We start from the raw sequence: 103,684 nt of genomic DNA, 5'->3' as shown, positions 1-103,684 counted from the left end.
AAATATTTATGATAAATTTTTATATGGTATAACATGTTGCAAGCATTTAATTTATGAATGCAAATTTATTGAAACAACATACATATAAAAAGTCTATATGCCAATTAATAACAAAAACATGTTTTTCTTATTAATTTCTCATTAATTATAAGCAAACATATATAAACATACATATTTATACGAGCTAGACATAAATTATTCCAATTTGTATTTTACATTTTACATATATATTTTATTTTATATGTACATATATTTCATATATAATTACATATTACATTTGCATATGGGTTGCCTATGAAATATGTTATTGTTATGTATAACAAATATGAGAACAAGTAGAGCAACTTCATTATAGGGAGCTGAAATCATGTGTGTTTGTTATTGAGCAGTAACAGGAAATAAAAACAATTGTGATATTCTAACACAATAAATCTTCACATTTAATTGAATTCATCATAATCATGTGGGCAGGGAAATTGGAGTAATATGACACAAGAACCTATATCACGGTTTTGAGGTGTATATCAGTATTAAGTAAGTTAATCTACCATATAATTAAAGCGGTAGCCAGTCATTTTCCACAATCAAAATGAAAAAGTTAATTAATATGATAGCAAACGTGCTGTCTGGCTGAGTTGAATTGACTTTAGTTTTCTTTGCCAGATAATCTGTGTTATCGTTGTGCCTGTTACGCGTCTGAAACACACTGCCAGCATGTCTATGACCTGCAGCTTGCCCGTTATTTCCTGCCTTCCTGATTCAGCCCTTCTGCTTTGACAGCCTGCCGACATTAAATACATTTTGATCATTGTTCTGAATAAACTGCCTGTTAAGCCCAACTGCCAAGTCCTTTGTAAGCATTTGAGTCCAGGGGATGTCCTGTTGTGAGATACTCTGGAACATAGATCCAAATGAAAAAGAGCAACAGGGGCATCGCACTGAAGTTCTCACTCTCACTGCATGCGAGGTATAACACGTAGGTATCAGCAGCACTAGCATCCCTTTCACATCATTAACTTTCACCTTACTTAAAGCAGATTTAAGGATGTTACTGCCATGTATAGGCAGGCTGTAATGTTGACTGTTTAACAAACTGTCAGTACTGTAGATGTGTATGTGGTGCACATTTGTGTAAAAAAAAAAAAAAAACCCAAACTGGCAGATTGACTGTAGCTGTGATGTGGAGATGCTCTCTCCACCTTGCCACTGAGACAGGTAGCCTTTCATGCTTTTCATGTTACAGCCGTCTTGGTTCAAAATGAAACCAGTGCGCTGAAATCAACACATTTCACACCATATTTGTATTTTCACGCATCAAGCCTCGGCTCAGTCGAGCTTCAAACATAACTATGTTACACAATGTTGTCTGTGAGTGAGTTAAGTAAACAACAGACTTCAGTACGACCAGAAAACTCAGTCATCTTCACTGCGGACCCCTCACAGCTGCAGGGGGTGATAATTAGAGAAAGCTACAGATTTACACTTTCATATGTTGACTGTGATAAATAACTTGTGTGTGTGAGGTCTCAGTGATGTTTCGCTATCGTTGACTGTAGACATTCATTCTTAGTATTTGAAATTATAAGATAACATTTAGTGTGTCGATGCTATTCTGCTATCTGCTATTTTGTCATTCAGCAGCCAAGGTCCTGTCAAATCCATTCAATTGATTGTAACTGAAATAGTAGTGGACACCATTCACATTCTGCTCCTGTGCAACTAACAGAGGCACAACAATGAACGCTGGGTTCTTCCTTTCTCCTTTTATATTTCTTACCACCAGCTGCGCTAACTTGAATGTGGTAGGAAAAAGAATGATGACATGTTCCACTGATAAAAAGAAAAAGGTGTTCAAATTTATTTTTCTTATAATGTGTTGACAGCTTTTGAAATAGAAATAGATGTTTTAAATCAACACAGCAAATACCGTCATTGTTATTCATATTTCAATTTGTCACATCAGACGTACATTGTTCTCTTAGATAAGCTTCCAGCTCTGTCCACAATGTGGCCCAAACCAAACGTGTTCCCAGCCTGATTTCAAGGAATACCATTCACAGTGTGATGTTCTTGTAAAACTATGCAATCACCACTGGATTGCTGAATTATTCTGTATGCAATTTATTTTGAAGAGCAACGTGACACAATTATAAAACTAATGAAACACACATGTGTACGTACAGCTTCTAGGTCACCTTGTGGTAGGGTTTTAACTTTCTTGCCAGGTTGTCAGAGGCAGACAATAAAGGTGGCAGGAATTTCTTTAACACAATAGTTTGACAGGACTTAGAAAAAAGTGAATATCGCTTCTTTCTGTAGCCTTAATCTTTTTGTACCTTTTTGCACTCTGAGGCCTCATTCAGAATTTACATCTGGCAGGTGTTTCCATATTCACTAAGGGTCTTGCCCCAGTGGGAGCAGTCTGAGCACACAGGTAATAGGCACACTGCACTCATGCTGTCAGGGGAAAGGCAGGATTGGCCTCCACTCCGTAGCAGGCACAGAGGACCAGATGAAGGGGTGATGATCTCTGTGTGTGTGTGTGTGTGTGTGTGTGTGCGTGCGTGCGTGTGTGTATGCGTATGCGTATGCGTGTGTGTGTGTATGCATGTGGTCGTGGGCACATCTGCATGGGCTTGTGCATACATTTATGTGTTTTCGTGCTTGTGCGTGTTTATGTGCGAGTGTGTGTACACATAGGGGAAGGGCTGTCGTTCCAGTCTGCTGGCTGACAGACAGTCTCTTGGTTAATGAGCAGCTGTCGGCCATCACTATTCATGAGCCCTGTCACTCACCTTCTCTCTCAAAGCACCAGCACCTGAAACCCTGAAACCCAGAGTCTCTCATTAGCTTGGCAGCAGCGTAGGCATCACACATCAACACACAGTCTCTGGAACGCAAGCATACATTCATTCTACAACATAACCGTAATACTTGTACACGTGTAAAGATGTAAAAGAAAAAAACAAAAAACATACAGCACAAAGAGAGCGTCGGTGGAGCCTGCATATTCAACAGAATTCAAATTGAAGCGCTGTGGTTTAAACAGAGAAGCTCTGGTTTATTCGGGCAGCAAAGGAGTCAGTCAGTACATCACTGCACTTTCATCTGATGCTGAAACAGGCATGCACATGAGACTTGACTAGAAATGGCTGTTTGATGTATCCTAGAGGAAATGCAGGGGGGAGTAGGGGTTTAACTAAAGACCTCTGTTTGTGCTGCACAGTATGTGGGACAGTCAAAGAAAATGAAACAGCCGCACGAAGACTTTTCTTAATGATAGCGGATTTATGTTAACGTCGGCTTGCTTTTTCTTGCCTTTATACTTGTCTACTATAACCCAGAAAAAACGGGTCAGGGTTTATGAGTTATAAAGACAGGCACTTCTATCTTTACAATATTCAACAACCTGCTGTATTTAGTTGAGATGCTGAATTTTAGAGAAGGCCTTGGCACATAGTTGCCATCCTTTTTGAACTCAAGGTGCTCTGTTGATTGAGAAGTGATCATCCTAACAGGTACTGCTTCCATCAAAAAAAGATTCATATAATTCATTATACAATGATTATTATTAGTAATTCAGCATTCCCAACTCCTTCTGATTACTAAACCCTCCAACAGCACTTTTGTGTGACCAAACTGTGGGTATGCGCTGCATGTGTGCACGTGTGCATGTGTGCATGTGTGAGTGAGTTAAAGCGAAGGCATGGGTCTCTTGAGCTGCAATGTGTGATCGTATATATACAGTACGTAACAAAGAGAAAAACTAGGTTGAAAGAGCAAATCAGAGTTAGTGAGAAAGACAGACGTAGAAAAACAAGTGACTGCGAGAATAATTCCCAATTGCAGATTCAGAATATTGCTTCCTGTCTCAGGTTGGTTCTGAATTATTGAAGAGCAGCAGAGTCAGACCCAATTGTACTCATTACTGTGAAACATATGAAAGCATAATTCAAACGTTCCCAGCTGCACCGACGAGTGGATAGAAAGAGATGCACTTTACCCCCTCAGCAAGTTTATTGATTACTCGGCCTTATCTATTTTGCCCGTATAACTACAGAGAGATTTCGCGGCATTTGCAATTATGTGCAAGTGACAGAAAACACATTGCTGCCTCCAACCACTATATGACTTTCAGCACCTTCATACCTCAAACAAGGTATTTTGTCTATATCTCCCTTTAGACTAAATGAGGCCTTTGAATACCAATTCTTTCCTGTTCTGTCACGCAACAAGCTCTGCTTCCCCTGCAACTCACCTCTGCCTTGCAAGATTTATGAAAAGTGTCCAGGTGCCCATGAAATGCTGCCACGTCTGATTCTCCATGACAGAATAACAACCGTGTCAGTGCCGCTACAGGAACTGATACAGGACAGGGTGCATTGATCATTCTGAGAGGGAGAAAGAAGGACAGGGAGAAGAAAGGGGCGGGAGAGTGAAGGGAAACGGGGCGGAGGGGTGACAGAGTGAGAGGTGGAGAGGATGTCTTTGCATGCAGGACACAGACACAGAGCAGCCAGACTCATCGAGGTGAATGGAAACGATTAGTTTCCCTTGCTTTTCAGTTGAGGTCTGGGCCAGTGTACTCCCACAGCTGAATCACTCCGTCTCTGTCTCTCGAGCGCTCGTTCCCTCGCTGCCTCCGCTGATTTATGGGAGAAAATCATCTCTATTGAGCGATGGGGTCATGCAGTTACCACTCTCTCTCTCTCACTCACTCACTCACTTACTCTCACTCGCTAACAAATCAGAAGCACACACACACACACACAAATACACAAAGCCGAATACAGGTCTCCTGTGACTATTCCTCCTGTTTTCCTGATCAGGGCTAAGTTTGTTCATTAACACTGTCTGCCTTGGATTTATGAACAGCTGTGCCTGCTTAAATTGGCCTGAGTGATTCATACAATACAGGCGTGTCTAGTGATTGACTGTCACTCTCTTTCTCTCGCTTCCTGCCCTCTCATTCCCCTCATCCTCCTTTTTCTCACCATGTCCCTCCCCCTACTCTGGTAAATAAGACACCACTGATTACTTTGGGTGTCTGGGGGAAGCTTGCAGACAACTCAGTCCTCCTTTAACTGAGGACTAAGTTAAGTGAGGATGGCATGCCTGTAGTAGTGGTTGTGGTTGTGGCTGTGGATGCTGAGAGCTGCAGCAGACGGCAAATTAGGAGTAGGGCGTCTGTGTGTCTGTGTGTGTGCGTAGGAGGCGGCGGGGGTGTTCTCAAGCTGTGTGTTTGAATCTGGGCTCTCTGTCTGCTAGATAATCATCTGACACTCTCTCAGACGCACAGGGCCTTGGGCTTCCAAACCATCACCAAGCTCTTTGTCCACTCGCCCAGGGATTTCTATTGCCCTCCCTTGTCTTGAAGTAATTTTTTTCAAACTGCTTTACTAATGTTAGTTTTGTCGATAAGCTTTTTTGATAGAAAAGGCATCTGCGGAAATGATTCCCTCCACCCTTCGTGAGATAAAGGAGCTGAAGATGGGACCTGGCAGGAGAGGTGCTTGCATGCACACTAATAAGAGCCCCCACCCACCCACACCGCCGCTCAGCCGCAAACGCTCCTTGATGCAAATGCCTGTGCACGTGTTTGTGTGGCTATGTGAAAGTCATGAGCATGTTCGTCACCCATTCCACCACCGTACAGTACAAGATGCTAAACTGAGAGCAGCGTTCACGCGCACATCAGCGGCGTGGAAAATAATTTCTGCTGTTATCTACTGTGACACGACATCCGGATTCGGGTGGATGTGTGTTGAGACCAAGGGAACGTCCCTGCTCACCCGGAAATATGGATATTCATATTCCACTGACTCGCTGTCATTAATCTGAATGTCTGTTTAAGTTGTTCATTTCTCACTGTGACTTTTGTGACACGTTCAGCTTAGTTAGAATCAGCGTCACAGGAGAGGAGCTGAGGGCAGGGGAAAAGAGAGAGAGAGAGAGAGAATACAGGAGGGAGACTAGACAGTCCAACAACCAACAAAGAAAAATCTCTAACATTTTCAACTTGAGAATAATGAGGCAGAGATGTGAGAGGAGCATGAGGGAGACGGAGCCACGGAGAGGGAGAGATGAGAGACGGAAAGAGAGAGGCAGTCTTGTTTCCAACATGCAGCAACTAAGGATCTCACAGCCTGTTGGTTATGTACTTCTACTCATCAGCACTTTACTACAGACCCACAACTCCGAGCTCAAAAACTTGATGGAAGAGCTGGGAACAGCAGTGTAGGGTTGACCAAGAGCTTAGCTCAAGAGTACACCTTAACATTTTCAGATCTGCACGGTGAAGCTTACAAGGCGACAGCAGATATCCTGTATCTAACGCAGATAATGTTGGAACATCAGCGTGCGTCAGATTCAGCCTCTAGATACGGCAGGAGAGATACCACAAAGATATTACAACAATCCTGTTCAGAGTGTATTAAAAGACTGAGCGCTACCTGGGGAGTTGTCTCCCAGAGATCGTGCTCCCAATCATTATGCCTTCTTTGCCTTTTGATAGAAAATTCAACTTATTTATGTTTCACCGGCATGAAATTCAAAAGTCACAACCACTTGTTCAGACGTTTTTTCACTTTACAAATGTTAATGTTAAGCAATCCTTATCTGTCCTCTTCATTTTAAGGCTTTACAGGAGCTTTTCGTAAGTTTTGCTTTTGCTGCATAGCTAACGTTACGCATTAACAGCCAGTCTGGAGGAAATGTTGCGAGTTCAGCACTGAACTTCACTCCAGCGGTGGAGAGCAACATCAATTTTAACTCTTGTCTCTATCACATCTTTTCTCTGACTGAAGTTAGCATGCTAACCAGCTAGCCCTGGGCCGTCTTGTCATTTCCTGAAAGTGACTCGCTCTAGCCTCAGATCTGCCCTGAAGGTGTAGCGCTGCTCAGAGGGCGTATTTTAACCTTTGTTATGTAAATGCAACAATGGCCAAAGCTTTTATCAAGCGACAATCACCACCCCCATCTCCTGGCAAGAAACCACGTTTGGCAGCAGAGAAAACTTACAAAGAGCCCCTTTAATCTCAACCTGTTCTTTATCAATTTGTAGGTTTTAGAACATGTAAAGGAATCATAAAATAATAAATTCATCTTGTACTCTTATCTAATTTTATAAAAGTTTACGAGAGAACAGAGGGATAGTATTTATGTTTTTATGACAACAAAAACAAAAGCAAACTACAGATCATATCATTTCTAGAATTGAGATTGTTTTCTCGATCCTACAAGCTTTTTCACTCATCTACATTTTTCAGCATTGTTGTATGGATGTTGTATGTTTGTATTTGTAGCGTATATGAAAAATTTCCTCTCGTGGGACTGCAATTCCATGGGATTCAGCCAGACTTCACAGAGCTGAGCTCCAGGATCAGCTGGATGAAGAGCTCTTGTTATTGCTTTGCTCAAGCTGGTTTATCTCGGCACAGTGGAGAGACTGTGTACCAATGCTTTCCAAATGATTGTCATGTTTGACAACTCAATTCTGAGGGTAGAGTGCTGCGAAAGTGGAGCGTGTTGTCGCTTTATGACGTGTGAGACATTTACTCTCTTTGCATTGCATTTGTTCCAGGGGAAGAGTGTCTGTGTGCCGCACTGCCTTGACAGACTATTCCCTCTCACTCAAAATGAGATATTATTTGTTGGCCACTGCAGTGGTCCCACACCGTGCCTCCACCAGTCATGGTGTATATTACTCTAGAATAAAGATTTTCAGCTCTCAACCGAGATAATAATTGCACATAGCAGTACAGCGATGCTATGTAACAAAGGCTCAGTTCTCAGCAGAAGAGAAACAAGACTTTAGAGACGCAATGTCACAGGAACAGTGGGCACTAGAGGATGGAATGCGAGCGAGGAGAAAGGGCATAGTGCTGTGAAATACCATATTGACAGTCACACTGCTCTTCTGCTTGATCATTATTCTGAGGTAGTGGCAACAGATGACCTTTCCTGGTCAAGAGCTTAGTGTGGTTAAAATTCAATTGAGTGGAAGAGAGCAGAAAGGAGGGAAAAAAAAAAAATAACATGGTAACCTTTATTCTGCCATTGATGCTAACCTTGAACAATGGGCCCCAAAGGGGATAAGTGTCTTGTACTTTAATGTGTGCAAGAGAACAGGCTTTAGAGTGTGTGTGTGTGCGTGTGTGTGTGTGTGTGCGTGTGTGTGTGTGTGTGCGTGTGTGTGTGTGTGTGCGTGTGTGTGTGTGTGTGTGTGCGCGTGTGTGTGTGCACACCTTTGTATACAGTTTGTGTGTGATGTGCATGGCTGTGAGCGAATGCAGCAAAAAGCAATGATTGTGTGTTTGTGGTAGCAACAGAAATAAGAAGGCAGACGGGATAACAAAGAGAAAGACTTATATATGGGGGTACGATGAAATTGTTAGAAACACAAAGTCACTGGGACATTTACCATATCTTTTTGTCTGTCTCACATAGATATAAATCAGCCCAGCCCGTGCTACCGCCACCAAAACACGACCAAATCTCCTACCCCTGCTTCTTATCCTCAGCCATTTTATTACTGACCTCTTCTGTTGTTTTCACTATCCATCCATCCTTCCATCCTTCCCTTTCCTCGGTCTCCTCCCTACCTCCCCTCTTGAGGACTGAAACAGGCCTAATTGAAATAAATGAACTGGGGAGCAAATCACAGTTGATAACATCAGCTGTGTGGGGATGCTGATTGCGAGCTTGTTGAGTGAATGTCGCAGACTGGTTGGTAATGAAGAGCCTTGTTTGCCTATTAAACGTTCACTGGACATCGCAGACAGCCACGTGCCCTCATGGATGTTGTCCTGACCCACCCGTGGGGGGTCCGGGGAGGAAAAAGAAAACCGAATGATTTCTTGTTTGTTTTTATTCGCACATCAATTTTTGAACAAGTACATTTTGTTTTTCATTCAGGCAACAGGTTATTGCTCATAAAGTCCTCAGAATAACTGTACAGTATATAAAATTAGTACAACAAACACTATACACAGGAGGGGCAGCGCAGGATGGGGACCGGAGGAGAGGAGTTAATCACTGGAATGTTAAAACGCTATGAAACAAATACAGCAGTGGGAGTGAATTGCAAAATTGCACTTGCTGGGTACACAGTCTACTGTTTGAGTCGGAGGAGGTGAGCAGAGCATTAAGAAATTTCATTTGCTGGAGGGAAAATGAACCGTAAAAATAGAATTCACATACATATGTCATTTCTGTAATATTTCACAGCTCTATTTGCTAATTTGAAGAAGAGAAGACAATTCAAGCCAGAATGCAGAGACAGACTGTGGGAACAAAGTCATCTAAAGACAAATCCTGTAGCTGCTCCACCGATACAGAACACTGGTTATGACACTATAATAGCAATCGTAGTAGTTGTACTGGGATGCGAGGACAATTTCTGATTCAAAGCTCTACAATTAAAAAAAGTTATTTGAAAACAATATCTGAGAAAAAACATCTGCAGTGGATCAACTTCTTAAAATGTTACAGCATTACTGCAATTCCAGTCTTCTTCTTGTAATTTCTATTTTTGGGAAAACAGATGTCTGTGTATGTAGATACTGGATTTACCATCCAAAATTGCTGGAGCAGCACAGTCTCAATTCTGATCTAAGAGTGGATTTTCCCTTTCAAGCGATCAACCACATTGCTCTGAACTGTCCCTAACCTCCTTTCACCGGCCCTGTGAAATTGGCACAATCAGCCAGAAGACGTGTGAAAAAAAGAAAAAAGAAAAAAAAAACACAGCAGACTATGTCTCCAGCTTCTGAGGATGTTTGGTGCTGCTGAAAGAGCAATAACCCCTTTCCTCTCCAGTCCTATAATCCTGCCCACAGAGACACACAAACACAGTGACACAAAAATCACAGAATCATCTTTTAGCACCACTGAAAGAGCAAATCGTGTCAAATGAACAACGAGCAGCATATGCTGTTCCAAATTTCAACATATGAACAAAACAGAGAAGCAAAAACCTCTCGAGTGGGGCAGAAAAGTGAAAACAGGATATGTCAGCAATTCTAAAATGTTTTCAAGAGATAGAGCATAAAATGTCTCTCGGTATAAAGGACTGCAGTTAAGACTAGAGAACAGAGAACATTTTAATCTCTCTTAATTCTTGCCCTGAAACATCCCCATCCTAGTTTCTGAAGTATTTCCAAGCAAGTACATACCACAGTAGAAAGGATGTAAGTCTGACATGTACAGTACTATAATCAGTTGAAACATGGGGGGCTCAAATAGCTTCTTATCAAGCCCATAGAGGGAAGCAGTCCAATGCAGGAAACAACCTTATCCATTCAAGTAAGTGTCGGGTTCAGTAACTAGCTACACCTATTGAATACTAATCAAGGTAATTCACTGCGAAAAACTGCAGTTGAAGGGTAAAAAGGACAATTTATCATTCCTGCACACAGGAAATTAATTATGGCGCTTGTGTGGAATTAATATGCTAGGCTAGTTCACAGCTGCTATGCAATTGTCATTATAGTGAAATCCGAGCATGCAAATGAGTATGACGACTTCTCTGATTTATTCAGTCTCAGTCTTTTGTAAAACGTTAGGTAGCAACTACCTCATCTGTGATCTGAGAAGTCCCACTTAACCGACCCATACCACAGAATGACAGAGATCGGACAGATCCGTCTCATTTACAAGTGGTCATTGTCAAGTGGTGCGGTCCTCATAATTCTTGAGGATCAATTAGAGCACACTCAGTGAAAAAAAAAAAAAAAAACAAACAAACAAAAACACTTAAAATTAAATATATCTAACTGGAATATTTCCCTTTGGTAAATGTGCTTTGTGCCCACTGTTGCATGTCCTCTTTCTTGCCATTCTTCTTATTGCTGTTGTAAAGCCATAGAACCTATTTCATTGGCTGTTGAAGAATCTTAAATAATATACCACAAACCCACCACATACAGGAACATAATGTAATAAATATTGATTGGGCCAGCGGTAAAAGTCCAGTTTCTTTCACTGAAAACTTGCTGTGCAGGTCTTTTTTTGTTTGTTTGTTTGTTTGTTTGTTTGTTCGTTTGTTGCTGGCAAGATGTTAACCGCTGAAGCATACTCGTCCAACTTGGAATCCAAACTTCTGGTTGCTGCTGCCAAAGTCGGCTGCAGCCACATCTATAATAGGGAGCAGCTCTGCAGAGGGGGAGTCAATCTCTAGAACAGTCCTGTCCTGACCTTTGCGGAACTGAAAGAGAAAAATTAAAGCCAGCTATTAGAATTTGCTCGGCTTAATTCAACTAACTAGCTCTCTCCACTCAGTCCCAAACCCCTATTCAAGTCAGTGATTTGATGAATCATGTACCAGTTGACAGGAGCAACACAACTGATAAACACATCAGTTTCATAAAGGCTAATTCCTGTTTGTCTAGCTAGTCCCTGCCCCTGGCATGTCACAGCACTGACCTGGCATCCATCATGCACTGCGTTGATGAAGGGGCTTTTGGCTTGCGTCAGCTCCTCATCATTGCTGCCCCTGAAACGGAGGGCACGCTGGTAGGAGCGGGAGGCGTTGTCAAACCAGCCCGCCGAGTTCTGGCAGGTGTAGGTGAAGCTCTGCTTGGCTGTGGCGCTCAGTAGTTTCAGGAAGGTCAGCTGAACGACATGCACAGGGTTCCCATCCCTGTCATTGTAGGAGAACTGGATGACACAAACACACAGACATTAGAGTGCGACAGAGGCAGAGAGTATGTACCCATTACCCTGAAATGACACGAGATCTCACTGAATGAGAGACTATATCAGAAACGTTTGGGTTCCCATCGTATTTCCGTCACATCTCCCCGTGTTTATGAAGAGATTTTTGTAAGCAAGATTGAAAAAGTTACAGCAACTTTTCTCCAGAATCAGAGAAGCCAGGTAAAGTGAAGCAGAAAGGAAAAGCAAGAAAATTAAAGGAAAAAAAAAAAAACATCTAAGCAAATCCAGGCACTGTGTGTGAGAAAGAAATCCAATGAATTGCAATTGTACTGGCAGCTCTGTGATTATCTGAGAGGGTTATGAGACCTCTGATCAGGTGCGCATGAAAAGCCAGTGCTCTAAGCGAGCTGCCCTGAATACTAGTCAGTGAGACAGAGCTGCCAATGACTTTGTGTGCGTCACTCCTGAAAACAACCGCTGGCAACACCAAAATCTGCTCTCTCATTGCACATAGACTAATGAAGTGATACCTAATTGTACACTGAGCAAACACAAACACAAACATTCACATGTAGTCACGTGCTCATGGGTGGATACACACAGACACACACATGCCTGCCAACACATCAGTGTCAATCACATGCAAGAATATCACTCGAACACTCTCAATTAGCCAGCTGAAAAAGACCGCCTGGTATTCCGGAGCCAGCTGAAATTAATAGTAGGAGGTGAGGTTTGATGTTTTTTTTGTTTTTTTTGTTTTTTGTTTGTACCTGCTTTCCTTTCCTGTACTGGCTGTACCAGCTTCCTGGCTTCTCTTTGTTCCACGCTGCTAATTTCACCTAGACACACAGAGGGAGGGAGAGAGAGGGAGGATGTTGTGTAAAAATTTTAGGCTCAAGGGATGTAAGGAGTTATTTGTGCTCTGATGCAGTGTGATGAGGTCGGCTTTGTAAAGGCTGACAGCGTGACATTGGAGACTTACCATCTCAATCCTCTTGTCAGGGTAGAGACAGGTCTCTCCATCAGCTGTGAAGTTACAGTACACCTTAATGGAGTCTCGGTTACAGCCCTGGTTAGGATCTATCCAGTAGTCTCCTACAAAGTGCACAAAGCAGACATCAATCAATCAAGTGCCAGATGTTAATATAACAAATTGATAAAGTGCAGCTGGCAAAATGACAAACAGCATCTTAATTAAAAAAAAGAATGTATGTTAAAGAATATGTTCATTTCTGACATGTGTCCAGTCGATGGTGAAATAGGCATCATATTATATTTTTGCTAACCATCTTTGTAATCAGGATGAACCATCATGAGCTCTTTGCAGGTCCGGGCAGGGCTCTCGAAGGTTCCCAAGGGCCTCCTCATCAACTCCACTTCAGTTTTCATAGAAGAGAGGGTAGCAAAGACTTCTTCCATTCCCTCAGCGTCCTCCAGAGGCTGATCTCCCTGGAGGAACTCCTCCATGTCCAGATCCACATCCTCCTCCCTGGCCGCGGCTGCTCCTCCTGCACGATCAGAGTGCCTCCGTCTCTTCCGCCTGCCCTCCCTGATGGGAAGGGGCTCAACCATTGTAGCAGGGGGTCCCTGGAGGAAGCACAGAGAGGTGAGCAAGAGGTGAAAGGGAAAAGAAAGGGCATGAAGCTGGCACTGAGAAAGCCATGATGTGGATCATTGGATGTACTCACGGGGGGTCCTGGGGGGCCAGCAGGGCCTGGATCTCCTCTGGGACCAACAACACCCTGTAGAATGGAGGAGGACAAAAGTTTGTGTCAATCATGTCTCACCTGGAGCCTCTCTCACACCACTTGGCTAAACCCCGGCTTTATCCAGGCAGATATGGCTGCTGCTTTATAGGATTATCCAGCTTTGTGCATCAGCACTCTGCGGTCAAAGCCTTGGCTCTCAAGACACACTATAGTGGTTTTCATAACATCACACACACCAGAACCAAATCCTATTAAAAGGGACCCGATGGAAAAATCACACACAAGGCAAGAGTAGCTGTACAGCAGGCTTTTAGTTGCAAAGACATGCAGTAAACACAGTAGAGCATTATGGTTATGAAGCGTGGTACATTTTAGCCAACAAACACACTTTTGCTCTCTTCCCCAGCATATGCTCCCAGCAGCTGTGAACCAAGCTGAGGCCTGAGCACAGGAGTGGCTATGTATAAATAAGACAGACTACTGGACTCACCGAATCTCCCTTCGATCCTTTCTGACCAGCTGCACCCTAACAGTGGAGAGGAGACGTAAGTAAACAATAAAAAACATAAATAAAAGTGTAAAAGTTATTAAAAGTTGGAAAATTGTGTAATCGCTCAAGTAAAAATAGTAATCAGCTATTCACTGGAAAATGAAGCGCCTGCTTAGCGACAGGACAGGTTATGGTCAAAGTCTGAACTCTCACGACTGAGTCATCAAAAATCAATAACAGGACTGAGATCAAAATCTTTCTATGATTTTTTAAATCAGTGAGTGACAGTATCTAAAAGCTTCATTACCGCTCTTGTGTTCTTCCCTTAACATTTGTTTTGCATCTGTTTGTTGTATACCTGCACAATCTTTATAAAAGACTAAAAGGTTGATGCCTGAGACAAATTACATTTACATCTGCACTGCCGAGATGCAGCAGACGATGGGTATAAACTTCATGCGGGCAGTTCAACAATTACAATTTCAAACTACTCTCCGGTTATATTTTTTTGGACATGCAGCTTTGACACAAATATACACATAATATCAGCAAATAACAGGTTTCATCACTCCACTGTGTTGAGAAGACAGATTCATTTTTCTTTTTATCATCTAAGATAGCAATAATTTTCTTCCATCGCTTACTTACCACTTTTAAGTATTTACTAAAAAATTCCTATAAAGTATCTGTATATTGTCACATCTTTTGTGTTGAACACTCAGCAAAATCAAAGAACTTAACATGTGTGGTGGCTGGAAACATAATCTCATAGAGCTGGATCATAGAAAAGCATATTTTTGTAACAGCTATGTCACTTACTGACAGTCCTGGTGGTCCTGGTGGGCCAGTGGGACCAGATGAGCCGACACCACCCTAGAAATGAGAACAAACATATCTTGCTGGTAAATTGGTAAAGGAATATTACTTCTACATATGTATTGGACACATCATGTTGCAACTATATGTACCGAATCTCCTTTAGGCCCCGGTGTACCCTGGTTCCCTGGCAGGCCTCTGTCTCCCTTCTCACCAGATTCTCCTGGGGGGCCAATTAGACCGATCAACCCACCATGTCCCTGCAGACAGACGTATGGTTCATTAGCATTGTTTCCCATGGTTTACACTGGTACACAGTGTTCTCTATATTAAAGGCTAAACACTTACTTTATCTCCCTTATTTCCAGGGTCTCCTTTTAATCCCGGAAGTCCTGGAGGCCCCTGTTAACGATGCCAGATGCATTAGTTGGTCACATCAATGCTATAGAGTCGGTATATGAAATCTGGTTTGGTTGTGTTGGGTTTGAATCCAGATTTATCATTATTAATGTCCCAAACCCCCTCTCATTTGCTAGGCTCCATTATCAGGCAAATATAAAGATCTTACTATTGGTCCTGGAGGTCCAGTTTGTCCTGGTGGCCCATTTAAACCTTGTTCACCCTGTAAAATAAGCAGAGGAAATGGAGATTACACTATGCCAAAACATTAATTAAACATAAACACAGAAAGGACCTCATATTGTTAAAAATCGGATGGTTGTCGTGGTGTACTAACCGCAGGACCTGGGATGCCTCGAAACCCCTCAGGGCCAGACCTTCCTGGGTGTCCTTGGGGCCCCACCGGGCCTGTCTTACCCACTGGACCCTGGGTTCCTGTTGTCCCCTACAGAGAAAAGGAAGAGCGACAGACAGGACAGCATTAAGAGCAAAATAGATCATAAAGATTTTGTTGAAAGGCGACATATTCAACCACTGAGTGCCAGTCCTCATCCTTACCTTGGCTCCCTTCATGCCTTGCTTCCCTTCTTTTCCTGCAGCACCTACATGACCCTGAGGTAGAGAAAGGCAATCTTGCTAAGATAATGACAAGAGCTATTAACTAAAGCAAATACACAGAGTTACATACACATGCATACAAACTTAAGCAATACACTAAGCTCACCCTCCGTCCAGGAGGTCCTGAAGGACCTGGCTCTCCGGAGGCTCCCGGGGGTCCCTGCAGGAGAAAAATGACTTAAACTAAAACAGCGACACCTTTTCATCCAGTCATAAAAACACTGAAAGCCCAGCCACATAAATGAAGACTTTACATTTCACTGTGTCAGAGGATAAAGACTTTACCTAAGCATACAAAAGATAATAATATTGCTAGTAAATTAATTAATAAAAAAAAGACACTGCTTACTGATTTGCCAGGTTCTCCATTGTCTCCCTTAGGCCCTGGTGCACCATCTACTCCCTAAATGAAGAAATGACATACAGGAGAAGTTATCAAAAAAGAAGTGAATGACAATTTCTACTAAATTAACCATAACAATAATGCTCACATTGACACCAGCTTCTCCAGGGGGTCCTGAATCTCCGGGGAATCCAATAGGGCCCTAGGGGTAAAAACATTATATGCATGACATTAACAGACTAACCTGACAATCAGAGCAAGAAAAAGTCACTGAACCAGAGAGTAAGACTCACAAGGTTGCCTTTGGGTCCGTCCTCGCCTGGTGTTCCTCTGGGTCCTGGAGGCCCAGCTGCACCAGGAGGGCCAGAGTCACCCTTCTCCCCCACATCGCCTTTAGCACCCTGGGACACAAGCAAATGAGATGACGATCATTGAAAGGGCAAGGAGAGTAAAGCAAAGAAGGGATAACTTTGAGTAAGGAAACCAGGAGTGAGGAATGGAGGTGATGCGACTCACAGCAGTGCCAAGCTCTCCAACTGATCCAGGGTCTCCAGCCTCACCGTCCTCACCCTGGTAGAGAGGGGACATTCAGTAAAGCCAAAAAACACCCCACACACATACACACACATATTGGCAGACAAGCCCATATTCATAAAACGCCAGCATTCTACTGTATGTGCACAGTCACACGTGGCGTAGTTGCTGATGGGAAATGCTAACCTTTTCTCCAACAAGTCCAGGCTGACCGACTCCACCAGGCATTCCAGGTGCACCCTGTGGCAGGAGGAGAGAGAGAACAGCTTGAACCAGAATATTATAAAAATGAGGGCAAGTTTTAAATATTCATTTGATTTCTTGAAAATCAAGTTCTTGGTGCAGTACTTATTTATTTATTTATTTATTTATTTATTTATTTTTCTGGTTTGTCAGCAGTTTTGCTAACAGAACGCTGAAACTGGAACATATTTATCACAACACAAGGATAAATAGTGTGTCAAGTTTGCAATGTGGATAGTGTCTGATTGAGGGAGGGGAAAATGGCCCCCTACTGTGTGACTCAGTTAGTTTGTTTGTTTGTGAGTGTGTATGTGTTTGTGCGTGTTAGCGTGCTCGCATGTCATGTCAGTGTATTGTGCTTTGTGCCTTGAGACTAACCCAGTAAAAGCATGTCTTCGGTAGAGTGTACAAACATGAGAGCTGAGTACAGCCAAGCACTACTACCGAGCTCCTGCTGTCAGCTACTTTCCTCACATGCCATCACCGGCACCCCCCACCCCCACGTTACTTTTTTTTCCTACTCTTCTCCACTTTTCCTGTATCAGTCCATTTATGGATCCCACCATCTCTGCACCGCTGCATTTCCATGCTTCCTGTGATGAAGCACTACCGTGGCTCACACAGCTTTCTGCAACTCGCTGCTGAATAATTGACTGGTATGAGAGGCTGCAGAGAGACGGCCATTACTAGAGGTAAATATAACTGCCTCTCAGGGATGATAGTCTAATACATCTTAATGATTCATAGAGCAGTAAATATAACTCTCTCCTAGGGATTATATCCTAATACTGTTTAATAATTCAAGTTTCAAATGCAGCGGAGGGTCTGTGGTAGGCCGTATATGTAGAAATGAGGGGCTGGAAAATATAATCATCTGTGGTGTGTGAGGATCAGCTACTGTTCAGTTTGAACTTGAGATATGACTGTGTCTTGAATGGGAGTCTTCTAGACTCAAAAGATGATTCATCATGTTTTCTTTATGACTCTTCAAAACACTTCAAAATATCGCTCCAATATGTGCACGGTGTATGTGGAATAAAGTCAGGTTAATACAAACCTTTTAATATACAAAAATGAAATAAGCAAAAATAATGATTTAGCCTTGATGATACTTGTGAAAAAGAACTAGAATAAACAATAAGAATTTTCAGACCTCAGTGACTTAAAAATGCAAGGCTATGAGGCTAAAATCTGATAGAAGTTATGAAAATGTATGCACATTTATTCATTATGATACAATCAATTATAATATTTGGTAATGCTTCGGTTATGCTAATTAGACCAAATTACCAAATGAACTAAACCATGCTGGTGCATCTATTGTTTCAATTAATTTAACACTTGTTGTGCAGTCTGTGTATGTTTCATTGAAATGCTTTTGCTAGAATTATGGTTTAGAGCAAGACGGAAAGGGATATTTACAGTTGTGTTACGAAGATGCACATGAACAGCTTGTTGATATAATCCGCAATAAAGCCTGAATTGTGCCCCTCAGTGTATAGAGTATTCTCCTCCCTCGATGAAGCTGTCTCCATCATATATCATGATAGTTATGCCCACATCTAAACCCAAATATGTGATAAAAAACAATGACACATAAAAAGTCTACCTCTCCACCAATGGGCCCCTGAGGGCCTCGTGGGCCGTGCTGTCCTGGAGGACCCTGTGGAGAGAGAGAAATGAAATGTTTTTATTAGGATCTCAGTGCAGACAAGAAGGATATACTGTATTAATAAAATACACAAAGAGATACAAACTGAATGTGAGCTAAGGGTTGGCTGGTGCCTCCTAAATTTAATGCGAGTTAGAAGTCAGCCCATGGTGGATTGCTTATGTAATGGCCCCAGTATCTATGATCATTATCGTAGTGACATGATGAAGACGTCCAGACAGGTCATTACCCTCAATATGACACAGGCTCTGATTCTTTCTCATTTTCCCACCTTCCCCCTCTCTCTTATTAATAAGAAAACCTCTAGTCTGTGATGTGCAAGACCATATTCTCTCAACCACAGTGACGGCGTGTGATTTGAGTCTTCTGTGCAGCTCAAGAGAGCGCCAAGCAATTAATCCTAACTGTGCTCGGCTTCAGTTTCAGTTGAGTAGATGTGGAGCTGTGCTCTGAATCACTCTGAAGTCTTGGAGGGAGCATTGTGTTGTAAAGACACTGAGACAGAAAGACAGACAATCTGCCCAGAGAGAGACTGTGTGGGACTAGAGGAAACACATATCCTTCTGGCGGAGAGATACTTGAGCATTAGAGGGGAGAATTTTGTGATCCGCAACGCTCACACATGAATGAAACTTCCCCACTGAGTCCACAGCATCTTTCTCTCTCTCCCTCTCTCTCTCTCTCTCTTCCTCTCCCTCTCTCTTTCTCTTTTGTTTTGGTTCCATTTTGATGCATTCCCTCCCTAATCTGACTGTGGAGAAGAGAGGCTATAGAGAATCTTGTTGAGCGTGTGTTCATGGTTGACAGCGTTGTGAGATGACTGTCACAAAGGAGGATGCTCATTAGACAGCCAAGGCTGAGGCTAATCTGATTAGCAGCTGTCACACCGTCTTCCTGCTCACAATCAGTGCCCCCACCTCTTCCTTCCACTCCATTGCTCCACTGCCTCCTTTCTGTCACTCTCTCTCTCTTTCTCTTTTTTTTTTTTCCTTTTCTTCACTCTTACACACAGGGCCACCTCTTCATTCTCTGGCCTTGTCTTTCTCAACACATGAAGTCATGGTCTATTTTGTCATTCACTCTCAGCCTTGAACATCTATCACGCAGTGAAAAGATCATTTGAGATTGTTATAGGTTGAAAGGTTTAACAGGTTTGAAGGTTTTTATTTCTCTTCATCATTATTGTGGATCTAATTTTTTTTTTAGCTAACAGAAAGATATAACCAGTGCTAACAGACAGAGGAACAGTGTTTTTTTCACCTGAGGCAGTTTTTTTTTTTCATAGCCAGAATAATAACACAGTATTTGATATACTCCATAGTAATATGGTTGATGAGTTAGCATAAAGTTAACTGCAAGCTAGCAGAGTTAATGTGGGATGTCCACTGCTTGTCTCACACATCACAAAGTGCAAGCATTGTTCAGCTGTCATTATGTGACACTGTATGAATGTACTATATGAATGATAACTTTATAGTTAGCCATAGCTGCATTAGATTTAGGTTTGCGATTCCAGGGCTTTCATATTTGTGCATGCTATCTTACTGGCTTGGCATACAATGATAATTATCGATAGCAGAACCATAATTAATGTTATCTGTGAAACCTGAGCATTGTTTTCTGTTATGACAAGTGAAATTTTCTTTGCTTTTAAAAATAATGCCTATCCTTAGCAAACCACAAAAGCTTCTTCAGTTTCTCAACAGGTGAGACTGTCAGTGTTGTCAAGGCCATTACAGTGGAAAAACACAGCTCTTAGTTCATACAGTCTGTGAGGAGAACAGACAAATTTCTCCATCTAAATGAATCTGTCTTCATTTTTTAGAAGACAGAATTAGATTGAGCTCAGTGGAAAACCATGGCTAAACATTATTAAGACAAATCAAGGAGCAGAGCAAACTGAGCTCCACTCAAGACCGCTGCCTGGAGTTTGAGGGCGGTAAACACACCTTTTCCTCTGATTATCTGCAGAGGAAAAGGTTCTTTCATGACCATGACCAACAGCAGCAGGATCAGCACAGCTGGTGCTAACAAACTAAATAAGTGGCACTAATTAAAGTTTAATGAGCTGTGGTGGGTTGTCTGTGTACCAGCTATAGTTCATAGGCTGCTGATATCTTGAACCTACACAATACTCTAATTATACAAAAAAAAATTCCTATAATTTATAATTCAAATTTAATATTCAAATTCATTATTAATTAGAAAAAGATTCATTTCCTCATCTTAATTAACTATGTATGAGATGTATTCTATAATACAATGGCATTGCTTTACTGTTTGGGAGTATTTTGGGCTGCATTATCTACCCAGCATTGTAATTACATCTATAGTAACATACTTGCTAATTGTTTTTCTAACGGGGCATCAACACTGATGTTTGATTTTTACAGTGAGTTACTCTTTGACTTTTACTTCATTATTCTGTATCTTAGTCTGTGCATCATCTTGTCTTTTTCAATCACAGGGGGTGGTATATGTTTGGTAGTTGGATAGAGCTGTCACATGCAGTTATGCATGAATAAAACTTGCACCTTGTGGCAACAATCAAAACACAAACTGGAGGAGGGGCAGGTGCTGAGCCAAAATACAAACTAACAATAAAACAACAACCAAACGGATCACACGCCGCAGGGATCCTATTATTACTTATTTATCATTAAAAAAAGACATTTCAAGCACCCCTGCACTTCATCAGACCACAACCAAAACACCAACATCTGGAATGCCACACCCACAATGACTATATATATCATTTTAGTGATGTCATAATAGAAGCCTGTCACTTTACAAACATAAAATAATGCCTCAGGAGTTTCCTAACCATAAACATCAATGTAGATTGACAGTATTTGTATCATAGCCCAAACCTTTCTACAAATGAATTTATTGTTTGTCTATTAATGAATGCATAGACGCTTGATCTTCATCAAGATCTGTGAAACTGCTTTTGATACTGAGGGGGAATGCAGAAAAGTGGATGAACTGGAGAAACATTCAAAGGTTTTTGGAAATTGTGGAAAAGTCAAGTCGATATCCAATATCAGACAAGACCAAGACAAGTCAAAGTCATAATAATCATGAAGCAAAGTGCAAGATGTCAGAAAGGTGGTGTTGAGAACAGACTTCAGACTGACACTGGACCATAGCCGCAGATTTGTGATGAGTGTTGTATGTGCGGTGATTGCTGAGCAGGACTCACCATTGAGCCAACATGCCCGCTCTCTCCCTTCTCCCCTGGTGGTCCTGGCATTCCCTGTGAATGCAGATATGGTGAGTGAGCAGTCTCAGACATGGCATGGAAACGGGTACAAACTGAAGAATACATGTCAAATCAGAGATGACCCCAGGAGATACAGTTAGCCTTGGATTTGATAGTAATTTTTACCTGTAGTCCAGAGGGACCAGATGCCCCCTTAAAGCCTCGATGTCCTTCATCTCCTTTTGCACCGTTCATGCCCTGCTGCCCACGAGGACCTGGCTCACCATCGGCACCCTGAAACATACATGCTCAGGTCAGCACTGTAAATACCTGTACAAACCAGACCAAATTATCATATGATAATGTGCTTTCATATGATGCATACTGGCAGTCCTGGCTGGCCCACAGGTCCTTGACTTCCAACAGGTCCTGGGGGTCCCTAGAAAAGCAGAGGGACAGTTCACTACACATTCACTGTAGGAAAGACGTGATTAAAACCATCTGCTCGTTCCACCAGAGAATGCACTGTGCAGCCAAAATTATTAGAATGAGCTACTCCAAACCAATTATAAGCCAGTCTGCCCTCTACCTCCCGGTGATGCAAAGTAATGATGTGACGTTAGGACATAAAATTCAGACTCACAGCTTCTCCTTTGTCTCCTTTGCTGCCCTTCTGTCCAGGTCCTCCTGTCTCTCCCTATGGAAACAAATGCATACATACACACACACACAAAAAAAAATGAGTCCAAAATCAGCAAGCACTCTTCAGCAGTGCTGCAGTCCATTCTAGTTGTGAGTGTAACTACCTTGTCTCCGTCCTCTCCTGGAGGCCCAGGAGGTCCTGCAGCCCCTGGCAGCCCTACAGGTCCCAGTTCCCCATCATGCCCAGCCGGCCCCACAGGCCCCTTTTCTCCCTAGGGAACAGATGGGAAAACAGCACACATCCAGCAAATACTAAAATACTTATTATCCTCATACAGCAGTATGACACTTTGATTAATGTATCGTACCAGGAACGAAACTCACACCCAAGAAAGCAGGCTTGATCACATTCATATTTCTCCCTCTGTATTGCTCTCTCTGTCTCTTTTACCTCTCTACTGTTCTCTGTCTCATGATGACACATTCCGAAGCGAGAGCAAATGTTGTTTATTACCCATTGGTGGGAGGTGATGGTACACTATGTGCTAGTGGACGTTGTTGCCTAAGAAATAAAATTAGCAATGTTCCAAATCTTACTGGCTCGCCTTTCTCTCCCATCGGCCCAGCAGGACCCACACCACCGGGCCGTCCTGGCTGCCCAATAGCACCAGCCGGCCCAGCGGGGCCTCTCTCTCCAGTAGCACCCTGGAAATAAGAGGAGACAGAGAGGTTAGGTGAGTATGTCACATGATTCACTCTTTGATTTAATGTGGTGGTCACGATCACTGATCACCATGGAAACAGCCTCCTGCTTCTTATGCCCTCGCATCCTATATTACATAGCAGCTGAACAGAGACCAAGGGATGGGATGGGAAGCAATTTAATAAAAACAGACTTACAATGGCTCCTGCAATGCCAGGTAGACCCTCTCCTCCCTTCAGACCTGCAGGACCCTGGAGAGACACAGATATAAACAGCCTTCAAAATCAGGTGACAACCTCATTCATTACAAGATGTATGATCAGTGAATGACAGTAGTTTACGATTGCTTTGGTTGAATTTTTTACAACAGACTTTCAGTTTGTGTAACTCTTATGTAATTGGCATGTTTTTATGGTTTTAAATTTGATTTATGATCTAATTATCATCTGCACATTTCAGGAGAATCTGAAGCAGACAGTGAAAGAAGGTGAGGATTTGAGATCTGTGTAATCTTGTATCACCATTGCACCAGGGGTCCCTCTGCTCCCTCTGAAGCCTTGGAGCCCAGCAGGGCCACTTTTCCCAGAGGCTCCTGGTGGACCTGGGTCTCCCTGGTAACCACACATACACACACATGTGATTAGATATAAGGCAAGTAGCCAGCAGACAGCAGGCCCTTATGCGTTCATAAATCACAGCAACCAGCAAGTCACACCAAGAAGGAACATTTATCTTTTATGAGCTATAATACACTCAACGCAGCAAGGTTTCCTCTCTTATTTATTAGCAAATTAGAGGATAGGATGAGACCGACGAGATAAGATATTCAGGCAGTGCTGAGAGAGTCCTTGGGTTTTATCTAATATAACAATAATAAGGTGATGCTGGTAAGTGATTATGATCCTGACATTATGATGAAAACCACTCACCTTGGCGCCCTCCTTTCCGGCAGATCCCGGTAAACCATGCTCACCCGGTGGTCCTGGTGAACCTGGGTGGCCTCTGTCTCCAGTTGGCCCTGTCTCACCAGATTTGCCCTGGAGACAATCAAAGTAGACAACAAACATCACAATACAGTTATTTAAAAAAAAAATGCTATCTGAAATAAACAGCTGTTTGTTTTAGAATCAACCAATATACCATGGGCTGATCCTCTTACCTGTGGTCCAACGACACCTGGGGGGCCAGGGAGTCCGTTCTTGCCTTGGAAGCCCTGAAGAATAAGAACAAGTGAATCTGATGACTCACAGTCAAGAGATGAAACAGGGGAAGTAGAAAGAATCTGAGGACTGCGGGCAGGGCAGGACAGGGTGTTGTGCACTCTGAACTTCAATAATTCAATGCTGAAGTCATAAATTTTGACTTCTTTGCTGTGTTAACACATATAGTAGGTCATGCCGACTCTAAGTTAATGCTGGGGTGTGCACCTCATAGAGGAAGATGCTATATACTAAATATGTAGCTTTACTGAGAGTGAAGGCTACTCACTGGTTCCCCTCTCTGGCCTGGGTGACCTGGTAACCCATCTTTTCCAGGTGGTCCCTAAAAAAGGAGGCATTTTTTTTTTTACATCATTGTAATAAAGTGAACATGAACAAAAGTGAGCATAAATGTGGAATGAGGTAAAACATGAAATCACAGGGCAAACACTATTCAGTAGATGTTAGCCCACTCACATTAGGCCCTCTAGGTCCTGGTTCACCGTTCCTTCCCTGTGGTCCTTGAGGACCCTAGAAAATAATAACACAGATTATCAAAACTCTGACCCAAACCCCAGATCGTATTTTCTGATGCTTGTCCTACAATGATTTATGAGACTGTATCTGTGATACCAAGATTGTTTTTCAGACTGTCTATGGTCTTGTGTGTGCACTGTATATGCAGTATTATCTGAGAGTCAAAAGATTACCTGTTCTCCAGGGGATCCCTGAGGACCATCTTGTCCAGCCGAACCCTACCAGGTGGACAAGGCAGATGACAAATAAAAACAGTTTCACTATGAAAACATGAGCCATTCAACCATTTTTAGCTTTCTGCTCGACAACAAATCTTTAAGTTTTCCCAAGACAGTCTTCGAGGGTGAGAGTGTAAACTGAAGCCTCCCCTGCCAGACAGAGAATTCTCTCTGCACCAGATGGCCTGTCATCCAGAAGTGAAACAACCAGTTCCAACCTGGTCGGCGCATTTATTAATACTTAATGAGAAAGCCAGGTGTTTGTTTATGTATGTGTAACTGTATGTGCATGTGTGCTTGTTTATGTCGGAGCGTGTGTCTGTGTGTCAGTCTGACCTCACCTTTTCTCCAGGCTTTCCACTGGGCCCATTCGCTCCCCTTCCCCCCCGGGCTCCCTATTAGAAGACAAACAATCGTCTGATTAGCACACGTAGGTGGAAGATAGACGCCCGGTGATGTGGAAACACTGCAGTGATGTAACAGTGTGTCTCACTCCCACAAGTTGTGCTAAAGTGATGGTTTCTAATTAGAGAAAATGCAGCTTTAAACGGTGAGAAAAATATGGTGCATAGGCATAACACCTGTACTGCGGATGTACTCACATTAGGACCTCTTTGGCCCCCAGACCCTGGCTGACCAGCTGGACCCTGCATTGTAGAGGTTAACAGTTATTTATCACTCTTTTTTTTTTTTTTTTTTACAATAGAGAAAAGTTTACATATTAAGAAGTCAGCAAGTGTTGTGGATTAAAATGTCAGTACAGTCCTCACCCTTCGTCCTTTCTCTCCTGAGGCCCCCGCCATACCAGGGAAGCCAAGCGATCCCTGGAGACACACATAGAGGTTAATCAGCCTCAGCCTTCCATTCATCACACATCACCCCCAATGTCTCATTAACGTATAATTAACTACTGTATCAAATTAAAGCAAATCTAATCCATGAGCCCAACACAGCCTTAAATACACCATTCATCAACATGTAATGAATTGATGTCACTAATGAACTATTAATAAAATAGCCTTTTTTTAATAAGCCATTTGTCATCCTTTATTTTTAATCAGACAGGAAACAGTCCAGTCAAAGACACACATCTCGCTGGTTAAAGCTCTGATAAAGGAACCAGAGGACACATTCACTGATCATGAAAGCTCATCACTGCTAAATCACCTTAGAACCTTGTCTTCCTGGGTATCCTGGCAATCCAGGCACACCGAGTTTACCCTACAGAGAGAGCGGGAGAATGAGAGGGGAGGAAGAAATAAACCGGAGAAATGTCAAATAAAGATAAAAAAGTGCATGAAAACCATTTAATTAAGATTTTTATGACATACTGCTAACTATGCATGTACCAATTCAGCAGGATATCTCTACGTTAATGCATATAGTCATGACAGAAAGATTAAATGCTTAAACAGGCGCACTGGTTCAGTGGCAGTTTTGCTTTATGAAGATGTCATAAATGTGGTTGCATTAAAATCCATATGTTCAGTATTTCAGTGATTTTCAGACACTCGTTTTATAAGGTATTTTTGTCACGATTGAAAACTGAGCTAAGGAAATGTAACTGTACTACCTCACACTATAATGGATGAAGCAGGTTTAGATAAGATTTTTCTTAGAATTTGCAGCCTACTTAATCTCCCTATCCCCCTCTCTCGTGACCTTGTCTTGCAATGTAAATGTAATCTTTAAAAAATTTACCTTCTCGCCAGCGATCCCAGCAGTTCCAAGATCTCCCATGGGTCCTGATTGGCCCTTTGCCCCCTCCGGTCCATCCTCTCCACGAGCACCCGGAGCTCCATTATCACCCTGAAGTCAAGAATGAGAGCAGAAGGGAAGTGATGGTTTTACCTCCATTCTGATGGAGAATAACTGAGAGGAAATTATACTGAGGTGATTAGAGTCCGCTCTCACCCTGTCTCCCTTGATGCCCATGTCACCTTTGAACCCAGGGAAGCCATCTTCTCCCTGTGATGCATTGAGGAGAGGTGATGTCTAGTGAAATTCTCTATAATCATAAATGGCACCACTGTATTTCATCACGTGTCCTTCCTCTTAAGTCAGTTTGACAAACAGCAGAAGAAAGGCTCGCTAGCTTTTTTTTTCACTCACCTTCTCTCCTTTGCTCCCCTTTAGACCCCTAACTCCATCTGCCCCCTGTGAAAAAGTGGGAAAAATAACACTTCATTTAACAAGAATCCAACATCACTGACACTGACGAGCCCACGAACAAGAAAAGACGCTGGAAATCGAAGGTTCCCTGTATTTCAAGTAATACCTCATCTTAAAACACTGAAATGATTAATAGGTGTGTATTGATTTTCTCTTGACCTAAGTTATTGAGCAGTTTCTGACCTTACACATGATTGCCAACAAGGTCAGGCTTCAACTAAAACTATGTGACAAATGGAAACGCCAAACAGAAATGCCACATCACAACTTCACTTTTATTTCTCAATTTCAAAAGCACACTCAGTCAAAATGGACTGCACTCCGCTCCTAATGCACACAGCTCCACTCTATCTGACTCTGATGTTTCTCCTCCCCGTCAAATGTTCCTCGCTGTGTTGTTAGCAGTCCCCTTGAGAACCGTGGTGCTTTCCCTCCACCTGTCACCCATCAGTCATAGACTCAAACAAGCTTGTCCGTCACAGGCAGACACGTACACGCAGAGCGAATTGCGCGAGGGGAATATATATCTAAGTGGACATTACACCTGAGATCATGATGCATTTATGTCTCACCTTGACTCCGCGGGTCCCTGGGTACCCGACAGGCCCCTGAGCTCCTAGTAAACCCTGCATGAAAGCACAAACAACAGCATTCTTCACTTTTAGCAACCAACAGCCAGCAGCAATATATTTCTCTGTCCAGATATGACTGAGCGAGGCACTCAGTCACTGTGTCATATCCTTAATTGTCAAGAGAAGAAAAAAAAAGAAAGAAAGAAAGAAACAGAAAAGGCGGATGATACTGATGAGTTCATGCTGCTGACTTTAATGGGCCGCTGATCTTGTACAATAAAGATGATGACATCGTAGGAACACAGTGATTATAATGATGAGAGAGAGAGCCTTATTGTAACCCAACGTGAGTGAGTGCACAGTTACAACAGATTGCAAGAAAAAACATGAAACTGCATTTTAATATCTTGCTATGGCACTACAAAAGACGAGCCTCAGACATTCAGTTACCCACTTGAATTCCTTTCTCTCCCGGGGGGCCCTCTCTTCCTGGGTGACCCTGAAGCAAAAAAACATGAATCAAATTGACTTAGCTGCGCTGCAAATAAATCATTATTGTATCGCTCCTTGACTGAAATTCCTCAATGCGCCCGACCAATGACAAAGAGGAAACCCCCGGTGGCATTGAGAGCGAGGCACCATAAAAATATCATTGTGTGTCATAAAGCTTCGCAGAACAATACAAGAAGCATTAAGTGAAGCTCATTCAAATTTGTCTGACTGCAATCTGAAATTAATTATTGGAGATGAGAAAAGCTAGAAGAAGATTTTTCTTTTTTTTTTTTCTTTTTAACTGTCATTCTGCTTTGGATCACTTCCAGAAATGACTCCTGTGCTCCCCAAGTGGCAGACAACAGAAAATATAAGTTGGCAAATTTTATCCTCTTGGCTACTCTATATTAACCAGCTCCTGGGGTTGTATATGTGTTCATATAAACATGTGTTTACATACACAGTTTGTTTGGTTGTATTTCTTGTTTGTATAGAATCATGTGATGGGCTTTTATTGTGACATTTCTGTACTGGATGTACAGCTGCACACCCCGGTCGTCTGGGTCTTGTCCTCTTGTCGTCCTAATATGGTAGCCCTAAGCTTTTGCTTGTATATGGTGATGTATGTACGCATGTTTCACCTATTTTGTCAAAAAACATTTGAATGATGCAGCTGAGTTGTCATTTGCATTCAGTGGGACTCTCTATGTATAAATACGGTTGGGTCCAAAAGTTTTTAAATACTGGATGTGCAAAGGTACTGTTTGTATTGATGCATGAATGTGAATGTATTTTTGTGCTGATGTATGCATATATGTACTTGCGTGTCTGTGTCTGTGTGAACTTACAGGCGGGCCATCAATGCCTGGTAGTCCCTGCATGCCTTGTTTCCCCTGGGGACCCTGTATAGGACAGAGACAGGTATGAATACTGCAGCAGAGCTTCAGATATGACAGAACACCTCAACTCATCCCTAAGAGACCCCATTTGCCACGTTGCTGCTCCTCTACCAAACATATTGTATTTATGACTAAGTGCAGTTTTTTATTTTGCTCTCCAGTCTTGCCTCATGAAGTGCACCAGTCAAGGCCGGCTCTAGTGTCTGGTAAGCCTGTCTGTGTGTGTGTGTGTCTGTGTGTGTGTCTGTGTCTGTGTGTGCTTCTTGTGTATTGATTTGCTGTCTAGCCTTATCTTGTCTAAATGGGAGCCAGAAGTGGCTGGGTTGTACTGTCCTGCTCAGCCTGCATCCCTTGGGTATGTGATGACAGAGGTCACAAAGTCACAGCTTTAATTCTGAAATTAAGTGAGAGACATGTTACCTACCTTCTCCCCTGGCAGTCCAATGGGACCCTGAGGACCAAGCAAGCCCTGGACCAGAACAAAGCATCAATCAGGTTAAGTGTCACAAGACTAGGAGAAGGCTGGGCGTTGAGGTTTTGCTTGTGTGTGTGTACGTATGTGTGTGGATGTGGTGTATGTGTGTATGTAAGGGCAGTATGTGTGGATGTCCTTGTGTGAACTGGCAGTTTGGATTAGATTGCTGACATGCTGGAAAGCTGAAAATATGATTAACTCTCCTTTGCTTGACTGTACCTGTACTCCTGGATTTCCCTGTTGACCCGGCGGCCCTATCTCTCCAGCTGGACCCTGAGAACAAGAACAAGAAACACTGGTGGTCACACACTTCACATGACCTTTGTCGTAAGCTCTTCGTCACATGGCTGGTGAACAGGTTCATTAGTAGGCCAGACTAATCCACTCCAGCTGATGTGTCAGTGAGATCACTTTCAAAGAAAAGTTACACATACTCATTTTCACTGAAAACTATAACATACATATATTACAGTCATCAGTTGTAAATAATGGCATTTATGGGGATGAGATCATTTGATGATGAAGGTACCAGGACTAACCAGATTGCCCTTTGACCCCTGCACGCCATCAGTTCCACTAATACCCTGAAAAAAAGAAAACACACACAAACAAGATGTTAGAAAATCCTGGATGAAATGTCAGAGTTGGATCCAGACAGTTCAATAGCTTCCCGGTTTATCTTCAGTGGCATATTGATGATTCCATGCACTAGGGGGCCTTTTATAGAGTTGAAGAGACTGAATAGCTCTGATCTTGTAATCAAGGCGATGTTGACTTACCGGTTGGCCAGGTGGGCCAGGTGGCCCCCTTGGCCCAACAAGACCCCGAGAACCCTGGAGACAAAACACAGCAAATAGTCAGCAGCTAACCTGCATACATGATGAGCTGGAGTGAGTGTGGAATACTAAATCATACATCAGAAGTAAAGAGACAGAGAGAGAGTGAAACACAGAGAGGGACAGATAATATATTGTAGCGTGTGTGTGTGTGTGTGTGTGTGTGTGTGTGTGTGTGTGTGTGTGTGTGTGTGTGTGTGTGTGTGTGTGTATACGCATCTGGTTTTGTATGTGTTAGCCACAGAGACTGTGCTAGTCTGTGCTTGCGCGAATGTGTTTGTGTGCTCTGTTTTTGTCAGCCTCCCTCTTTGTAGGCTGGCCAAGCCACCTGTTCCAAAGCCACATCTGTGATCTCCTGGGAAGTGATTGATATGGAAATATAATCATTCAGGCCAGGATTTTATCTCTTCCCTCTCCGAATCTCCCTCTTTCCTCTTTCCTGTCTCCATCTCTCTTATCTCATCCACCACCAACCAAATTTCTGTCTTGAGTTTGTCTCTCGCTGTCTCACTTTTCCCATCGCTGCCTCTCTCTCATCAAAACAACCAACTCGCCTCCTTTCCTGTGTCTTTGTAGTTTAACACAGCTTCCCTAACATGTCTTATGGCGCTCTATTTCTTCCTGCACTGAGTGATCCATTTGGTGGGACAGAGCCCTGCTGAGCCCCAGCCTCACCGACTGGGAGAAAGATACAGTGTGAGTCATAACCAATCAACCGGTGTGCGCCGCAAAGATACACAGAAAGAAAATGACAGGTTCTTCAGCGGTGCTCTTAAAATCTTTGTGGTCTCTCAATGATCCAAAGTTACTGTGCAGGTAAAATCTCTGTGACAGAATGTGAATATACTAGCATGCTCTGCCAGTGTATATTTTTGTTTTCAAGCTGTATGCCTGTTTCCGGTGGCCTTTTCTCTCCTAATGCTTGGCTGAACACCCTGGCGGTATTGCATTAATAAGGTTTGACTGCCCAACTTTTTCATTGTTGTTCTATTGTACACAATTTCTATAAGTTCTTCTGTAAGATTTTGACTAAAAGTTCTGCTGAAGCTTAACCCTGCTTAATCTTTGCAGTGGAAATCACTTGTTCCTGTGATTCTGCACTACTGAAAATGTGTATTTCTGAGAACTCAATAGATGCATCTTCTCCTTTAAGTATTTTTAATGTAGAGAAACAATACCCATGACATATCTTAATGTAGAGGTGTGTTGTGAAGTTGGTATCTATGAGGGAACATTATATTCTCCCAGATGTGGTTACTTACAGGTTCACCTGGCTGCCCTCTTGGCCCCACAGGTCCATCAGATCCCTAGAGTAACAAAGAAGGAAACAAATTCAACACATAAATCTCATACACCTCTCTGAGTCAACCCCAGGCGTGGATAAATTTATATCCCACAGACATAATCTGTGAAAATAGCTCATTAAAGAAATTCACTGCCTGACAGATAAGGCTCAACTATCTTCCAGCAAAGACTAATAGATCGCTCACTCAAACTTCACCCGCCCTCCTGTGTGGCTAGATACCATCTTGACTGAGCTTCTATCTTTCATATTTTCAATTCAATGTCAGGGATGCACTGCCTAGCTTTCATTTCTTTTGCAAGCCCTGATACTGAATTAACTCAGGCCAGCATAGCCAAATTAAAAATTCAGAAGTTTATGACTTTATTTGAGCGAAGCCTGCTTTGATCTGTGGTGCTTTACCATCTAAATGGTTTGTAGAATTGATTCGTTCATCTGGAAAGGATTCCCCTTTTAACCTTGCGTGATGGAAAAATGAGGCAAAACAAAGCACTGCTGCAGGGTGTGTTTTCCAGGCTTTCTTTGTTACAAGTAAATTTTAGAAGGTACTGTGCACTCACCTTTTCTCCTGGCTCTCCAACAGGCCCATGAGGACCAGGCTTTCCTCTGTCCCCCTACAAGATAAAAGCATTAGCCGCAAGCCTCAAGATATTTAGGACTGTTCTGTTTATAGCAGAGCAACATCAAGCAGATGATTTTTAGTGTACACTGTCATCACAGAAATCACAACGATCATCATGATCATAATATGCAAATAAACATCTGCTATATGGTGTGTGAGGTATTCATGCGTGCCGCAATAGCGCGCTGGTATCTGAAGGACTAAATAAATACAGTGACAATGTCAAGTTACCAAATCGAACTTACTCTGTGTCCCTTGTTTCCTGGGAGACCTGGCAGGCCGTCAAAGCCCCTGTCACCCTGAGAAGTAATAGAGGCATTAAACCCTGAAACACGCACACATACGATAATGTGTAAACATTAGCAGAATTGTACTGAAAGTCTCCCCTGGCAGAGCCTCCCATCTGCTCTGAGTGTGTGTCGGCGAGAGGAAGCTTTCAGATTAGCTGTAGGTCTGCTAAAATGCTGCTTTGACTGATAAAGACTCTGCTGTTCTGTCAGACCGGCATCAGGGGAGCCTGATTTATTTACTAAGCTCTTCCTGCAGCTGTTAGGTATTGAGTTGCCTCATTGTCAATACATATAATAAGCTGTGGGCTGCTTGATACCTAAAGGCTTACACTTGCGAGTGGAGATAGTTTGTTATCATGCAAGACCTTGCTGCCTAAACATGCGTGATATTGCTGAGTTCATGGAAATGAGAAAATGGATTCATGGAAACTCAACACCAACATCAGTTATATATATAGTTATAGTTATATATAGAGTTATATGGTCTGACAGCTGGCAATGTAGCTTTCACACAAATATCAAAACAAACTAGTATCCAAAAATATGCAGTAAGGATGTAAACATAAAATCGGTGGGTTCTTGGTGCAGCTCATTTAGATGAGATTATCACTACTGCAATGCAGTGCAGTGAGATCTCAAAATGCTTACCTTAGAGCCTGTTTCACCTGGAGCTCCACGACCTCCGTCCACTCCCGCACGCCCCTACGAGATGCACAGTCCCGTTAAAACAGGATGTTGTTTTACAGTACATCAGGCGCAGTATGCTTTTAACGTGACACGTGCAGATACAGAGGTTTTCAGCGTTGACACCTGCAATACTCAAGCTATCTCACCCTTTTTCCTAGCTTTCCATTAATTCCGGGAGGGCCCGGCAAACCACGTGGTCCCTGTGTGAGAGAGGAAGAGAGCAAAACAAATGGGAAAAGGTGTAATAGGGAAAGCACAAGGACAAAAGGAAATCAATAGTGGAACAAAGAAAAAGAGTGGTATGAAGGAAGTTAGCAGTGAGGTGGAAATAATGCCCTGACTTACAGGATGGCCACTGTCTCCGCTGTCTCCTTTGAGCCCAGTGGGACCTGGAAAACCCTGCAAAAATAAAAACAAAAGGTCATTAACGCAAACATAATTTACAGGGGCGGGGAAATTCCACTCCACTAAAATTTAGCGCCAAAAAAAGAAAACATGCAGACGAGCTAAGAGCTAACAAATCATCGTAAAAATCTGTTCATTTTTTGCAACTGTACAGTGATTTTTTTTTTTTTTATATATATAAATGAGGGTAGATTCCACAAGAGAGTGGAACATACTGAGCATGCATAATGATGAGGTTAGAGTGGGGAGAGAGTAGAGCTTGTGCCTGGTCAGCCAGAATGTGAAGCTGAGGTTAAAGGTTGCAACAGCCCTTGAGGTATGATGCAAATTTGGTCAAGGACAGAGGAGTGCCTTACCAGTGGGCCTGGTCGCCCTGTGAGACCCATTGGACCTGGAGGTCCCTTCAGTGACAGCTGGAAGAAAAGCAAAACCGGGTGGTTTATTTATGCTGCACATGGTTTGCTTTGGTCTTTAATATGCAATGAAATGGCCTTCGGAGAGCGTATAATGCAATTGTCAACAGTCACTATGTTATAATATTGCAACAAAGTGCAGGTTTCTGTGACGTGTACCTTGGTCTGTTGCAGGATAGCTTGTGCCTGTGCCTCCTGGGGAGACACCACTGGTCCCTTCTGGGAATCACCTCCATACTGGAACTGGGGGCAATGAGAGGGAGGAGTCATCCCCATTGCAGGATTTCCCAAATGTAATGAAGTTCAATCACACAGCCCCCCCTTGTGGTCATGCCACTACACCGCACTGGGAAAAAGGTGAGTTATCTGAGTGTTTGTGTGTGCATGAGCATGCATGAGTGTGCTTTAAGGTCTTACTGGTAGCATCAACAGGGTTCCTGGAGGACCTGGAATTCCATCAGCCCCAGCAAGACCGGGACGTCCTGGGGGACCCTGAAAAGAGAGGACAAGTAAAGGAATAAGCATTGACTAGTGTGTGTGTGTGTGTGTGTGTGTGTGTGTGTTTGTGTGTTTGTGCGTGCGTGTGTGTGAGAGAGAGAAAGAGATAGGGAGAGAGAGTGTCTAAACGGAGAGAAAAACAATGAGTGCAATCTAATCACTGTAAAAACAACCTTTACTCTATTTCCACAGGGTGTGTCATACACACACACACACACACACACACACACACACACACACCTTATCTTGTTTTTACATATTGTAAATGACCATTTTGACATGACATTTAATGTAGCACTGAGTCATAAAGATTGTGTGAATCAGATTAGTGTCTAACAGGTATTCAAATTGGTCCTTTTGTGCAACAACTGACCACTCTCTCATTCACTACCCCCTCTGAAGCGTTTGGACAATACGTTACTGCAGGAAGTAGTAATATATATTGCTGTCACAGTGGCGAGAAAAATGTAATTAACAAAGGAAGACAGACTGGTCGGTCAGGGGTTCATCCTACAATGAAACAATAGCTTGAAATTTTTTAGAGGAAAAGAACATGACAGTGGCTCCAGATGATGGGATCGCCAGCACAGTCTCCAGACTCTCTAGATGATGAACTGGACAGATGGTGAAAGCAAAGCAACACACATTTGTGTGAACTTCTGCAACAGAGCCGAGACAAAGTTTCTGAGCAATATTTGTTTTCCATTGTAGAAAGTGCGCCACAAGTGTTTTTGGTTGTAGAATGAGTCAAATAAAAAGATTCTATGCTTCCTTAAAAACCAGTAGTCTCAAAGGTTTATACACAGTATAGACCTTAATTTCAGCCCTGTACTTCAGGATAAAATTTGATAATTATTTTTGGTTACTCTTTTTAATGCAATGGCTAATTATTTGTAAATATATCCAATTTGTTCATCCGGTACTCACTCATTGATTTCAGCTATATTCACCACTGTTGCATCTCTTTTGATTTCATCTTCAATAAAATAAAATATAAATAAAATAAGATAAAATAGGTTTATTGATTTGTTATGTAGGCTGAACATGAACTCTAAATAGCTCCTGAACACGTGTAAAGCTTGCAAGCCATGGGGATCTGCATGGTAATAAACTGCCATCATCAGCTTTGCAAAGCAAAATGATAAAGACCATCAAACTAGTGGGAAATGACAGAGCATCTGTGAGTGTGTGTGTGTGTGTGTGTTTGTGTGAAAGAGTGTGTGTGTGAGAGTGTGTGTTGGAGTGTGTTCCATTGTGATGAATCACTTATCCAAGCAATCAGACACACAAAATAAGAAAATCAGGTCAAACATGTGTGAGTCAACATCCGTCCCCAAAGTCCAGCAGGTTCGGTTCAGTGAACGAGGACATCGTGATCCCATGGACATGTTTCAGACTGACCCGAATCTCTGTCCCTCAAGTGAAAGGGTCAAACTGAGGTCAACTGGACGTTAAGCCATTCAGTCCACACCCTAAGCCACACTCACCAATTCACCAGGATCTCCCCTGGGTCCTGGAGGACCTGTTGGTCCAGCTGGGCCAGTGAGCCCCTGTGAAGGACACATTTACAGCACTCAAACAAACATTGAAGAGCTTCACCATACTGTAGCTTATAATTAAATGAGTATCTTCCTCTATGTCAGACTCAGACCCTGCAAATGCTAGACAAGATTTGTTTATGTAGTTTTGAGTGAAAATCTTTTTTTTACTTCTTTGTGATGGTCTACTTTTAGTTGTTGTATGGAAATACATAAAACCACCAACCAACAATATCTCAAAAAGCAGTCTTTCACAAAGTGTCATTTGGCATGGCAACATTTTGTAGTGCATGTGTCTCTCTTTTTGGTGTGAAACCCTGTTTCCTTTTAATGAAAACACCACAGTTGCGTTCCTGATGGCTACAATCCAAAATTCTTAACATTTCGCACCACATCTGGACGGTCACATTATGGCACATCCTGTATAATTATGGCGACGGCAGTCATCATTTCCATTTTCTCCTGTTTTCAGGCAGAAAATAGGCTTACCTCTGGCCCTGGTAGACCTGGGGGTCCCACCGCCAATGAACCCTAGAAACAAGCACAGATAGAATGCAATGTACATTAGGAGAGTGTGAACCGATTCTCATGCTCATAACTAAAGCTACTTGACTATTCATGAAATGCCTCTAGGAGCTCACCGGCTCAATAATAGCTGGCTCTCCCTTCTGGCCTTTCTCTGCTCTGAGGCTACCCTGAGGTGGGGAAACAGATGAATAGATGTGGATTGTTAGAAATCAGTCAACAAAGGCAATTGAAGACATGACCACTCACTTGATGAGTTCACTATGAGAATTTACCTGTCCGTCCCACGTCTCTGCTCTCTCCCGCTCCGCAAATTCAAAGCCGTCCTCGTATGCTTCATACTCCTCGTACTCTGTGTCATTCTTGAAATCTTCGTATTCAAGAAGCTGTTAAAGGATGAAGAACTCCATTAGCGACGGGTACTATAAATGCCTCGGTGAGGACACTTACTGTATTTGCATTTAACCTACCTCATATTCAGTAACATTTGGGCCCGCTGTTACCGTGGAAACTGAGAGATCATCATAGAGGTCTCTGTAAAGGTCATCTCCATACTCTTCCACCAATGGCTTCTTTACGGGCTTGTCCTCCTGGAAGCCAACACACACACACACACACGCACACGCACACATGCACGCACGCACGCGCACACACACACACACGTTTGAATGAGTCATAGAAAAGATGGACCAGGGCAGACCAAGCAGTTCTCATTAGCGCATAGTGCCTCCGAGTGAAGGCGTATTTTGTGTGTTATGAATGTTAGCGAACAGGTGGATTTCATAGCAGTGTGTTGGTTATCCAGAATACGGGTCGACAGGTGTGCAGTTAATTACAGTGCTGGAGTGTAATTAGCTGATGGACGACATCAGATTCATGTCGCAGCATGGCAGAGACTGCAACAGCTACAGAAACAGCATGAGCATGAAAAATGAGTTTACTTGGCAAATTAGCAAAAGTAAACATGAAGGAGACATTACAGAAGCATCTCTTGTTTGTTGCTGTGTCAAGTTAAAAATTGATTGAAATTTAAAAAAACAAAAAGAAGGCTGCACAGTTGTGGTGGGATATTCAAAATAATGTGCAGTTTGATTTAAACAGTTTATATGGTATCTGAGCACAATGTTCACCTTGAACCAAATATTCATTCTGTAAGTCCACATACTGTACATGAAAACATAAACTGTATAAAACATGCATACCATGTTTTTTTGAAAAGTAGTATGCATGTACTAGTGCATGTTCTGCAAAAAAAAAAAAAAATACACACACACAGCCAGAAGGCTGAGTGAGATAAAGAATTTCTCATTTAAGATGCATTCACCACGTTTTCTGCTAGGGATGTAGAGGATGTGATGATTAGGATGGTGCTGGTTAGTGGTGGTGGTGGTGGTGGAAAGCAACTGTAGAAGGAAGAGGTGCTCACTATTGTTAGGAGGTATTAGGGGAGTGATCGGTTAGAACTGGAAATGGCAGGAGGGGTGAGGTTGGAGGGCATCTACAGGCAAACTTGTCTACCTCCTCAGTTACCACTGATTCAGGCACTGCAGTGGGCACCGCGGCGGGTGCCTCGGTTGTGGAGTCAGGTTCGTGTGTGGGCATCTCCACGAGGGTCTTGTCGAAGACTTCAGTGGGAATGACAGTTTCTCGGGTGTTCTTAATTTCTGGCAGCACTGTGGTCACAAAAGGTTCTTGGGATAGATACTCAGGCAGTGTTGTGGACACTGTGAGGAAGCCGTCCTCAAGACCCTCCTCCTGATGCTTTTTCTTTCTGGATCCCTTCTTGCCCTTCCCTTTGCGCTTGCCTTTCGAGCCCTTGTCTCTCTTCTTTTTGTTCTTTTTGCCCTTCCTGTCCTTTTTGGAGACCTCCTTTGGTTCTTCTGGCTGGTCACTTTGCATCAAGGCATCAGACCCAAGTTGGGAGTTCTTTTATGAAAAAGGGGAACGCAAGATGAGACAAACACTGCTGTGAATGAAAAAACAATGGCAGAAATAGCCTGCAACAGGAAAGTAAAGCAATTCATATATGACCTGTGACACCTTTAAAAAGTAAGACACCTACTGTGATTTCCACTGGTAAAAACCTAAAAGCAAACATGAAATGAGAAGGAACAAACACATGTAAAGTTGTTTCCTCTTAGTCAAAGCAGAAGACATATTTGTTTGGGAGGTCAGAGGTCACCCTGTCAATGATCCTATAGAGGTGCTAAGTGTTGCAAATTCTTGCTCTGGCAAGTGAGTAAATATGGCTTGTGTCGTCCTCCAGAGTGATGTCCATTACATGTCAATAATATGAATGGCCTCTGCCTGAAAACACCGCTGAAGGCCAAGTCTGTGAAAAACACCAATGACGTGATTTAGATCCACTTGTAAACGAGGTCTTTGACTAAGGGAGGACGATGGGAAGTAGGTCAGTGGGGTGACAGATGTTGACATGTTCTGGATACAGAGCGTGTTGCTCAGCTGTAGTTCTACAAAAGCCAGCTGGATGACTATCGGAATGGCCTCACACTACCATTAATGGACTGCGCCTGGACCCTTATCAATGTCTGCACACAAAAGTTGACAGACACACGTTCACTCACATAAGTGTGCACACATGCGAGCGTATGCATGTGGCATACGCTTAAAAAAAAAATAGCCGCATAGATTAGGCAATTCATGGGTTAAAACTGTGTATTCCTCGAAGCCCAGCCACACACACACACAAACCTACACCTCCACTGACTGCTTCCTTCCTCCTTATCTTTATCTTTCACACACCACCAAAGAAATATACAGTAATTCATATCCATGATTGATTCTATTTTTTATACACGCCTTGAGGAGGGGAAGAGCTATTATATCGTGTTTGAGTTATGGGCTCTTGGCATCCGATGTGTGTGTGATGTGTGCGTGTGTGGTGTAGTTGTGTGTGCTGATGTGTGTGCAGTGTGCCGTGCTGTGTCGTATGTGTGTGTGTAGCTCCTCCTCTTGTGTGTGCTCAGTTGGAGCTGTGATATGCTCCTTGCCAAAGGAACACCTGAGCTTAAAATGCTCCACTGCTGGCTGCGTTTGAAAGAAGACGCTCATACTTTGACTGATCTTTTTGCAAAACACTTGGTACATTTGCACTGTGCTCAGACCTCTTCTTGGCTGGGGCCGACGTCTGCTTGTAAATTATATGATCAAGAGTCTCTGGGACAAATAGCTCTATTGATAGGTGTGCTTGTGCGCCTTTTACTGGTTGGCTGTGATGCAAGCGCCTCTTCAAGCCCACTTTAGCAGCCAAAAGGACCTGACATGAGTGTAAGAAGTAGAAATACATCTTATTGCTTAAACTTATTATATAAAAAAGAGTCTCTTCTACAAGAATATGCAAAACACAATTAAACAGTAAATAAAATGAATTAAGATTTCCAGGACTTTGTGTTCAAATAGCAATACATGTGATGTCTCTGCAGTTAACTGAGGTGAAACTAAACCTGTGATTTTTCTTGGGGGGTTTTCCAGTCGACATTATCTCCTGTTGGTGGCACTATACTAACCTCCTGCAGGTCCAGGGTTTGCCTGTTGTATGGCAAAGCAGAGTCACAGTCTGGTATGTAGTTATCACAGTAGTTGGCAGCAGCCTGGGCATCTTCCAGAATCAGTAGTTGCTGAATATCTCCCTGAAATAAACCAGGGAACAGACAGAGAGGAAAACAAGTGTCATGTTATGAAGTCAAATGTACAGGAGAAGAAGAATAACCCCATTGGAGCACTGACAGAAACATTCAGTAGCTGCTGCCGCACTGTGAAGAGACATTTTGCGAGGACAAGACGACTGAACAATACCTTGTACACCGAAGACGCTGTGAGAACGACAAAACTGGCTGCATACCTAGATGTAAGGCAAAGTGTATCAAAAAAAAAAAAACTGCTACTGCTGCTACATTTGCTACTGACTACTGCTTCTCTGTGTTCCATAACTCCACGAGGGGCCTGACTGCGTACACAAAACAGTCAAATAGCTCTCTCTCACCCCCCTGTCAGGACCTTTCACTTCCCATCCTGCCCTGGAGGCGTAGCCAGTGTGTATATACAAACACGCACAGAGACAGCACTGCTGGACCCTGCAGTGCTGAGCCCAGAGCCTCTGTTGGCTTTGTGGCCTCAACATCACTCTTCTGCCCACATTGCTTTAGAACATAATGCTTTGTAGTGCTGAAATAACTAGTCGATGAACTGTCAAATACGATACCAAACACAGAGCTTTACGGATGTTTTTCTGTTACATGTCACCAATAAATAAAAATTATTATTACAACAAGATTAACACAACAATTGTGGCCCAATTAACTTTAGCCACTTGTCATTATTTTGGGGCATCATCATGTGTTGAATGATGAGAAAAAAAAAAATTAGATCCAAAAGATTAACTGAAATAACGGTAAAATGATTCTCTGTGAGACGCAAGTTGGAAAATAATTCAATATAAATGCAGGCAGCCCCATGGCACTGTGTTTGACAGGGTTTAGATTACATTAGCGATACGAATCTATGTAACTGACAGGCCACTGCAAACATATTACCGGGTGAAATGTTATCCAGGGACAGCTGGGCAGCCATTTGTGATGAATTAAGTCAGATTAACTGCTCGATGTTGTGGTAATTACAGTCCCATTGTAATCTCTTTAATTAGGCTTTAGCGGCCAGAGGTGAAATAAATCAAAACATATCGCTTCTCCGTTTCCTGCCACCAGATATATATCTTCTAACGCAGCTGAAATCAGGCCTTATCAGCACTGCATGTCTACGCAAAGCCTGGATCACCATACGCAAAACTGTAAACCTCGGAATGACTGTTGAAACACTCATTTATGCTTTAATACATCAAACATGAAAGGAGTTGTTATCCACTTATCCTTTTTTTTTTTTTTTCTTCCTGCTCTGGCAAAAAGCCAGTGTCAAGCAAAGGAAATTATTGCACTCTAAGGTGAGAGTGAGAGAGAAAGGCAACAGGGAGTTAATCCAATCTAATCCAATCTCAATTTGAGATCAAAGGCAACACTTCTACAGAGAAGTTTTCCTGTTTTTCTTGCCTGGCAGGGGCTCTCCGCTGAGTAAAGTGTTGCCCAAAATCATGTGTGCTCTGCCATTCCCCATTTAGGATGGGGGCAAGGACATCTGACGAGGACGTGAGGATGTGCTGAAAAGGAAAACACCTCAGCTGAATCCACAAGTTTCTGATGGCTCACAAACATCCTGCATGAGTTCACGCATGGCTCCACTGGCAAAAGTTCACTGGTGTTTCAGGGAGTGACCTCTTTGCTTTCCCCCTGCTGTCTGCAATAACTTGTTTTGTGCCCGCTAGCCAGCACCTCATACCGCTTTACCAAACGACAGACCTAATATGAGGCACTGTCTGCGCATTTGCAGCCTTAATCAGATCTCAACCCTTAATAAATATCTTGTGTGAGTCACAAACTCGTGTCGGTTAAGGAACAACCGGAAGTTTACCACAAACAAGCTCACTGTAATGGAAAACCCTGTTGATGCTCCTCATTTGTTTAAAGTGCAACAGATGCTCACATCTAACCAAAAACATATGACCACCATCACACATAAGTCATTACCAGCCCAAAATATGACTTAAACAGACCCTGACCCTGACAGATTCGATGTGCGTCTCTGATTTGGGTGATAAGTCGGCGTGGTTGCTGAACATTAAAATAAAGCTGCTCTTTAATGATATGCTTGACAAGTCATGGTTTCAACACGCCTGTAACAGTGAGCCAAAAAACATTTATAATTTCCAGTACTAATCGAGGCAGAGGGGATCTGAATTTCCTAACAAATAAACGCTGGGCTGGATCTTATCTAAGCAGTCAGCGTGTTTGAGGCACAGACACAGGGCACACAGCAGCCAAGTAGGAGCTCAAGCAGACTTGTGGACAGTTTGATGTTTGCTTTACTGCAAATGCAAGCAGAGTGTTGAGCTTGAGCACCAAACTTCTGTAATCATTTGTATGCAATCTGGAAGCAATAGAGACATTAGTGGCTGACCACGGTCCCCATGCTCCCACGCTGAGCTCCCACGCTGGGAGAACTGGGCCGGAACACTGGCCTCCTCCCACAGAACCAGGGCCTGGGAACAGAGGCCCAGAGGTCAGCCTGTTTAATCTCTCCTCCCCTGGTACCGGCCTCACCCGAGGTATACAACACTGATGCTTATACTTGTGGCAGTGAATGCATACGTGCACACAATGACACTCATATTTCACCATCACATGTATCGATGAAAGAACGAAAACAGAAAAAATTATTTGACTTTTTTGAGATTTTTTTTTTTTCATGTTGTCCAAAAAAAGCAATATATTGATTCTAAAACATTAGCACAGTGACCACAAAAACAGCACAGGCTGGACTAAAGGATGGATCTGGGTTAGTCATCACAGAAAATACAGTATCATCATCATAAATTTTCACATAGAATGATTTAAAAGGACATGGGAGTGTTTTTGGAGCATGGCCAAAGATGAAATGGTCTCCATTGCTTCTGAAAAGGGGAATTTATAGAGCCCACAAGGAGACACATTTCCTAACTGAAGTGGAATATAAAGAAAACTGGAGAGTCTGTCAGTGTCTGAGAGCAGGACGGGAGGGGCAACTGAGGTTAAGTTAGGGCATAGGGAAAGTAAAATGAATGTGTGGACAAGGTTAAGGGAGGGGGGGGACTACACACTCAAAACCCAAATTAGAAGGTGTTCACCTGTCAGGACATCTGGTTTCCTCCTGGAGAAAGTGAAGAAGGTTGTGTTTCTGTCCATTAGGCCAATGGGGGAGTGATAACAACCCTCCCTCTGTGCTTTGTTCAAATTTAACTACGCTATGTAATAAGGTACACTTGCGTGTACCTTATTACACCTCTATCTGTATTTCCTTTTTCTCTCTTGCTCCACAGCTGAGCAGACACAGAGCCACGAAGACATAGCAGGGGAAGGGGCTTGAGCTGATCTCTATTTCATGCTGTGGGCGAGAGATTTAGAGTGGAGCCTCTCTGGGAATGACAATGGAGCAGTTGTTGCATATTGTCATGTGAAGCACAGAGAATGACTTATGACAATAGAAGTTACTGCACTGAAAAAAAAAAAAAAGAAATTGGAATCACTCCCAGAGTTTCGTTTAAATCCTCTTGCTCTTCCACTTTTCCCGTTGCATATTGATACATGTGTGGGCACATACTCTAATGCTATTAACTGAAGAAGTGCACTTCAACTTCAAGAGGATGAAAATGATCAACTTTTTCAGGCAGACGCAATTTGAAATGACGAAAAGCGACAATTTTATCCGTGACGCATGTCCCCTGCTTCTCGTTGAAAGACACAAAAACCCAACATGTGCAGCCAAAAGAAGCAAGTATCATCCTGCAAGAGGATGAGCCTTGGCCCTCACAAGACATGACCAAACAGTCAGACATGTTTCCTGGCGCCCAAATGCACAGATGGCCATTCAGACTCGCATCAACACATCTATAGCCAACAGATCCAACTGACAAATCCAAAAAGCAAAGAGTGTGTGTCATTTCTTGGCTTTGCAATGACGAGGCCAGGCATGTACGAACAACACGCCCCCTCCTCCCCCAACTCCTTCCCAAACACCTCTTTTCCTCTGCCCTGCTTTGTTCCTGCAGCACTTGATTGACAGGAGACCCTCATCACCCCATAGCCTCTTGAACTGTGATTTCTTTTTTTCCCTTTAAGTCTTTTCCTAAGTAGCTTTAAAGGTGTAGGGGGTGGGGGGTGGGGTCGGTGGTGGTGGTGGTGGGTGGATTCCACAGTCTCAAATACAGTTTATATCTCTGCTTTTCCCACCATTTCACCAGCACAACTGGACTGTACTGTATCATACTCCATAGATCACATAGAGTATATGATGTTTGGAGATGCAATTTACACAGGGAACTTGCAAATTCTAATTTTCTGTATTTCTTGTGCATTTTTATGCACATTTCTCCAAAATTTAGCCCTCAAATAGTTCTACTTTGTTTTAGAACAGAATTTGAAGCAATGTGGGTATGAACAGTGCTTGGCAAATGGTGCAGCAGGGAGAGGTTCTCTAATCTAAACAACAAACGATCCAAACACTCATAACTTTACTCAACTGGCCATAGAAAAGTCTGAAGCAGTATAGATTAAACGCCCTCAGTTTGGTTTAAAAAAGTGTGATAGTCTACAGTCTTCATATGAATGAAAACAAGGTCAGTGAGGCGTCCCCCTGCAGTGTCTTGTCAGATGACTATGTTAATATGCAGTGTATATTACCCCAGTGAAAGTCTCCCGTGGTTTCACGTACACACTTAATAACACAAAGTTCACATCATACTGACCCTCCTTTTCGTCTTTATGTAAGAGATGCAGGAAAGGACACACGCCTGCTGGGGATTCGACTAAATCCGATGAAAACCAGGCAAGTGAACTGGATAAGAGTGTGACACCCAAATAATACGTGTGATTGTCTGTTCTCAGGGGCTGCTGCGCTTTGATAATGTCCTACCTCAAACACATCTTCGTCCAGCAGCCGTGTCCCAAACACAGTGACACCCTCTGTACTGACGACAGCATCGTCCCCTCGCAGCAGATCCAGGGTCTCGACCTTCTGGCAGTCCAAGTAGAGGGTCACAGACTTGTCCTGCACGCTGTAGGCTATCCTGTGCCATCTGACAGATCAGAGACAGAGTGAGTATTAACAGACAGTTAGCAAAATTTAGTATTTTGTGTCTGAAGGTAAACCTGATGCCCAAAAGAATCAGCAATGTAAAGAGTTGTTTCATGCCTCTTGTAAGTGCAGTAAACTTGAAGTGTCTTTGAGCCCAAGGGGACTGTGAAGGATTGATTTCCTTAACACCTTTGATCAGGTCAAATCAATTGCAGCGAGTGCTCCACAACCACCTTATTCTCTTTGAGGTCACTCAAGCTCAAGCACGAGGAGTGAGCTGTACGAATTAGACTGCAGAAATGTGAGGGCTGCCTCAGATTTCAAGGTTTGGGAAAGTTATACATGCACAGTTAATATAGATTACACTGCTGATCTACTGAACACACACACATCAGATATAATGTGCTGTTGAAATCAACAGAAAGGGCAGATGTTTTATTGATATCTGGTGTAATGGAGAGGTTATAGGCCCTCAAACTACCCACTTTCCATCAGCTAGGTTGATCTTCTTGAAGATGGGGTACATTTCTGGTGTGGGCTGCCCATGTTGGTCCTCATAGAGGAAGACAGGCGAACGTCCCACCTCCAGCCCCAGCTGCTGGACCCCCTGGTCATCATACACTGAAAGCAGGAAGAACTGGGAGCCCTTTTTAGCTCGCAGTGTAGCCATCAAGGAGAAACTCTCAGGGAATTTGGAATCTGAGAGGGGAGAGAGGAGAGGAGAGGAGCTGTTAAGTCATACAAGAGAGAGCACAGCAGGAAGCAGACATTTTTATAACATGCAGACACCACCTGCTGCCAGTGAGACCTGAGCAAAGATAATAATGATGAAAAATATTGCCCATGGAAGCAGCGAGCACCCACGAGGAGGAGTAAAAGGAGTTCAAAGTCGGATTTCTAAAGGTCTTACTGACTTACAAAAGTGACACATTTGATTGCTTTTTGCCATTTTTGGAAATTCTAATTGCCGGATGGGACCGGAGGCTATGCTGTATGTGATCAAGTAGGGGGAAAAAAAAAAAAAGTCGGCTACCAGGGAAAAGTTGTTTGGTGGGAGCACTGAGCTGGATCTTTTTGTCTATCTTGTAGGCCAGGTCCGGCTGCTCCATGCCCCTCCTGCTGCTGCAAAGACCAGCCTCCAAGGACACCCCCTCCATGTTCTCTGACAGGTCCAACACCCGCAGGACATCAATGAGATCAGCTGGGAATGGAAACAAAGGAAAAAAGTAACCATCTACACACAGTTATAGAGAAGATATAAGAAATAAGAAATATAGCTTTTTTTCTTTCTTTTGATGTCATGCTCACAGACAAGATAAAATAGCTGATGCCCTGCTTTCTGTTAATTCCTGTCTCTACCATTGTATGGAAAAAAAAAAACTACTTATGATAGGGTGGAGCTTGTGGCAGATGGTGGCAGCATGCTTTTAGTCATGTCAGACTCACAGTTAAATTCTGCCAGTGTGACAGCACTTTGTTGTCTGGCTCAGTTAAGTGCTGGTTGCTACCAAGCTGAAGAGCAGGGTTTAGTGCGGCTGAAAGCCGGTCTTAAAGTGAGGAGGCTTCCTGCTTCCTCAGAGTCGGAAGAGACCAGCTCCTCTGAGATGTGGCGGCAGGTGGCCAGGCTTCTGTGGGTGTTATTATAGGATAGGGGTGGTACACAGCCTAACCCATAATCCTACTGCAGCACACCTGACAGCTGACACCTGCACACTGCTCACCCTGCACCAGAGAGCAACAATATGCCCACATCACATTTATCATAATTTAAACACTTCAATTGTGTAAATAAGTGCATCAGTGATTCATATATTCTCACTGCTAAAACATCTACCCTAACAAGTCAGAAAGCTTTGTATTAAGCCTTAGGAAATACACTTTTCTGCCAATGGGGGTAAAGTCATTGTATATGTTCCCCAAGCAGTTGCCTGATTTTCTCAAAGTGCATGTAAACATCCTGAAAAAAGACAGAATAAGGCAAATTGCCGCAGCACTATCACGATAATTGATAGTATTCTCATTAAAACAAGTTGATTTTTATTCTAATTATTTTTCATTACAATTGATATAATTAGTTTTATTATAATTATATTATAATTATGCTTTTTTGCAATGAGCACAGCAACTACTGCCCCTCTAGATATGACGTGTCTCCCAGTGGTGGGTCTTTCTCATTACAATGAGCTTGTACTTTATTTGCAGTCTGCTGGTCATGTTATTAGATGTTCTGTTGATAAAGTGTTGCCGTGAGCATTAGCCAGGATCAGAGTTTTGTGTGCAGCCGGTCTCCCACCAGCTGCTATAGAGAGTCTGTTTGAGGCGACTCAGCACTTAGCATTCCAGGCAACTGAAATGAGGATCCTAAACCTAAATTGCCTCCTGTAGCTCTCGCCGCTCATACAGAGCTCGCCTTTTATTCTCCTCGTTAATTAAACATGTGGAGAGAGTTTACTGTTGCCCAGACTTTGCTTGCAGAAAAACACCGCGTTACATTTTATGGCATTATTTATTTGCATAGCACAGGCCGTTTATTCCAAGCAGCTTTGAGAGCTTGCCCTCTCAGTCCCCTAGCATGGCAATGGGGCTGTAAATAGGTTAAGCTGTGAATTACAGCCAGGCTCCAACAATGGAAAACATTAGGTACAGATCTAAAGGTATTTAAGACCTCAGGGCTTGAATTTTGAATTTATAGAGAGTCATGAACAAATTGTGTAAATTAAATAATTATAGAAGTTCCAGGCTTTTAACAACAAAAAACCTCAGGCTCTTGTATGTACAATGTACAATTGGCACCATTAAATGTTCACCCACACAACATCATTTAGGATGCTTTTCAAATCTGCTCCAGCCATCATGATAGTGAACTTAGACCTAAATGCATGGAATAAGGTATCTATTGACTTTAAAAGGCTATGGCCCGGTCGGCCACACTTAGATCAGGAATAAGGAATCTGAACTTTTTTTTCAATTACACATTTTTGGGCACTTTTTAAGGGAGATTCATTCCCAACATAACATGGCTTAATGGCTCTGTTTCACGCTTCATTAAATGAAGTCTTTGTCTTGTTTGTCTCTTGGTCTCATATGGTTAATAAAAATAAAACAGGTTGACAGTGCTGCTTAAATTGGCCAGTAACATGAATGGATTGCAACAAATGCATCTTCATGACATTTACTAAAGTAAGTGAGTCATCAAAAAAGGCTGCATCGTTGAATCCCCCGAGCAGGCTGCCACTTCAGAAGCACAAAACAAAGACACAGCAATTATATTACTTTTCATTAAATATGTAAGCATCTGCATGTCTGTCAGAGGACTTAATTCGTTGCAACAGTTTACTTTGTACTTTGAATCATGTCTGGGTCCTAATCCTTAATATTTGTATTTAATTGCGTTGGTAGGAGTGTCTCTGTCATTGTCTGATCCCATGTGAGCTCTGTATAGCTCTGTTGTGGCCTTGTTTGATTCCTAACTGCAATCGCTCAGACTCAATTTCCTTTGGGATGGCAAAGTTGAAAGGTTGTGTTTTAGTCAAAGATCAGAATCTACTGAACTCTCTCTTCCTCTCTCTTTCCCTCTTTCTATCTACCTTGTTCTTTCTCTCTCTCTCTCTCTCTCTATCTCATGCACAGGGAGGAAGAGGGGTCATAAGGCAGTTATGTTTGGAACAGTCTGAATAATGTTCTAAACTGAAGCAACATGGGTCTAATTATACAGGATTCTTGGGTTTCTGTCAACGCATCCAGAACAGCACCTGACAAAATGGCCAGAAAACAAACTAACACAATTCATTTCAAGCAATCCAAAGATGATATTTCTGCCCAGACCACTGAGTTTTAACGAGAACTGTTGCCCAATTCTGAACATGTTCCAGCCATGGGCTTACAAGAGACTGTTGACCTCTGACACTCTCAAGACAACAGAAATGAGTCAAAATGTGCAACAATGCCACAGGGAGAAATTCGAGACAGGCAGAAGAAATTCCTCCCAAAAAAAGAAACTGCTTTCACAATGATCCTTCAGTTAAACATGCAGGAGAAAACAGGCATCCCACACCCAAGTGTGCTAAATAAACTGCTGAGGGATATGTTTGGCAAGCTGATTCGCAAAACGTGGGAAGAAAAAAAAAACGTGCATTGGACTTAAAAAGCTGCAACCCTGATAGCTGCTGCAGAAAAAAACATTGGATACAAGAATGACAAGTTCCTGTGGAATATCCCCCTCAGTACCACCACCCCTGACTCTGGCGTCAAGAAGAAAACCCCAGGCTAGTGGCAGGCTGCCATATGAAGTCTGTATCCACGCAGCATTCAATAAAGCAAAGCTATCTATTCCCTGTTTTGGATCCATTCATGTCACCTAGAGTTGTGCCAGTTCTTGCAGTCTCCTCACCTATCCTGCAGCACTGACTGTCTGAGCAGGCTTTGCTTGCATCTCATTAGTCTTCGTGCTAATCGTGTCCTTACCTCACCTGTCAAATATTCTACTTCTAAAGATACTTTGGAAAAGAGGAAGGAAGTGGAGAGGGAGAGGAAGAGTACGGGTACAGATGAACAAAACTTGCAAACTAGTGGTTGCTCTGCCGGCCTGTGTGTGCAGCATGCTGTCCCTGCCACTTACAGAAACGGTTCAACAATGTTTGAAATAGCATAGTTGAATCTCTATGGACTGATGACTCAGTGTTCAGTCCAATCACGCCAAAAGGTCAGAGTACATGGGAAGCAGCTGAAACATCCAGCACATTTCACAAACATCTGGCAATTCTGGGAGAACAGTTGTAGCTCACCCACACTGCACAGCGTATGATTAGTGTGTGGGTACATAATAATGCGCGTTCTCTGCATAAGACATTTCTGGAGTCTTCCTTTTTCTTGTTCTCGAGCTTTTCTCCGTGAAACAACCACGTCTGCCCAGCAACAGTGTGCTGTGTGCAGTTTTCCTGACAAAAAGGAGCTGAGCACCCCACCTCACAGATCACGCTCTATCCCCTGCAAATGCCACCACACAGTCTACATCTGTGTTTTTTTGCTCTGGCTGTGCAACACTTGCCACAGTCTCTCCATGCCCTGCGGTCACACATCTCAGCACCACTGGACAATCGTACATGGACAATAATGTGTTCTCTGTGTGTCCGGAGCTAATGTCTGTGAAGACACTGTTTATGACTCACACCACCTACACTCCCTAGTTCAGCCTGAAAATACCACTCCACTCGCACACACGCACACACACGCACACACACAATAGTACACTGTCCAAAACTATTGCGCCTGGGAACTGGGGAATTTTAACAAAAAATTAAGCCAGTATGAATCTGGGCAATGAGAATTCCCCATGATATATTGGACCACACCCTGAGATGAGAGAAAGGAAAGGACTGATATTTAAACATTGATTTGGAGATGTGCATTCATCTTATAACAAATAACATGACGTAGCAAAATTTGTATGTATAAAGCTGAAATATATCTACAGTATGTTATTCTTTTTCTTTTCTTTTCTTTTCTGGATCTCTTCTTCCTTTTGAAATATCTGTTTATTGAAACATTACTGATGAGTGAGCATTTCTTCAGAAAAGATTTCAAACATGACACCTTGTAAAACAGATGGTGATTAATAATGAAAAATTGCTGACAGATCCAGTGGAGGTGATCGAATGAATCCAGACACTATTTCTCCCAGGCTGCATGAAGAATAGCCTTAATCTAATTAGCAGTGGGTGTGACCTTTTGTCTGGGTCACTGCTGTGTGAGGACAACAACACTGTGAGACTAGGAAAGATAATATACACTCTGAATAGGTGGAAATTTAAACACACAAACAGCCAAATGTTAGTTAATACACAGTCACACCAGAATGACCAAACCATTTGCAAACACTGTTTATATATAGCTCATTTATAACGCCCACAGAGGGGGGGGGGGGCAGCATGTTGGACCTCTGCCTTTCTCATAATTTCTCTCTGTATGACTGTTATTTTATCTTGTAAACACAGGTTATTAAAACAGAGAGGGGCACATTAGAAACATCCATGGCGAAGGTAAATCTATTGTAACATTGAGACAGAGGCATTTTTGTTGGGCTGGGAGTCTGCACACTGAGAGGCAGCGATGTTTATCGCTCTGAAAGTGCTTTGTGGTTGGGTCTGCTTCCAGTTATCCCTGAGCGGCTGTGCACATGACTGCTGGGAATGGTTTTTAACATGTTCTGAGGGGATATGGATGATGAAGTCATGAATATCGTTGGGAGACAATGAGAGCAATGATGAAAGCAACCAGTACAGCCTATTATAAAGTCTTTGATCCATTTTAAGCATGTAGCCTGTAATACTAAATTATTTGTAATAGCGTATTATTAATATTCGAGTTTATGCTCTCTATGCCTGTGTAGGCATGAGGCGAGACAAAGACATGCATGAGTTTTCATGCTGAACTAACTGCGCATGCGCTGAAAGAGTGGAGGGCAGACTGGACCTGACTTGAAAAGCGGCGGGAAATGCTCTCGGTCTACATGCAAACTACAAAGATGGCAAAGACCATGTCGCAAGAGAAACTATTTATCAGAGCATTGTCATTCACTCGCTATAGATCTGAACAAGACACATAGTCAGAGGAACAAAGCACAGAAGCGTTAAACTGCACCAGTGCCACTTTCCTCTTCTAACATATGTCCTTGCTCCTTGCTGTTATTATTATCTTCATTTATCACTATTATTATGATTTAGCTTATTCAGAGAGAGCTCTGCTGAATATAGGTCAGTGGCTGTGTCCTGTTGTTTATGCTCGCTGTTATATATTTGGCGTTGAAGCTGAAGGTCTGTGGTGGAATCTGGTTACACATTTCCTTCCAGTTCTCATCAGCACCACATTCTTCAATCTCCACAGTTTGTTCTGCTCATGTTTGTTCACAGCAGGTCGGTCCGGCAGGCCAAAAGCTGCTTGGCCCGCAGAGAAAACACCTGCCCCTCAAGGCCTCAGACTGGGCAGGCTATCCACACAAACACACACACACACACACACACACACACACACACACACACACACACACACACACACACACACACACACACACACAGAAACACACATTTGTACTTCTATACTTGTGAGGACATTCTACAGTAAACCTATTCCCTAACCATAATCTCCTCTGCATGCCTAACATTGGCCCTTAACCTATCATGACCCACTTTCTAACCACTGAACGTCCTTTAAGAGGTGGTGGAGGCTTTAGAATTTCCTCATGTTGGAAGATCTTTTCTCATCTCTTTATCGGGTCCTCATAAATATGTAACACAGCACCACAACAAATACAAACAAAGGTGCACCAATACAATTTCTATAGCATATGTGTATATACAGCATTTAAGACCTCAGGCACAGAGGATTACCCAGACACAAACATGCAAGCGTACACATGACCAAGCCCATTCACGTTTCAACTCCAAGCCATCACTTAGTCCCTCAGACATCATAACACTGAGGCAGCTATTATGGAACGAAACACGAGCGCTGCCGAAATCAAAGCATAACACTATATGCTACGCACACCATGTGTAATACAGGTATATACACACGCTCCTCTACTGCAGCAGCTCAGCGTCTATGCTAAAGGACAGAAGTGTAAATATGAGCAGGGCCACCATGTCACTGAGGGTCGCATATTGTTTTTCAAGAGCGTACACATGGCTCCGGTAGGAAGGTTTACTACTGTGACCTCTGAGATGTGGAAGAGATGGATGAGCGTGATAAATCTCTTCTGAGGCTCATAAACTGGGATAAAGACGCAGATGACATGTTGAGGGACACTGCAAAGGAGTCAGCTCCTCTGATGTCTGCTCATTGCAATTCTACAGGAAGCATCTCGCAACTGGTGCCACAAGAAGCTGCTTGAAGCATCCAGTGATCAGAAGCACAGAGCCACAGAAGCCTGAGGGGAAGGGAGTTACTGGGTTTCTGGATGCCAGATGTGTGTTGAATACTATAGATTGCAGTTGCAGCTCCATGAACTGTTTAAGCATAATTTCTACATATTAAAGACTTACATGGAGAATTCCAAACACTTTGCCTCATCAAAAAGTCTGAGAAGCATTTTGATGTGACACTTGCGGCATCAGCAACTAGGGACAGACATCAGCATCTCTGACACCTCTGATGTTTAATGTTTCCATTAGAGAAACACAAGCTCATAACAGAAGAAGACAGTAGAGCTGTAACGGGCATCAAAAAAATTCCTCTTTTCCTATTCTCTATCCTGCTAAATTCACTTGCCTTTTTCATTTGCCACTAATTTGCTGCTGGATCAAAGGCGAACAAGGCTCGCCGCCCTCCTCTGGGAGTCTGGTAAGGGATTGGCAAGGAAGTTGGATCAAACGGGACGCAGTGAGGGGGCTACATGCACAATTTCTCCTCTGTCATAGAACCCGTGAAGGATTAAGGCATAAGCAGGAGGAGGGAGATGATGTAAATGAAGTGATAATGCATATAAAATAAAAACAAACACTCCCTCTTCACAGACTTTGAATGGAACATTTAAAAAAAAAAAAAAAAAAGAAAAGGAGAAAGAAAACAGAAAAAAAAAAAAGGCGTTGAGGCAAAAGAACAGAGGATTCTAACTGAAACTAACTGTGGACGTTTGCAAGAATGTCTCACTTCCTGTCAGCAAACATGACTACAAAGTACTCTCTCATCTCTCTCGAACACACACAGAAAGCATATGGGAAAACATTCTTTCGCTGCAATAGACACACACACACACACACACACACACACACATGCACATGCACACAAACACTCACAGACTCAGAGGCACACAAACGCATTATCAGCCACATGCACAAATCTAAGACTGCCATATCAGTGCCGCCATATGTCCCATGCAATTTGAAATCATCTCAGCCTCTCACTTCACAGGCCCTCATTAGAGAGCAGTGGACACCACAGCCGCCGTGTCGCATGAATATGATTATGACAGTTGGCTCACTTCCTTTTGCCATCGCTTTATTTCAGCCAATGAAATTCCAACAGCTCCTGCCAGCCCTAAAGTGGGAGCATGTGGAAAAGCCACCAGTGAAAATGAGACATCTTAAAGCACTCGAGGGTGACCACAGGGTTAACTCCTGCTGTTGGGGCATGTCTCTCCATCAGGGAGTCTCTAAACCGCAGCACCTGCAAGGAAATAAGTCTGCTGCCAGTCGAAGATACTCAGGACATGGCCACGGGGCATGGAGGCCTGTGTGGGTGACAGATAGCAGTGGGCCAAATGACATACAGTGTAGATGCGCAACCTGGTTGTTACAGGCTGTCTTGGGGAACAGGGACGTTTGAAAATGGCTGCAAGGCTTTGTTGAATATGCCTGAAAGTGCATCAAAAACTGGAGTCCATCAGAACACTGTGGCACACAGACAGACACAGCATGTAAAAAATTTTTAATGTGCCAGAATAATCATAACTAAGGTAGTAAGAGAGTTAGTGCTAAACACCTTCACTTAAGAACTATGTGAGCAGAGGGCACATTAAACAGATCCATGACAGGAATTTTAATCTACTCAGCTCGGTCAGTGTTCAACCATTCACCTCTTTCTCAAGCCAACGCTAAATCTTTTCACAGTAAACCGACGCTGGTCACAAGCAAACTCAAAACATGACATCATGCATCTCCTGAGGTCGCTGCAGGCACACCTGACCTGACACATGCAGGAAAAAAAAAAGACATATTCATATTCAAACCTTGGAAACGTGTTCGATAACAATGCAAGCTGGAGCAGGAAAGAAGCTGATTGAATCAAAGCGTGCCCCCTTTGTGCAACGACGCGAATAATTAATAGAATGTGTGTGTGTGTGTGTGTGTGTGTGTGTGTGTGTGTGTGTGTGTGTGTGTGTGTGTGTGTGTGTGTTCAAATAATACATAATTGCACATAATTTTCTTGCAAAGTTCTGAAACGTCCCGACAACTTCTAAAAGTCATTTGCGCCAGCTCACGGTTGTAATCCCGGCCTGAAGCGACTCTGTGGGGCAAGTAGCAGCATCACCACAAACATTCACACAGATTCCCAGCACAGATATCAGCCTCTCCCACACCAGCCTGTAAGTGAGCCGCACCAGACAGAGACTAAAGATTATTCATTGGTTCTAACAACTTTGTGCTGGCTGAAGGCCAAGTGATGAATGAAGGCGTCTGGAAAAAAAAAAAAAAAAAAAAAAAAAAAAAAAGTAATAGAGACCGGGATAAAGGAGAAGTGCATCATTTACAGAAAGCACTAAGGAGACTTCAATGGACACTTCTACTTATTCTATAGAAAGTGGATATCTTTATTATTTCACTGCAGTTGTTGCAGCTTGATACTTTACCCGCTTGTGTGGTCGTCACGTGAAGCAGGATAAAAAGAAATAGCGATATTCTCCTGCGCGACCTGGTCCTTACTAAATGGTCCATCTTTCCAGGCGGAGACCCCCCTCTGCCTCCGCAAACACCAAGTTTCTACTGTACTGTAGTTCTGTGAGCAGGAACTAAGCAGCCATGCGGTGAGAAAAGGAGAGAAGCCGGTCCGTAGTTCCACTTGCTTGATTGTTGGTGAAGTTTTGTTGTTGTGATGGCTCCTCTCAGTTTCGCTCTGTCCCTCTCATTCAATTTCTCCCTCTCACCATCACTCCCTCCCTCTGCTCTCCACCTCCTCCGCCTCTTCCCTCCCATAGGACGGTGTCCTGGGACTCATGGATGAGCGGTACGCCTGCACAAGACTCCGTCATAAATCACTTTTATTACTCGCGATAATTTGTTAGGTCTCACTTCTTAAGGGTGCTCATTAGGAACAGAGGCGATAGGAACTGTTTTACCTGGTAACCTGGCAGTTTCCTCATTTTTGCAGATCTAGCCATGTGTAGAAAACTTTATCATCCACCGAGACTGTAACAAGACAGGGATTAAACTATTTGATTTACAGTGATGGTCATGGTAGATGATGATGATGATGATGATGATGATGATGATGCAAACATTTCAGATATTTCTGTATTTAATTCTAAGGATTTGGCCCATGGATCCCATGTTAAGTGTCACCTGACAGTGAAGGGTGAAGGTTTGACCAAATCATTTGAAGCTGGAGGATGTATGTGAACTTCACAGGTGCAGGTAAATACTCCTAAACATTAAACTTCAATGAGCAAGTTTTTTTTTTTTTTTTTTTTTTGCAGACCAGGGCGTGTTATCTCCACCATCAGCCTAATCTCATCCCAGCATTTCAGCAGCAATGCTTGTTCGGGCTGGAGCTTGACCACTGAGAGATGGAGCTGGGGCTTGAGGCTGGAGGCTGAAACATCTCAGGTTAGAGGTCGCTCAGTGCTGACAGTGCAAGATCGGTCGGCTTGGTTAGTTCAGAGGCAGTCACACCTGGCTAAAAACCATTATTTAAAATAATAAGATTTATTATTGCACAAGCATTAAATTTAATTTGAGTGGTCCTCCCTTTAAAGCTCCCCAACATAGGCCAATCCACCAGGCAACAGAAAGTTCATGTTCACACAAAACAGAAATATATATTTTGTCCTTGTTTAACCTCATCACAATGAAGAAATATTTACATTTGAGCATGTTTTTACAGGTATAACATCATATGAGCAGAATTTGCATAAAATGTCAAGAAGTCAACAATGTTTGAGTTGGGACACTGCTGAGAGGAATGAGCAGAAGTAATATGTTTTGACAAGTCACCTACTTCTTCATACTGCAGGGGACATTCGTCCCAATCATCTGCCAAAACTTCTGCCAAAGTTGATACAGTGTTGATCACTTGTGGATGCTGAATACGCTCCTGCCAGAAGCCTAACTAATTCAAGAAGACTGTGGTATTCAGTTGAAACATGCTCTAAGATAAGACTTGTGAAGACCTTGTCTAATTGGAAAATTACCAAAGACCAAAAGCTTTCTAGAGTCCAAGCTACAACAGGCCTTTGTAAAGTAACTGGGAGCTGGAGCCAAACTGTAAATTCTCAAGGGAAAAGAGACTCAAACCACAAAGAGAAGGAGAAACACATCCATTTAAAAGACACAATTCTTTCTTTTATCCAAAGATGCTGTTCCATATTATTTCCAGCCAAACCCAACTCAGAGCCACAAAGTATTAGACATTAAACACCACTGACCCGCAGAGAGCTCTGATGTGAAAGCAAAACATGGTAATGCTTCTTCATGCTAAATAAATTATGTATTCATATTCTTCAAAATAAAGAACCCTCTGGCAATGTAAAAGACACATTTCCTGATCCTCAAAAACACTGAATAGTGGGAGCACATGTCGGAGACTGATTAGAAAGAACATAGAAAGAGAGATAGAGGCGGGTTCAACAGAAGCATCCAGATAACTGGACAGATTGAGGTTGATCTGGTAGGTAAACAATGGACCCCCTGACCTCCCACCATCTCCCTTCTCAGTACCAGCTTAGCCAGCCTGAGTCAGGGCCACATTCCTAGCAGCTTTTAGCAGATAGTTACTAAGAGTCCAGTGGGTAGTCTGAGCTCTGGGTGAGAAATATTTCAGAGCATGTGCTATGTACCTTTGTCCAACTACTGGACATGTACAGCTTACAGATACTTCTTCTTTAAAACAATATAACAAAAACTCGGGTTTGTAACGAACACTGAGTCGTTTATGAAGAATTACTTGACAAACCTCACCCAGACTTTGGTTTTTCCACATGTCTGGCACCAAACATTCATTGATTGAGCCTGAGACCCAACACATATATTTCCATTATCACATATGACATGATAAAGTAGTTCCATCCATCTCATGCCACTATTTTGTCAACTTCCATTAACCAAGAGGGTTTCACAGATTAGGCTGATAATGAGTGATGTAAGGTAAACGGATGATCATTTTTCAGGTCGGTGTAAACGCATCAATGCTGCTAAAAAGTGCTATACATGGAGAGTGAAGTCTCTTCATCCTGATACTCAGTCTGCAGAAACTCACAGAGCCACTTTTTTTTCACATTACAAATCTTGTGGAAACACCAAGATAGGAAATTATACTCCATGTGTTTTGACATGTATTCATGGATTAGTGGTTAGAAACAAAATCACAGGTGAGGTTTGGCAGGAGATGAATCTATTACAGACTTTGTAGAAGGAAAAGAAAAGCTTAAGGAGTGTTTCTGTTTCTGTTTCCCCTCTGTACTTCCCCCTGTTTTAGTTTTAGTCTTTTGTCATTTTTATTTTGTTTTTCTCCCTAATTCCTCAGAATGATGCATGTTGTGCTTACAGTACTGGAGTTGGAAGTTTATACCAGACATGTGATCTTTGGTCTCACAAATCAAAAGCATCTCTTTCTCCCTCTGCAGGTCATTCTGTGCTGATAAATGATGGTGGACTTTTCTTATCATTTAATCACTGAGAGGGTTGACTGGAAGTCATCTGTCATCACCTTATTTTAGGCCCCGTGAGACATAGTGAAACCTTATTAATCTTCAAGAGGAGCTGATGAGTGTTTAGGACTGAGTCTGCCTCTGGTCTGCTCCTTGTGTTTAAAACATGCCAGAACAAGAGAACAGGACAACTGTTATCCCTGTCAGGAAAAATATACATCCAAACAAAAGAAGCAAGTGACGCTTTCAACTTGCCAAAAATTGATTTATGTATGTTTCAAAGGAAAAAAAATACCTTTCTTCCATATGCAGTCATTGTGAAATAACCACCATACAAATCATTTTGCATCCCACACCAATCCTTAATGGGCTTGCGGTGTCATTGAATTGTATATTATGTGATAAACTTGTTATTACTTTCTGTTATTGTGACATAATGAGGATTTAAAGATGAGTGTGACTGATGATTGTGTATCTGTGTGTGTGTGTGTGTGTGTGTGTGTGTGTGTTTGTGTGTGTGGTGGAGCCCGACAGCTCATCTGTTGTCACTTAATTTCACCATTTATATCAGAATTGTAAATGAACCTTAGATATGAAATTTTTTTCTGCACATGGCGAAACAGCCACCATCTGTCTGCCATGTATGTCATGAGGAAGAAAAGCTATAAAGCTATATGGAAAATGTGGTCTTTTATGCAGAATTGGCGTAAAAATGTGGGTTATGTCAGTGATTACGATACAAGAAAGAAAAAAAATCTGACATCCTTAACTGATCGAGAGTACAAGTGAAAAAAAAAAAAAAAGGCAAGAAAAGAGAACAAATGCACATTTTGCTTGAGGGGAGAAATGTAGGTTAATCTGTCAGAGGCTGGTAAAACCCCTGATCTGTCAAAGTACCTCAAGAGATATGTGAAAGTGCCACCCACTGACTGCTGGTGATAGCATCTCAATATATCAGACAGCATGCGTTCTTACATGAGAGTTTTCACCAAACCACACCGTCTGATACAAACCCATCCTGCAACAGGTAGTCCGGGTTTAGCTGCCTACGCTACAAGTGCACATTAGACAGGATAAGGCTGCCTGCTTGGTATTTCGTCATTACTACACTTAGCTTAACCAATCATGGTATATGGAATTTGAAGAAAAAAAAAACAAGCAAAAAAACAAAACAAAACAGTGTACTTGAGCTTTTGTTGAAGGGAGCGAGATGCCTATCAGAACTGAATCTGTGCACAGGACTGGATGCAAAGTTGCGCTATCAGTTATATCACTCCACACAGTTGGGACCATAAAAAGGCATACAGAAATTTTCCGTTATGCACTGGGCCAGTGAGAGGAACTGCCAGTCTGGTGATAATTATAATCATTAGAGATGGACCGGAGACTAAGCTAATTAACATCTAAGGACCATGTCTGTTAAATGAACTGCTCAAACAAATAGACTAAATAAACTCAACCAGCGACCACACTCAAGCTTACCCTACTGTGGACCCTCCTTCACTGTTAGCTTACGGCACCAAACCCCATGATTTTGTTTTGATCTCTAAATGGCAAGGCGATTATGTTTGAAAAGTGGTATTTGCAGGGACACTTGAGGTAAACCTGGTAAACCGAAATACTGACTCCAAAAATGATTCAAAACATAATTTCTTGGAACTTCCAAACATGTGTGGAAGACGTCTAAAATTTGTTTCCATTTTTAATGCAAATATGCCCGAAAACTCATTATGTTCGCTATACTTTTATAATGAATGAGTAAATTCCATTGATATAATGATAAATACTTTACCGTTAAGAGTTACAGAGTACGTGAGAACTTTTAGAGTGAGCAAATGGTTTGGTCAGAGGATTTCTGCAGCGTGGTGCCACAGTGCCTGAGTGGACAGTCCCATGGGAATCTATTTGTGTACTTTGTTTGCCTAAGATCAGATGTAACTGGCACCACGCTGTTGTTTCTCTTTGCTTTCTAATTTCACTGCCCTTTGAATAACCTATAGGTGGCAATGTTTCAGCTTGTTTCCATGAAGCACATACATGCCTCAAAAATCGTTGCCTCCATATTTAAGTTAATGACATGAAAACTACAATCTAGATTTCACTGTTTGAGTGACGCTATTCAACAGGCATGTGTCTGAGAATGCACAAATGACGTAATAATGATGTGCTGTAACTTTATGAATGTTTTGAAGAATGGCATTCACTGGTGATCCTCATTGTACCATTGCTCTCAAAGCACCCTCTGTGGAGTGTTCATTGCCTGTGGTCTGCAGCTGCAGCAATTATTTTAACTCTCCTCTATTGGTGTAGCTCGTGGGCAACTCTTTTAGCACTTGCTCTCAATTAACGGTGTCCTCTATCTGCCTCGGAACCCCTCAAACACTTTCCCAGCTCACTCCTTTCGAAGTCTTTGCACCCATTCTTTCCCTGCTTTTTAAGTCTCCCTCCCGCCCGCCCACCGACCCCCAGCTTCTCTATCCCTTCGTCCCTTTCTTCGCCTCTATTCTCATGAAGTTTGCATTCCACACCTCCTCTGCAGACTGCACACAAAAGAGCAGAAAGCGCCACTCCTGACCTGTGGCAAACATTCCAGTCCTCTGGGCCCTTTCACTCAGCCAGAGTCCCTTGTCCTTCCAGCAGTATCAGCCAGTCTGTCTCTTGTCCATTGCCACTGCAAGGAGATGCCACTAACAAACGAGGACAAAACAAGTGAAAGTCAGTCGATGCACTTGCTATATGGTGTGGAATATTATTTTAGAAATTATTAGTAAAATTTAAAAAACAAGAATGCATAAGAGATAATATTTGAAATGATTTGTTAAAGCAGATAGTTAAATGTGCATATTTAGAACAGCATCTCTATCCAATCACATGGCTCATCTTTAATTATGATCACTCAAAACAGACACTGACTTCATAAAATCAGCTGGACAAGCAGTGAAGGTTCCAGGACCATCTGCTTGTGCATCCTTAAAGTCAGTACACAGGAAATTGACTATTAAGCTATAAAAGTGGGTTTACAGGGGATTGGGGGGGGGGGGGGGATTTTCTATTACTTGGACTTCGATAGAGAGGTCACTGATGACTTGGGTTCAGGGCACAGCTGGAGTATGCTCTGAGGTGTCAGAGGGAAAAGGCAAAAGTCCTGAGGGAGGATGTTGAAAAATTGACTGCTACAAGGAGGGTCAAATACTGTAGGTACATAGGTATTGAGGTCCAGCAGAGAAAATGGAAAGGATATAGTCTGAGGTGAAAAGGAGAGGAGGATTTACAACAGGATTTTAAAAGCAAAGAGAGCACGTGGCATGGAAACGCATGTATGGACTTGTACTTTCTCCTCCTCTTTGTCTCTTTCCTCACTCCCTCTGCGTCTCAGAGCCTCAAGTGTCTGAATTCCACAGCAATAGCTTGGAGGCTGGTAGACATCTCTGGCTACCCCTCCTCATCTCCATCCACACCTGTTCACTTTCTCCAGAGGCACAAGGGAAAACATGCCAGGAACGCCCCCGACTACATTACTACATTGATTACTCTCGCCCTCTCAGAACCTTATCGAGTGATCAACAGGCCATCTAGAGTATCAGTAGCCTGTTGGGCCACAGCATGATTGTGTTGATGTTAGTTTATACCTTCTTGTATTGTGTCATGATATAAAAAATTAGGGGCCAAATAACTTAAATTGGAACTGACTTCAAACTAATGAATTGACCGTAAAATAGCCAATTTGTTATTTTTTCATTGCTAGCTCAGTTTTGGTGGTCTGGTCTGGGTCAAAGGTTCAGGGCCATTTTTTCATTCTCTGTCCCTGACCACGACACTTGCTCAAACCACCACCTTCTGATCTGCCATGAAAATGCAAAAAGCAACAATCATTAGTGGCAATCTATCCTGCACACACTTTCTGTGACAAATTCATTTTGCATGAATAGTCAGCATGGCTAAAATGGACTCCCTATCGTATATGACTATTTTAGCTGCTTATGAGTTTCATTATGATCTATTCTGCCTTTACACGCAGTTGACAGTTAAGACTGTCAGCCAAATGCCTCAAATCTAAACTGTAGTCAAATATAAAAATGTAAACTAAAATGCAAGTTTTCAAGTCAGTGTCAATGCAAATTATACCTTTATTATATATACGGCTGTAAACTTCTACTCTCCGGTGAGAGAAATAGGTCATGGCTTAGGGATGTTCTAAATAAGCAGACATCAGCTTTGTGAGGCAGCAAGAGGAAAATGGGCCTGAACTCTATGTGAGCTGACAGTGTGCTCTCTGTTGTTTGAATAATAGACAGTTTATGACAAGCGGTGGTGAATTGAGGTCTATGAAATTGATTTTTTATTATGTGTTGAGTTATGTATGCATCGTATGCTTGAAGATGATTTTTTCCAGCAAGGCTGAACCTGTCCTCACACCATCATCCTGCTGGTTCCTGGCTGACCATTGATGGATCAGGCCAGGACTCCAGTCATTGTTAAAATATGTCTTCCCTACGGGAATATGTCTTCTTTCAAAGTTATGATGGAAAAGACTGCTCTTCACGATGGAGGCCTGTCCATAAGTAAACTTAGTTTACCCTCAGAGGAGACAAACTGGCTGGAAAACCCTGTCCTCTCTTACTGGCCCCTCTATTGATTTATGTGTGTGTTAATCGCTATCTTCTGCTTTCACCTTTTCTCTTTTCTTTTCCTTTCTCTGCCTTTGATGCTTCACACTGTGTTAACATGTTAAAATGGGAATGGGGGTTAAAGGGGTTAGCCAAGCAGGAGGATTAAAACATGTCATCATTGTGCGCTTGTGTTCACAACTTTGTTTTAAAGGGCAGAAGTATTGACTTGCAAGATCAAGTTGCATCACGTAGAGAAAACATCCATCAATAATCCCAGTTCAATTCATTTTATAAAACAGGAACAAATGTGCAAATTATTCCACTAGCCTATATAATGATCAAATTATATACATAACATATTTTAAAACATTGAGAATTTATGCATTTAAAAAAAATCAAAACACAAGGGGATAAAAAATATGATCACAGCCTTAATTGGGCACCCAGCAGTTGTGTTTCCATCATGTGAAGGTAGCTTGACATTTGATAAGTGGATGCAAAAACAGCTTAAGTTAGGATAAAATATAAAATAAATAATAAAAAAATAAAATAAAAGAAGGATATAAATTACAGACTGCATTGGCCAAATCATTCACTTAATATTCACTCCAGAGTGCTCTTTGGAACATCCAGTCATCCCTGCTGTGGGATTATGAGTATTAGTACTAGAGCAAATGGTAAACTTAAACTTACTGTGCTCTCCTGTGCTTTTTTAGTTTGCATGGGGTTGCATCATACTTAGCAAGAGGCTCAGACACAGCAGACTCTAACTCTTGCACAGTGGTCTTTCATAAGAGGAAAAGAAACAAGTCTAGTTTCAGATCTTATCACAGGCACTTTGGCCTCTTACAACATCCATCAGGAACAGGGTCCACTAATCACCATATCAGCTGACAAACCAAAGTGAGACATAGCTGATAAGCTTGACTCAGACCATTCTTCTCTGTCTTGTATTCAGTAAATGTTGTGTTTACAGTGATGCAATTAGTACTATTATTCATTTGATGAGGTATTATGCATTCAGGAAACCTGAGTGATTCTTAAGTGTGCTGCGCCTATCCTTACCACCAGATGTCAGTACAATGCAGCACATTGCTGTAAATTACTATAAACATTACCTACCAGAATTAAGGTCAGCATGGGATGATTTATAAATAAATAAACTAGAGAATGACAGTAGATTTAGGTTCATAGTATGGGCAATGGCAAAGAGGATTATTATTATTATTCATTTATTTATTTATTTCGTATTGGTGTGATTTTAATTAGCTCAAATGTTCAGCCCAAATATTTAAAATAAGAGCAAATTTAAAAGATTGTGTTAAATTAATCAACCAATTCAATTTAATTTAATTCTAAAAGATTATATAATTCATTATTTTATAATAATAAAATAAAATAAAAGTCGGGTGTGCTAAAACTATAAGTCCTATTAGGAACTGTAATATTGGAGAGAAGCAGAAATAGCATTAGCTATGACAAATCACTAGGTGAATACTCTATAGCAGCCTATATTTATTTGTTGTTGGGGTCACCAGCTCAGAAATCAAATAAGCACTGCCCCCTCTACAACACGCACGTGCGCGCATGCACGACCACACACATTTTGAAGGAATTAACTTCATTTTCAGGGCAGGCGGCACCAATCAAGTTTACAAACTTGTCTGCACGGGGTGTTTGCGATGCCACGTCTTTATTTGCTTGCTGATTTTATTGAACATGTGACTGAATTAGACGCTCACATGGCTGCCGTGGCTGCATGATCCGCTTTAGTTTTTTAAAGTCCGGTGATCGGTAGCTCCCTCGGCAGCGACCATCCGGAGCAGAGGACCGCTGAAAAACACCAGCGCCTACCCGGACAAATCATGGCGAACAGCGGGCAGAAAGTTGTGCTGATCACCGGCTGCTCCTCCGGCATCGGGTTACGAATCGCCGTAACGCTGGCCAAAGATGAAAAGAAGCGTTACCATGGTAAATGCGCTTTCTTCTACATTGTTTCTTTGATCGAACCTATTAGTAGCAAGCCTATAATAGTGTGGTTCGCCTGAAAAACCATTCCGTGTTTACTTTTTCCTGCAAAGCTCTGCTATTGCACCAAGGCTCCTTTACGCACAAAGTTCGGTTGAGTTTCATGCGCAACGCTCCGTCTTAACGCAAATAAGTGATTTCGTGTAGTGCCCATTGAAATACTTAACCCTAATGGTATCGGATCCATATCCTTTTGTAAGGACTGGGGTTCAGTCGCTCCTTTGGTTCAACTATTATCATTTGAAAGCGCAGTTTCCAGGGTAGGGCTCTGCAAGGATGCCGCTTGCCAGGCGGAATCATAAAAGGAGTCTTGTCAGTTCTCTTTCAAGTGACTTCTCCAGCACAAAGCCCCCTTTTATCGCAGTGAATTGTAGACCGCCTGCTCCGGTTTAGTGCCGTGTCTAATGTGCCTATAGTCCCCTCTCTGGAGCGAGTGTTGAAAGGGGGACAAAGTTTGAGACCTGTACAAGCAGAGTTCACTCTGAAGCAAGGGCCTTGTTTGAAGTCTTCATTGGTGCACAGTGGAGTTAGGGTGTCCCACTTTAACATTGTTGCTCGGTGCGTCTCCTCTCCTGCTTCCCAGCCGTCATTAATGTCAATCTAGGAACTGGGGATCCAAAACCTTTCTATGTCAGGAGCCTCGGAGAGAATTGCATTACACCAATCCCCCCCCACCCCCCCACCCTAACACCACCACCACCCCAGTTGTTAGGAGTTTGCTTTCAAGACCCCCTGTGACAAGATTTTGTTGTTAGGTGCGACTTCATGCAGAATTTACACAATTGTCTGTAAGCCTACAGTCAGTGAGTGTTACCCTTTTACCACAGTCACCTTACACTGTAACAAAAGTTAGCCAAGTCAAGTCATTAGTGTTGTCCTTTTGCAACGTTAGGAGCAAGTGTGCAAAGGTTAGTTAAAGTTTTCTTTTTCTTTGAGGGCCACTGGGATCTGATGGGATTGTTAGGCCTACAGTGAAATAGATGAGCTAAACAAAAGCGATTAACTGCTCCCTCAACATTGGTTTGAGCAGTGTGACCTGCTTTCAATAAGGCCACCTCTGAGCTATGAAGCTGATTCGCTCTTTTCCCAGGGTTTTTAGGAAATCCAACAGAGATTAAATATTGCATTGTGCATAAAGTAATAATTAGTTGCAGTAACATGCTCCGAATTCAGAGAAACCCCCGAAAAGACCTCTGTGTGTGTAATGCGATGTGGGTTCATTCAAGAATGTTTAAGCTGCCCAAGAGTAATTCCTGCAGGAGCCAGAGGAACAATGGATCTCTTGTTCACTTCTCTACCAATACGTAAATCTCTGTGTTGCTTCATGGACACCCAGTCCTCAAATCATAATATTAGACTTAATTAGAGTGCCCGAGACGTCATTAATGCATAGTATGTGTTCGACTACTTGCAAAGATAAGTCACATGCCACTTACAAAGCAAGATTCTGAAAAAATAAGTCTGGTTTCATTACCATACATCATGAAATATTACATGAATAACATTTCACAGCAATGCAAAAGCTCAACAGCTTAGCATTACCTCTTTTACTCTCACTAATCCAGCCCTGTCTTTGTTCAGACATGAATCAGGTGAGGGTTTGCCTTTATCTGTCAAGGACAACGGGTGGATTTAGATGAATAAGAGGTTGTTTACTCCTACTGATTACCAATGTGGAACAGCACTGTCTCTCTTTTCTTTTGCTAGATAACGTCAGTCAGCAAAGTGTAAGCAGAGCACACAACGTGGAAGAAACCGGGGAAGCCAAGTCAACACTGTTGTTGATAGCTGCTGTCACTGCTCGTGATAGATTCCTGTGCTGTGTCTAGGTTAATGTTGCCCAGCGTGTAAAGTTCAGAGGAGATCAATCCTGTGTCCTGTAAACTGACAGGCGTGGTCTTTTCTAGGAACTCTGACCCGCACAACTGATTCTGTCACAACTGTTGAGTGTTTGCGTGTGTGCTTGCTTGCATGTGAGTGTGTGTGTTAAGGAAGCGGTTTAGTGGTGACTTCACAGATCATAAGTTTCACAGTGTTACGTCAACAGCGCAACACTGGGTAAAGGTTTTTTTGTTTTTTTTTTGAACTGCAGAAAAGAGTTATTAATGATTTCCTTAATGATTCCCTACAGTAGGAAATGTAAAATATACAAAAATGGCCTCAAATAAAAAGTCATCTTAATGCTGTGCTCCACATATTCCTAAATATGTCTTCTCATTCCAGGGTATGTGACTGTACAAGTCTAAAGAACCATTTTCTCTTGTATTATAGAGGCTCTTTAGTTTGAAGCCACATCATACGAGTTTAATAACACTTCCCACTTCTCTGTCTCTCCTTATCAGTTATTGCCACCATGCGGGACCTGAAGAAGAAGGACAAGCTAGTGGAAGCAGCAGGAGATGCATATGGCAAGACCTTGATGTTGCTCCCACTGGACGTGTGCAGCGACGAGTCAGTCAAGCAGTGCATCAGTAATGTCAAGGACCGTCATATTGATATCCTGAGTGAGTCAGACACACCTGAAACTTTGTCTGCCTCTCCCATTTGACCCCCACGTGTGGATAAACATATGTGCATGAAAATGTTGTGTTTCTTTTATTACAGTTGCTAAATAGTTTCAACGTTGAACCTAAAGTCATTATGTAATGTACTGTATGACGTAACTCAGTTTCTTAACTGTATGTAGGAATGGTAACCTTCCCTTTATAGTAGCCCGTATTTAACACAAACAGTGATATCATACTTTTCATGAGAAAAACAAGAAACAGTAAAAGTCTAACAGACTTTATGATATCATACTGCAGTGTTATTACTGTGATAATACAACTTTAGGACAAAGGTTTTTTTAAGATTCATAACTGAAACAGTCTTGAAACAATGGTCACTGTCCTGTAGAATTGTCCTCTATGGTTTTGCACTTGACATTAAGAAGAGTACGTGGGGGGAGGACACTGAGCCATGAACATCCAGTGGGCAAATAAGAAGGACAACCAGTATGTAAGAGCAGAAGATGTCCTTTTAAACCCAGAAATCTCAGCAGATCAACAACAACTAAGTCCTTGGTACCGATCAATCGCTCTATAAAAGCCCTTAAGTCATTTTATGGCCATTTTGAGCTGCGGGGCAGTAAATTGTAGGTTGCTAGATCGATAACTTATGTATAGGTGACTCTTTCAGTTCTTATGTTTAAACATTTAGTCTGAATAAAGGTTCTATTTATGACTCAGTCTCCATCTCACTCTAAATCCAAGAAATTTATCCCCCTTCACCCAATTACTCAATACCCATGCAGTGGTGTTACATCACACCTCTCTGCTGTTGTCACGCACTGACACCTGGTGGCAATATCAAGTAATACCATCTCCAATCTGTTCACCTCATGTAGAAAGGCCAAGTGAACAGCGCAAACTGTTCTATTATCTGTTCACATTAAGTTGACAATATCCTGTTTAGAAGGGTTGATAATTGCAATGTTGGATACGAGCAGTGTGTCATCTGCATGTGTTTGTGTGTGTGTGTGTGTGTGTGTGTGTGTGTGTCTGTTTCCTGTCAGTCAACAATGCAGGTGTGGGCTTGCTTGGACCTGTGGAAAGCATCAGCATTGAGGAGATGAAGAGAGTGTTCGAGACCAACTTCTTTGGTGTGGTTCGCATGATCAAAGAAGTGATGCCAGACATGAAAAAGAGGCGTTCAGGACACATCGTTGTCATGAGCAGCGTCATGGGTCTTCAGGGTATGATCTGTGTGTAATTAACAACACATTGGAAAAAGCGTTTTGATCCAAGATCACCGGAACAGATACTTACAAGTCCAACCGTTTGCGAAAAGACACGTTTAAAGGCTGACCATGCAGTCGCAGACAAGAGCACTGCACTCAGCTGCTCTAACATCACATTACAATTTGTCCGGCAGCAGTCATAAAAATACTTGATATATTAGTTGGTCTAAGGCTCAGTTGAAAAGCAAGATAATTTTTTATTCTGAATTTCTGCACACTAAGAGGAAAAATTTGCAAATCATCTGTGGTGACCTGAACTTTTTGTTGGACAGAGCAGTGCAGAGCCTGAAACCTTGGAAATCACTCATACTGGGCTGTAAATTATACAGTGTGTTCCATTCTTCAGCATGAAATGAAAATAATGACGTCAGAAATTTGAGTTTACAGTGCTGTACAATTCAAAACAATTCAACCAAGAGTAGCATCTTTAACTTGGTGCTTTTGTTTCCCAGAAGAAGTGCGGGCAATGTTTGCAAGCAGTTTTAAGTTAAAGGTTTTTCAGAATGTTTGACATATGAAAAATGTGTATTTAAAGGTATTTATTTTAAAGTGTTTATTGCAGGCCGATCTTTGGCTTACATTTCCAGTAAAGGCCATGGCAAGCAGCAAATAGGAATCAGTTGCAAAGAATTTTTAGTGTTTGTTTTAACTTGTTTGCAGTGCCAGGTGGGTGGAGTTAAGAGTGTCTGATAAGTTGTCAATCCCATGCAACTGAGCTACACTGACTTTAATGTAATATTCTGTCTGGCACTTATTGTCTTGTGTTATCTTTTCCTTTGGTTGATTCAAGTGCCAATAGGTCTTTATATGTAAATGATGTGTCACTGATGTCTGCTGATAATTCACCACTGTGAAATGTGATAATGCAGTGCAGTGATGTTGTCCCTTATCTCCCCGTTTTTTTCCCCCTCGGATCAGGAGTGGTGTTCAATGATGTTTACACTGCCTCTAAGTTTGCCATGGAAGGGTTCTGTGAGAGTATGGCCGTACAACTGATGAAGTTCAATATCCGGTAGATTACCCTCTTTCCTCTGTTCTTCCTCCACATCTGTCTTCACTCTGTATTGTAGGTGCTCCCTCTCAGGCTTTTCCGTATCTGACTCCCCTCAGGTTGTCCATGATTGAGCCTGGCCCAGTGCACACCGAGTTTGAGACCAAGATGATGGAGGATGTGGCTAAGATGGAGTATCCGGGAGTAGATGCAGACACAGTTCGTTATTTTAAAGATGTTTACCTGCCGTCATCCATAGATATTTTTGAAGCCATGGGCCAGACACCGGAGGACATAGCCAAAGTAAGGGAACACTTTTCTATCTCACATTTTGCTGAATTTATCTCAGCATTCAAGAATCAGTGTTGTGTTTCTCTGGTCACTAACTGGTACAAACATTCAAACAGCCTACAGAGTAATGGAATCCAGTCTAAACCTCTTTTGTTTCTCGTCTCTCCAGTGCACTAAAAAGGTTATTGAGTCAAGCAGCCCTCGCTTTCGAAATCTGACCAACAGCCTCTACACACCCATTGTGGCCTTAAAGTATGCAGATGAGACTGGCGGCCTGTCTGTCAACACCTTCTACAACCTACTCTTCAATTTCGGCCCTCTCATGCACATAACCATGAGCATCCTCAAGTGCCTGACGTGCAGCTGCCTGCGTAGACGCACAATCTCACCTAACTGAAGAGGGTGTCCAATCCTGCCCTTTACCCTCACCCTCCCAGTTTGTTGACCCCAATCAGTTCCCCGGTGTTTTTTCCTGAGGTTTTGGGCTAAGCAGGTAGACTAGAACCAGTAACCTGGAGAGGGGAGGTGCCTTTCAGTTCAAAGACACCACCATGATAAGCTTTGCCAGAAAACATGCACAATTGCACAAGTTTGTCACAGAGATGTTGTATGCAGAATGACCTCATGTGCTCTCACAGAAACATGCATACACAAAACAACAACACACACACACACATCGGATTATTGTACATACATATTATAAAGAGGAGGCCACGCCTGAGTCATTGCTATATGGGAGGATCTGAGCAGATATAGTGTAAGTGGCCAGATGTCTATTTTGTTTGAAAGAGAACACACACACACAGAACATGAGATACAAGTCCCATGGACAGACAACAAAGCACAAAAAAATGAACTCAGTTACAGAGAGGAAGAATACCATTATAGAGAAATAATAATGCTATAACTTGTAGCCTAGATAACTGTACACTCAGGCTCACCAGAGTTATAACATTTAAGACAGAGTCAGAAAGAATATATCTGCTTTTATTGTGTTGTGCTCTTTATTTCATGTTTGCATTAACATAGTGTTCTCATGGTCATAACTGCTGTTGAATCATATTTTTAATCTTCTTTTGATAAACTGAATGTTTTTTGGGATTTAAAGGTTTGTGAAGGGGTGGGTCAGATATTTTTAATCCAGCAACTTGATTTAGTAATAAACAGAATTCTGATTTACCCTCAAAGGTATTTATTTTTGTTTTGTGATGATATCAATAACAAAAAGTGAACATTTTGATCAATAATGTTTAGTGATACTGAAAGCTCCGGAGGGTTCTTCTGTCTGTCTGCACGACTCCTTGGCCAACAAGAGGGGGCGGTGTTTTACTGTTTTTTTGCCCCCCTGGTAACCAACCTGTGGATTTCACAGGACCAGCAACAAGAGGGTTGGAGCAATAGTGTAAAGGAATTTGTCCTCGGTAGCTTCCGATAGACAAGTGCAATAGAATTGATTAATTCAAATTTTTATATTGTGATTATGCAATGTTGCAATCATGTTTTTCTAGGGATATTTGTTAAAATCGTGGATTTGGAGCAGTATGTGTTTCAATAGTTCAATATTCGACATGAATTCATACAGATAATTATGAAAGGCTAATTTATATTTTCTATTCTATATTTCTATTCCTTAGTTGTATAAAGGTTTTCATGTAACAACAGTATCCCAGCGATCAGACCTGCTGCTGGGACCATATTCAGGTAAAGACACACATAAGGCCTCCTGCAGAACACGTCCTTCTTTTTAAATAAGCATTGTTGTGAGTGCACGTCTGTGCACATACGCACACATTAGCATGTGTTTGCATGCATGCGTGTGTGTGTGTGAATGTGTTGTATGAGCATGTCTGTGGGCCAAGTTAGTGATCTGTTGATGGATATAAAGAGGTCATGGCCTGCTCCCCATCAAAACCCCTCCCTTGAACCCCCACCCCTCTCACACACACACACCCTGCTTTGTGCCGTGTGAGAGAATGTGACCTGGTTCCCATCCCTGAGGAGGGGTGAACCCTAATGACGGCCTCCTCAGACACATTGCGCAGCCCTGAGCCTCCCTCTCCAGCTGGCCCCCTTAGCCCATCGGGCCGGGACCCCCTGGTCCACACTAGGAGAGGCCTGAGGTCTGGCCTGGATAGCCTAACCAGAGTTTACCCGGTGTGCACACCCTGTCCCATCCCATCCTGCCATGCCCTGCCGTGTCCAGGCTAGTTACAGTCACCTGGTCAATGCAGAGAGCTCATCATCAGAGGACAGTGCAACTGGTTGCAGACCTGTAGTTTCTTCGCAATGTACAATGAGCGCAGCGCCTCAGCTCTGTGTATGTGTCTTCATCAGAGGCGACAGCTCCACACAATGGAACAAAGACGCTGTCAATCACAATCAAATGGGTGTGTGTGCAGGGGGTGGAGGGGAAGGGGGTGAGGGGGATCCGAGGAGGTCGGGGGAGGAGTCTGTGTGTCCTGAATGTTCAGGGGGATGCCAAGATCCAATGTGGGACGCTGAAGGCTAAGGGCAGGGGGTGGGTGGGGGGATTTTGGGGTGGCGAGGGGTGGGGGTGTGTCGCATTTGGGAAAATGAGAATTGGGGTGCCCGGGCCTGAATGGAGGACCTGTTTACTAATTGAATGAACACAGGAGTTACAGCAAAGTCTCATTAAACAAGAGGTCTTATCAAACCATTGTTGTGTACCTTTGTTTCACAATCAAGAACGCAATTGCAATATAATGAGGGTAGCGTGACGTGGTTAGGTCTTCCCTTAATTGTAACCCTGTCACAATTACTGAGCTACTAAACATACATTAGCTCTTCCTGCATGTAGCTTTGCTGTGTACTGACTAACATGCCACTTGCATTTCTGGGTATTTAATACATAGAGAGAAGGAAAAGAAGTTGGCATGTCAGCAGGATTCGTGCTTTGCAACCTGTCTGCCTTCTCTGTCACCAGGTCATATCAGGTTCAACCATTTTACCGTATGTATCCTCCTTTTATTGTCGTCATCTCCAGAGAACCGCACCTAAGCCTGACTCAGAGAGTGAAGAGATAGTCTGGGGAGTCAGAGATCAAAAACAAAAGGGAGCTGCAGATGTCAGAAAACTGTGCAACAAACAAAAGGGAAGGGAAAGCTTGAAAGAAGCAGAAGAAGAAAAGAAAGAGATAGATAGAGAGGTCTGGGTGCTGTGGGATGCCGGCATCACAGTAAGTGGAGCTGGTGTCTAGACATGGTGCTTCAGCCTGATCCCAGGTCAGGATGGATCTAAATCGGGTTCCAACTATCTGTTTCTGTCTCTACTCCCCTTGCTATCAAGGATCCAATCTGAATAATTGTGAGGAGTGTTACAGAATATTAAACAGAGTCACCACATGACCTGACCTGTGGATCAGAAATATATTCAAGGCCCAACAAGACGGATGAAAGCTGAAAAACAAGGTGGAGGGCAGCCACTATTTAACACAGCTGCATGGGACTGGGGATGTGGCCACATGGGACATATTACTATCCATAGAGCTGATCTGGGATCCGAGGGGGGCTATCAATCTTTATATAGTCAAAACAGGAGAAGCCAAAGTTGCCCTGTGGCTGTCCTGGGGCGACCAGGTCTAATAGGGCAGGAGAGGCCACGGGGGAGAAACAAATACACAACCTCTATCTCTCCTTCTCCCTCCCTCTCTGTCTATTCCCTTTCTTTTTCCTCCTCACTCTCTCTCTGAGGCCCACTGTCTGTCTGCCCTCTTCTCCGTCCATCTCCATAACTCCGCTGTGCAGTGACCTCTCACAGACCCAACGTGGGTCACTTGTTTATTCACACATAGAGAGAGGGGGGCGGGGGCGGGGGGGTCATCATCTCTCGTTCTGAGTAGAACTGCTTGTTTGCACGTCTATTCAGGATCTTTTGGAGGTCGGAACATAAATCAAAAGAATCTTGGCTCACGCTGGCCAGTCATACACATTGTTTTACCGACACAGAACCTCTATTGTCACTATCGTTACAACATTAGTTTTGTTCCTTTTCCCTAATGCTCTTCCTGCACATAAACAATCCAGCAGGAATTTCCAGACTGGGCCTCAGTTTGCCCACTACCGTATTGTTGTGTTCCGCTGTGTTCACTTTCTCAAAATTACCAGTTCCAGTGGCTGTGAAACTGTGTGATTAGAGGATTCAATCTGTGTGCGGGGATTATGATTCTCGAACAAGGGGTTGATGGGTGATTGTGCTGGGTTTAGAGATGATGTAATCTGACCTGGGATAACATGATCCTCTTGTTTGCATTGTGGACAGTAAGGTAAGATTGGTGTAATATTCCACGAGAGGAGTCTGACAGCAAAGCTGCTGATAGCAGTGCACAGATTTCTGTCAAAACCTGAAACTCCTGTTTGTGGGCAAGACAAGGGGCAAAGCAAAAAAAAAAGCAAACATTTATCAGATAAGGAGAAAACAACACACAACCTTGTATTGGTACACATAGTGCATGTAAAGTGGGCAATCCCAGAAAAACAAATCGCCAATTTCTCACCATTCTGTGCACTCACATTTCTTCCTCTAACATATCATCTTTCCTTTGGTTTCTAACCTCTTCCACCATGGATCAGTTGTTTCTCTCTTTCAATGTTGTAATTAGACGTCTGGGAATCTAGTGCGGTGAAGCATTTTTATTTTTACTATAATTTACAAGAAAAAAAAAAAACGATATGCTTTTGCTTTCTGGTGTGACCGACACCGAGAAAAAAATATTTTCAACCAAGAGATGATTATCCTTTTAATTTGTTTCCCAGGGATGGTTCCGTTTTTCTGTTGTGCCTCTGGCAGCATGAGTGAGTTTAGTGCATGTGTCTGTGCATGTGTGTATGAGTAAGACTGAGAGAGAGAGACAGATACAGATAGATAGATAGATAGATAGATAGATAGATAGATAGATAGATAGATAGATAGATAGATAGTATGCACAGTGACAGAGACTTTGGGGGCTTTGTGTGACAGACAGTGACCTCATCAGAGAGTCTATCATTATTGAAGTTTGTCCATGCCTGGCAACCGTGGCTGTATCCCAGCCCTATTCCCCTGCCAGAGAGAAAGCCTCACCGTGGACCCCATCAGCACTGCCACAGATCTGATCCATTCACTGTCGCCAACCAAAAAGATGAGAAACTAAACAGGGTGCGGGGCACACCCATGCCAGGAAGCCTGTCTTAGCCCAAAGAGACCACATCATTGTTTATTCAGCTTGAGTGCATCACATCTTGGCAGCCAGGAGGGGAGTGAATAGATATTCAAAATGTCAGTTAATAACATGGATTCAAGAAGTGGCTCAGCTAAGCATAAGAAAAATGAAAACAGCTCTTGTGCACACTTCCATGCCCCTGGACTCTGAAACCAGTTGGCATGTCGGTCATCTGCTCCATTCAAGAGCAGATGAACGGTAAACTTTGTGCTGCATTCATGGATCCACCCGAGCTGATTTTTTTTTTTTTCTTCACCAAACACAAAAGAATGCCTCCGTCTATTGACCGCGAAACGATGTTCGTAGACTTGTCCCGAGTGAAGCGATGTCTTTGTTGGTTATCTCCATTGGTGAGCCGCCTCCACTTGGCTCAGCCTAATCAGAACACAAACACGCCTCTGTCATTTGGCTGCTCTCCCTCTCACCCTTCATCTCTCCCTCTCTGTCACTCTGTCTCTTATTAACTGATGTTACAAATTAGATTCTATTTCTATTTCTCGCCTCCATTCATTTTCACTTCTATTTTCTACACACTCTCTCCTTCTAACTCTTATTTATGTGTGTGTGCAATAGAGAGAAAATCACACCATGTCGTTATTCTCTCTGGGCCTCTTCTTCCCACCTTGGCCTCTGATTTATTTTTTTCTCTTTCATCTTCCTTCTATCTAATCTATTCATCTAGATGGTGGATGTCTCTCCCTGAGGCACAGTAACTGAGGCCTGGCATACATTAACTTTGCTTGTCTGTGCACAGCCTGGTTTCGGTTGCTTGAGGGGGAAGTGTTGTGATGTAAGGAGAGTCCCTGAGGGAGAAGACTTACGCTGGATTCCTGATGAATATGGGGGGGGTTCATGTCCCAGGTACATGTCATATGTTCAAGTTTACAGTTTCCTTGACGAAAAGTAATGCATACACACTACACCGCTCACCTCCAGATCCATGGCTACATTACAAGGAAAAACAGGGAAAAACAACTCCAGAACCAAATCAATTTTAACTACGCTTATGCTGAAGTTATTCATTAGGAGTTGAACATTTAAAAGTTTTCAATGTTACGAATGTTTGAAACTAAACACTGTGCACAGTTCTCTACAACATTCAAAAGTAAAATCTTCTGTTCATTTGGAAATGTAATTCAAAATACTACACTGCAAAGTACATCATGTGCCAATTGGCCGGCTCTTTTGAATCCTACAGAAGAGTAGTTTTCAGTGTTGGAAAGTATATGACTGAGAACCCTATGCACACATGCTTGTTCTTCAGGCAGTGGAGTGTGGTCGTATTGATGTGGGCACTACGTCACTCCACGTTCTGCACGCTGTCACTGGATCTCGCAAGAGGCAAGATTATTTTTCCTACGCTGTGTACACAACCCACAGCGTGTCCTCCACTGACTGTACTGAACATTTGTCCTTTTGTTTTACAAGTTTTGTTTTAACAGTTTTGTGTTTGTGTATTTAGAGTATATTTCCAGCAGTCTTTGCGATCTTTTTTTTTAAACTCTATACAGCACAGAGTGGTGGAAAGCTAAAAATGTAAAGCAGGATTTGAAAAAGTAAAGGGGAAAAAAATCACCGCAGTCTGTATTTGTTTAAACCTTACATTAAAGATTAATAATACACCTCAAAATATATATATTGCAATAGACACAGTAACCTATGCGATGTTCTTACCATAATAATTTTCCCTTCTTCCTATTGTAATGTACAAATTCATTAGATAGCCTTTGTATTTGTACAGAACATGTGTTGGGTAAATGCGTATGTTGAAACCCAGCTTGGCCCCTTCTGCGTGGAGTATCCATGTTGTCCCTGTGTTCTCCTCAGTTTCCTCTGGGTGCTCCAGTTTCCAACCACCCTAAAAAACTTGCACATTAGGTAATATGAACACTCCTGCCCTGCCAACTGCCATTCGCCGCAGAACTGGAAGTGCTGGGACGCTTCACCGTGGCTGCCAACTGCTCCTGAAATAGGTTAGGCCCAATGCAGAGGACAAATATGGTCACAGGATTAATGAGGTAACAAGATAGAGTCTTTGATCACTGTAGTATAATTCTGTGTTTGAATTGCTCTACACAAAAAAAAACAAATGTTCCAGTCTTGTTTTTGTAATTTGAGACATGTATTAAATGTGAGCCTAGTGTAATGCATTCACTCGAGAAGAAAAAGTGCTCTGTTTTTCTGAATTAAGAGAAAAACAGTAATTTTTTTTTTTTTTTTTTTCTCAAGTGAATGCATTACGCTTCTGTACTACTTCCATACACATCCACGCTTACTTGCTCATTGAGAAATTCTGGATTAGGCCTTGTGCCCTGCCCCACCACCACTGCTTGCGGTAGGTTGACAAGTGAAACAGCTTCGGCCACATGTTTGAAACTCAGTCAGACCCAGACTCACCTGCACCAAAATTCGTTTAAGTTGTGGATTAGCTTGTAACTGGCAGTGAGCTGATGCAAACTCTTGTTCTCTGTACTGACAAGATTTCGGTGACTGGTGAAAGAGCAGTGCCGATCAAGATGGTTGGTGTTAGAGGAAACATCAGACAGACAACTAGCAGACATAAAGGAACGGTTAGCACAGTTAGAATCTTTTATTTGTTTATGTTATTTGTTAGCTTGTTAGCTTGCAACTGGTAGTGGCTGAGACAGTGTTAGTGGTTGTGCTAATATACAGTAAACTCTCGCTCTGTGTACTAACAAGGTTTCCCCTGTTCCCTGTTCCCAAGTTTACGGGATTGGTTCCTTAGGTATGTGATGTATGAATCCTTGGCTGTCTGAATCTGTTGTGAGACTTCACTGCAGTTCCATTATTGGAAATACTCAGTTATGGCGTTGACCGCTTATTTCGCTCATGTTATATCTTGTATTATATGTTAAAAAGGTTAAAAACTTAAATTTTAAATGGGGTGTTTGGATGTTTAAACAGTCACCAAAAAAGAATCAACATTTACAAATTTAACAGATAAAATATAATTTTAGTGATACTATAGTATGCATATCCCATATCTCGGAGTATAGTCGTGAATACAGTTGAAAGTAAAAACATTTTTGATGGAATCAGACACAAATGTTTCTACTCCATATTAAAGAGAGCAGACCTTTCTCCCAAACCAGACCCTCTCCATATTTCCCCTGACCTGTGGAGAATGGCCTAACTGTGGCATTTGCAGAAGGTCAGGTCTGCCATGAGTACTGGGCAAGACCCCACTTATGTGATCGCCCACTCACTTGGATTTTTGCCAGCAAAGAACAGACATGTATTTGGTCCATGGTGGGAAAAGCATCCCTTGGAATGTGACTTTGAGAGGACCGTGTGGGACCGGCAAGAGGATCTTCCCTTTCTCAGCAAAAAGGCTTCTCCTCCTGAGGCTGTGGGAAGGTCAGAGGTCAGATGTACCCAGTGCCCACTCTCTCTGCAGCACACAAAACCCACAGCTGATGTTGCAGCTCCATCTAGAATCCCTTAGGGCAGCGGTGGAAAAAATTTGCTACACAGCTAGCCTCACAATTCTTCTAACACTCAGTCTGCCCAAACACAAATGCATGTCACGGGGTAAATTGTTAACATAGTATGGGCTTTGCACATTAGTCCTGACTGGAAGTGTGATAACTCACAAGAGGTGAGTAATGTCTACTCAGTCATGTGAAACTAGATGTTCAAACCTGGAGCTAAAATGTGCTTGTATCCAAGGAGGACTATGCATATGTGTCTATGTGCTTTTTTATTTTCAACGCTTCTCCTTTGTAGCTTTCTTTTCTGAGTCTTTTTGCCTGAGGTTAGTGTCCTGCTATGTTTTCTTCTTGACATAAAGCAAACCAACAAGTGAAACCACTTGCCTCAAAATCCAGGCCCAGTAAAATAAAACAAACAAGGTTTTAACCAAAATCTGTTACAGAGAACTTATGTTTCCGAGTTCCCTTCAGATATACACTTTTCATGACTTCACGGATCATGTTCGAAAACCCAACATCCCAGTTTCTAGAGGTATTGTCAATGAAACATGGGAGAATATTCCCTCTAACTTGACCTCCATACACCCCCCCACCCCACCCCACTCCCTCCTCCTTTCTCCTCTTACAACACAAGCCCTCACAGGAAAACAATAAACAGATGAGTAGGATGGGAACAGCTCACAGCGAGAGCAGCCAGGCACTTAGGCAAGCAGGCATCGCCGGTCTGGTTCCCAGGCTGGAGGTAAGAGGGCAGGCCTCAGCTTGACTGTCCTAGTCACTGAGTAGAACCAGAAAAACTTGACAAAAATCACTGTTACCTGTCACTTTCATCTCCCAACTCACTGGCTGCACACACCTCCTCGGACAAGTCCGGACACACAAACTGAGAGTAAAACAACTATTTCTACACTGAAACCGTCGGTGAGGATTAGTTGTTCTGGCTTGTGTGCATAGTGCGGTTTTCTTAGAAGAAACTCTCAATGACTGAGCACTATAGCTGTTTGTGATGTGTGGTGCTCACAGTTGTGTAAAAACAGTACTGGACCCCCCACCCCCCTTCCCCGTCCTGCGCAAGTATTTCCACAGCAGACACTCAGAACCGCTAAAAAGCTCAAAATGGCTGTGTCTGTCACAAAGGCATATCTCGGAGACGTCCAGCCTTGGCCTTATCATCCACGACAGAGTTCAGAAATGCAGCTCTGCTTGGCACTCAAACACACACACAAAAGTACTGGCTTTATTTCCCCCTCTCCCTTTGTCTCCCTCATTCTCTTTCTGTATTCTGGCAAGGTCCGCTTTTGCAAATTAAACACAGATCTCCCATAGATGCTCGGCTGACAGCTCCTGCTACGTGCCAACACTACTAAATGTCTGGAGGTCAGTGGGCCTAGGAACACAGGATTATCCCCACTGACTCTCTTGAGCCAGACAAGTATTTCAGTTGGCTCTAACTGTATATGCTTTGTGTCACTTGGATCCATTTGTTGGCCATTGACAGATAAACACAGCAATCATCATGGGCTGATGATGTTTGCAACAGCGTTGACATCACAGACATATTGAATGACTGACTGAAACATAATGCCTATACACACACACACAGACACACACACACACACACACTGTATGCACACAAACGCAAATACACATTAAAAAAGTGGTGTATACAAGCCTCATAACTAAGTACAGACACATAATGTGGGGTGGTGCAGCGATACCACAGCAAGATTGTAGTGACGAAATCGAGGGTGTCTGGACATGATCAGTGTGCACTTGTTTGTTTGTGTCTCTGAGTCATTCTATTGTCTAAAAGGTCTGGAGTGTGGGAGTCTCCGGCCCCTAATGCAAAGTGCTCTTTCACTTCTGCTTCTGCAGAGATTATTGATTCCTCAGATTACTCAAAGATGTACTTCCAAGAAGCTGCTGATGATGAAACCTGTGAATGTTTGCCTATTTGCTTAACTGTATGTCTGTCACTGTGTTTCTGTGTGCGTGCGTGTGTGTGCATGTTCGTAACGCATTGTGTACATGTGCAAATAGGGACATGCTTCATCACAACCAGAATAACAGGAGCCACTTCATCCTGTGAAACCCAGGAACATGTAGATGCACACAAATCAGAAGGAAAAACAGACGCCCCCCATCAAATGTGGCTGCGTGTGCATTAAGTGCTTGTGCGTGCGTGCACACACACATACACACACACACACACACACACACACACACACACACACAAGAGTGAATCCCACAGAACAAAAGCACATAGAAAATGCGCGGACGCCACAGCAGTCTGATCCACGTGACAGCGGACTGGTCACTGTGGCGAGTGTGGTGGAGGGTTTCGGCAGGGTAATGGGTACAGGGAACAGGCCCTTGTATGGTGAAAAGATGCAGACCTTCATTCCTATGTCCTTACAAAAGACTATTTTGGGGCATTTTGAACTCTCCCACGCAAGCACAACAATTTTGGGGTTAGTTCATTTATTTATCTTTTATGTTTTTCCATCTAATGAAGCCCAAGAGAGGGACGAGTGTAGTTGTTTTTGGCCTTTAAGTCGGGGGGAAAGGGAGGAGGGGTGTGAGTGTGTCTGCGTGCCTGAGTGTGTGGCTGTAGCCTGAACAATCATGCTTTCGGCACTTTTGCGCCTTACCCCAAAGCACCGCTGCTGCTGCTGCTGCTATGACTCAACCTTCACATCTGCTGTAGCCTATTGCAAAAGGTGTATCTGTTCTGCAACACCACTGCGCCTAAGATGCTGTTAGTGCAACAGACTGAGTTTCTAGCTCTGCACTGGTTGAAGCTGGATGGGGCTGTGATTTATGGTTTTTCTCATATACAGGGGAGGGAAAGGGGGAACGGGGTGAGATGGTGTGGGAGAGAGCCTGGGGAAAGAAACTTCGCTCTCACAACCCCACTGCAGAGGGCCAAGAGTGAGGTTATAACCCTAGTTTCTGTTCAGATTTTTTTTTTTTTTCTTAGAATGTGGGTGTGACAAAGAAACTTACACACACACACATACATTAAGTATTACATGAGGAGATAAAGCAGAAGGACAGGACATAGTCATGGCAAAAAGCTCTTCTATTTTTGTAATAAATAGCTTTTGATTTGTCTGCTAATATTAACTGGCTTCAAGGACATGGAAATACTATTTTGCCCCCACATTTTACAGATGATGACTTGCCACTATTGTTGCTACTACTTTAAAGACTGCTCTATTATTCTTTTAAACAATCTGCCAAACAATCTGAGGACGGCAAATAAATATGTCAAGAAGAGTCAAATAACTCGTCTTGACATATTTATTTGCTGTCCTCAGATTGTTTGACAATAATTGACAGTTTCAACAAGGCAATGCTGCATTAACTCTCTGTTACTGAGCTGCACAACTATAAAGAAATGAAACCCATAATATATTAAACATACAAGTATACTTTATACCTCATTAATTCTTCTCCTCTTATGGAATCATCACGATGCATGCAGTTTGTGTCAGTGTAGTGTATTTATGTCTTACAGTATAAAGATGAACGGGTCACTAAGGGTCATTTGGATTGTGAGTTATGGACCATGACAGGGTTTATTAAATATTTCTGTTAGACTAAGACCCTCATAGAGTTGTGTGTTTTTTAAACAGTCAACCAGATGAGACGAGGGGCTTTCAGCAGCAGTGATGTGTGACAGGCTGGTGACAGTTCTGCTGTGACAGAATATGCCCATTCGGACTGGTAATCATAAACTACTGTACTGTAAGCCACTTAAGTACAATTTTGAAGAACTTGTATTTTTACACTTCCACTCCACTACATCTCAGAGGGGAATATTGTAAATATTGTACTTTCTATTCCTCCACACTTATTTCACAGCTTTAGTTACTTTTAAGAAGGGGGTTTTACACAATGGAAAATATGAAATCTTTTCAAAATACAACACACTGTTAAAGAATAAACCAGTGGTCCATGTCTATGAGTTGTTAACAGCTCCACCAAATAGTGAAAATCCCCTCTAAACATCTCACATGGTTTCATTTCAATAAATGTTCAAATGTTCCAACATCTCACCAAAAACAGAAGATTAGAGAAAAAGTAAAAAAAACTGAAAAAACAGATTCGTATTTGTTTTTTTATTCTTTCCCATTAATCATCTCAAGACCCCACAGATTTATTTGGTGTTCCTATAAATAAAACTATGTATAAAGTAGTTTAAACTAGCTCCACCCCCAGCAGCCACAACAGGAACATGCTGCTTACACACTGATGCCTCAGTTTTAATAATACTGAAGTCATATATAAGTGAGAGGGATGAAACCAGTACTTTTACTACATTTTGCTGCTAACACTGATGTGCTTTTACATAAGTAGGATTTTTCATACAGGTGTTTTACTTGTAATGGAGTATTTTTTTTATATATTGCTGTGTTGGTACTTTGACGTTAAGGATCTGAATACTTCTTCCACCACTGATAGATGGACATCGAAGTGCTCACTTTCTCATACAGTTAATGATTAGATGTAGTTCAGAGAGGTAAGACAGAGTGATATAGTTGGTAACTATCTTGTAGCCTCTTCGTTTTTATTTTTTCTATCATTTATATTTATTTATGTTCATTTTTATGCCCAATTTATATTCATACTATATAAAACACTAAACGCAGGTATTTCAGCAACAGCACTAAGCTTTTGGAGGAAGTTGGAATTAGACAAATGAACACGTTTGTTTCTTTGTTTGTTTGCTCAGAAGAACAGCTCGTTGATTATCTCGCTGTAAATGCAATAGATGCAAAGGTAAATGCAAGTTAGCCAAAATGCTGTTTTAGCCCCTGGACAGATGTCACAAAGTCATCCCATTGTTGTCCTTGTCTCTTTGTTAGTTGTCCTGTGTGGTCTTCTGCGTGTTGGAGCTCACTTGCTTGATGTTTTAAGTGGTTTTTCTTTGCAATATTTCATTCCTTCACATTCATGTTATGGTATAATTGTTAATACCCGTGGCCCACCTTTAAATAAAAGTGGTAATGCTGTAATATTATAATTACAAGTAAATGTCCTGCATTGAAAATGTTACTTAAGTAAAACTATTATTACCAAAATGTTCTTAAATATCCAGAGTAAAAGTACACATAATTCTGAAAAAAGGTTACTACTGGATCGCAACACAACTGATGCATTCATGTACAAGTATGTATAGTACTAGTAGCATTTAACTGTTGTAATTGGTCATAGTAGAGATAGTATTAATGATTTATGTGCTGTTGGGTATTTTAATCTGTAACATCATATTTTATGAGCCTCTGAATGTTTTATATGTAAAATCTTAATTTGAAAATGAATCAGTTACTAAAGCTGTAAAAAGTACAATACTGCTGTGTAAATTAAAAGAATAAAGTAGCATGAAAGAGAAATAAAGTGAATCTGTACTTAAATACAAAACTTGAGTAAATGTACATAGTTACATTCCACCATAGCATTTTTTTCTAATCATTTATCAGAAACTATTCGACTACCAGGACTTATCCAGCTGCACGTTGACCTTGCTGTTGACCATGAAGTCCTCCTCCTCCTCTGTACTCTGTAGTGTCTACTAATAATGCATATTCTACCTCCTGGCCTGACACCGTTTTTTTTTCCACATGTAAACTTGTACACACTTCCATGAACCCTGATGTGGGCCTACTACATGCTACAAGAGATAAGACTGCGGTTATAGTGGAGTCTTTCTGATGTCGACTTTATCAGAGAGGCCCCATGAATGGGCCGGCATAGTTTCGCTGAAAGTGTAACAATAACACACCTATCACACTCCATTCGCTCGCTCACTCTCTGCTGGGACGAGTGTGAAGGATAAACTGTCAGACTATCTCACAGAGATCAGGTTCCATACCACACCATCAAGCCTAAAAGAAAACCTCTCTGAACAAGATAAAGCTTGCACTGTATATACATTTACAAAGGGCAGGAAAATGACTCCACAATATCTGTACAAAGTCAATTTTCACAGTAAGACTAATTGCTTGTACAACGACAGCTAAACTCTGCAAAAATGTTTATTCAAGCTCTACAACACAAGCCACGTACAGTATATAAACTTCAGTTTCTTCTCTCCCGCTGTGCCCATGCGCTTACCCAAGTTCTTACCACCCTATAAACACTGACAGGAAGTGATTTCACTAAGTGGATCTATTTCATTCTGTGGAGGAGTCAAACTCACATATCCTCAGGGAACAGACCTCTGACCCCTTTGTGCAGTCAGCCAGGAGGCTCCTACTCCATGCTCTCTTTTTCTTTCTCTTTCTTCCTCGTGCTCCAGTCCACTTGTTTTCTCACTGGAAGCTCCAACTCAGTATGCAGCCCACAGAACAACACTGCTGGCTTCCCTCAGAGTGTTTCTGTGTTGCTGATTGAGAGCATGACAGGTGAAATGGGAAATACGACAAATTATTCCGCTGGAGAATTGCATTTTCCCAGTGTTTAGGGCCCCCATTAGGATTGTAAGAGCTTGTGTATGTGTGTGTATATGTGTGTGTGTATGTGTGTGTGTGTGTGTGTGTGTGGGAGGAGAAAAAGAGAGACAACTTATGGTTGCAATTTACAAGATGCTTTTTTTAGTCACTCTTAAATGTGGGAAATTCAATGTCAACGTCACTGAGCCTGGGGCGTCTGTGGGAAGGCAAGGCTTGAGATCTGGGAAAGAGGGAAGTTTAGATCTCCTGGTGGAATTCTCTCACTTTCAACTAAGGGGGAGCTTTTGGTTTTTCGGGGGCCATAGGTTTGTTGAAAGTTGGGAATGCTTATTTACATTAGATTGATTCAGTCTGTCACAGTAAAGAGGGAGGCATACAGAGTTAATCTGCAGGAAACGGAACATGCAGCCCACACCACATGCAGTTCTCTGTAATGTGGGAATCTCGGACCACATGACGCTGTAAATTCTGGAAGAAGGCCTGGAACAGAACCACAGATTATAGTTTAACCAGGGGGTAAAAGTCGAAGACTTTGTGCATTTTGGTGCGATCTTGCTGTGTTTTTGTGTGTGAGTGTGAAAGAGAAAGAGAGGGAGAGAAGAGTGAGCGAGAAAGAAAATGAGACAGAGAGAGACCATGCATAGGCTTGTAATGGAGTAAAGTGCATCTTAGCCTTTCTCGCCGGGTTCCCAGAGTCTGAGCCAGCTGGATGGTAACTGTCGAGTCTTTGCTACACAGCTGCCCTCCAAACTGATTAGAGAGAGCTGGCTCACTCCACCAGCAGCCATTGTGCCCTTCTCTCCAAATTGAACTTGGAAAATGTGAAAATACTTGAAAGATTACTTTGGTGTGGTCTTTGGCTGTCCATTGTATGTTGAGGATATCAGAAGTGGCCAGACAACCTGCCCCTTGACACACTGTGAGTGATTGCCATCTGTGAAATCAGAATACCACGAGTTTGTAAACAGAGGGGATTAATGTGAAAAATGACGCCAAGAGATTAGTTTTTTTTCCCAACTTACATATTCTTAAACCCAACTTCAAAAGAATATAGTTGACAGATGTGACAGTTGACCAATGACATTGTTGAAATGTATCTGTTGCGCGCATGGCTTTTTAAAAAAAGTGGCTGAAAAACAATCTGCCCATCTGTACAGGGGCCAGAGCAGTCTGCTCTCGCCGGAACACAGCACGATGAAAAAGAGCATCAAATCGGCGTGCTAATTCACAGTAAATCCTCTCAAAAGACTCCGTTCCTTCCTGTCACTCACACACAGACAAGGGTCACAACCTCCAGAGTGTATAGCTACAGAAGTTTTAAAAACCAGAACGAAAACGTCACAGTCCAGCAACAGGCCCCAAGCTGCAGCATAAGAAATAAGATACCCACAAAACGAACCTGCTGCAGAAAAAAAAAAAAAAAAAACAGCACAAAAGGGGGGTTCAAAGAGACAGGCATACAGATGAGGAGTCTGAGAGGAGTCATGTTGAGTAGGAAACGTGAGTTGGACCAATGTGGACGTCACACAGGCTTTGTTGTGGAGAGCAAACCTGGGTACAACTGGGTGGGAGCAGGTGGCGAGCAGATTCGGTTACCTGCAGCAGAAAGTAGTCATGATTTCAAAGTGCAGTTGGCTGAAATTGTCATTGCCACATGAAACAATATAAAGGACCTGGGTCTGGCGCAAACATCCAGGGTTCTTCCCCACAAATGTTCCCAAGATTTGCACTCTAAGGATATTTTTAGATTGTTTGATTGACTGTTATATTATTAAGGAGGAACTTCTTTTTTCAATGTGAGGACAAAAACAAAAGCACGCATGAGAAACAATTTAGAAATATAAATCACATGCACATCAGAGACAACATATAATAAACACCTATATTGGAAAATCAAATAAAGGAACTATTTCTTTTCACATTGCCCTAAAAACCATTTTATGGCCACAGAATAAACACTGAGGGATTCATTACTTGCGTGGCAGGAATCTAATTTTCAGGCTGATGCTCTGAGTCTTTCCATGACTTTGTCCAGCACTGCCACTATCAGTGTGCATGGTTGGTTTCAAGTTGGGCTAATCAGATTCAGTGTTGGTCAAGTTGTGTTATCTGGGCTGCCACGGTCCACCAGTCTGCCCATTCTGTGAGCTCTTAGTGGGAGTGCAGTTTCCATGCAGTCATGAACTATAAAGGGGAAGTCGTGTTGGCCTCCTGCAGCACTGTGGGAAAGTGCAGCTCTTGCGTCCTCTGCTTATTTGGACCAATCTGGTTATAAATGGACATTCACAAGCAGGCGGCCCTGTAAGGACAGCCCAGAGCCCTCCAGTCACATTAGCCTCTTTAATATTCCCTATCTCAAGAGACCAGTGTTCTGATGGAGAGGTGCTGGGGGCCATGCATTTTTCCATTCAGCAGAGCAGAAAACATACACTTGTGTGTTTTGAGTGCACGTTTAACCTGAAATGTATACAATTGCAATTTTGGCTGATTGTTTGAAACAATTAGTCTCCAGAGATCGTGTATGACGTTTGATTTACTTTATGTTTTTTATTTGTCTTGTTCTTTTTTGTTGTTCTTGTTCTTTGTCTTCCTCCTCTTTATGTTCAGCGTATAAAGAGAAAACGGAAGGCAATGATAGAAATATAATCAGATACAGCTTAGGACTTGTAAATGTTTTGACACAAGCTCTGCCTGTTGCACAGTCTCAAAGTACAACTCCATAAGACTGTTTTGAAACCAAGCATTCTTGTGCAAGTTGCATTCCTGGACCTACTAGATCACTAGAGACATATTCCATATCATTAGATTACAGGCCTGCTAAGGTCAGAGCACCCACAGAGGAGCTTCATTGTTATGTGTGGTGTCAGATCAGAGGCCAGTGGGAGGGGAAAGAGTGGGTTCTGGCCTGTGTTCCTGGCCGAGGTTCAGGCTGGACCCGCACAGCTGCACAGGCAGGGTCCTGCAGAATCCTGGGCCTGAGCTGAGCCCTGACAGGTGCTGCATTAAAACTGCCCCGAAACCGCTCTCTTTGGCTTAACGCTGATCCTCTCTTGCAGGCGCCCGCGGAACGGCACTTTCTTTGGCATGCTGTTAAACCCAACGCCGATCTGTGACGAAAGCACAGGCCGGGATAACATCAGGCCTTGAGAGGGCCACTAAAAAGAGGAAAGACAGAAGCGAAACAAAGAATGAAAAACGCTCAGAGGAAAACTGATACTGGAGTGAAGACACAGGGACAAGCTTTGATCTGAGGATCATCTTTACACCCTTTTCCTGCCTTATCTTTTGAATGACTGACAGCGAACTCTCTCACCATGATTCACTTCATTCGGAAATCCCTATTGTCTCATCCGTTTTCTCTCTTGTTCACAGTCTCATTTAGTCAAACTCTGAGGTGAAACAACAAAGCAGCTTTGCAATTAAAAAAAAAAAAACAAACAAACAAAGTGCAATCCCCCAATGTTCGAGAGAAGTTTTGTCTGTGTTCATAGAATCCCTCAGTTGGATGTGGTAGCAGCAGCTGTCACTGTCGCTCTCTCTCCCCTGGCACAGAACTGCATTATACTTTTAATGGGTGATTAGTGTCAGATATCTGGCTGTTGCTGCCTGGGCCTCAACTGTGGGAAATAGTTGTGCTGGTTGCACCTGATCCAGGGCTCAGTTTAGAGTTTCCTCCTATCTAAAGAGGAAAACAGGGATCCAGCACACACAAAACCCGACTTAGAAGATCAGCTCCACAAAATGGTATTTCATTAAGATAAGCACGGCTCCGCCACTCAACTGTAGCCTCTCCAACTATCACTAGGGCGAGGGGCATATTTTCATTATACAGTATCTCAGTTTGGCTTGTTTACTCTGTGAAACTGAAGAGGCCCACTGACAGTTATTGTCCGCATGCATTAGGGTCAGGTAAGGTGAATTCTTAGGCCTGATTTCATTGTTGATGTTCCTGATGTACAAATACCTAGACCATTGAAAAAGTGTAATTAGACACTGATTTGACTGTGGTCTGTTTGTAATGAGGAAAATAGAAAGAAACACTGGAACACAGTCCGTTTCTCGTTACATTTTATTATTTGTATTACCAGCATTGTTAAACTGCGTCTGTTTCATTTAAAACTTGCGTCCCACTGAAGATGCAACAACAGGATCCAATTGTTTTCTTCTTTTTTTATTTTCTTTTTTTTTTAAAGTTCAGTATTTAGAGGGGATCACTGTCTAACAGAACAATAGCTCAGATATTCTGGTTCCACTTATCTACAATATCAAATTTACTGGACTTGGCTTTCTCCCTCTGTGTATTTCGCAAGGATTTGCAAACTCAGTCCCCCACTGTCTCCCCAGCAGCAGTGGGCTGAATCAATCACGGCTCTGAAAAAAGCATTACCACCTAATCACCTGCATGTTGCACAATAGTCTCTTGCAGCTGTTCAGAGAACACTGGAGATGAACAGAAACCCAGACATGCACATTTGGTTGCACAAAGCAATGCCCATGCTTCTTCATGTCTCTCCATTTTCAAGCCACTTCTTTGTCTCTCTCCTTCACTGTCTGACTCCACTGGCACAGCAGCATGTGAATGATGCCCCTCACCACAGCTAAGAGCAGTGGGTAGACGGCAGTCTGTGTGACGGCTGTGGTGTCCTCTCTAAAGACAAAGGGAACTTGGCAGGCTGCTGGGCTGCGGCTGGATCAAACAGGCCTTGTTTATTGGACCTCTCTCTCTCTTTGCTCTGCGCTCATCAGCGGCTGTGTGTGAGACTGCAGCTTGAAGTGTCTGAGAGATCTGCTCACTCCTCGAAGACGGGAACCACTCAGACCACACACAGGGTCGCTTCAACCGCCACAAAAGGAGGACCAGAACAGAGGCTGACACACTCACTGTGCATATGCTCTCTTTATGACTTCTTCAAGTCACTCAGTTTGTATCTGTATTGATTTAAAACAGCCTTAAGAAAGAATTTCTCTCTCTCTCGCTTGACCTTTTCTTTGGTTTTAGCCTGTGGTGTTTTACAATCAAATTTCTCTCTCCCTCTCTCTCGCTCTCTCTCTCACTCGGCTCCCTCCACCAGCCCCCTGCCTTTCTTCCTTTCTGTCCTAATACTCACTTTGGAAACAATGTCCTGCTCCTAGTTTGTGTTTTCCCATGGTGCTAGCACTGGAATGTGTGCCTGTTAAAGGTGATATATATTTGCTTTCAGGCAGAGAGAGAGAGAAGGCCTTCATTACTGTGTGATACAGATAGAAGGGAAAAGTCGAGGTTGAACACACAGTTCCCAGAGACATTATTCAGCAGCCTTCACACTGCATGCAGGGATGATATCTGAGATTCGTACAGTTAAGACCCCCAATGGTAAATCTTATAACAACATGGCAGGAGCAGGCAGAGTATAGTGTGCAAGAAAGTGTGTGTGTGTTTTTTTTTTTTTTTTTAGAAAGTGAATGTGATAAGTGAGAGATAAGGATCAACTTGATAAGCTTGAGTGGAAGATGTGGATGGAAAATCACGTATGGACAGGTTCCTGACTTATCCTTACATCTACCGTTGGATTCCCAGAGACTTATTGGCACTCGAGGGCTGACACATGTACAGTGTGAAAGATTTGCGATCAAAGTTATGGCTTCAAGGAAAAGGAAGAAGAGGAGGTTAGGGCTTCTACCCTATCTGAGCCCCTTCCCTCTAAATGTTATGTGTTTGACTGACACACAGTTCTTATTTTCCCACATCCTCCTATCTCTGCCCTTGATTCCCACACTAAGCGCTATCGCTGATGGGAAAGATCCAAAAACACAGGGACACCAAAACCTTCCAGGATTCTTGTGGGGTGTACTATTCTGTCACACAGTTTAAAAAAGGCAAAGAAAGAATGAGAAAATGTCACACACAAAAAAAAAAGAGAAACGAAACCAAATTCTGACATGGTACATTCACTGTTTCCCTTGTTTTGAAAAAGTTTTACACTGTAATTCTAAATTAGCGAAAGGGCTTTAGATGACTTCATTTTGTGTCATTAATGCATAGCAATACCTTTGCTTCAGTCTTCTCTATAAAACAGTAGAGCCTGATGAATGTGTTTTTAGAATTTCAAAACTGGCAGAGTTTGTTGTTCTAAAGCCGAGTAATTATCTGCAAAGTATGGGAAATCTAGGATAAAGTAAATATTGGGTATATACCTTACAAAAATACAATCCCTCTTTTATATATATATTTTATATTTTTTATATTGTAGCACAACTAATTCTAAAAGACTGTCTAAAGTAGTCAACAAAACTATAATCTATATAATATATATATCTTATAGATATATGTATCTATAAGGACTATAATCGTACGGGTATCCATATTGTTATTTCTTTCTGCAAAGTCAGAAACAAGTTGTATAGACTCACCCATTTGGATGAAGGAAATGACAAGAACATTTGAGGCTCCTCCACAAGAATGTTGTAACACAACTGCAACCTTTTGAGAAATGGAAAAACCCAAATAGTGGATATTTGACTTGTGTTGTGCTTTTGGAACCAGAGCACAATTGTTTGGTTTCACAAGACTCTGATTACACCACACTAGCTGTTTGTAGTAGTTTTATGGCATTTTTGGACCTCTGCTAGCCACATCTGTTGTTTTGGAGAAGGCTAAAATATAGCAGCTGCTAAATCACTGTATGTCGCACTGATGTACAACTTCGTCAGTCTAGATAATGCTCCGCTCCTTAGCCCTTATGTGCTTTCCTGTTAGCACACACAGAGACCAGTTCTCGAGGCGATCTTTCTGCTGCTCATACTATGGAGAAATTATAAAATGGGGAAGAAGTTCTCACACAAGAAAATGATTTTCGTGCATGCTCAACCAAGGCCACTGAGCACCCTTATCTCTCCCGCATTGATCCCAACCATGGAGAGCAGCTTTTCCCACACAGAGTCCCCTCACGCAGCAGCATAAACAAATACACACAGCCTGCCATCTGCATGTGGAGCAGATCTAAGATGAGACACGCTGAGATCTCATTTACTGAGGCATCAGAGCTTCTGAAAGCTGCGCTCTGTAGCCTGGCTTTAACATGTCTGGTAAGGAAAGGCGTATAAAGAGAAAGTCTCATTAGGGTATGGGAGTAATAGCCAAGGGAGGATGTAGAGAGCTGGACATGACTGAAAGGTGGAAAACATTAGAATGTGCAGGGTGCCAGGCTGAGTCACTTAGGGCCGTAAAGCCAACCATTGGCCCACACAGAGCATGTGTTTCTGTCATCAGGAGGATTGTATGCCCTGGATGCCTGTCACTGAAGGAGTTCTTGTTGCTTTGAACATGCCAGCATTCAGGCTGCAGCCCCCATCAGCACAGAGAGATGAAACACATTTTGGCCTTGTTAAAGCAGCGGTGAAGATCTGTGTGTGAGCCACATGTGTGTAGAGAAGACCAAACATCCAAATAACTTGCGATCCAGAGTGTGCAACAGTGAACCCACCACCTGTTCAAAGGTTTCACTCACCTCAGTCAAGGTCAGACCTGTCCTCTCCAAGTATCACATTATTTAAATTCTGAAAACTGCACTTGGCCTTGCTACAACCAATATAAACTTTAAGTCATACATTTCAATACACATTCCCAAAAGATACCAAAAATAAACTGTAATTAGTCATACTTGTATGATTGCAAACAAGCCTTGTACTTTTCATCCTGCATCATTCATTATCATTCACTAAATCCAGCTATCCACTCAATGCTCCTTTATCCAAGACATGACATGATGGAAAATATTTTTTGCGAGGTCTGTGCTGAAAAGGAAATCCAGGCATTAGTCACTCGGGCCGCTTCAGTGCTGTCACAGGAGGGACTTTCTGACTTCAAGTAAACGAAAGGATTCCTAAGGACTTGCCACATTTTGCTCGCCTTTGATGTCTTTGTACTGAGTATGAGACGTGATCATTATTTAAACAGTGCCCCACATTCATTCATTTAGTCTTGATTTCAGCAACCGCAGAGGTGGTGGTGCCTAATTGCGGTGTGTGAAATGTGGTTTGTTTTGTAAAGTAATTGTAACAGATCCATAAATGCAGTTCACTGTTTCTATGCAATTTTCTTTGCCGTCTCCTGTATTTGAAAATGAACTCTCACTGCCTTATCAAGATCACTCCTACACACTGTCACTGGGACCGGTATTACACATGGAAACATTAAAGTTGAGGGTAGAACCGGCATGCTCTGGGGAATGAGATCTTAACCAAGGATTTAAGTTTCAGCAGAACTTCAAACAGTCTGGGACTGAAGGCCAGTTTGCGTAAAACCACAAAAAGAGCAGACCCCATGTGAAGGAGAGAAATTCCCTAGTATATGAGGGCGTGGGCTACCCATTTCCGTTGTTTGCGACCCCCTCACTCCTGTGCCTCAAGCCCCACTGTGATTGCATTGACCCTCTTCCTCCTTGTGCCCCTGAGGCTGCTCTTATTGTAGCGATGTGGGGCTTCAGTGCTTCCTCCTCCCTGTTTGTCCTACAGGAGTCTGGAGAGACAGGGGAATTAGAACAAGCTGTCGAAACAGCACTTCCATGGGAGAGCAGGTCAAGGAGACCCCCAAGATGGCCTTTCTCATATATGTGGGATCCACCTCCAAAGCCCACTGCTAAAGCAGGAAGAAGTCTGTGTCCCACATTCCCACAAAGATTCAAACAAAATATTTAAGTTGCAACAGCCCAGCGTGGACTGTCGAGCAATTCAGTATTTACTGATCTGTCAACAGCAAATGCAACATGCATGAAGGAGGATTTGGTGGCATGGCCTAGCATTGCAAAATAAATGACTGCATTAGTCACCTATGACAAGAGAAACATTTTTTGTGTTGTGTGAGTGACTGTCAGTGTTGCTTATTATCAGCGTGTCTGAGTGCATGCATGTGCACTGGAGACAGGAGTAGGAAATAAATCAATTGGCATCCACCATTTTGAATCACACAACGATTCCTAGTAATTATGTCCCATAACGGAGCCAATAGTGTAATTAGGGGTTAGTGCAGAGCAGAGTGTGGACCACATCTGGGATCCCCAAGGGACTTCAAGTCTCAACATGTTCACCAGAGTGTGAGAAACTCAGCCCATAAGCACACCTAAACACACAGGGTTGCTCCAAATACAGCACTACATCATGTTCTTACATGACAATTAAGTTTTATATAAAATGATAGAGTTTAATTTTAAAAGTGCTTAAATCTTTCATCCAATTTTCTTAGAACATTTCATTTGCACTCCAGATACAGTTTATTTTTTCTTAAAGTTAAACATGGCTCCCTATGTCAGGAGGAAGCCACGGCCACTGTGAGAAGCCCCCGAGGCATGAGATCTCATGACTTACAGTGCAATCATCACTCTTTCCTTTGACTAAAGGAATATGAATGAATCAAGCAACAGGTGATTTCAGGCCTGTTTTTCTTCTCAAAGCTGCAGGTGCCTGCCTCAGTCCAAACAACCCAGCAGGAGCCTTTACTTTCCGGTGCGAGAACCACAAAGAAGCTTGAAGTCCACGTGAGAGCTGCACCACCACCTGATGTTTCCGACACTCTCTGACTGAACAGATTTGAAAACACAGTTGATTGGTAAAAAAGGTTCCACATATGAATGACAGAATAAACAAAGACTTAAATCTAAATCTTTATATATGTTAATTCCACCAATCATTCTCACTGTTTCCATAGTATTTTGTTGTTTCCAAGTGTAAAGACTTGAGATTTATGCACATTAATGTGGACCAGGTCTACATTTCTCTCATAAGGACCGTCAGTTAAATGACTTCTGTTTTTACTGCTGGGGCTTGTCTGTCCCCTATCCTGTAATCAAGCCTCCATCCTACCTGCCACAGGTGTTCTGTTGAGAGTCAGTGCCACAAGCTTGGAATGAAAAAAAGTGAGACAGGGGGCATCAGTTGTCCTCACACACCCCGCCTCCACCTTCTGACCCAGCTTTGATGGTTGAGGGTTTGCAGGGCCTGACAGCTGCTCTTAAATTAGAGAGTAGGAGAGAACACAACAGTAACCAGGAATGTCTGGATTGTCTGGATTGCCTTTCTCTTCCTTCGAATCCTGGGAAGATAGCTGCAACTAAGTCTAACTTTTTGTCAGGATGCCGAGTAATCCAGTACATCTCTGCATAATGCATTCCTGACCTCATATTCTAAACATTCCTTTGGAATAGCCAGCTGGCTTAGAAGCATCAGGGGGCCACATATGCAGGCGATGGATATTGGAAGATTAATATAACTGAACAGCAGGGACAGAGGAATTGACCATGTTCGTTATTTGTGACAGGCTGACGGTGTCTGCCCTCTGCCCAATAGTCACACCATCCTGAGGTGAAACCTCCTCTCTCTTGCATTATCACACTCCCTTCATTAGTTGCTGGGGAGACAGTGACCAGGTCACTGAGGTCAGTGCTGCCAGAGGCATGGTTGTAAAATTGCCCAGACAATAAAGTCAGCCTCAATAATGGTGTAGTGGCCATTCAGGGGAGATTAGCACTACACAGCCTGGGATCCACCCAGGAACACAACCTTTACCTACAGCTGCAGGACATCATGCCAAACACAGGACAAGATAAGCAGTAAGGGAGTAGCATCACAGAGTTTCCACACGGCAAAATCTGTGAGTTGTGCCGTCGTGAGGGGTTCACATGAGGTGGATGAACATAGTAAGGCATGGGAGAGGAAATAGAGGAACAAGAGACTGACAGAGTGGGGGCGAGAGGATGGGCGGGGAGGACAAATGAAGACAGAGAGATTAAAGGAGTGGGTTGCTGGAGCTGGACAGCTGTTTGAACAACAGTAGATGGAAGTGGAGAGGGAAGATGAGAAGGAAGGAGGGGAAAATAGGAAGGAGAGCACTGAGAGGAAAAGATGAAACATTCATGGAAGCTCAGAGGCACAAACTTCCAGATAGTGGGAGGGAGGTTGGATCCAGCCGTCATGGTGATTTTGTTCCTCCTCCTGCCATAGACCAGCATGATGTTTTTCTTCAATATGTTTTAATAAAAGTGGAATTACTGCAAGCCCTCCTCTTTTCTCTGCCCCTCGGTGGTGCGGTGTGGAATGTCGGCTGCTGTCAGCCACCCCTTCCACCCACTCTTCACCATAATCAAGTCTTTCTGAAAGGGGGTATTACTTGTTTCAAAAATACTTTTGACCCCGTTGACGCATATCTAAAGAAAATAATAATAACAGTTACAGGATAAGAGACAGTCAGTTGGGCTTAAAATTGACCTATGTTTTATCTCAGTATATGAAAACAGGAGGTGAAGACGGGCCTGTCACAAAAGATAGTCTATTAGGGTAGTTTGTGCCTGAGTGTGCATGTGTGGAGGTTATGTTTGGAGCTACAAACAGACCGGCCAACTATCCTTTAAGAGTTTCCTTTTTAAAAGCAAGATAGTCAGCCCTCAGGCACAGAGCACTTAAGCCATATCGACCCCAAACACTTCACTCTAGACCCACCCTGTCTCATCCCATTACTGATTTCCTTATCACACACAAGTGTGCCTCCGGGCCAGCCGTTGCCTGAGGAAGGAATGCGGCATGCACCTTCCAATCTGTGTCCAATAGGCCTACCATTTCCCAAATTCACCCCCCTGTTTTTTCTTGAATTGATCCTCGCTTTCACTCCCTATGCTGACCACAGAGCATCATCAGCCACTCTTTAATGCAGTCCGGCAGCGGCTGTGGCGTGTCTGTGTATGATAACATCTTTGGCTGAATCTACTTCTGCCCTCCGCAACCAATCCAGTGTGATGAAGAGGAGAATGGTGGTTGTGAGGGGGTGAGGGGGGAGGTGGGGGTGGGGGGGGCAACCACACATGTAATCTCATACTGCTTCAGTGGGCTTGGACAAAAGGGCCAGGGGCTTCCATGACAGATTTTGCGATCAGAGACTGCTTGGCCGACAAAGCAGGCAGGCCTGTTGATTTTGGCAAGGAATCAGTCTCGCATTGGACAGCGTAGGCAAGACTCATGCCAGACACTGTCCATCTACAAAGCCATAATATCACAGAAGCATCAAAAACCATTCAAAACCAGTCAGGTCAACTTAGTAAAAACACACCAACAACAAATATATATTTCCATTGCTTGGCTTCTTACAATAAGACTGGAAGAATTGAAAACTGCTTATTTTATCTCTGATGTAGATGAAGATTTATATGATTGTGGGAAATAAAAATCTTGTTATGTGCATGTGTATGTGTAGATGAAGCAGGAGGTTGTTTGGGGGGGGTAGGCAGGTACAGGCTAATTATCCCATTCTTGGTTACTTTAGTAGTAATTATACCTTAGTGATGCACTTGAATTGTTACTCACTGGCTGTTGTTTTGATTGCGCACTAGACAGGTTTAGTGTTTTCTCCCTGTTCTTTTTCTTGAGGAAGATCCTAGCTCACGAGGGCTCTGCTGGGACATGTAGAGGCACAGGTGGGGCTGTGGGTGCAGCCTCTCTCACCTCAGTGTGTAAGTGTGGGAACCGTTCAGCCGCCAGTAGTGCATGAGTAACAAGGACCCTGAGGGAGTGTGGCGTAATCTCCTCTAACGCTCTAGTCTCCTCTCTCTCTCTCACTCAGCAGAACACACACATTCACTGAGAAGACTGAGTTCACTCATGCATTTATCTAAATCAGTGTGCATTTGCAAACAGCAATCTTCAAATGAAAGCTCAATCTGAAATCACATAGACACAAACATATTTGTATTGTAAATACAGTCGCAGCCAGGTAAATAATACCCTGATTCCATCGTTGGACTAAAGTGACTGAACTTTGCTGCAAGAGCTTGCATGACAAATCACATCATAAAAATCAACCATTTGGACAAGTATGTTGCATAAAGTGTGGTTTAGTTTTAGTGAGGTTTTATTATACAATAAATACAATGTAAACACAGGAGATTTCAGTAATATGAATATCCAGTTTCAGCTAGGACAGGCTCCAGCCTCCAGCAAGCTGCAGAGGATAAGCAGGTATAGATTAGATCACGGATGGATTGATTAAAGCACTTGATGACTAATAAATATATAAATAATAACAGCCAATGATAATCCTTGGCATCCATTAGCATGTCCTTCTGGCTTTGGCAAGGATTTTTATATTTCCAGATGGAAGAAAGTACCATTAACAAATCTTGTAATTTATACAAATCACCAGGTCATTAAGCCTTGTTTTCACCAGTAGACTATCATCTTCTGCTATGGGAAGAGTACTGAAATATGGCATCAAACCAACCTAGCCACCCACTGAGAGAAAAATTACATAATTACTAGTCAAGTGCTGGCAAAAATGGATGAAGTTCCCCTAAATGAATAACATTTGCAAAACCACATCTCCCAAAAAACAACATACATGAATCTCTACAGATATTCACCAGCATAGCCTTGTTCTCAAGTGAAAAGAATTGACTATGATGTGCCCATCTTTGTGAAGGAATGTAAAGGAATGACAATAAATTGCTGTTCTAATACAGATTTTATAGAGCTGTGTTGGCGGGGCAGTTGGGGGCAGTGGGCTGGCAGCTGTTGCTGCTGTGCAGGGGCCCTCAGGTCTCGGCCTACCCCTAATGGCCAGACCAGCTGTCGAAGTTCTGTCTGTAGGGGCGCAGGGCTTCAGGAGGCGGGGAGGGCATGAGAACTTCCACCCCCCTGTCCTGGGGGGCGGGTCCCCGCCTTGTCTGCCCTCCTCTGAAAGGGGGTGATTGATGGCGCAGGGTTGACACCATGCTTCCCCAACAATTGACTCAGGAGGGACAGAGGATGAACAGAGAGCTCGGGACCCCTCCACGTCTTTCTCCTCTGGTTTTCAGAGGCAAATGTGGGATCAGTCGCAGTTATAATTCAGTCATTTTTCTCAATATGTCTTTTATTTGACATTTTTAGTGGAGCATATGCCGCTTGAAACACTTTTCAAGGTTGTCACTGCAATGATTCTGCAGACAACCCCAAGTTATTTTCTGCTTTATTGGTCAGATTACATGGATCTGAACATGTTTTTGTTAAATAGCTTAAATGACCCTCTGCCTTTCGTTAAGATAAGCCCTCTTGTTGCAGCAGGCCTTCAGTGCCCTCTTCCTTATACCAGATCAATTAATCCTGCCAACAGAGTGGAGATCCATGGTTCCCCGAGGGTGGACAGCTCCCCAGCCTCAAGCGTGTGTGTCGGGTCATCAGCGGGTATCAGCCCAGAGTCTCGGCACCGGGGGCCTGCTAACACAGACCTGACCTTTTGCACTAAACCCCAGGATCTTCCCCGGATCCCTTTCAGCAAGTCGCCAGCACCTCCGTTCTCCTTCAAGATTTACAGCCCCATGGAGGGAGAGAGGAGGTGGATAGCGGGGGGAGGGGGTGGGTGGGTGGGTGGCGGTGAGGGGGTGGCACTGTCCGGCAGCTGTTCACAGTGGTCTTAAGTAGCTATTTCACACGGAAACAGTGTCATAGCTTTCTGAATTCCTCCAGCTGGCCAGTCTCCAACTCTGTCTGAAATACATTCCGGCAGAGAGATGTCTATTGCGCTCTCTGCCCTCCATTCTCACTGCTCTGTGAATGCAAATGCCTCCAGACCTGCCACTGAGTCCCCGTCTACTCTCCACCCCTCCGTAGATTTATATCTCAAAAGGAAGCGACAGAAATTCTCCCGTCTTGATTAGTGACAGAGGATCCTGATCTTGGAGGAGAAGGATATTATTCCTACAAATTCCATAAGATCCTTGTGTCCCGCTGTCTTCTGGTCTGAGTAAACGGTTTAGCAAGAAACACAGAACAGTGAGGAGAGCTACAGGAAAAAAAATATATTCCCATAGTTAAAAATTCTTTTTTCTTCCTTGTCTGTCCCCGTCCTTTGCAGGAACGTGTGTACACATACAGAATTTAATAGCCGTTTAGAGAGCTTGTGTGAAAGTCAAACACTTTTTCCCACAATCCAAGGAAAGATCCATCATTCACATGTGTTTACTTTAGGCAAAAAGCCCCAGTCTCTAAGTCACCGTGTGTGAGTGTGTGTGTCAGACTGGGTGGAAGGAAAAGAATAAAGAAAACACAATGAAAGAGGATACAGAAAGTATGAATACAGGCACAAGTCCAGCAGAAACCTCTTTTCTTAAGTGTGAATTATGACCAATTGTTTGGCTACATTATGTTACGAGAGAGAGAGAGAGAGAGAGAGAGAGAGAGAGAGAGAGAGAGAGATGCTGTTAAATGGTCTATTCAAAACTTTTTGACTTGACAACACTATGACAATCAGACCAAGTAATACCACATGAATGTATAACATAAATACACACTTTTCAGGATAACATTGCAAGGTACAAATCCAAAAAATTCCTTGCTACTTTCTGTTATGTTTTTTTTTTAATCTTGGAAAAAAAAAATCTTTAAAACTGCACAGGATGCACAGGAATATTTTTGCTGTTTCTTTGCTGTGTATTTTCTTGAAAAAGTCTGGAGAGGGAGCTGAACAAACAAAAGCACAGGATCCTGGGAAGAGCAGGGAGGTGTTCCTTTCCTAATTGGAGATTCCATCTTCCTTGAACAGAACTAAACCAAAGAGGAGTTATCTTATCACCTTGAGATACAGTTGTGTGTGTGTTGTGTGCATGGGGGCCACTTGTGCCTTTGTCACACCCAGAGGAAAAACATCGGGAGTGTGCCCACTATCTCCTCAAACCTCGGACGCCAACTGCACTTCAAGCTAAAGTGCTTACCCACAAACCCTGAATGATCATACAATACAAGACATTATACAATTTTGAAGCAGCCAAATCATCAACTTGAACACTGCGCTGCAATTGGCCCCCGATGTCTGTCTGTAGGGGGTCTCAGCTGCTGATTGGCCGTGACCGGTTTTGTAGAGGGGCTTCTAATCCTCTCCACACTCTCTGTGGGTGCTCTTAGGGCTTTTCCCACATAAATCAGTCTGGCCTGGGTGGTAAAGTCATCACGTCCACTGTGTCCGCACATACTGCCTGTTAGCACCCCTATCACATGGAGCGTGCTAGCTCTGAAAGGCCACAGAGCATGAAAGGAGGGAGCTGGCTGACCACACTGTATATGTGCAGGCTCTTACTGGCTGCTCCGCTTGACTCGGTGCTGTTGTCATGACAGAGACGACACTGTATGCAAGATGTGACGAGAAATTCTTCAACCTCCCCACAGCTACCATGAGCTTCAATTCTCATGAGTATGGCATGCAAAGTCAAATATGTTAGAGAAATATAATATTATATTGGCCTAAATGACCCCTGCAGTGTATGGACACACTCCCCTGCTGTGTGAGTGCAAAGCAAGCCAGGGTTTACGAAGGATGGCGATATCATGAGTGTACCATTTAGCCTCTCATCCATGGGTGGTCTTCACCTAACAGGCTTCGGTTAGTTTTCATTCTCGACTCTGCAATCACACAGTATCATTCACATGCATTTTTGTATAAAAGCTGCTCTGTTAGGAATGTGTGTCACAATAGTGCATGTTATCCTAAGGTATCAAATGCTCAATGGGAGGATTTACAGAGTAATTTGTACAGCTGGGTACACAAAAGCAGAAAGGTGCTCCTACAAAGGCAGAATCTACTTCAAATGTATACACTACAGTGACCTGATGGGCCCGCTATTACTTCATATTTTCATCAATTAACGATGAGCAATGCTAACAACTGTTCAAAGAAGGGGGTGGGGGGTGGGGTCGCTCTCTGTCCAACAGAGATCAGAGTTATAAATCCTGACCTGTCACATCTTTGTTTGTGTGATTGGAGATTCCCCCTGAGTCCTGCGCGAGAATTCTGTCGCCAGGGCTTCTACTCTCACACTTTCTCTCGAATACAAACAAAACACTGACTTATTTGTGCGTGTGTAGAGAGAAAGGGAGAGAGAGAGAGAGAGGGTGAGAGACAGAGGTGATAACAAGACAAAGATGTAATATGATTAAGAATTGATTGAAATAACACATTACAGACTATGGTAAAGAAACCAGAGGCTGTCCCACTGCTGTTGTTCAGACAAGATTTAGATCACCTCTCTCTTACATTTCTCAAACAATCGAGGAGAGGTCATGTTTCCAGAGGGAAGGGCTGGAACAGCCACTTCCACTAATGAGATCAGAGAGAAGGAAGACAAACTGGAATTTTCTCAGCGAGTCTTTATTTTCTGGAGTCAAGCCGTGTAGATTGAACTCCTCTTAAACAAAAAGCATTTTAGCTTGTCAGTGAAGAAAATTGGAAGTGTTGGGGGCCTATCAGAAGCACTCCTTCAACGTCTGATTACACGCTGGGTTTGAGAATTCATTAACAGGAAAAACTGAAGAACCACATATTCAAAATTTCATCAAAGCGAAATTTAAAATTGTTCTATCTTGTCTCTTATACTTTAATTGCTTTTATAAGTGACAATTATGATGATTATTTTATTTTATTTAAAGAAATCCATGTTAGGATATTTAATACATTCTTCTGTGAACATTCTTATTACTGTAATATGTTGATTGATGACAGCCTCTAGTCGTGAAATTTTGTTGCTGTTGCTGTTTTCCATGGAATGATGAAGGCCTCCAGTTTTTCCAGAAGGATGAGGCACATGAGGCATTTGTAGACTTTGAGTGCCTAGATATCAACATACTGTAAATACAACTGTCTGTCCCTGAGCACACTGAGAAATCTCTCCCTGGGACCTCCTCCAACTGGAAGCCAGTCAAAATACTGCCAACACCTGCCAGAGTGAGCTGGGAGTGCGTCTACTACATCCCCGGGGGGTGAGAGACATATTTCACAGCCAGATGAAAGCACAAAAATCAGCTTATTACACCTATTTGTAATATACACAAACTCTCTTACACCTTCCTCCTTGTCTCTAACTAGTTTTCACTTGTAGCCGTAGACACAGTGAAAAACACACATGCACATATGATCTTGGACACAAGCCTGCATGAGATTTTAAAGAGGTTTTTTTTCAATCAGTTGCAGTAATATCCAAGTGCTAATGAAGAATACAGGATTAAGTAATCATGTCACTCTGCACAAAAAGCTAAAGCAAGCCATTGAAAACTTTGCACTGCCCAACTTTCATCACACGGTGGATGCCAAATGAAGCAGGTGTCTGTGAGGCCTAACAAGCTC

At 42.7% G+C, this 103,684-nt stretch overlaps 2 protein-coding genes across 2 annotated transcripts; one reads left to right on the top strand and one right to left on the bottom strand.

Annotated features, from left to right (window-relative positions):
* Positions 1-10,794: 10,794 nt before the first annotated feature.
* On the bottom strand, positions 10,795-52,468 carry LOC111217505 (collagen alpha-1(XI) chain-like; the record flags this gene model as incomplete). The annotated part of the gene is made up of 68 exons (XM_022739405.1): positions 10,795-11,206; positions 11,425-11,658; positions 12,432-12,500; positions 12,644-12,756; positions 12,948-13,248; positions 13,350-13,403; positions 13,861-13,896; positions 14,680-14,733; positions 14,829-14,936; positions 15,025-15,078; positions 15,245-15,298; positions 15,413-15,520; positions 15,634-15,687; positions 15,800-15,853; positions 16,043-16,096; positions 16,185-16,238; positions 16,330-16,437; positions 16,553-16,606; positions 16,757-16,810; positions 18,423-18,476; positions 21,688-21,741; positions 21,874-21,981; positions 22,073-22,126; positions 22,331-22,384; positions 22,494-22,601; positions 22,927-23,034; positions 23,230-23,283; positions 23,554-23,643; positions 23,962-24,069; positions 24,192-24,245; positions 24,521-24,574; positions 24,709-24,762; positions 24,942-24,986; positions 25,328-25,381; positions 25,589-25,633; positions 25,757-25,810; positions 26,154-26,207; positions 26,688-26,795; positions 26,901-26,954; positions 27,099-27,143; positions 27,731-27,784; positions 28,185-28,229; positions 29,071-29,124; positions 29,546-29,590; positions 29,816-29,869; positions 30,136-30,180; positions 30,376-30,429; positions 31,695-31,739; positions 32,296-32,349; positions 32,603-32,656; positions 33,296-33,349; positions 33,481-33,534; positions 33,680-33,733; positions 34,096-34,152; positions 34,312-34,395; positions 34,570-34,644; positions 36,138-36,200; positions 36,678-36,719; positions 36,830-36,883; positions 36,989-37,099; positions 37,184-37,303; positions 38,232-38,639; positions 40,232-40,363; positions 45,231-45,393; positions 45,878-46,091; positions 46,426-46,593; positions 52,334-52,348; positions 52,456-52,468. Coding segments are annotated over 68 exons (5,562 nt in total), but the record flags the coding sequence as incomplete, so codon positions are not given.
* A 12,501-nt stretch (positions 52,469-64,969) lies between these two features.
* On the top strand, positions 64,970-71,672 carry LOC111217571 (retinol dehydrogenase 8-like). The gene is made up of 6 exons (XM_022739504.1): positions 64,970-65,330; positions 67,730-67,891; positions 68,941-69,120; positions 70,084-70,177; positions 70,276-70,459; positions 70,617-71,672. Exons 1-6 carry the CDS (start codon positions 65,225-65,227, stop codon positions 70,842-70,844), a joined length of 954 nt encoding a protein of 317 aa, XP_022595225.1. The 5' UTR covers positions 64,970-65,224; the 3' UTR covers positions 70,845-71,672.
* The last annotated feature ends 32,012 nt before the right edge of the window (positions 71,673-103,684 follow it).

The sequence above is a fragment of the Seriola dumerili genome, unplaced genomic scaffold (genome assembly GCF_002260705.1).
Source record: "Seriola dumerili isolate Sdu_G_001 unplaced genomic scaffold, Sdu_1.0 BDQW01000044.1, whole genome shotgun sequence".
Lineage (NCBI taxonomy): Eukaryota > Metazoa > Chordata > Actinopteri > Carangiformes > Carangidae > Seriola > Seriola dumerili.
Note: the sequence above shows the minus strand (reverse complement) of the source record. Positions and strands in the feature narration are given on the sequence as shown.

Excerpts from the sequence above, each read along its gene's own strand:
- LOC111217571 (XM_022739504.1), top strand. The coding sequence starts at position 65,225 with ATGGCGAACAGCGGGCAGAAAGTTGTGCTGATCACCGGCTGCTCCTCC. Across the intron at positions 67,892-68,940 it reads CCGTCATATTGATATCCTGA|TCAACAATGCAGGTGTGGGC; the intron begins GTGAGTCAGACA and ends GTTTCCTGTCAG. Across the intron at positions 70,460-70,616 it reads CACCGGAGGACATAGCCAAA|TGCACTAAAAAGGTTATTGA; the intron begins GTAAGGGAACAC and ends TCGTCTCTCCAG.